At 41.4% G+C, this 116,701-nt stretch overlaps 9 protein-coding genes across 12 annotated transcripts in view; 6 read left to right on the top strand and 3 right to left on the bottom strand.

Annotated features, from left to right (window-relative positions):
• Window positions 1-9,448: 9,448 nt before the first annotated feature.
• On the bottom strand, window positions 9,449-12,339 carry gtsf1 (gametocyte specific factor 1). The gene is made up of 8 exons (XM_030769731.1): window positions 12,267-12,339; window positions 11,785-11,921; window positions 11,462-11,571; window positions 11,227-11,353; window positions 11,010-11,096; window positions 10,501-10,564; window positions 10,155-10,225; window positions 9,449-9,643 (listed from the first exon to the last, which is right to left on the bottom strand). Coding segments are annotated over exons 2-8 (549 nt in total). The 5' UTR covers window positions 11,873-11,921; window positions 12,267-12,339; the 3' UTR covers window positions 9,449-9,641.
• A 574-nt stretch (window positions 12,340-12,913) lies between these two features.
• letmd1 (LETM1 domain containing 1) lies at window positions 12,914-20,668 on the top strand. Of its 2 annotated transcripts, XM_030769756.1 has the most exons (8): window positions 12,914-12,996; window positions 15,664-15,779; window positions 16,092-16,174; window positions 16,483-16,669; window positions 17,452-17,553; window positions 17,809-17,961; window positions 18,441-18,537; window positions 18,898-20,668. In XM_030769756.1, the coding sequence occupies exons 2-8, from the start codon at window positions 15,717-15,719 to the stop codon at window positions 18,969-18,971; spliced, it is 759 nt and encodes a 252-aa protein (XP_030625616.1). In that variant the 5' UTR covers window positions 12,914-12,996; window positions 15,664-15,716; the 3' UTR covers window positions 18,972-20,668. The 2 variants fall into 2 exon arrangements, with proteins under 2 accessions (XP_030625616.1, XP_030625617.1); XM_030769757.1 differs by lacking the exons at window positions 12,914-12,996; window positions 15,664-15,779 and having other exon boundaries at window positions 16,125-16,174; window positions 16,298-16,669.
• Window positions 20,669-21,322: 654 nt separating this feature from the next.
• cd63 (CD63 molecule) lies at window positions 21,323-34,478 on the bottom strand. The gene is made up of 8 exons (XM_030768809.1): window positions 34,411-34,478; window positions 33,526-33,611; window positions 24,371-24,559; window positions 23,700-23,774; window positions 23,503-23,601; window positions 22,364-22,507; window positions 22,124-22,207; window positions 21,323-21,726 (listed from the first exon to the last, which is right to left on the bottom strand). The coding sequence occupies exons 2-8, from the start codon at window positions 33,589-33,591 to the stop codon at window positions 21,661-21,663; spliced, it is 723 nt and encodes a 240-aa protein (XP_030624669.1). The 5' UTR covers window positions 33,592-33,611; window positions 34,411-34,478; the 3' UTR covers window positions 21,323-21,660.
• Window positions 34,479-36,739: 2,261 nt separating this feature from the next.
• nemp1 (nuclear envelope integral membrane protein 1) lies at window positions 36,740-45,421 on the top strand. The gene is made up of 9 exons (XM_030767662.1): window positions 36,740-36,863; window positions 37,594-37,715; window positions 38,112-38,331; window positions 38,564-38,636; window positions 39,588-39,681; window positions 40,223-40,337; window positions 44,004-44,229; window positions 44,458-44,634; window positions 45,076-45,421. Exons 1-9 carry the CDS (start codon window positions 36,740-36,742, stop codon window positions 45,275-45,277), a joined length of 1,353 nt encoding a protein of 450 aa, XP_030623522.1. The 3' UTR covers window positions 45,278-45,421.
• An 11,942-nt stretch (window positions 45,422-57,363) lies between these two features.
• On the bottom strand, window positions 57,364-60,417 carry ormdl2 (ORMDL sphingolipid biosynthesis regulator 2). 2 transcript variants are annotated; one of them, XM_030769067.1, is made up of 4 exons: window positions 60,382-60,417; window positions 59,728-59,902; window positions 58,800-58,951; window positions 57,364-57,687 (listed from the first exon to the last, which is right to left on the bottom strand). In XM_030769067.1, the coding sequence occupies exons 2-4, from the start codon at window positions 59,899-59,901 to the stop codon at window positions 57,552-57,554; spliced, it is 462 nt and encodes a 153-aa protein (XP_030624927.1). In that variant the 5' UTR covers window position 59,902; window positions 60,382-60,417; the 3' UTR covers window positions 57,364-57,551. The 2 variants fall into 2 exon arrangements, with proteins under 2 accessions (XP_030624927.1, XP_030624928.1); XM_030769068.1 differs by having other exon boundaries at window positions 58,800-58,921.
• Window positions 60,418-67,141: 6,724 nt separating this feature from the next.
• Window positions 67,142-81,687, top strand: pan2 (poly(A) specific ribonuclease subunit PAN2). Its single transcript, XM_030769414.1, has 26 exons — window positions 67,142-67,186; window positions 67,623-67,923; window positions 68,103-68,272; window positions 68,471-68,591; window positions 68,728-68,805; window positions 69,166-69,436; window positions 69,895-70,240; window positions 70,548-70,644; window positions 71,738-71,857; window positions 72,155-72,274; window positions 72,671-72,799; window positions 74,112-74,311; window positions 75,135-75,283; window positions 75,822-75,928; window positions 76,105-76,203; window positions 76,333-76,415; window positions 76,597-76,738; window positions 77,260-77,397; window positions 77,518-77,577; window positions 77,688-77,778; window positions 78,938-79,095; window positions 79,436-79,579; window positions 79,844-80,023; window positions 80,181-80,274; window positions 80,401-80,601; window positions 81,256-81,687. Exons 2-26 carry the CDS (start codon window positions 67,636-67,638, stop codon window positions 81,288-81,290), a joined length of 3,621 nt encoding a protein of 1,206 aa, XP_030625274.1. The 5' UTR covers window positions 67,142-67,186; window positions 67,623-67,635; the 3' UTR covers window positions 81,291-81,687.
• A 7,079-nt stretch (window positions 81,688-88,766) lies between these two features.
• Window positions 88,767-91,757, top strand: plagx (pleiomorphic adenoma gene X). The gene is made up of 3 exons (XM_030767344.1): window positions 88,767-88,899; window positions 90,278-90,344; window positions 90,547-91,757. Exon 3 carries the CDS (start codon window positions 90,594-90,596, stop codon window positions 91,755-91,757), a length of 1,164 nt encoding a protein of 387 aa, XP_030623204.1. The 5' UTR covers window positions 88,767-88,899; window positions 90,278-90,344; window positions 90,547-90,593.
• Window positions 91,758-95,766: 4,009 nt separating this feature from the next.
• trappc6b (trafficking protein particle complex subunit 6B) lies at window positions 95,767-108,634 on the top strand. 2 transcript variants are annotated; one of them, XM_030768860.1, is made up of 6 exons: window positions 95,767-96,132; window positions 96,299-96,366; window positions 96,832-96,949; window positions 97,338-97,421; window positions 106,188-106,281; window positions 108,218-108,634. In XM_030768860.1, exons 1-6 carry the CDS (start codon window positions 96,055-96,057, stop codon window positions 108,247-108,249), a joined length of 474 nt encoding a protein of 157 aa, XP_030624720.1. In that variant the 5' UTR covers window positions 95,767-96,054; the 3' UTR covers window positions 108,250-108,634. The 2 variants fall into 2 exon arrangements, with proteins under 2 accessions (XP_030624720.1, XP_030624721.1); XM_030768861.1 differs by lacking the exon at window positions 97,338-97,421.
• A 1,586-nt stretch (window positions 108,635-110,220) lies between these two features.
• tpx2 (TPX2 microtubule nucleation factor) overlaps window positions 110,221-116,701 on the top strand; it is a 10,997-nt gene continuing 4,516 nt past the window's right edge. The window contains exons 1-11 of the mRNA XM_030767661.1: window positions 110,221-110,329; window positions 110,440-110,574; window positions 110,789-110,903; window positions 111,181-111,255; window positions 111,375-111,416; window positions 111,614-111,733; window positions 111,887-111,999; window positions 112,211-112,368; window positions 112,646-112,811; window positions 116,019-116,157; window positions 116,448-116,664. Of these exons, the coding sequence (XP_030623521.1) occupies window positions 110,221-110,329; window positions 110,440-110,574; window positions 110,789-110,903; window positions 111,181-111,255; window positions 111,375-111,416; window positions 111,614-111,733; window positions 111,887-111,999; window positions 112,211-112,368; window positions 112,646-112,811; window positions 116,019-116,157; window positions 116,448-116,664 (1,389 nt within the window). The remainder of the gene's footprint in view (window positions 110,330-110,439; window positions 110,575-110,788; window positions 110,904-111,180; window positions 111,256-111,374; window positions 111,417-111,613; window positions 111,734-111,886; window positions 112,000-112,210; window positions 112,369-112,645; window positions 112,812-116,018; window positions 116,158-116,447; window positions 116,665-116,701) is intronic.

The raw sequence follows: 116,701 nt of genomic DNA, 5'->3' as shown, positions 1-116,701 counted from the left end.
CACAAAGAACAAAATTAAACACACTCATGAACATTTCCATTTTCAAACAAAAGGTCAGTGTCTATACTGTGCATTTAAAATCAACCAGAATCAACAGCTGTAGCACTGTTCTGAAATTCAGCACTGTCCTTCTCTGAGGATAGCATGTCACAAACCAGATAAACACTTATCACAAAACTAAACACGGCATTAAAGTTATACAGACAACAGCATGGCATCAAACAGTGACAAGAAAAAGAGAATTTTACTAACACAAGCCCTCTCCAGTAACCTGATTGCACTCATGTAATAACACCCACAGGTTCTACATTCAGGAATTAAAAGAAATCCAAGTGCATTTCCACTGATACCATTTTGAATATTAGTGAAAAACCCGAAGAGAAGCAGTGTTATGTGCAGTTTAACAGACTCTGCATTTTAAGTGGTAGGTATGTTTTTACTTTTGACATGACTGGAATATTTCATTGGTCCATTCACTAACAGTGGGACTGAAAGTGAGCTCCTGACTGCTTGAGAGAGTGCTCCCTCTAGTGGCAGAGGAGAGGAGGATCCTTAGATTGTGGCGGTAGTGGGACAGTTTTAATTACTCAGGCGCCAGGTGATATCCACCACCACTCATAGTTAAAAATAAAATGATGAGATAATAATAACGATGGCTTTAGGTGAAGTTAACCAAACACCACAAAGTCCTTAACACTGCTATTTATTTATTTATTTGTTTTTTGTTTGTTTATTTAAAGAAACGCATTCCAGACCGGAAACTTCAAAAGATGTATCATATTTCATCATTCGGTGCGCGGCAACAAAGTCTCTTTCGGATTAAACAAAGTCCGCTTCGATAGCTTGCTTCCAACAGAAACAATTTCAAACAATTTTAAGAACAAAAATTACGCAGGAAAACGCAGGATTCCGACTTTTAGAATTTCCCCTACATAATTAAATTAGATACAATTCGTTGCAACAATGATCCAATACAGGGCAACTCGGGCGCCAGGGGAAAATAAAAAATAAAACAAAATTCAAATAAACGAGAAACAAAACAGCTATCCCAAGGAAAGCCCTCCGGTCGGAAATCCTTCCCCGGAAGCCCAAGTTCCTAAATGAGCAGTCAACGACTGGACCGGACACAAAAAAGAAGGTAAACCCACAAAATGTAACCACACCGCTGCCGTTGCACCTGCTAAAAAAACAATAACAATTCACAACAGAATTGTGAGCAGAAACATGATCACGGACTTACCGGTGGAACAAAAAGGCCGCGGAATGAAAAGGCCGCTCTCTCTATAATACTCAAAACTAACTAAGCTTGTCCGGACAGCGCAGTAACCCAAAAGGAACGAGAAGCGCTCAGGCGCGACACGACAGGTAGAGGAAGTGAGTGAGAGTGAGACAGAGAGCGCAATGTTACCTGGGCCGGTATTTATAAACTATGAACCCGTATGCAGAAGCCATATTTAAAATATATATATTTTATTATAGGGAGACATGGTTTTATAGTCACAAGATGAATTCGGTGACTCTCACCCACTCCATCATATCAGAATTTCAGTTTACCTAACAAAATGGAACAAAGAGAAAATACCGATCTTTTTTTTTTTTTTACTTTACAACAAGGGTGATTTATTTTCTTGTTCCCACATTAGCCAGACTGCTTCCTTGCGTCTTTAGACTTAAGCAGGTTAAGGAAAGCTGGTTTTAGAACTCTTTGAGAGGGTAAGGGGGAGAGAGGGGGTACAGTTTCAGTTCTCATTTGGTTAGACTCTCTTGCATACACACTTCCATCCGCATTGGGTTAGAAACTCATTGGCAGCTTGTCACATGTCATATCTATTGATACCTGTATTTTCTAAAGGACACTAGAATAAATTCACTAGACTTCACAGACTGTGATGACTGAGAGATTTTGTCCTAAGCATGGTGCATTTAAGCACTACTGGCTGCCTTCAGCTTCTGTACACTAACTCCATTATTTACCTTTATCCACTCAACTGTTTAACTATATTATGAATACACTGTAGTCACTGTTCTATATGTTGTCTTTAACCATTATTATTAAATAGCTTATTATATCATATTATATTACATTATATTATATTTTCCTTCTAACAACTAATTGTTCTAATGGACATTCAGGTATTCTGAATATGTAATACCAATGCTAAAAAATATTATGGGCTTATTAATCAAATAAATTTTTCAGCTGCAATAATGATACACCAGAAAACTGCACAGTATCTAAGTAGGTAGGATGTGGTCTTGGTGAAACCTTTACCTTCAGGACCAGCAGATTAGACCTAACTGGAAGTAGGCTCAGAACCTTCCACCTGGACACATGACACTTGTGAGAGGAGGTAAAGAGGTCATTTGCTTTTAATTTGTATTTATCTATCTATCTATTTGTTTGTTGGTTTATTTATTTACTTTTAAACAGGTCGAGGTGAAATATAATGTCGCTGTTGTTATAGTTGTTGCTACGGTAGTCAGCTGTGTACTACATAAGAAACCATGTCCCGTTGAAATGAAAACTACTTAGAAGTCAAAAAACAACGCGCCCCTCTAATTCAATTAACTTTCTTAACTACTAAACTAGTAAGTTGGGCAGTATGAGGCATTAGAGGGCGTTACAGCTGTGTGCATATGACGGGTCACTTAGCGGTAAATGGTGGAATGCATGGGTTATGCAGATAAATAACTAAAATGGAACACGAGAGAAAGGCATTAAAGTGAACCCCTCTTAAACAGATTCTTCACTTTTTAAATAGCCCATAGTTACTCGGGAGGAAGAGACAAGCATGAGCCAAAATATGTTTGGTGTTTCAGGTAGCTTACCCTACTGTTTTTACTATTTGCCTCTTTGCTGCTCGAGGGCGACCAGTCCAAGATGCTTTGTCACTTGGTCGGAAAAACCTTTCGCAATCTTTGACTCTTTATAGTCGATGCGGCATCCCCTTCAGGAGATACAAAACCTCCTTCGCGCCTTGGTAAAACTGTTTCCGCCGAAGTTCACGCAACTCTGCAACTTGCACGGTTTCGTTACAGAGCTGGCGCAACTGCCTTGAAGTACAGCGTGAATCTCGCGCATACTTCCGGGTTGGAGCTGTGTCGGTCGAACTCCATTTAGAAGATCAGAGGAATCACAGCTCTGGCTGTGACATCACAATGGTCATGTTATTAGAGTAAGGGTGTAAATATTTAAACTTCCCATGCAATTCACAAAAGGATTTTCCACTTTAGTAGTCAGGATAAAAAGGCTACAGAATGTCTGAGCTTTTGGCAGATTTTGGGAGGCACCCTAAATTTCCACAAAGGTAACTAGAGAGCACGGTTGTCATATACATGAGTACAACTACGCCTTATTGTCCTTAGGGAATGGCTATTTTATATTTTGTGTTGTTTTGTATTTTGTTTGTTTTGTCATTTTTAATTAGAACCCCTCATTCAAACAGTCTGAAGTTTCGGCTCCTGGCACTTAGATCAAGGCTGAGTGAAACATACAGCTTGCCAGAAGAGGAGAAGGAGGTTAGATCATTGATTTTCAATGCCAAATCTAATATACAGCTGTCATATGAAACTCCTTTGGTCTTTGTCTGTGTGTCCCGTGCCCTGCATCTTCACTTAATAGGTGTCAAAAAGATGATTGATAAACAGGCCCATAAATAATGGTAGATGTTGTCCATAAGATGGATAGTGACGTGTTTTACACCCTCTTATGTTATGGGATGGCTTAAGGGGGGAGGAAAACTGGTGTCAGGGTAAACTGGTGTCAGGGTAGTGTTATTCTGCTGCTGGACAGATTTCTCTGGATCTGTGCTGAATCTCTAGTTAATACTATGTCTCTGAATTTTCAATCCATTCTACAGGTGCTTCAGGTGCTAAAGAGTGAACTGAGGGAGAAGGAGGTCCAGCTGAAGGAGCGTCTCCAGGTGTTTGAAAATGCATCAAAGGTCTCGTCATCCCTCCAGTTTTTCTAGTTTAAAGAGGTTTGAAGTTAATAATTAAAGTTCTTTGTGTTTGAGACTGAGGATTTCTCATCGTCTGCTTCACACAGGATATTGAAGTGAAAAAATGCGAAGCAGTTAAGATGACCCTTCAGGATGGAAAATTGTGTGAACAGAGTCTGTCAGAACTCTGTACCCTGGATAAGGAGGTGAAGAAACTGAGGGAAGAGAGAGACCAGCTGAAGACACAGAGACAGAGGAACTCCATCTACACCGACTTTATGAGTGAGGCTGTGGAAGCCAGTGGGGGGCAGGTATGTCTCAATACAAATGATAAGGTTACATCTCATTTCATATTTGTTTGGCTTGTAAACAGGTATCAAACCATGTCGTCTCATGACATGATATTTTCATGTCCTGAATCAACCACTTCAGCTTGTTAAATATTGTTCACTCTTCACTCAGTACAAAGGAAACACGCTGTATATGTCCTAAGGGATGATGCAATGATTGCCTCTTCCCATGTACTGGAATATATGGGATGGGGGGAACAGGATTCCCATTGTGCACCAGCCCTGGAGGAAGGTTGGGTTGTTCAAAGACATAGTGGCAGTGCACTGCACCAGTACTAGTATAATACAGACTTCCAGTTACCACTCCATTTCTTTCCCGGAAAATCTTTGGATTCAAACTGGCAAACACTTCAATTCCCAGTTACTTATCCTAACCTTTGTAATACAATTCAGAGATGTCCATTTGACAAAAGCACATGTTATCAGTTTCAGGATCAACACAAACTGATTGCTTGTCACAATGAGCTGACCGAACTCCATCAGAGGGTGAAAGAGACATGTGTGCAAAACCAGGAGCAGATTGCAAAATTGCAAGCCAATCTGACAAGCCAGAGGGAACAGAGAGAAATCACCTTCTTTCAGCTGAGAAACACTCAGTGCAAGCTACAGAGCCAGTTAGAAAAGATCCGCGCAGAGAGAATTGTTTGGGTGAGAGAGGGAGACAGACAGGAGACAGACAATAGACAGATATGAGCTTCCACATGACGTTATCTATTCAACATTACAGTTTTCACAACAGCCTCGATTTTCATGATCAGTTCTTAAAGACAAAGCACTGAGACCATTATATCTGATCTCGGTGTGACTGATGCTTGTTTTATGGGGGGGGGGGGGGGGGGGGGGGGGGGGGGGGGGGTGATTCGTGGTATTTCTTTAAGGGAGGTCATCTTACAGGATTGGTGCAGGGTTTAGTAAAAGGAGCACTGTTTCTCTCTGATCAGGAATCGAGACTGGAACATATTCAGAGCACCGCCACCGAGAAAACTCTGCTGCTTGGGACAACTAAGAATGCAGCTTACAGCCTGTACCAGAAATTACACAGGAGAGTGAAGGATTCTGGAGATGAGCAGGCTGCTGTGGATGATACTCTCACACAGCTGGAGAAGGTAGAGTTGCATGCAAAGGATGTGTGTGTAGCACTGACAGCTTGTCTTTACAGATGCATTTACAGTAATTCTAATATTTACTGTGCCTGTCATCTGTGGAGACAGAACAAGTGAGGGGAAATGCGCATAAATGTAATTTATAGGCAATTCTTTAGACTTCCAATCATGCAGATGATAATCTGTTCTTGTGACGTATTTGTGATGATTAACAGAGTTGTGTATCTTGAGGATCTGATTGGTCTGGTTTCTGTTGATTGACAGATTAAGGTTGGCCTTTATGATCTGAAGTGGATCAGAGAGGAAGCTATCAGACTACAGCAGGCTCACACCCAAAACACACGAGGAAAACAAAACAGAAAATCTTAATGGGTGATGATTCAGTCTCAAAATGTTTTCTTAGTAAATTTTCAGATGCTTGGGCATTTGTTGTGCATCATTTTTAGGAAGAGTTTGCTGTGACAAAAAAAATATTGATAAGTCTACTCTGATGCAATCCATCAATCAGTCTCTCAATCAAGGAAATAATTTTCAAATTCACCTCTCTCAGAGATAGTTAAAGCAAGTATATTTCTCTATTCATCACCATATTGTGTGTTTTTGCAAACTGGTTGATTTAGACAAGTCCATAGAAGGTCCAGTGGAGCAGCAATTTAATAGTTGAAAAGAATCAGAGCATTTGCTCAGTGCTGAGCATTTTGGCACTGACATTTCATATTAAAGTGCTAAAGCAGATATTGTAGCTCCAATTGGCATTTTGGTTGAAAAAGGCGTTTTCACTGTACAACAGCTAGGGCTGTTGTACTGCCAGAGCCTGCTGTGTGCCCTGCTGAGCGCAAACAGTGAAAAACAAAACTCCAGATTCACTGTGACATCTACACAGATTCACAGACTTCATAAATACAATTCATTGAGAAGTGCAAGACAATTCTATTTTTCTAACATCATTAACAATAATAGTAATAATATACGCATTCTGTTTGCTTCTGCTGATAGGCTAATAAATCCCCCAGAGTCAATAGCTCCTGAACTCCTCTCCACCAGTAAATGCAATGTATTTGCTACCTTCTTTAATGATAAAATTCAAGGCATTTGGCAAGCCATCCATACTTCCATCTCAAACAAAACAATTGTAGCACCACTACATGCAGATCAAAGTATCTGAGTTCAAAGCCATTGACCACAAACTCTTACAGAAATTGTATCACATCTTAAGCCGTCCACCTGCTGCCTTGATGCTCTGCCTAATAACTTCTTTAAAAATGTATTTAATTGCCTGGCAACAGATTTACTGCAAATAGGTAACTACTCTCTTGTATCAGGCAGTTTTCCAAATTCTTTGAAAACTGCAGTTATCAAGCCTCTATTAAAAAAAGCAGCCTAGATGCTTCTGTAATGAGCAACTACAGACCTATATCAAACCTGCCCTTTATATGTAAAATCATTGAAAAAGCTGTCTACCAGCAACTCAGCAACTTCTTAACCTCAAATGGCTCCTTTGACAACTTCCAGTCAGGATTTCAGCCCCATCACAGTCCTGAGACTGCTCTTATTAGGTTTCTAAATGACATTCATTTAAACACAGATTCTGGAAAAATTTCAGTTCTTGTGCTACTGGATCTTAGCACAGCCTTTGACACAATAGACCGTACAATACTGTTAGACAGACTGGAAAACTGGGTTGGACTTTCTGGCTCAGCCCTAAACTGGTTAAAGTCCTATCTGCAGGACAGGGACTATTTTGTCTCCATTGGCAAATATGTGTCAGAACAAATCACCATGACGCGTGGAGTTCCCCAAGGCTCAATCCTCAGTCCTCTTTTATTTAACCTATATGCTACTGTTAAGCAAAATTATGCATAATAACAAAATTTCTTACCATAATTATGCAGATGACACCCAACTCTACATATCTCCTTCACCAAATGACTATGGTCCCATAGATTTGCTGCTCCAGTGCATTAAAGAGATCAATGATTGGATGTACATGAATTTCCTTCAGTTGAATCAAGACAAAACTGAGATAATTGTCTTTGGCACCCACAAAGAAAGGCTGAAAGTTACTGCTCACCTTGAGAATGTCTCTCTTCACACTAAAAACCAGGCAAAAAATCTAGGTGTAATTATGGACTCAGATTTAAGTTTTAATAGCCACATCAACTTAATAACAAAATCAGCCCATTATCATCTTAACAATATAGCAAGAATTAGAGGATTCATCCCCAGACAAGATCTAGGAAAGCTAATCCATGCATTTATCTCTAGCAGGTTGGATTACTGTATTGGTCTTTTTTCAGGGCTACCAAGAAAAGCTCTCAAACAGCTACAGCTTATCCAAAATGCTGCTGCTAGAGTTCTAACCAAAATCAAGCAAGCTGAGCACATTACACCAATTCTCAGGTCTCTGCATTGGCTCCCAGTTAGTCAAAGAATTGACTTTAACATTTTTTTGGTTGTTTACAAATTGCTCAATGGTTTAGGACCAAAACACATCTCTGACTTGCTCTCACCATATGAACCCTCTAGACCCCTTAGGTCATCTGGGATTGGTCAGTTAACTATTCCCAAGATTAGAACTAAACACGTTGAGGCAGCGTTTAGTTACTAAGCTGCACATAGCTGGAACAAACTTCTAGAGGACCTCAGAAGCACCTCAACTCTGAGCACTTTTAAGTCTAGACTTACAACTTTTTTGTTCTGCACTGCCTATACACCTTGACTTTTATTCTTTTCATGTGTTCTCTTATTTATCAGTGTATATCAATATACATTGTATTATCACTTTTTATTTGCTTTTACTTATTTTACTCTTTACTTATTCATTTTTTTAACCCACTGTTTTTGTTTGTGCACTGCCTGACCTGTATTCCTTTTATGAGTCATCTTACCTCTCAATTTTAACACCTGGGAGGAGCTCGGAGTAGAGCCGCTGCTCCTCTGCATTGAAAGGAGCCAGTTGAGGTGGTTCGGGCACCTACTCAGGATGCCTCCTGGGTGCCTCCTTGTGGAGGTGTTCTGGGCACGACCAACTGGGAGGAGACCCCGGGGCAGACCCAGGACATGTTGGGAGAATTATGTTTCTTGGCTGGCCTGGGAACGCCTTGGGATCCCCCAGGAGGAGCTGGTGGATGTACCCGGGGAATGTCTGGGCTACCCTCCTCAGCCTGCTGCCACCGTGACCCGGTCCCAAATAAGCGGCAGACAATGGATGGATGGATGGATGCTTCTTTTTATCTTAGTTTGTACTCTTTGTCTAATGTTTTATATACCTGTGTGAAGCACATTGAATGGCCTTGTGTCTGAAATGTGCTATATAAATAAACTTGCCTTGCCTTCCAGAGCTGAGTTAGACAGACAAATCAGAGACCTAAAGGACCTTAAAGACAATCAGCTTTGCAAGAAGCTGGAATTGAGGAGAGTGGAAGAGTTTGAGGCAAAGGGAAAGGCAGATAAGCATGAGTTTGATAAAGCTGAGCATGTGTAGGAACTGAAGGTAGTGGTCCACAGAGTCAATTACTTTATATGTATTTTACAGCAGAACAGAGTTTGGATTTGGACTTTGTTAAAAACACTATTTAGAGAAGTTATGGGCTGGATTCAGTAGATGCATACTATTGTAAATTCAGAACCTTTAAAAAAGCTTGAGGGAGAGAACTGTTCAGTTTGACTTCTGTAGCCCTACCAATTAACTGTCCTAACGTTTTGCGTCAGGAGTACCCTCTTTTTTGGGGGGGGGGGGGGGGTGTTCAGCTTATGCAGTTATGAGAGCTAAAAGCCTTTCTGAAACTAAACTTTTCACTGTCAAGGACAAACAAGATTTTTCTGATTTGAGGGACACTTTTGTGGTCCTGAGTTGCATAAGTCTTTACATCTTTCCCAGGTGTGAGCATACCTGTGGAACATACTGCTGAATTTGGGTTTTTCTGAGGAACCTCATTATGGACAATGTGCTTAATATTGCAGTGACCATATTTCATATGTTATAGGAATACAAACAAAATCCTACTGTGTGAATTATGTGAAACAGAATTTGAGTTGCTGCATATGTCTTTATTCAAAAAATGAAATACAGTAAATGTGTCAAACTACACAAAAGGAATATTTAAAGAAGACCACACACTCTAAAATGATTGGGATCCTGTAGCAAACAAATTAAAACATATTAAAAACAATCAACTGATCTCAACACCAAAAGGACTGCAGACAAGGACATCAATGTTGTCACATACTGGAAGCAGCTCCTGGTTTCCTGTAATTAAAATCAAGAGTGAGGATTAGACAATTACACAACACTTTCAGAGAAAATCTTGACATTAGACATTTTAAGATGAATTAAAATACATTTAAAAAAAAATAAACACTCCTGGCGCAGCATACCACAGCACAGAACAGTGGTGAAGATAAGAATCATAAGGAGCCAAATCTGCACCAAGTCAAAAACAGCAAATAACAAGCAAATAACACTTAAATTGAGGCTTCATGAGGAACTGACTAATATGACTCCTTCCAATACATTTCCCTGTGGGCTAACCTATGGATTCCAAAGCACTTCAATACATTTCCCTGTGAGCTACCCTATGGATTCCAAAGCACTTCAGTACATTTCCCTGTGAGCTAACCTATGGATTCCAAAGCACTTCTGCCAGCTAGGGCACAGATAGTGAGGCACCAAATGCACATTCTAAGAGTTAATGAATTATGTACACTTAATTTACAACCATAACTCCTTGAGTCCACTGACACTTATACTAAATACTCACAAAGTTTCCATGGAAGTGTTTTTGGAGCTCGGACTCCAGGCTTTAAATGATTTGTGGTGGTAGGTCCAGGCCTGGTAACACAGACACAAACAAAAACAAACAGGAGTGTGTCGACACCACTATTAATCTGAGCATTCTGCTAAAAACTGAACTCGACAAAAGTATGTTAAATCACTTCCTAATGTTTGGTGATTTGGGAAATGGTTTGACATCCATAATATGACCAGAATATTATCAATTATATCTGGCAAAAATACACTTTTTAATTATAACAAAGCAAATAAATTCAGACTGAAACTTTTGATAATTGAGTCTTCTAAACCATATGGTGAGTGTGACCACCAACCTGTCCTGATCGAGTTTATTAGTCGACACTCCCCAAACAAAAGTAATAGCAGAGTCATCTGCCTCTGCAACATTAAAATACAGACAGACAAACAGACACACAGCAGTAAATCCACCTAAACAAGCGGGATTAGTATTGCTCAGCAGTTAACTGTCCTGAAGGACCAAGGCATCTGCTCTTCTGTGTACAACGGTTGCAAAACACGGAGCCTCACGTGAGGAGAACAAGTGGGGAGCAGTTTAAAGCAATAGCTACACTGAGAAAATATCAAATCACAAAATTACAGTATTGTGAGGATATTTTAAGATACAGCATAGTTTGTTGATAGTAACAGCACTTACTGTACTGTACTACAACTGACATTCAATATAATCTCTATTCCGTGAACAAGTTAACCACAAGGAAATCTGTAAACTTACAACAGAAGTAAAAATGGAATAGAACTATACAAGGCTATATAGTATTCAGGACAATAACCACACACACAACTATAAGTAAATAACTCACACCTTGGTCCCAGTCCTCCTCACTTATCGGGTTTGTCGCTGTGTTCACAGGAACATGAAATTTGCGCAGCATTTCAGAATTTGTATCCACTGTAAAAAGACAGAGCTGGTTGAGTGGCACTCACTCAGTATAGAAATCATATCATTAAAATCGCCCAGAACACAATGCACCACCCTGCCCCAAAATCGCCCAGAACACAGTGCACCATCCTGCCCCTACCGTTTTTAGGGTTGTCAGGTCGTCTGTCAACACAGTTAGCAATGTGGTGGGCTAACTCATGCTGTGGCATCAAATGTTTCGCATTGAACGGACACGTCTTCATTTCACTGGCTAGTTTAGGGTGGTTCTGCAAAAAAATATTTCCCATTACAAAATTTAGATGCGACTCTTTCAAAAAAAAAAAAAAGGCTAAAAGACAAATTGTAACCCTTTGACTAGTACTGGAAGCACCAACCTTGGCGCACTTAATAAGATGAAAAGGAAAGCGTTTAGCCCTAATGTGGTGGTTCTTGTCGTATGGGCACTGCAAGATCTTGTTGGGGTCACAATCGTCGATTTCTTCAACTATAAAAGAACATGAATCAATTTGTAACTTTTTAAATGAAGGAGCAGAGTTAAACTTCCCAAAAAACGTCCAATCCCGCGTTCAGGAAACAAGTAGTCCCGTGCCATTATCAGTAAACACTGCAGAAAATGTCAACGTATCTAAACGTTTTTAGTTAAGTTAGTTATGTTAGAAAAGTCCTGCCTAAGAGACTTAAACACACAACATATTACCAGTTTCATCGTCATGTCCGCGAAAAGTTTCCCTTGCACCGTTCACTGTAGATGGGCCGCAGCTGGTTCCGAACCTAATGGTGGACATCTTGGCATACCTTGCACGTGGCCTCCTCTTGCCCGCCGACGTAAGCTAACTGTTGGACGGCACAAAATATTTAGCCAGTGATCTATACAACAAAGACTGATCTAGGATGACAGACACCAAACGTAAAACATAGGCAAGGTCTGAGCAGAACACACTGCGACCATTAAGTAAGTTGATGATCAATAACCACGAAGTTACACCTGTTAAGCATTTTGCCTACTAGTCGGTTTCGTGGAACGGTGTTCAGAAGTTTTACCTAATATCATGACTGAACGTCATCATCTTGAATTTTTTTTATTCAAAAATCGCTATTCTTAATCGCTAAAATATCGCACTATTGGAGACCGTGTTTGGCCAGATCAAGTTTACACTTCCACCAATTCAGTAAACTCACTTTTTCCTTGCAGTTTTCATTGCTGAAGGTAAATATCCGTTAAGTGTTTTCATGATCAGCCCCACCCCTAGTTACCGGTTACAGCACTATTAGATTAATACTAAATGTATGCGACCACTAAAGCTTAACCCGAGAGAGAGAGAGAGAGAGAGAGAGAGAGAGAGAGAGATCAGAATTAAAACAGACTCGAGAAGGGATGGGAAAGATTCTGGACAGTGAAAACTCTACTTTTAAGCTATGAGCCAAAGCCCTGGAGTCGCGAAATTCGGCGACTGTAAGAGCTCATTTTGTCGATTTAATAACTCAGGATTTGGACATACACTAGACTGACAAGAAACAAGAAAAATAAGGAACGAGTTCTTTATTCGTTCGACTGTATATTTAAATGCAATGGCATGATGTTGTAGAGTTACGATAAGGAGATGACGATGAGGACAGCGCCGAAACAAGGTCATTTAAGTTCACAAAATTCTGAAGCTTCTTATGAGTGTTTTTTTCCCCCTTAAACAAAGGTTTAAATTCGCACTCCAACACTATAGGTGGCGGTAATGCGCAATTTTCCAACGGTGAAAAGTTCACTTACGCAAAAGTGACAGTATTGTGTCCCTAAAATGGCGCTGTCCGGTGTCGGACTGTGCCGTGGGGCTTACACGGCATTCCAGTTTAGAACACGGTGTTTTGGCGTTAGAGGAGGTCTGTGCCCGCCTAGATTGGTCTGCACCCGAACAAGGTAACAACTGTCATACGACGAATCGTGAAAATGTATGATGTTTTGGTACGCGTATACAATTGGTTAGCCCGGGCATGTATTCACCTGCGGAGAGGATGCCGGTAAAGTCCCAAGTTCACATACAAACGCAGAGGGGAGAAATCCTGTTGGTCTAGCTAGACCGTGGCTCCTAAAGTGCACTCCTGAATGCAACATTTATGTAAAGATATTAAACTCTCATAAAAACACGAATAAGAATTTGTTGACGAAAGCAACGAGAATCCAATGAATGAACGACCAAAATATGCTGTCTGACTTTAATGACTCAAGGGGGTCTTCATGACAGAATCTGAAAAACACTGACTATTGAAGTATGAGAATAATCACGGTCAATTCCCCGCCTCGTAATTTAAGTTATTGCCATACCGATTGCCCTAACGTTAAGATACTCATTCACTGTAATGGCACACAAACGAGCTGAGTCTCTGCCAGCGATGAAGTAGAAACAGAACTAGAGCGTGTTTCCAGTAGCCCATGATCAGTTCCACAGCTTGTCAAAGATGCACACTGAAGTGTTCTTAGTCTTATCTCTGCCTGTGTGTGTGTGTTCTCTGTTTGATGGTGTGTCCTGTAGTATTACATCCGTCGGGCCTGAGTTACTACGGCCTATAGACTGTGCAATATGTTAGTCACGTAGGCCTACATAAGCATTTTAATGGTCAGTGACTGCCAAACGTGATTTTATTGGTTTCAAATGTGGTAGTACTGTTAGCATTTGACAGATGACTTTTTGTATATTTTGTGTAGCTTGTGTCTATTCCGATGCTACTCATCCTCCAAAGCCAGACACGGCATTGGCCGAAGGATAATTACACGGCTAAAATGGGCCAATGAGAAGTATGAACACTTTCTACAGAGACATTTCCCCAGGTTTTACATTCTGTACCACACTTTCATGAGAGGTGAGACGTTCCTTTTCCTTTATGCACAGTGTGTCTCCTAATCTCACAAAACCCACAAAGCAGCGTGGGATCTCTCTATTTTACCATTTACATTCATTTAGCTATCGTGAAAATGTGTTTTAATGCAACCTTTTTGTGTTTTTATTGGTTAATGTTTTTTACTATGTAGTCTGTTATGGATAAATACTCTAAGTTAATAAACCTAATTAAACCAAAGAAAATTGTGAGAGAGGAATGAGCAAGGAATGGTCAGAGGAATAAGCATTGCCAAATTAAAATCTGTTTAAAAGGGGTCCCGAGAATCTGTGTGATACCTCTCTAAAGCGTTTACCCAGTCATGACCTGTGAGTAAGATATGGTCACCCAGTCACCACTCTTATTTCTACTGCGTCCTCGAAATACAGCACCCAGGGGTCATCTCTTACAATCAAAACAAACAAGAGTTGTTTGGCTAGTGTGCAAAATAAGAGTGGAATGGAACAAATATGTTTGCATGTCTGAAGATTATAAAGACATGAGATTTTTTTTGTTTTGTTTTTTTACTGGAGACTTGTCTATGCTATCTGAAATGAAAAAGTTTAGGTTATTGTTTCTCCATATGGAAAATATCAGCTTTTTAAAATTTTGGGCACCCAGGGTTTAGAGGTTAGAGAACCGGGCTCGTGACCAAAGGGTTGCTGGTTCACTTCCCAGGACTGACATCCACAGCTGTGTGCCCTTGGGCAAGGGACTTAACCCCAATGCCCCCCAGGCACAAGGAATGCTGCCCACTGCTCCTGCATCTGGTGTGTGTGTTCACTACTGGTGTGTTGGATGGGTTAAATGCAGAGGGCAAATTCACTGCTTACTGCTCAGAATGTGTGCGCGTGCATGATCACAGATTTTAAAATCTTTTTTAACAGATAATTTTATATCAAATTTCAAAAGCTTGATATCAGTTTTACAAAACATGATAAAATGTTAAAATCAAAATTAAGCAAGTATAGCAGATTTCATATTTTTAAAAAAATGTTAATTAAACATGCAGTTTTGGCATTTATTCAATGAAATATGGAAACAGCGTGCTATAGACTGCTCTGCTAGCCAACACTTTATCCCACTCTTTACACAAGACATCACAGTCCACTGCCTCTCATGAAACACCGTTTCCTAAGCAACCATTCTGCTCAAGAGCCTGTTATGAAGCAGGGTTCACCTTAACAAGTTTATTTGTTTTCTGGACTGTAGAAACAGAGAATCAACATTTAAAAAATACAATTGACTCTAGAAATTAGAAAATGAAGGAATGGGGAAGCAATACACATAATACATCTCAGCCTAATTCGTAAGAGAACTACCTCTGTACCATTATGGAGAGCAACAAACTTTCAGTTTGTTACTTTTAACCAATAGTAAACTGTTGGTTGAATTTATAAATAGTAGCTTACATAACTGTGTAAAGACAACAGGCAAGAGTGGTGTAATTTGTAATGATAATAGTTCTTGCCAGTTCTCTTAACCTCAGGAGACGTCTTACGCTGTAATATAGTTTTCTCAGAATTTTGCCATTTAAGAGTAGGCTAATTTTCAGCAGTGAGTTTTGTGAATAGATCTCCTGATCACAGGAATGCGCTATGTACATTTAGAATGACTGTTAATGTCTAACTTTGTTTTTATAAGTGAAGATTTTGTTTTCATTGTCCCTGAGCTGACAATTGATCTCTACACATCATGTACTCTGTTACAGGATTTCGGCACCTCTTCCAAGATGCCAAAGAGGTTAATAAAATCAAGACCCGTATGGTAACGAGTCTGACTGATTACCGTGAGCTGCCTTATCGTGAGATGGAGAAGCTGAGACAGGTGAGTCCTGTGTTCTTACTGTAGAATAGCAGGAGACACTTAGGGTGACTTGGCGGCTGATTATTTTATTTTTTCTCTCCTCTCTATTGGACTATCCCAGAAAATCTGGTTGTCACTTTTAGCTTGTTGAATCACTAACTCATCATTTCATGTAAAACAAGACTGCACCACTGAAACTAAAAGGGGGGTTAGAACATTATTTCTGCTCGATACTTAAACGTGAGAGGCTACGTTTTTGAAGTGAAATTAAGCATATTTAATGTTGATAGTGCTGAACAGGAGTCATGTCTCAATTCCTGCCTTTTTCTGCAGTTTCGCAGAGACATGATCAAAGCCATCCCATTGGTGATTATATCAGTTCCTCCCTTTGCCAACTACATTGTGTTTGTCCTTATGTAAGTACTGCTGTGCTGCTGGCTCTGTAGTGTAAGCAAGTCTAAGGTCACTGCCAAAGCTATATTACAGACTGTCATACTTTGAATTTTACCGTTATTATTGTGTGATTTTATATATTGCAGGTTGTATGGAGAAGTAATCAAAACGTTAAGTTGTTTTACCATATTTTTAAACATTTCATGTATAAGCAATCCCTCCACCCTTGTCCCATTTTCCCTCTCAGTTTTCTCTGCTTTAGTTTCATTTATAATCCATTAATCCATCCATCCACTCATTCTCTCTTCTGTCTCACTCTCTGTATTGTCAGGTACTTCTTTCCCCGACAGCTCCTGATTCGTCACTTCTGGACCCCAGAGCAGTTGGTTGAGTTTCAGGGGATTTATCACGCCCAGAGAGCGCAGCACCACTGGACTATACTGAAAAGCTTAGAGAGGGCAGCACCACAACTGAAAGATAGCCGTCTACAAAACTCCCTTCTGCAGCTCTGCAGGAAGGTTAGCTTACCTCTGCCAACCAACCAGTAATGATTGTGTGTCCAGTGCAGCTTTGTTCACCTGTATTGGCTTTATTCACCCGTGCAGAACCCAATAATGTAATAATTTCCCGATAATGTGCTGTTTCTTTTTATTTATTTGTTTGTTTGTTTTTGGCATTGCTTGCGCTCTAAAGAAAACATCCTGTCCTGTGACCACCCTGGGCCCCACAGTGTGGGAAAAAGAATTGCTGAGATGTTATTTTTTAACAGTTTGCCAAAATCTCTGAAAACAAATTTTAATACACAGACCCAGGCTGGTGGTATGGTGGTATAATTATATATTGTATAATTATTATATGTATTATAATTGTATTGTGGTGTAAAAATGCTGGTAAGGTGGTATAATTTGTCAGCAAATAAACAGAAACAAACTGAAACTGAAGGTGGTGGTGTAACCATGATTATGGTATTGCCTATTTTAAAATAATGACTAACTTACAAAAACAATGCATTCCCAAAACATTAACACATTATTGGTGGCATGTTACTACAACATTGGCCAAGTTATTACAATATTGGGAAATTATTACAGTATTGGGTTCTACAAAAATAAAGTTAACCCAATAATGTAATAACCTCCCGTTAATGTAATAATTTATTACATCATTGGTTAAGACATTTTATTACATTATTGGGAAGTTATTACATTATTGGGTTCTACAACCCATATTGGCTTTATTCACCTGTATTGGCTCTTTCACCTGTAGATGACCTCATGTGAGGGCCTCTCTGCGTTTGTAGGTACAGAGCGGTGCCCATCCAGTTGTGTCGGATGTCCACGCAGTGAGACTCCTGTTCTCTGGCCCTCCTCTGGGAATCAGAAGTCTTCGTCCTGATCAGCTGGTTAGTGCACATGTGTCGTTTCCATCATCCACAGCAGGCCAAAACCAGATTTACTGAAATGGTAGCACAGTCACTGAAGCGGCAAAACTGCTGTAGGGTCAAAAATTCAATCACGCTCTTTTGCGTAAATAACCTCAAGTAAAATCTTTAGCCAAGCAAGTAAACAAGGATTGTTGAAACCAAGTCACTGAATCTGAATCTGTCCTTCAACCTCTTTGTCTCTCTCTCTCTCTCTCGGGCCTCACTTGCTGACAGAGACACCTGTGCCCTCTCCTCTTCCTGACGCCCCGACTCCCTGCCTTTCTTATTGGTTGGCGCCTGAATAACCATGCCTTAGAGTTGATGCACCTGGACCGTGCTGTGCTGCGACTGGGCCTGCACCAGCTGAATGACTCTGAGCTGAAACAGGTCAAAACCTCAACTAACACTCCTATTACTTATTCTGTGTGTGTAGACGTAGTTTAGCAGTGTGAGTACTTTATATTTATTATCTGGGATTGTTTTATTTTTAAAACATCTTTATCGGAGCCTTTAAACTTGAAATGTAACATTAATACGTCTTTTATTTTTCACACCGAGACCAGGTCCTGATTGACATCTAAACGTGTGGGAAGAATGTTTTAAACCGTCTGTTGTTGAGGGGGGGGGGTTGAATGGTGTGAAATGGTGTGCATTTTGACTTATAAGTTCTCATGAGAATATTGCCAAAGGACAGTACATTCATTTGTCATAGTTGACATTTCTCAAAGAAAACCACTGATATGACCTTCATGTTAAAGTGGAATAGTAGCAGTAATAAACCAAAGCCTAATTCCTCAACTCACCCCTATGAGTTGTATGTGTCCTTTGAGGAGTTTTTCCTGATTTTTCTGGTGTTTCACTCTCAGGCTTGTTATGTGAGAGGCCTAAACTCTGACAGACTCAGTCCTGCACACTGCAAGGAATGGCTCTCTCAGTGGCTTCAGTTCTCAAATCACCTGAAAGGTGAGCGTGGCCAAGCACTAAACCTCTCAGCCTTTTCTCACAGTCATCAAATCAGAACTACATTTACGGTTCTGCACTTCTAATCTAAATGGTGTGTGAGTAACAGTTTTCTACAGGTCTGATGAAATACAGGTACACACACTTTATGATGGGTGTACTTTCTGTGCAGTAAGATTAACGTGGACATGGAGTGGTACAACTCTGTACGAGTACAGCACTACTGTCAAAACAATCAATAAAAACTCTAGCCAAGCAAACTAATGCCAAAATAATAGTGAACTAATTAATTGGTTAATGTTGTTGTTATTGTCTCCTATGTCTTCCTGATCTTTGACTTCAGTCTTGTTGTCTGTTATTTAGAGTCTGAGACCTCGCTCTACCTGCATAGCATGGTCCTCCTCACAGTAAACTATGCCAAATCGCCACGCTGCTGAGAGGAGGACGAGCTGCAACCACCACCACCACCACCCCCATTTCCTTCCTCCAGTGACCATACTCAGTGAGAGAAACCCGTGGACTCACTGCCAAGCCAATCAACAGCTTGACTTGTCACCATTTGCAACCACACCATCTGTATTCAGTCTTTTTGCTGCAGAAAACTTCCTCAGAAATAGTTTTCTTCATTCCAGAGAACTGGTAAAACTCTACTGCCTCAGACAATGGAGGACATATAGGATGTTGGAACCGCTATGAACAATTTGTTGTCGGGAACTGACACTGACACTCTGTAACAACATTTACTACAGGGAGGAAAATGTCTGGAACCATTCCAGCTTCCACACAGGAGAGCTACTTCACACTGCATGTAAAATATTGATACGGTGCCTGAATGTATTGTAATTGATAATTATAGCACTTTCTCTATGATTCGTCTTTCACTCATGTGTCCTCCACCAAACAACTGAACATTTGAAATTTGTGGTGATTAACATGAAGGGCTCAGTTGGTATGATTGTTTTTCATCCTATTATATATAAATACCCTTTGGTCATATAAATATCCTGTGTTTTACACTGATAAAAACACAGCTGTATGAAACGGTTAGCTTTGTAGCAAAGAAACATTCGTTTATTTGCTGACCCATTGCACTGATTTACAAGCACAAAGTTTTACTAGCACAGATTATTGCTTTAAAGCACATGAAAAAAGCCTCTTGTCAGAGTGAGGCCACTTCTGAAAGTGGCCCTGTAAAAGAAGAGGAAATGATCTCTTTGAACATAAACACAACATATTCGACAGTCTGTTCGGAATGGGCTCTTTCGTCTCAGTAAGCAAGGCCAGTGTTGCCAAATGAAATTATGCCAAATGAGAATGTTGGATATCTTTACTGAGCGAACCACATGATAACAGGGAGTGATGATATGCAGTATCTCCCTGCTTCGTGATTTTTAAATATACATTGAGACTACTTGTATGACTCTGTGTCAACCTGATTAAGCAGAATTAATTAAATGTTTGTTATATTTCAACAAAGTCCTTTGACAGTGTGTTAGTCACTCCAGGCCAGGTATTGGTAGATCCTGGGTTGATGAAACGTTGCCCTATTGGCTGTGGTGAAGTGAAGTGATGTGATAATCCAGCTATGCCATAATGACTCTTTTGGCAGGGTTTGTAGGCACTGACTGTCCTCAGTCCAAGACGAAAATGCAATCTCTTTACAAAGTACTGTTTAGTTTAGGAAAAGTCTTAATCAGTCAGACAGTGTTTCTCTGCTCTGCAGACCCACATCTCTGCATATTCATCAGTGAATAGTCAAGCTCCTCATTAGCTGTGAAGTGGGTGTATAAGAGCAGAACATAAACATGTGTGGGCCTTCATTGGCCAGATACAGAGTGTGGGAAACCAGCATTTAAGCATCAAAGGAGAAGTGAACGTGCAAGTGCTTTTTCTGGCACTCAAGTTCCTCTGTGTACATGAAGTTTCTCACAGTGCCTTTTGGTTGTGTTGCTATACATACTGATATATGCAAGCCTGTTAACTAAACCTCATTCAGTGTGAGTGTGTTTGTTTTGTACAGAAATTATTGTGTTGTTAACTGCTTGTGTATTGTTTATTGATGATGTTTACCAGAATCAAAGTCATGGAACACAGAGATGGAAATGCTGGAAAAACTCTTGAACTAAGATGTTGAATAAATCGATATTACACTGTGCTCTACATCACAGTTACTTTCATTCAACACTGTCAGGAGAAAAAGTCAAAAAGCTTTTGGCAGATACACAGATAACTGCTTAAATAAAAGACAGAGCAGCATGAAGCTTTAACAGAGAGTTAAGTCCCTGTGAGCCCCACTGTGCTGAGATTCCATGAGTGTCAGGAACTCGTGAGAAACTCCACGATTTGACGTTTTGTCATTGGTGGTGATGGAGAATGCCGTCTCAGCTGGCTCTCCCATGTTTGGCTATGGATGAGATGAGCAAGACACCCATGGCATATGTTTCACATCAGTTTCCGTTTCATCCAATTGAATCATTCAGTGATCACCTATAGGTGAGGGTGTGATCGTCCCAAAACAAACCACTCCAATCAGGGCATAAACATCTCAGAACAGGGTCAGGGGTGTAATCCGCGCACTAGCCAAAGTGGAACCCCGTTACATGCTCTTGACCATATGGGGGGGGGGGGGGTTGTTTAAAATGTCTGATATAGTAGAGATTGAAGGTTATATCTAACATTACACCTCCTCCTTTATACACTACATGAGTACACAGACGCTCAGTGAATTTCATTTGCCATTCAGACAATTATTCTCAAAAACCTTAATTTTTAAATCATACTCTACAAATCATGGTGAAATCAGGAGTTTTATTTTCTGAATAATGACAAGGTGGACAGTGACAAAACCTGTTTACATTACACACACAATGTTTACACAACATGATCGATTTCAAAGTAGAAAACAGTAAAACAAAACAACAATTTCAGCTATTTCATATTTAAACAGAGGAAATATATATAATTATAATTTTAACGTATTAATATAAAGCGGTTTCCCCCTACCCCAGCTACTTATCTTTTTCCACCCAAGAATAAAAATCTCATGAGAGCACAGATGTATCTTTATGTTTGAGAAAAAAACAATGATATTCAGATCCTCCTGCTCCAGCACGTAAAACCATGACGTCACATGACTTCATAGCCACTGCGAATAGCTCTGATTAGCAAACAGGAGAACACCAAACCCAGAATCTGAAATAAAATACATGGACATCAGCGAGTGTGTATGTGTGTGTATGTGGGTGCACATTCATGACTAGCTCCACTTTCTCCAAGCTCTACTCCTGAGCAGCGTACTACAAAGTTGTTTTTCTTTGTTAGCTGGAGAATATCAAGCCAAAAGTCTGAATTGTCCAACAGGAGTAGATGCAGGGATGTTCCTATTGAACAACTTAAACATTATGTAGCCAACTAAGAAAGCCTGCTTTGTAGTGGTACATTCTAGACTCTATGATGGAATTACATGCCAGCCAAACATAAACACAAAAGCCTGTTCCAAATTGCCTACAAACTGCCAAGCTCTTCAGTAGCTGAATAAAAAGAGCAGGGAAGGAGAAGAGAAGGAGAGAGATGAAGTCAGTGTTCTGACCTGGAAGAGGGCAATCACCAGAGCCCCCACTGCCACCCACAGGATGTTGTCCCTCAGCAGCTTCTCCACCACACTCTGACAGCCCTGTCACCCAAACAAACACAAACAGGCTTGAAGTCTGCTCTCCGAATAAAGATCGAGTCCTCGAAAACAACGCAGTCTGGGTTTATGAAAACTCACTGAGAGTCTTGGACTCATAACAAGCATAAAAATAAAATCCAAAAAGCATAATACTCTTACCACCAGATAGATCTTGTTGCTATCTTCAATGGCTCCATCTCCGCATTTGGCAGTGACATTTTTGCAGCAAGAGTCAGGGACAGACTTCTTGTCTGGTTTAAAGTTCAGCCAGTCAGAGGAGTTATGCACGCCACAGCACCTCAGCTACACAGAGAGAATTTCAAAACCATATTTAAAACATAACTCAGGTTCAGACGTCCTGTCAGTTAAAAGTCTCTTGGCCTGACAGAGAGAGAGCAGGAAATAGAGTGAGGGTGTCATCTGACAGAGCTGCAGCCATCCTGATTTCAGTCACTCGCTTCTTACACATGGGAAAAAAAACCCCAGCACAAACGGGTAATAGCGTACATTAGCGAAACAGTCATTATAGTACCTTGTGAATTCTCTTAGTGTTTCAGAATAATTCATCATATGTGCTGATCATATGTATATATGTTGAGAATTTTCAGAAAAGAAAAAGATGAAGTTGCCCAGAAGTGTTGATGTGGAATGATGGTGAAACCACGGCTGTTCTCAGTGCCTAGTTCAGAAACACCAAATCTGCTATTCATTCATCTCAATTCCACAAGAAGATACATGCAGAAACCAAACAAACAGCTCCAACAGGACTGGAAGGAAGAAGCATTTATTTTGACCTTTAATTACTTTCAGTTTTGAACTAAGTCAAATAAGGAAGAACTGAAATATGTTTCCCAGATAAACAGTGTGTTTGATCTTGGTGAAGGGCTGAAATGTGATATCTGAGCGGAGCAGTCAGAGAGCAGGATGGGAACAGAGGGAAATGAACAGGCTGAGTTGACAGAGAAAATGTATCCTGTTTGAACAGGTGGAGGAAAGGAGTTTCTGCACGAGAAAAGCTCTCCACAGACAAGCAGCTAAAAACTGCTTTTTAATGTTTCAAAACATTAAAGTATAATGTGCATGAGAAAAATATGAGCTAAAAAGGTTACTTTAAATCATCAGCACCACAATGGCTGCACTAATGCTACAACAAAATGTTTTGGTGACACTCTTCTCACACATGTACTCAGTCCTGACATTTCACAAATTCATTTTATTTCTTTACAAGAACATGAAAACATATTGTGTTCAGCTCATCTGCTGAAATGACAGAAAACATGGTTGTGCAGTGAACTGACCTGTTGCTGCATATCGTCCACGGTCTTCTTATAATCACTGGAGGCATTGTTGTACTGATTAATCATGTCTTTGAAACTGTTCTCCACTACATCATTCAGCTGTGGAAAGAGGAGACCAGGACATTAAAGCCACTGAATGGCAACAGCAAATGCTCCTACATTCACTTCTGTGGCCTATGAATGAGACATGCACTTACCTTTCCTCTGAAGATGTAACCAGCTATAGCCGTTCCAATTTCAATGATAATGATTAGACTGAGAAGGATGGCAAACTGGAGGAAAACACAATCACACAATCACTTTACCATAAAGTACAGAGTGGCTTCACTTTGACCACTGTAACTTTACCTTCCCACTAACTGAGCCAAGTAAAATAAGCCAAATAAAATGAGCCAAGTAAGATTTTTTTTCCCTCTCTCTCTAAGAAGTCATGTTACGTCCTGCATTGAAGGGAACCCGGATTGCATGCTGTCATGTTCTAACACTAAACATAATAACACCTTATTTGTCTTCAGACTGTTTATTTGAGCCATTGTAGCACCATGTATCACACCTCATTGGAGGTTGGTCAGACTGGTTTTGTGGCCTCTCTCCTTTTTGCACAAATGCTAGGCACGACAGTGCTGCTTTCTGCATATAAACACAAGCTTCAGTTTATATGCAACGGCCTAACCATGAGATGCCAGGGCAGGGTAAAGGGGCAGGCTTTGACTTCAGCTCAGAAAACGCACAGCTTAAGTTACTTTTGAAACAGAAAACAAAACACACACACACAGAAAACACACACACAAAAACACACAAAACAAACACAAACACACACTGAAAACACAATCTAAAGTCACTCAGCAGGTGGGCGAGGGTATGTTACCATGGTGACCATGCAGCGGCTCTCCTTCCAGGCTCCGCAGCAGCCGAAGAAGGCGATGAAGAAGATGACAACACCCACTATGATGAGGACAAGGGGAGCAGTGGAGCTGGAAGGGCCTTTGATAACCAGAGTGTTATGGAGGGCCACCTGCACCAGTACTCCCAGTATGATGAGAGCCAGGCCACAGAGCTGGAGAGACAGGGAAAAGGAGCAAAACACAGAGGCATTCAACAAACACACAGCCCATGTACATCACCCAGCCAACATACACCCAACACCTGCTCCTACACCAGTGTCAGAGTAATACACGTTTCACGTCCAGATTAGAGAGACAAGTGTAAGGGAAAAAAACAGGGAGTGGAAGAAAACTAATTTGAGAGGAGTCTGCACCCTGCTGTCAGGTTTCCCAGGCAACCAGATGGCCGTCCTCTGTAAATTCAAAACACTTTGTAAACTGAACAGCTACATTTGTAGATTCAGTTTGCCCCCAGTTGTGTTGCTATGTTTAAAACAGCATTGTGAGTCAAAAGTAAGGTCAAACTAGTATACAGTGGGCTACCCCAGGCCTCCACACCACAGACGCTCTGAGTGTCTTCACCAACCAATCAGTAAATCCCATTAAGACCACCACTAAGGACAGAGACTCCACAACCAGACCAGACACTATCCTGAAGGTCACTTTTACTGTCTCCTTGAAATCTGAAAAAAACTGAACAGAACTATGTGTGCGTACTGTTCTGCTCAGGTGTAGGGTTAACACATGCGACCACATTTTTCCCAGCGCGCTGTGCGAAGACCCGCCCCCACTCTGCCAAATTTCTGTGGCTCAGATGTGATAAAACAGCCAACATTATGCATTGCATTTATTGCAAAGAGTGCAGCCAAGCCATGGCTGGGAACAGTGCTTTTGCTGTCGGAGCATTGACGTTCCGAATTGAAACGTAAAAAAAAATCACAATGTCGCCAAGAAACACGTCCTACATTAATTTTTTTTAATTGCCTCGGCAAAAGTGAGCGTGCACGACTTTCACTCACAGCCCATCAGTCTACGTATTCTTTATAAGCTGCTGCTGAAATGAATGACAGGTCAGACACCCCGTATCGCAACTGTAGCGTACTCAGTAACAAAATCAGTCCAATCTTCCGTTCTTTGTTTGCATTGAGACGGAATATGGAGTAAAGCACAGAATACTGCCGCATTTTTATTCATCAAGCACAGTTGAAGCAGAAGTAACGGAAAACGTATGCCCTGTCACAACAAACGCACAATATAATGCTGTCACAACCAGGGGCGGATTTATTCACTTTGGGGCCTAAGGCAAACACAGGCAAATCCCTTGTTCTCCCCCTCTTTCATTTAGGGCTGCCGGCTATTTTTCTATCAATTAATCGACCAACTATTTTACTGATTAGCAGTGGTGGAATGTAACGAAGTACAAGTACTTCGTTACTGTACTTAAATACATTTTTCATGTATCTGTACTTTACTCAAGTAGATTTAGTTGTGGGTACTTTTGACTTTTACTCCACTACATTTTACAGCAAATATCTATACTTTCTACTCCACTACATTTCTACAATGCGTTGCGTTACACGTTACAGTCACATTGCGTTTTTTCGTTTGTTTGTTAGTTTTAAAGTAATCAATGGCGAGAGGGGAATCGGTCCACTGAACCAATCAAAGCGGGCAGGTAATGTTAGACCCTCCTTCAACAATAGCTGGGCGCGCCCGCAGCAGCAGCACTAACCGGTGATAAAACACCCTAAATGGATTCGAGAGGCCACCACGGAGATTCAATCATTAGACATGCGCCACCCATGGCCTTATTTAAAGGAGTTGTTTGAGATAACCGGTTTTAAAAATGATTCATGGAGATTCCGGTGCCATCTTTGTCTCCCTTGAAAACACGAGATACTCGCTTTCAAAAATTCGCCGTCAAATTTGAAGAAACATATTGAGGTAAATTAACGCTACCTGACTTTTGCATGTTAAATTAATTTAGGTTAGTGAAGTCTTATGTGACCTTAGCTAGCCTCTTGTTCAAATGCACCATTAGCAGCAAGTAAACACGATTAAATTATTATAATCTAACGTTAACTGGCAAGTAACACATGCATAACGCAATGTAGCCTTGGTCCTGGGTGTTTGCTTGGATGCTAGATCCCGGGAACAGCGGTGGTTATGTTTCTTGTGTGGCTAGGGGCTCTTTAGCCCTGTGCTAAAATTAGTTGGTATTATAGAATGACAGGATTAACATCGTAGTAATTGCTTTAAAGATACCTTTGTCTTAATTACACTAAAATGGAATTTAAAGGTCAGACTGTCAACCGTACTTGGCATGCTTATATTGAGCCAAACCAAATTTCCATCTCCTGTAAGAACAGTCTGGCAGAAGTACACATTTTGTAAGAGATAATATGTTTAAATCCTGTGTTAGGATCAGTGCCTCTTCCTTTGTTAGGTGTGTTTAATGCCCCTTTTTTCAGGCAGACAACTTTGACTTGAATGTGTTTTACTGCAGTCAATATAACACAATGGTTTTGCATTGTGTTATATTGTGTTTGGTTTTATTTACAGTTAAATAAAAACTTTCAAAGGTATAATCAGTCCTCTTTCTTATTTTGCTTAATGGCATTTAACTGCAGGTCTGAAATTCTGATTCATAGAATCGTAAGTCCAAGTGTGAACTGTGTCACAGAGGGTAAACAATAAAAACAATAACCTTTCAAATAATTGATAAGAGATTGTTTGCCAGTGTTATCAGTAGCATCATCTGCAGCATTGTTAATTAAAATGGCACAGCCCATACTATTGATGTATTAACAAAATATACATACAGTAGGCACACTTAATGATATTGTAGACCATTGCATTAGGGAATACATTCAGAAAGTACTTTTACTTTTAATACTTTAAGTATATTTAAAAGCAGGTACTTACTTTTACTCAAGTAAAAAGGTTAATGTGGTACTTTACTTTTACTAGAGTACATTTTTGTCTGTTTATTTGTACTTTTACTTAAGTACGGTGTTTGAGTACTTCCTCCATCACTACTGATTAGTTGATCAATCTAGAGTAGCGCCTGCGTGTTTTCTCCTCAGGTGCTCGTACGTTAGTGCAGTTGTGGTGTGCCATCGAAACTTTGCACACAAACCACCTTTTTGTTTTGTGATAGTGTGAGGTACCTCCATACTTTCGAGGCCTTGAGTCTTTGGAAACTTTTACACTGAACCTCTTTCACAACCGTGTCGTATATGCTGCAGCCGCCATGATTTTTTAAAACTGTAGTGTTGACTGGAGCCAAAAACGACTGACGTCATTTACGCATCAGTTTACGTAGCGATACTGAAGAAAAAACATTTGTTCGAATTAACTGAAGCGTTTTAGAAATAAAAAATTTGTTCACTTTTCGCTTTTTCGGTAGTACCAAAGTGGCGAAAAGTGAACAAATTAACAGTTATTAATACACAGTTTTGTTGAATACTTGTCTCTGATTGGTCAATTACGGCATTCTACGGCCTGTTATTTCTGAATAGCTGACCGCTGCTATGAATAACAGACGTTTGCTATGGACCTATGTTTTTAACGAAAGCAGTAAAATCATTTTTAAATCAATAAAACAGCTTTTCAATCAATCAAACTTTTCTGTCAAATTATTGATTTCTTTACTAAGCTCCACTTCGCGTCGGGGTTTATTTCGCACTAATGACCAGCTTGCTGTACATTATCCCTTAGATACTAGTTCTGATTGAAAGTTTACACGAGTTGGCTACTGTCTTCCTGAATCATTTCTACAGATGCGCAATAAGATCATGGAAAAGTCTAATGTAATCGGGGATTGGGGGGGGGGGACTCATGAATTAGGCATTCTGATGGCATTTCAGGGTATGGATTTTTAGAAAGACATAATAAATTAGCGAAAAGTTTAAAAAAAAAAAAAAACTGTCTTAACCATACGATTATGAGGCATTTTTGCCGACCCTTGCCTAATGGTAAAGTCCGCCTCTGGCAAGACTAGGGGGTTTCCATCCAACTATTTAATGCAAGTTAACGTTTAAACTTTGCATCAAATCTTTTCAGTCGCATTAGAAATTAATTTGCTGAAAAGAGGTGATTAGCATAGGGTAAAATGATACTGGTTGATGGAAACAGGTTTAGTCGCATCAGCAAGGGGTCTGTTGCGATTTTATAACGGATTTCGTGATGGAGGAGAGTGTAAATTTGTAATCCGCATAACACGGATGATGGAAACGCGCACAGACGTTTCCTTAGCCGAATTTTCATGTTTGCGCTTAAAATAGGTGAATGTGTTGGGTGGAAAACTAGCCGCTATCCCCTGTTGAAAGTTTACGTCGCTGGAACTATAAAGTCAAAACCAAACTTTTAAATTGGCTAATATATGTCAGTCAAACTCATCCAGCACTATACAAAAAATTAAACACATTTTCATTATTTCAGGAACACTCGTGCTGATATCAACCAATTTTACAAACATTGGTGGGGCTATGCATCTTTTGGGCGGGCCTAAACCCTTCAGGCCTATCTGTTGGCGATGCGCCATGATGACCTGTGCCATGACAGGTGCATGGCCGGCAGAGCACCCCCCCTCCCCTGCACCTTTATTCCTGTTCACAATCATTTACATAATGTGTAAAGAAATTATTTGTATGGGAACTGACAAAAAAGGTAGTGCTTAAAATGTATTACTGCTGTGCCGAAAGGCGCAATGAAAATTTCGGTGCGCCCAAAATTTATGTGCTGGTGCACCTAAATGAAAAAGTTAGGCACACCGAAGCAACCAATGTAAAAAGTTAGTCTGGAGCCCTGGTTAATCAGGGTGACTCAGTGGAACACATTATGATAATTCTGCACAGAGGAACATCACTATTTGCCAAAGGCGAGTCCTTCATTTTCATTCCAGTACTTCATCCTGTTACTGTGTGGCAGAGCATAAACAAAGCCTGGACCTGGAAATCAAACAAAGACGTCCACCAGTCACATGCTGCCACAAACTCTGGGCATGAAGAATGTGCACAAACCTCCTAACTGTGAATGTTTTACTGAGCCGGCTCAAGATACTGCCAGCATCAACCAGTGCTATGAGTACACACTCTCCCAATAGGGCCAGGCCAGAGCATGTGTTGGGAGAATGTAGTGTTCTTCTCTGGGACTTCAATCTCAAAGTTAGATAAGTTCATTACAGTACAAAACTGCCCTGTTTCAGACCACCCAGTTCAGGTGTCAGATTCACGCCACACTTCATACAGATGTGCAGTTTGAATCATGAGGCCATGGAAACAATTGATACTCACACCACATTTGGTGTGAAAGGACACAGAGAGGGAGAGAGAGAGAGAAAAGAGAGAACAACATCCTACCTTTACACCTCCTCATACTGTCTCCACTGTCTCCATCACAACATCCTACCTTTACACCTCCTCATACTGTCTCCACTGTCTCCATCACAACACACTACCTTTACACCTCCTCAAACTGTCTCCACTGTCTCCATCACAACACACTACCTTTACACCTCCTCATACTGTCTCCACTGTCTCCATCACAACACACTACCTTTACACCTCCTCATACTGTCTCCACTGTCTCCATCACAACATCCTACCTTTACACCTCCTCATACTGTCTCCACTGTCTCCATCACAACACACTACCTTTACACCTCCTCATACTGTCTCCACTGTCTCCATCACAACACACTACCTTTACACCTCCTCATACTGTCTCCACTGTCTCCATCACAACATCCTACCTTTACACCTCCTCATACTGTCTCCATCACAACACACTACCTTTACACCTCCTCATACTGTCTCCGCTGTCTCCATCACAACACACTACCTTTACACCTCCTCATACTGTCTCCGCTGTCTCCATCACAACACACTACCTTTACACCTCCTCATACTGTCTCCACCGTCTCCATCACAACACACTACCTTTACACCTCCTCATACTGTCTCCACTGTCTCCATCACAACACACTACCTTTACACCTCCTCATACTGTCTCCACTGTCTCCATCACAACACACTACCTTTACACCTCCTCAAACTGTCTCCACTGTCTCCATCACAACACACTACCTTTACACCTCCTCATACTGTCTCCACTGTCTCCATCACAACACACTACCTTTACACCTCCTCATAGTGTCTCCATCACAACACACTACCTTTACACCTCTTCATACTGTCTCCACTGTCTCCATTACAACACACTACCTTTACACCTCCTCATACTGTCTCTACTGTCTCCATCACAACATCCTACCTTTACACCTCCTCATACTGTGTCCACTGACTACATCACAACACCCTGCAATGTCCTTACTGTGTGAGGCAGTGAGCCACTGGCCTAGTTCTGCTGCTTTTACTGCCACACAAAGCCACTTACACAGAAAACCATGCCAAAGTCAATATTTGAATGGTGTGTGACAGCAGGTACCCACAGACGCAGGGAAGGTTTAAAAGGAAATGAACCTGGTTAATATAACACAGACAGGGAAAGAGAGAGACAGGGTAATAGAGAGAGAGACAGACAGAGAAAGGCAGAGAGAGAGACAGAGAAAGACAAAGGGATGGGGTTTTGAATGAATCAATAAATAATGGTTTGGGAATAAATCAGGACCAAGTCTATTCCCTTCAAGTGAAAACACTGTGTGTTTCTCTCTGAAACCCACTCTCTGTGAAAAGGTCTAAAGGGTAGCGAACCGGGCTTGTGACTGGAGGGTTGCCGGTTCGATTCCCAGGCCCTACATCCACGGCTGTGTGCCCTTGAGCAAGGCACTTAACCCCAATGCTCCCCGGTCGCTCACCAAGGAAGGCTGACCACTGCTCCTGCGTCTGGTGTGTGTGTTCACTACTGGTGTGTTGGATGGGTTAAATGCAGAGGACAAATTCACTGCTCACTGTTCACAGTGTGTGTGTGCAATCACAGAAACTTAAAAAAAAAATTAAAAAAAAAAAAAAAAGAAGGCTGCGTGTGAGTGTGTGTGTGCACGTGTGCGCATGTGCAACGACCATTCTGAGAGAGGGGGATGTTGACCACACATGTCATGACCTTTTTTGTCTACAGAATGTGTCATCGTTAAATGGAAACTGAGAAAAATGTGGACCTCCACATGATGAGTCACATGACTCAGCGCTGCAAAGTCCATCTGCTCACTGAGCCATCGCCGCTGCTAGCCTCTTCCCTGTTCAACCTTTCTCTCCCCTAGTAAAACTCATTCTCTCCAGTACTGAGGAGCCCCAGAGAAAAATCATTCTAAGGCTCATTTTCTTCCTCCTCTCACAAAAAATACAACATTCACTGCCCAGAATCCCAGTTTCCCTCACGTTCTTGTGTGAAGTCAAACGTATTATCACACGCACACCTGACAGAACAGCCATTTATGCTACTGAAAAGTGGTGAGAAAGCTTAAATGAAGCAGCTCTTTATAAGACAAAACAGGTGTGTGATTTGTTTTGATACACATAACACACCATGATGGTTTTTATGTGTGAGAGGCCCCAGTGATAGTAGAAAAAGCCAGGAGCTGTCTTTACTATGACTCAGTATCATTTTCATTGACTAATGTGTATTAGACTTTCACAGTTTCCTCTCTCGCAGTTCTGTGACTGAGACTCCAGAGGAGAGGGGTGACAACACACCACACAGGATGGAGAAAGTCTGTGGGGTTGTGTGGATGTGTTCATACATCTTCTGTCTATGAAACACTCAAATTCTGGCAGTGCTTGGAGGGAGACAAGTTTCGTGGAAAAAAAGGCCTTTGGCAGCAGAGGTAAACTTGCTTTGGCGAGCTCACTGGTTTCAGGTTACAGTTTCAGGCCGTGAGCAAACAATGAAGAAATGATTATTACTAAGCATGGGAACAGCTCACTTCAGTCACGTTAAAATAATACAGTCCTGTGAGAGGTCCTGGATGTTCAGTGTGTTTGCATACAGTCATCACCAAATGGAACAAGAGAAAGCCCCTCAATCCTAATTTCATTCACTTAAAAATTGCCCTTTGTTATACAACAGAGTCTGTTCTCTCAAGGACCTGAAGTTTAGTTTTAAAACGCAGCCTGCCTTATGAAGTTTGGATAATCAGATTACAATGCTTTTGGCAGACTGGAGCAGGCTGTAGAACCAGTTAACACAAGCACTTTTTAAATGATAAAGGACTGGAAGGCACCCCCAGGGTACAGCAGTCTCCCAAACCTCAGGGACCCTGTGAGACACTTTTAGGCAGGAATATGATGGCTCAAGGGCTTAGACTACTACATTCACTCACATTACACACACAATCTGCATCACTCCAAACTCTTTACTCTAAACAGCTTTAGCTTACTTTACTTTACTTTCAACAACTTATTAACCACTGCAAACAAGAGGATGCTAAATATCCAACTCATACATTAACTCTTATTTGAAATTCAAACTTCTATCTGCTGCACAGACTGCAATGCTATATGGTCTCTGAATGAGGAAAATCTATAAGGAGAAGTTGGCCAACACAGAGTTACAACCAATTTCAAAACACTGACATTAGAAGCCCAATGACCACAACTGTCACTAACCGCATCCACCCATGTTCTAGTATCTAAGAGAAGGATCAGCGCTGGTTCTGACTCAATACAGTTCAAATCATATGACCCTCAGTGGACCAGAGATCCCCAACACATTCAAACTGTATACAGGGGGCCGCTTCAGCCTAACTAACACACCCAGCACAGCTTTACAGGTTCTGGATCAGTTGAATCAGGCTTTGAAGTGATGGATCACAATTATATGCCTCTAGGAGAGGGCTGAGAAATGTGGAACTCCAGTAGTTCATTCAATACCATGTAGGTCAAATTAAAGAAGTGAGAGAAATAAAAAGAACCACATGCTTTCAGAGTTCACAGAAACTAAACACTGTGTGACATTTTCTCTGAAATCCATGTGTGAAATTTGTGCTAACAGCAAATGTCAGTCAGTCTACAGAGGTGTGACACAGCATGATACGTTGTTACTCAATCTTCCAAGGGCTATATTTCATAATCAAGTGCTCAGACACCTCACAATAACTGAATGACTGAATAAAAATATCACAAAGAGCTCATTAAAGACAATTTCTATGTCCTTTAATTTCTATGGCACCTGTACTCACCCAGAAGATGAAGTTAAAGAAGAAGAGCAAGAACTTCACACATTTCATTCCTCCTTCCACAGCCATGGTGTCTGATGATCAGGGCTCTGAAAATGATGTAGAGGGTTTAAGAAAAATGGGCTCCACCAATAGACTGTCAGTGCAGAGGCGAACACACCTACAGAGCACAGCGTAAACACGATAAAATGGTGTTACTTTCACCACGACTAGTCTTTGAGTACTCGGAAACATACCCTGAGGCTCAACAAAGTGCCAAATGTCGACTTCTGCTGATTTCACAGTCTGCTGAAGACCATGAATCAACATAAAAGCAACATAAGATTTATGAAGACGGAAAAATGTTTTACCCGCGGAGGCATCGCTGCATTTCTCTGCATGCATCGCATTAGTCAGAGCATAGTCAGCCTACTTTTTATCCCATTCTCAATTCATCAGTGAAAAAGCGGACGCCATGACATATTTTGAAATCAAAGATCATACTCAACAGATACAACATAAGTGATTTAAAACACTGTTCTACAAGCAATGACAAGAGTAAAAAATTAATTGCTAAATGAAAACAATTAGGCTACGACGTAACAAGCTGAAATAGTTGCTTAAACTATAGCCAACCTGAAGAGATGCGAAGAAGTCCAGACTACACAATGTAACCTTTGACTTGGCTTAACTTAATTACTGCGCTGTGAATTAGATAATGTCGTGGGTAAATAAAACAAATGGGAAGTCACAACAAGTTGCTGATAGAATCGTGTCTAAAATACATGGAACATTCTCCCCCTTGTTTCCAAAACTGGAATTAATCTTCTTCAAAACTCGTCGCAAACTTGTCTTGAGTAGTAAAAGAAAAAACAAAAAGAAAACAAAAGTAATAACGAAAGCACGTACCTTATGCGAAATAACGTTTCCTCCGTAGCGGACTGAGTGATGGACTACTTTACTGTGTTTTATTGTCCAGTTTTCTAGCCACTCCCTTAGTTAAACGATTTTTGTTCCTGAGCACAGAAGATCATGTGATACTCAGAGATGACGTGTTCTTCTTAATGTTAAATTACTTCAATAGATCATAGAGCAACCAAACGACTAAAAGTTCGCACTGGAGAGTACAATCCAGAAATAACAGAAAGAAATATTTATTTCACATGTATTGTGACGGATATTCTCAGCGGAAATGTGTGAATGTGACTGGTTTGAAGAACTTTTGGTGTGGTATAAAAACAAGGGAAACGTAGAGGTATAACAGGATATGTTCTGTGATTCGTGTGCAGCAGTTATGGGGAATTTGAAAGACACTTATGGTAAACACCGGATTATTCATTTCAGGAAGCTCTGACGTTATCTCTCACATCACTGAACATTGCATAGCGAGAGAGCGGGGCTCTTTTAGTGTGTGTGTGTGTCTGTATGTGTGTTAGTTTTCATATCTCACCATCAACTGTGTTTACATGGTCCAAAGTTAAGCTTCTCTGTAATGAAGAGCAGAGTCACATATCAAATTACTGTACTGCCTTGTTTACATCAGTGCTTCGACCGCTCAGTGTGATAACTTACACCAAATAGCAATACTTCTTATGTTGGGGGGTCGTTATAACTATCGCTATGAGTGTATAGTATACTCCAGCGCGTCCATCTGCAAACGAACAATGACGCTTAACTTTAACCTAAGGGCCCTTAACCTAAGGTCGGTCGTTTCATGTGCTCCTGTGTCTTAACCTTGTCCGGTGACAATTTCACGGGTGAATAAAGGTCCATACATCTAACAGTTTACTATCTTTGTTTTACGTCCTACGACAGAACTTAGTTGAGAGGGACAGCTTTGTGTTTGACCTATGAGTGTGTGTGACGTAACAGAATGAGGGCTGAATAACACCAACGTCTCACCAGACAGATTAACATTTCGGTCACACTATGGCCTGGAGGCCCGCTCACGGTAGAACAAAGCACATTTTTGTCTGCTGTGCTTTCAGTTCTGCGAGGACCGGGATTTGGAAAGCATAAAACATAAGCTGTGTGAAAAATACAATTCACAACCACTTTGTGTTGGGTTTTTTTATCTTTATTACTGAAAGATCGATGTTTATAAACAATATATTGAACTTAATACATATTGAACTTAACATATTGAACTTAACACAGAAGGATAAATCTAATGTTTTGCATGCATGTGTCTTAAATTAATTAAATTCCGTCCCTCAATAACACGGAGTTAATATTTCTACATATGTACATAACACCAACGGAGATCCGCTTCCCATACTTGCACTCAGCACCATCTAAGGGGACTCGAATGTTCATTTTTCTGTTACAAGGGGAAGGCATGGACAGCGTTTTTGTTTTTTTTTTAAATTTATGTTATGGTTATGGTTTCTGTTATTTTTCTTGGTAGCATGTGCTGTGCTGTATTTCTGAAAAATGTGTTTTTTCTCTCAGTGCATATTGAATTCTTGGTGAAGTGATCAGGGGGGGCCCGTGGTGTTATGAGAAGGGTTGCAGTGTCTCCACTGTCACTCTCTAACGGACCGGGCCAGTTTATCAGGTCAGTCTCTTATGCAGCCTCCTGAAACGTCTTTATTCTCATTTTCCATTTGTAAAGTTGTGAAATCTACTTATTTGTCGGTATCTTGACAATGAATTTGCCCTATAAATATTTTCCTTTCATTCTCATAGCACTTGTAAATGAATTAACATTGGTTCACATCATCCACCCCTCCCTCAGTCACTGCCTGCAAAAGTGGCTTAACATGAACCTATAACTTGAGTGTTGCTACCCGGCCGGGGAGTCTTCATCACCTTTATGAGATTTAAATGCAAAGTCAGCTATTTATAATCAACCACAGCAGTCGAGTGATATAGGATATAAGTCATTCTATTATGCGGGATATTTAGCCACAAGTGTGAACAAGGTATGCCAGTCAGCAACTAATTGCAGCAGAACAGAAGAACAACTGCAGAAATTACCTACCCAGCATGAACAGATTAACGTAAATAAATTAGATTTACATATTCGGTCATATACTAATCTCAGTAGCACTCATTACGGCTCCTTTTGCCGTGTGTTTTCCCTTTCAGTAACAGAGCCAACAAGTAGTGGCGGTAGAGAGCTAACTTTTGGTTTATGTGTTGTGAAGAAGAAGAGTGAAAACAGTGTATTTACATTTTGATTGGTCAGTCAGTTTGGTTCTCCATTCAGAACTTCAGTCAAGTTAAGCGTCAGATCATGGAGCGTCAGGTCATGGCGGGATACATGAAATCCAGAGAAGAGCAAAATGCTAAATGTGCAAGAACTGCAGCTTTTCTGTGGACTGGGTTGTTCTTCATTCAGCTTTTTGTGCATACATCAGGTTGTAAAAGTTCACGTCAACTTTTGAAGGTTTAATTCCCTACAGATTCTGTGTTTAGTAAGCCAGTCCGCGCTATGCTACATTAGCTGAACATAAGCTCACGAACCATCGTAGTTTACGTTTACCTCCCCTGCTATGTTAAGACCACTACCCAGGTTGCTTTATACCGCCAACGTTAGTTATTTTAGAAGGTCCAAAGCATTTCATAATGTATTTCATATGCACATACAACGTTGCCATTCTTACACCTACCTTCCTTGTTACTATAGATCATCTTACACGTTTTTTGTCCGTAAAAGTTGAAGTTGTTTTAACTCAGTTATATTACACAATCATTTTCCATTTGTTCATGAGCTGCTTTTAGTATCCGCCGAGTGAAAGTAATAAACAGCGTCCGCTTAGAAACGTAAGCGTGATATTTGGTAGGCCTATTCACTCTTTAGGAGCGTATGAAAACTCTGACGTAGCTTAAAGGATATAAAGGGGAACAAACTCAGATTTCTCATTGGGCAGGTTTTCATAAACCATTTTTATTGCCAAAAGAATAACATGGTTAAATGAAAGGAAATACGTACGATGAGAGTTTTCCTCTTCTATGATGTGTGTTTTGGCCTGACGTGCTAAAAATGTGGCGTCCAGTTCTTTTTCATGTATTGCCATTTGAAAGCAAATTGAAATGAAACATTAATCTGAAGACGAAGCTATAATTTTCTAAAATATCACTTGTCAGGTATTTCACGCAATATTGCTGAAATTAGGGATTTGGAAAATCTCACTGGGTATGGACCACAACACTTCTGCTACATCAATCAGATTGTTCCTGGATGGAAGGAAGTCTGGACTAGAATACAGGTGAGCATGCAAAATGTTCTGGAATGCATGAGTGAAGGACCTTTGTTGAGCTATGCTTCCTCTTTGTGTGCTTTCTCCTCTGGAGACACTGATTTAAAATGAACACAATATCAGTGGAGTACTAGTTTGCGCCCCACGACAGATGTGATATATTGTAGCATTGTGGTCGTGCTTAGTTTGAATAAAAGTGCTCTGTACAAGGGAGACTGTTATGGGGTCACATCACAGACATGGAACTAAATACCACTGGGTAAGCTGACCTGCCTTAACACCATTGTGTTTAGCAGTTAACAGTAGTGTTTTCAGTCGTCCTTTGGGTAAAAGTTTGAACTGTAACCACTGGTAACTCCTTGTAGAGTCAACAGCACCTCTTCTCTTTGTGTGTGTGTTTGACAGGTTCGTGTGTGGAGCTCTGGTCAGCTCAAAGTTACTGTGGTCCAGGACGAGGAGGCACTGCGGGAGTTGGAACATTTCAATATTTGGACCCTAGTGCACTACTTCATTCACGAGCAGACCAATGAGACCATTGTGTCTCCCAGCCTCTTCAACCCAAAAACCTGCTTTCGTGTGGACCCGTCAGACCAGGAGGTGCCATATGCCCTGAGGGCAGACCGCAGTAAGTGTGGGGAACTGACACAAACAGTGGGAGAGTCAGCAAAGCAGTCTACAGCTGTCAAATCCATGTGTGTGTGATCTGTGTGAAAGAACATGCCTCTGAAACAGGGTGGTGTGGGTCAGCTAAAAGACAGACTGTACTGTCTGCCTTTTCCATTCAATCTCTTTCAGAGGTTAACACTTTGGAAATGACTGTTTATCAGTTCATGCTGTGTGTTTTTTGTCCTGTGCAGAGTTTGACATCTACCTGTTCTTGGTGTTCGTCACTGGACTGCTGGTGTTTTTCTTTGCTGATGAACTCAGTCGGTAAGGTTTCTCTGACAACTGTGGTGGTTTTCGTTTGTTGTCTGCTCTCACTGACTGTGTTCACATGGGGTTCTGTTACATACTGAGACCAGTCAGACACATTCATATAAACATCTGTGGAGGATCAGAGTGATTCAAGTAAGGCGGATTTCAGCAGTATTTCACTCAGAATCGTCTCAACATTTGAAAATGTGTTTGTTAGAGTCTAAATTAGTAATTGTGTTATATGTTATATGACGTCTTGTCTCTCTTTGGCTGATGGCACTGCTTATATTATCCACACCTCAGAAGCCGTCTGTGTTGTATTTGTAAACATGCATTACATTTTTAGCATGTACATGAGCAGTTGGTTTGAACTCATGTACATGTAATCAGAATGAACTGGTTCAGTCTGACAGAATATTTCTTGAAAAAATATTGTCAGTGTCGACCTATCCAGGCCAGTTCTGATTTGAAATTTGATTTGTAGTGTTGGTTGAGGAACAATATCTGACAGATTCAGGGATTTCATATAAAAATTACGATATACACTTACGCAAACATCTGGCACACATGTGACTGGTGTCGTAACCACCCCCCCACGAGTTCCTGAAGACACCAGAAATAGCAAACTGGTGTCATCACATGGTACTGAACCACAGCCATAGGAAATATGTGGTGTTTGCTGTTCATCTGATTAACCCACAGATCAGAAAAATAAGCATGATATTCTCCTCTATGCTATGTCCTCTAGCCCTTTAGGAACTGACACCAAATGCATGTACAACTCATGTTATCCCAGCTGAACTCAAACAACACATTTATGAGTATGGAAATTACAAAATACTATTGACCATATTCGTTCTCCATCTCCAAATTTGACTTCCTCACAGGTAGGCCATGTTTATGTTTGGGAAAACACAAATGAACATGTTCCATACTAACAGACCAGCTGAACTGTGTGTTTTGTAGGAGTCAGGTGTTTTACTACTCTGCTGGTATGAGCACGGGCCTGATTGCCTCCCTCATCATCCTCATCTTCATCCTGGGTCGTTTCCTACCTAAAGTAAGACCCCTGAGTCTGGAGCCCTGCATTCAAGACCTGATAACTCTGCTCCGACATGTGTACCCGCTCCCATTTATCACCTGCTAACTCTGTTCTGACATGTGTACCTGCTCTCTCGTTTATGACCTGATAACTCTGTTCTGACATATGTACCTGCTTTCTCATTTATGACCTGATAACTCTGCTCTGACATGTGTACCTGCTCTCTCATTTATGACATGCTAACTCTGCTCTGATGTGTACCCGCTCTCTCGTTTATGACCTGATAATTCTGCTCTGACATGTGTACCTGCTCTCCCGTTCTCTGGCATATCCATCTTTGAAATATGAAGTTTTATGCTACACCTGACAGTCTAAAACCAAAAGCAAAAAAAAGGACAATAAATCTGTGGTGAATCAAATCCATGGACATGGACAGCTACATCCTCAGGGCTTTCTGGTTTTGATCTGTTCTTTGATTGTTGTCTATTTGTTTTCAGTGTAGAGGAGTCCATTCTATGTGTGATGACGTCTGATTGTTGTTTCTTTGTTTTTGGTGTAGAAGAGTCCGTTCTATGTGCTGATGGTGGGGGGCTGGTCCTTCTCCCTGTACGTCATTCAGCTTGTGCTTAAGAATCTCCAGCTGATCCTCAAAGAACACTGGCACTTTGCCATAGGTAAGACTGCTTTACAAGTCTTTTCAGTTTGTGTGTGTGTGTGTGTGTGTGTGTGGTGGAGTGGGTGGACCAGTGGTTTAGTTTTAAATCATCAGTCAAAATTTGGGTAAGTGGTTAACTGCCAGTATAACACACCATGTAATTTGCCAAATGGGCACAGACACTTCATGGATCAAGGTCCCTGGTATATTGTGTTTTCTGCTGTATTTCGAATAGGACTGGGAGTTGAAATGATAATAATTATGTCTGGGATAATGCATAGTTTACAGCAGTGTATTGATGCCAGGCCAGAAAAAGAAAAATGGACCAGTATCACGTTATAACATGAAAAGTTTGATAACAAGATGTTTTTCACGTTTTAACAAGATATTTCACGCATCACGTTATAATGTGAAAAGTTTCAGGTTATAGCGTGAAAAGTTTATTGTGATAACATGTTTTTCACGTTTTAACAAGATATTTTTATGTTATAACAAGATATTTTCACGTTATTACGTGAAACGTGATAACTTATATCGTTAGAACATGAAACGTTTCACGTTTTTAAAAAGATATTTTCACCTAACAACATGAAAACTTTATTGTGATAAGATGTTTTTCACGTTTTAACAAGATATTTCCACGTTATTACATGATACAAATTTATCACGTTCTAACAAGAAACTTGAAACGTTTCATGTTAAATCGTGATAACTTATATTGTTATAACATGAAAGGTTTAACGTAAGGAGATAAGTTGGTCTCGGGCGGAAGTGGACTCTCCGTGATATTTCTCATTGATCAGCTGGAGTACATAACACTGCCTCCAGAGGGTCGGACTCGTTTTGACCCTGTTTACACTTGGTTTTAAAATGCGTCTTGGGCGATCGGATCACAAGCGGACAGCCGAGACACATCGCCGTTTACACCTGTGTCCATATGCGTCTCCAAAGTGTCCAGCTGATCACTTGTGTTCAGATTTCGTTACCACCTATGTCATTTCCACTAGAAGGTCAAAGGGCCCCGCGCACAGTTGTTTCAAAAATGTTTCCAGAACTAATATACATGTACGGGCTATTTGAACTGTTGTAATTGGCGAGACGAAGGCATTTGCAACTAGCAAAAGTGCGCAGGACAAGACGAAAAAGGAAGAATGTTCGAAAAGCAGTGCAGCCCCATGCATTTTAAAATCCTTCTTAGTGTACGCATACTTATTACAGTGTCAATCACTGTGCTAAAAGCAGAATCTCGCTCAAATGCCTCAAATCGAGCATGAAGTAGAACTTCAAATCGTGTAAATGAGCCATATTCCTCAGTTTCTCCAGTCTCCGCACACTGTTTCCGCAGTCAAACATGAGTTTCACTTTATAGCCAAACAGTATACATTATCTTCTTGAAACGTGAAACTTTTCATGCTCTAACAGTATAAGTTAACACATTAACATGAAACGTTCCACGTAACAACGTGCTAATATCTTGTTATAACGTGAAAATATCTTGTTAATACGTGAAACATGTCATGCTCTAACGATATAAGTTATCACATTTTAGCATAAACGTTTAAAATATCTTAATATAAAAATATCTTGTTAAAACATGAAAAACATCTTGTTATCACAATGAGCTTTTCACGCTATAACGTGATACGCGAAATATCTTCTGAAAACGTGAAAAACATCTTATCACAGTAAACTTTTCACGATATAATGTGATACTGGCGTGGCAGCAATGCGCTGCCGTAATAGTCCGCCGGTCATTATCGAAAAATAAATCCCAACAAGACGAGCAGGACCCCGACGCACAGCGATAACGACTGGCGGTCTATACATTATCCCGCGTATTATGCGGAGACTTGCCAAAATAATAAAAGAAACTTACACACAGTATTTCATTTTAACGATTTTATTGCCGTTTCGTGGCTTCCGCTGAGAAAAACAGTCCTTTAAAGTTGCAGGTATTACTAACGTGTTAGGCTACCTGCAGACTCGACAATTTGGTGCAGATCAAGCATTCTGTTCACTGATGTTAAATTGAACGTTTTCATTAATGGTGCAGTGTGACAGAATCAATGGCATATCTCGGGGGAAGTTGAAGTTAACTGTATAATAACGCGATATAATTTTCTCCGATAGAAATATAACAAATGTTCAATAAATGTCCGATAGTATTAATTTCCATGCTTAGATAGCATACACGGAAACGAATCATGAACTGCCAACCATGTCGTAGGAATAGAGGTATGCGTTGCGCACGTTAGGTTGCTCGGTGAGAGGTATAAACACGCAGAAAGTAAGAAATTAGTCCCAAACGAGTGTTGTTAGGGGACCGTCGACAAGCACCAGGCCGACGACGATTATTTCAGCATTTTCCAGCACCATGCATACAACAAAAAAACGAAAAGACACAAATGACATCACAAATGCAGTTGCATAGTGCATTGCAAAAGATATGCTTCCCACTAGCACTGTCGAAAATGAGGGATTCAATAAGATTGCAAAATGTTTTAAACCATCTGTACAAAGGGCTTTGCGTGCTGACCAGAATTACGATTCCTTTGTCTATTTATTGTTTTATTTGTTGACATTATCCTTTAAAACACTTTCAAACTTTGCAGTCTGAGCCATCTTACATGTGTGGTGTATCACACTGCAGCACTTAATTTTTCTGTTAAAATATTTATTTTGTTGAGGGAAAAAGGACTGAAAAGGATTGTACTTAATTTTGCTCATGCATATTTTGATGTTGAAAAATGACTATCATTATGATTGTGTTGAATGTTCTACTTCAGATTTGCGAAACTTTCCGCTGTTTGGCAAGTGTTTGTCATGTTCTGACCATAAAGAATAGTTTAAAACCACAATTAACCGTCTGGTTTCTTCAGCTGTCACTCAGGAGCAAAAATCAGCCTTTAAACTTGAAAGAAATAATGATTTGACGTTTATCATGATAATTACTGATGTCAAGTAATATGAAAATTTTTATCGTGAACATTTTTGCCATATCGCCAGGCCCTAATTTCCAACTAGTATTATTATAGCAGTTTGAACAAGAAGCTGAGTAGTGTTGGCTTACACGGAGCAGTAATCAGTCTTGTGGTGTGTTGGCTTACACAGAGCAGTAATCAGTCTTGTGGTGTGTTGGCTTACACAGAGCAGTGATCAGTCTTTAGTAAGGTGCAGCCATAAGTGCAAAAGCTGCAAGCTGTAACCCATTAGCCAATCACTGATAGGGCCTGACTCACACACTTAACAGGTGTCCAGACATGCAGATGGATGGCTTCAGAAAGAAATAAAAAAAACAGGTTTTATTTTGTTGTAATCTGTTCAAGAATGTTATCCTGCAGGTGGAATACATGAGCAGACACTCATGAACCAGAATGTCAGTGTTGCCAATATCTTAGAATGTTCTTAACCACACACCTCATGAGCTCATATTTACTTACTGGCATGTCATCTACATATCATTTGCACGACAGTTAGCATATCGTGGGGGGGCTGTTGAACCAAGCTCAGGACGCCTCAGTAAAAGTCAGTGTTGTGATTTGAGTATGGTAAAGAAAAGTCAGTGTTGTGATTTGAGTATGGTAAAGAAAAGTCAGTGTTGTGATTTGAGTATGGTAAAGAAAAGTCAGTGTTGTGATTTGAGTATGGTAAGGAAAAACTGACTTAGAGTGTCTATACCCTGTAGGTTATGCTGCAGTGGTGGGCTTTGTTAGCTTTGCGGTGTGTTACCGCCACGGCCCCCTGCTGGAGGAACGCAGCATTAACATCCTGTCCTGGACACTGCAGCTGTTTGGACTGCTGCTGATCTATGCTGGCATCCAGGTCCAGCAGGTGGCGCTGGCTGTCATGGGAGCAGCTTTCTGCTCAAAAAACCTGGAGTACCCAGTGGCTCTGGGACTTAACATCTGGCAGTGAGTGACATTTACAGATAGACTTGTGCTCAGTGTGATGCTTAGGGACTGTTTCCCTTTACACATTTTTTAGTCTTAATACTTAATCTTATCTCTAGCTGTGAATGCCATCCATTATACCAGCGTTAATAAAGTTAATGCTGAACGTATGAGTAGCTCCAGATCTGTAGATGGGTAGTTGTGTTATATTTTCCATTGTTTTATTAGGGGTTTTTTTATTCTGGTTAGGAAAGTGAGGCCAAAGTTGCATTGGAAACCAGAGCCTCGGAGACTGCTTACAAAAGAGGAATATCAGAAGCAAGGGGAGGTGGAGACGCAGCGTGCTCTTGAGGAGCTGCGTATATACTGCAGCAGCCCTGACTTCAACACGTGGAAGACAGTGTCCAGACTCCAGTCCCCTGCACGGTACAGCAGCACCATTTAAAAACACATCCACAAAACTCTTGATCTGCCCAACCACACCGCTGAGTGGCATCACAAGTGTCTCTCACTCTGTTGTCACTGTCCAGCAGCAGGACAAGCTTGTGACTAAACATTGCAAAGGGTGTGTAGCAGACACAGACAATCCCTGACTGTTTTCAGTAGAAAAGATAGTAGACCCACACAGAAGCTTTCAAAAGTTCTGTCTGGTGACAATAGAAACAGACATGTTGGCATTCTGACGCAAACAGGAGTATGACTTTGCTGTCTGTCATGTTGGCATTCTGACACAAACAGGAGTATGACTTTGCTGTCTGTCATGTTGGTATTCTGACACAAACAGGAGTATGACTTTGCTGTCTGTCATGTTGGTATTCTGACAGAAACAGTATTGTGGTTTTGGTGTCTGTCACGTTGCTTGTGTAGGTTTGCTGACTTCATGGAGGGCTCACCTCACCTGCTTCCCAACGAAGTCTCAGTCCACGCCCACGAGTTTGGTCTGGGAGACTCGCTCCTGGAGGATGAGCTGTTTGACACTGATGATGAGGAAAAGGAGGATGAAGGGTGGGAAACAGAAGGAGAGACAGTGAAAGAGGATCCAGTGTTGCGTTGGAACAACATGAGATAACACCAGGAGGGGAGAAAGGAGAGGAAACACGTTCAAGAATACAAAAACACAGTCAGTAGGAATTCTGCACATGAAAAACTGTGGACTTTTATCAAAAGGCACAAAGACTCATGTAAGTGGAAAGAGCCATGGTTCTGCTGACAGGGGACCCAGACCACAGGCCAGGTGTCATTGGATCACATGCGCAATAGCATACAGACTGGTACTCTACTGATTAGAGACGAGTAGACCTGTGTTGTTTTTCTTGAAAAAAAAAAACTGTCTGAAATTGTCTAGAACCTCACATTATCAGAAACACAAAATTTTTTGGGTGAGAAGAAAAGAGAGCAAAAGCTATTTTCCGTGTGTGTGTGTGTGTGTGTGTATATATATATATATATATATGTGTGTGTGTGTGTGTGTGTGTGTGTGTGTGTATGTATATATATATGTTGAAAACCAAACTGTGTGCGTGAAAATCCATAACAGGTTATTTTCACGGGACTGTGTGTTTCTGTTCTGTATTGAACTGTGAGGTAAATTGTTTGGAGAATGAAGTTACATGTTTTTAATGTCTGATGGGACACACCGCAGGACAGGACATGTATAGAGACTGGAAGTGAGCAGACATTTACAGAACACTGTTACAAGCTTAAACTTGAGCTTTTTTTTATGGAAGAAAATAAAATCTAAATAAATATGTCAGTGTGTGTGTGAACATCGTGGTCAGCGCAGTGGTTAGGAGCAGAAGTACAGATCAGTCGTCATATTTCACATGATATTTATTATCATGGGAGAAAGCAGCAGTCAGCAAAACTGCTAAAGGAAAATTACCTTTCAAACTGACGGCGGAAACACGTGATTTTTCTGTACAGAGTGAGTGAGTGAGGTGATGTTGGTATGTAGTATGTGATCATTTTGAAAGCAGAAGCAAAAGGCGATGAAACAGATACAGATTGCAATGCTGCAGTAAAGCGTGGTGTGTTGCTCCGAGATGAGTTGTGTCTCTGTGCAGGGAGACTGCTGCCCTGGGGCTGTGGGTGAGAACGTGTTGCACTGAGCACTGCACAATACCACAATGAAGTACACATTTAAAATACATACAGACAGCACAGGAATATGCTAAACAGCACACCCTGCTGAAATTCACTCATACAATGGTGTGGAAAGTGAAATTTACAAACTAGTGTTAATAGAGTGTAAAAAATAAAAAATAGCATAAGGGCCATTTCCCTGCCCAGGACATTATATGTACAAATATGCATGAAAATTAACTGTAAAATACATTTTCTTTTGAAGCAAAGTGTCCTGCAAATTGGTCTAATTACTAATTTAAGATATATCATTTTAAAAATGAATAAAAACTACCTAGAACACTGAAAAAATAGCATTTGTCACCTATCCCTGCTCTCTAACAGTACACTTTACTGTGAAATATAATGATTAAAATCCTTCAAAAATTTAATTTTTTTGCATTGTGACTCCATATCCCATCTATGCTTTACATAATCCCCCCCCCCCCCACACACACACACGAAATCCATAATATTTTAGTTAAAATACACATTTTGGTGGTGTCCTAGATGTTATTTGTTTATTTTAAAAATACTATTTTTTGGTAAATCACTAGAATGTGCTCAGTGTCCTCATGCTATTAGCATGGACGCCATGTGGCTATATTTCATGTATTTGCTAATTATATGCTAAAAACTCAGTCTTGTTCCTGTTACTTTTTCAGGAACAGTACTGAGAAAAATGCAACCATCTTCCACTTAGAAACCTTGTAAAATTGAAATAAATTTGCCTGAGATTAACCAATACACATTTTGAATAGATTTTTAGATTCAGTGTTGAAAAAAGACAAAAAATGAAGTTTAATTTGGAAGAATAACAACAAGCGAAAGGTACCCATTCGGCGGAACGGTTCATGGGTATCGTTTGGATATTATTTTATGTCTAGATATTATTTTGTGAAGAAAAAGGCAAAACGACAGACATATTCAAGCCAGTTTACAATCTTGAGAAACAGTGCACCCATTTCCTTCTCTCATTTTGCTGTGGATAAATCATTGAACAGGAATTTGACTTACTGTCTTTACATTTCTTAATTTATACATTTACTAATACCCCATTTAGCTGAAAAAAAGTAGCAGCCTCCTTTTTTTCTGCTTTACTTTTTTCCTATTTCCTTTCCAGTAACAGCCGTGAGTATTAGTACTAACACCCTTAGAGGAATAATCCAGAGACACTTCCTTCTGTCAGCTTCCTTCACTATCAGACAAATCAACACAACAGAAACATGTAGTGCTGCCTAGTAAGCAAAAGGGACATAACTACAGAAACAGGAGTCTAATCACCCATAAGCCCCTCTGCTGGTATAAAACCAAGAAACAGGAAGTGGAACAGAGCGGTCCTGCACGGCTCTGCTGCTGTAGTGCTGTAGTCTGTAGTAGTCTGGTGCTGTAGTCTGTAGTAGTCTGGTGCTGTAGTCTGTAGTAGTCTGGTGCTGTAGTGCTGTAGTCTGTAGTAGTCTGGTGCTGTAGTCTGTAGTAGTCTGGTGCTGTAGTCTGTAGTAGTCTGGTGCTGTAGTGCTGTAGTCTGTAGTAGTCTGGTGCTGTAGTGCTGTAGTCTGTAGTAGTCTGGTGCTGTAGTCTGTAGTAGTCTGGTGCTGTAGTCCGTAGTAGTCTGGTGCTGTAGTGCTGTAGTCTGTAGTAGTCTGGTGCTGTAGTCTGTAGTAGTCTGGTGCTGTAGTCTGTAGTAGTCTGGTGCTGTAGTGCTGTAGTCTGTAGTAGTCTGGTGCTGTATACTGTAGTAGTCTGGTGCTGTAGTGCTGTAGTCTGTAGTAGTCTGGTGCTGTAGTGCTGTAGTCTGTAGTAGTCTGGTGCTGTAGTGCTGTAGTCTGTAGTAGTCTGGTGCTGTAGTCTGTGGTAGTCTGGTGCTTTAGTCTGTAGTAGTCTGGTGCTGTAGTGCTGTAGTCCGTAGTAGTCTGGTGCTGTAGTGCTGTAGTCTGTAGTAGTCTGGTGCTGTAGTCTGTAGTAGTCTGGTGCTGTAGTGCTGTAGTCTGTAGTAGTCTGGTGCTGTAGTGCTGTAGTCTGTAGTAGTCTGGTGCTGTAGTGCTGTAGTAGTCTGGTGCTGTAGTGCTGTAGTCTGTAGTAGTCTGGTGCTGTAGTGCTGTAGTAGTCTGGTGCTGTAGTCTGTGGTAGTCTGGTGCTGTAGTCTGTAGTAGTCTGGTACTGTAGTGCTGTAGTCTGTAGTAGTCTGGTGCTGTAGTGCTGTAGTCTGTAGTAGTCTGGTGCTGTAGTCTGTAGTAGTCTGGTGCTGTAGTGCTGTAGTCTGTAGTAGTCTGGTGCTGTAGTCTGTGGTAGTCTGGTGCTGTAGTCTGTAGTAGTCTGGTACTGTAGTGCTGTAGTCTGTAGTAGTCTGGTGCTGTAGTGCTGTAGTCTGTAGTAGTCTGGTGCTGTAGTCTGTAGTAGTCTGGTGCTGTAGTCTGTAGTAGTCTGGTGCTGTAGTCTGTAGTAGTCTGGTGCTGTAGTGCTGTAGTAGTCTGGTGCTGTCGTGCTGTAGTCTGTAGTAGTCTGGTGCTGTAGTCTGTAGTAGTCTGGTGCTGTAGTCTGTGGTAGTCTGGTGCTGTAGTGCTGTAGTCTGTGGTAGTCTGGTGCTGTAGTGCTGTAGTCTGTAGTAGTCTGGTGCTGTAGTCTGTAGTAGTCTGGTGCTGTCGTGCTGTAGTCTGTAGTAGTCTGGTGCTGTAGTAGTCTGGTGCTGTAGTGCTGTAGTAGTCTGGTGCTGTAGTGCTGTAGTAGTCTGGTGCTGTAGTGCTGTAGTCTGTGGTAGTCTGGTGCTGTAGTCTGTGGTAGTCTGGTGCTGTAGTCTGTGGTAGTCTGGTGCTGTAGTCTGTAGTAGTCTGGTGCTGTAGTCTGTAGTAGTCTGGTGCTGTAGTGCTGTAGTCTGTAGTAGTCTGGTGCTGTAGTGCTGTAGTCTGCAGGTCAGTGTGTCCCCGGGCCAGAGGAGACCTGATGCACAGGAATCTGGGTTATACAGTGGGTGTTTCTGGGCTCTCTTTGGACCCGTGGCCCAGTTTCAAATGTTCTGGATACTGATCCTGTCAGATTTATTTCTGCTCTCACTGAGCAGGCTGTCACTCAGTGCAGGGATTAGTAATAATTAAAATAAAAGCAGTAATGAGAGTATATTCTGATGGAAAGGTCAGGGCATTGTCTGAGCTGTGTTTTCGGGATTTTACTGAAGCTTTTGACCACACCTCTTGGACCTCCACAAAACTGAGCTCACTGGCACTGCTCCTTCAGAAGGTCTTTCACACTGGTGACCTCTGGCCTGTAAGTGTAGCTGTGTAGATACAGGTTTATTGCATGTGTAGATGCGGGTTTACTGTGTGTACAGCACTTTTGAAGAGAGTGTGCCTTTTTGTTGATAGAGTGTCTTCTATCAGGATCATCTGCTTTCTTTCTGTGTCTGTCTTGTTCTGATTGGGCTCCTGCAGACACCTCTGTTTTGTGAACAAAGACTTCTCTCGACCTGCCAGTTTTCCATGGAGGCTTTTCTGCTTTGCTGGTGTCTGCTTGGCTCACAAAGTTGAAACTTGGATCCATGCTTGCTGATGGAGGAAGGCAGCAAAGACACGAGGGGGAGGGGGGTCGCTATCTGGTATTGTTGTTTGTAACTGGATCCATGAGAGAACCACTTTTCCTGGAGGCCATGCGGTAATTTTTGAACAATGTGGTTTACAACTCTGGCTGTGTCAAAGTAGGAGAGGCCAGGACGATCCCCCTCTGCCTTGGCAGCCTCCAACTCCATCACTAGATCACTGGGATCTCTCAGTTTGGAGAAATGTCTGTTGCTAATTTTGGTGAAGCTATCTGGAACAAAGCTTTCCCAATTGCCTCAGCTGAGCCGTAACACTCATACAGCCTATTCCAAATCATCTCCAGTCCCCTCTTTGGTTGGTTTATGCGAAATTCATCATGTGGGAATCATCAGCGTGAGTGGGCTGCAAAGCATAACCATGAGGCTGAGAAGACATAGCGTAGATGTTGCTATGGGGAGGATGGTGTGCTGCTCGGCTGTATGGAGGGGGTAGTAGACGGTCATCATCATCGCTGTTGAAAGTTACTCCATGAGGGTGCATGCAATGTTGAGCTGGAGTATGACCCATATCTGGCTTGAGAAAAGGGTTCTGAGACTCACATTCACTTGGAGCATTAGTGTAAGTGTCACTGATGTTAGTATTAACAGCAGGCAAAATAGCTCTCTCTGGACTGAGATGTGGGGCATTTGCAGAGTGGAGTGTAGATGGCTCTGCATGCTCCTCTACGTAATCTCGTGTGTGTGGAGCAGGGTCAAGTAGTGATGATGTGAATGGAAGCTTATAGCTGTGTTTTCCTGGCATCAGTTGCTGCCTCCAGGTCCTCAGCCTCTGCCATGGCCACAGCAGTTTCCTTTTCCAGAGTCAGCATCTCCAGAGAGGCCTCCAGGCTTTCTCCATCCTCAATCTCATCTCTCTCTCGAGATGTACGTCAAGCGTCCTTTGGCAGCTTCAGCTTTAGCCCTAGCCATTGCAGCAGCTGCACTCCTAGCTGATCCAGCAGAACACACTGAGAAGCTACAGGCAAAAAACCTAGTCTTCAGAGCAGATACGTTTATCTCCATGATCCAAGTGAGTGAATTTTACAGTAGTTGAGCTTTCGTAGATATTAATGTATGATGGTAGTGTCCGTAACCACATGAACTACGTTACCTCGTCTGTAGAGTGCCGTCTCTTCAGTGTACTGTCTTTCCCTCCTCACACTTATAAGGGGAACTGGCAGCAAGTGTCCACGCCGTTGTTCCATGAACACTCTGAAAACAGTTGTTTTGTTGTCCACAGGTTTATTAATGTAGAAAATGTGAACAGACGATGCCACAGAAGATGATGAGGATGAGAGACAGATGTAGGTGGATTTGTAAGGACATTAATCAGCATTTCACACCGTATTGACTGAACGAATTTCCTGATTATCCTTACTTCCTGGATCTGACTTACTGTGACATCACTGCACATTTAATCCTTAATGTTTACCCAAGTGCACCACATGGTAACTCTTTATTCAGACAGACAGAGGAGGAGAATGCAGAGAGTTTGTCAACAACTTTATCATTTTGTATGTCTCAGAATAATCTAACTGCTGAATACTTTTTATGTGATAAAATGGGATTCTGGGTTGTCAGAGATTCTGTGTTGTCAGCTGCACACTAGCTTTGAATTGATCTGTGGTTAGGCCTCATCTGCTTTACCTGCACTCAGTGGAAAACTGTCTCTCAGACTGTTTCAGCACGTTGAACAGAAAAAAGATTCTGCATTGCCATCATGTAAAGTGGACAATAGTAACGTGGGTGTCATATGACTTTTATGAGCTTGCGAACAACTGGCAAAAAAGTAATGAACATGCAGAAAAAAAATTAATTTATTTGCTTGTTTGTTTGTACAAGACAATCTAAGAGTCTCGTTAGATCGGACCCTCGTAACAACTCAACGAACAGTAGATGCATTAATGGGAAGATGCATCTGCAGCTCACTTGACTGACCGACTGACTGACTGACTGACTGACTGACTGACTGACTGATTGATTGATTGATTGATTGATTGATTTAGACCGCCATCTTGTAGAGATTGTATTGTATAGCCATTTCTTCGATATATCATGTAAGGGTACTAATATGCTTGCCAAGTTCTTAGTATTAGAGAATACACTATTTTTACACTGTTTTAAGTATTACACTGTCCTAACTCTTCAGACCAGCACTAATCCCACAGGACAGACACTCTTCAGACCAGCACTAATCCCACAGGACAAACACTCTTCAGACCAGCATTAATCCCACAGGACAAGCAGTCTTCAGACCAGCACTAATCCCACAGGACAAACACTCTTCAAACCAGCATTAATCCACAGGACAAACACTGTTCAAACCAGCACTAATCCCACAGGACAGACACTCTTCAGACCAGCATTAATCCCATAGGACAGACACTCTTCAGACCAGCATTAATCCCACAGGACAGACACTCTTCAGACCAGCATTAATCCCATAGGACAGACACTCTTCAGACCAGCATTAATCCCACAGGACAGACACTCTTCAGACCAGTGTTAATCCCACAGGACAAACACTCTTCAGACCAGCACTAATCACACAGGACAGACTAGAGTGTACGTCAGAGAGGGCACTGCCGCTTTTTTCTTGTTACCACTGAAAAACAGCCAACTGTTTTCTCATCATCTCAATTTTATTATTTTGTTTTAACAGCATAAAAATCCATTGTTTTCTAGAGATCTCAATTTAATTATTGCTGTATCAAAATATAATGAGTAATTTTTTTCATGCAATAACAATTATTTCTCAGGATCTTAGTAGTCTGACTCAGTGTAGGCAGTCTGTTGTATGATTATTATGCTGTGATAACGAAAGAAAACGTTTTGCTGTCATGTCCTCTCTCAGTTTACACGGTTCACCCAGATTTTGCAGCATTTATTGTTTTGTTTGCCTGCACTGCAGAAATGGCCACTAGATGGCACCCTAAGCGATCCTTACAAAGAAACTCGCAGTGTCCCAATGGTCTTTGCTGTGTATCAACTAGTCTGCAGTATTTAATCAACAGTTATTTTTCTCAAGGCTTTACTTAAGCCTTGTTTCCTATGAAGGCAGTGAAAACTAGTATATTTATGTTGGTGAATAAGAGGAACAGATATTACAATGCTAAAAGCAGAGAATAGCGCATATTGTGTACATAAGCCATTACATTACATTGAACTAAATGATTATTATGCATAATGAGAACATCATAACTGTTGCAAAGTGATGAAAAAGTTTATAAAAGTATTTTTTATAACATTAATAAAAGGTTTATTCCTGTTCAATAGAAAATAAAAGAATAAGCAGACATATTACTTGTGTGAAAACCTTCCAAATTTATCTTTTTGAACTTACTGATCAGTTTTTCTACATTTGATACATTTGAAGTTTACTGTTTCACAGCTTTTCTGTCATAGTTGGTCACTCTGGCTTAAACAGACCTGTCAAAAGAAAGTTACACTGATACATAATCAAACAGTTACCACCTGCCTTTTTGTCTGTGTGAAGATTTGACCTACGCACTGCTGAGGAAGAGTGTGTGTGTGTGTGTGAGTGTGTGTGACCGTTCATTATGTGTGGCCATTCACTGTTTCTCTCCTGTTGTTTATTCAAATACTGTGGTGGCCTTTAGCTTCCCTCGGGGTCACGAACTGCATGAAAGCAGAACTAGGGAAACCCACCATAAGAAGACTTTTGTTCTTTTCAGATTGGGCCCCGTGAGTGGTTTTGGTTTTATTCTCCCCCTGTCTTTGACCTGGGGCCATCCGCGTGGCTGCAGAGGGTTCAGATGGCCTGTTTCCTTGTCTCTCAAGTTTTTTTTTGCGTTCCTGTTGTGACGTCAGGCAGGTGCTGAAACATGGTTTCTCAGCAGGGCTGGCTGGTCAGCATGGGTGGGTATTTGCATGTGCTTCCCCAGTAAACACAGCAGGTGTAGGCACAGGCGGGGTGATGTTTCTCCCCAGGCTTCTCTTCCCTGTAAAACGCAAACTCTCCACTGCCAAACCAGAGAGACACATCATCCCAGGTGTAGTAGTGTGGCGGAAGGGGAGGGGGGACTCCCCCTAGACACTCAGCACAGGGCAGTGTTTGGGATCGCCCCTGTGGAGGCGTCATGTAAAGTTACCTGGATTTCCCCGGAACCTCTCAGGTGAACTGAATGGTGTATGGTGTATGTTTTCTTCTGCAATCCTGTCTAAGCTTTGGAGTGTGTGTGTGTGCGTGCGTTGGGTATGTGTGCGTATGCGAGGCAGTCAGTGATGGCGTGTTTTTGTTATTTCCTTCCACCTCTACAACTCTTCCCCATAACAAACTGCTGAGTTTCCTCCTGAAGTATCAGCAGTGAGGATTCCCATGTGTGTTGTCCTCCTTTGTGTGTGGGAGGGGATGCAGCAGAAATCTCATGATGACTCAGTTAAAATGATGCCTACATCTCCACATGACAGCTGCTCTTACCTGACGATCAAGTGCCTTTAGAATTAACTGTTACTTTGGCTTAGTATAAACTGTTACTTTACCTTAGTATAAACTGTTACTTTACCTTAGTATGAACTGTTACTTTGCCTTAGTGTAAAATAGTGTTGCAGTACTCGAGTCCGGTCTTGAGACCACCTTTTGACTTACTCAGTCTCGTCTCAAAATTGCAAGCAATTCTACTCGATCTTGACTCTGACTCGATACAGGTGGACTCGTCCCCATCACTGGTCCATATGGAGAGGGTAGACGTTTTATGTTATATTTTTGTTTCAGTTCCCCATAGGGAGCTGGAGATGTACAGTGTGCCAACATGCCCCCATAGCCAATAAGCCCCAATCTCCCCTACAAAAGTTCACTTTTGACTGTTAAAGTCTCAACTCGGTCTCGCCCCCTCTAAAATCTCGAACCTTTAAGATCTTGGTCTTGACTCGGACTCCATATAGGTGGTATCATCCCCATCACTAGTATAAACTGTCACTTTGTCTTAGTACAAACTGTGACTTTGTCTTAGTATAAACCCATACTACCTCATTATTCGGTTTTACTTTGCTTCAGTACAAAATCTTACTTTGCTTTAGCATAAAATGTTCTTAGTATAAACTGTTACTTTGCTTTAGTACAAAGCATTCCTTTGCCTTGGTACAAAGTCTTACTTTGCTTTAGTATAAATTGTTATTTTGCCTTAATGTAAGGTCTTACATTGCTTTAGTATAAAGTCTTACTTTGCCTTGATAAGGTCTTACATTGCTTTAGTATAAATTGTTACTTTGCCTTTACGTGAAGTCTTAGATTGCTTTAGTGTGAAGTGTTACCTTGCTTTAGTATAAACTGTTACTTCGCGTTTACGTGAAGTCTTAGATTGCTTTAGTACAAAGTATTACTTTGCTTTTGTATAAACTGTTACTTTGCCTTTACGTGAAGTCTTAGATTGCTTTAGTATGAAGTGTTACATTGCTTTAGTATAAAGTGTTACTTTGCCCTCGTATAAATTGTTACATTGCTTTAGTATAAAGTGTTACATTGCTTCAGTATAAAGTGTTACATTGCTTTAGTATAAAGTGTTACTTTGCCCTCGTATAAAGTGTTACTTTGCCCTCGTGTAAAGTGTTACATTGCTTTAGTATAAAGTGTTACTTTGCCCTCGTATAAAGTGTTACATTGCTTTAGTATAAAGTGTTACTTTGCCCTCGTGTAAAGTGTTACATTGCTTTAGTATAAAGTGTTACTTTGCCCTCGTATAAAGTGTTACATTGCTTTAGTATAAAGTGTTACTTTGCCCTCGTATAAAGTGTTACATTGCTTTAGTATAAAGTGTTACTTTGCCCTCGTATAAAGTGTTACATTGCTTTAGTATAAAGTGTTACTTTGCCCTCGTATAAAGTGTTACATTGCTTTAGTATAAAGTGTTACTTTGCCCTCGTGTAAAGTGTTACATTGCTTTAGTATAAAGTGTTACTTTGCCCTCGTATAAAGTGTTACTTTGCCCTCGTATAAAGTGTTACATTGCTTTAGTATAAAGTGTTACTTTGCCCTCGTGTAAAGTGTTACATTGCTTTAGTATAAAGTGTTACTTTGCCCTCGTGTAAAGTGTTACATTGCTTTAGTATAAAGTGTTACTTTGCCCTCGTGTAAAGTGTTACATTGCTTTAGTATAAAGTGTTACTTTGCCCTCGTATAAAGTGTTACATTGCTTTAGTATAAAGTGTTACTTTGCCCTCGTGTAAAGTGTTACATTGCTTTAGTATAAAGTGTTACTTTGCTTTAGTATAAAGTGTTACTTTGCCCTCGTATAAAGTGTTACTTTGCCCTCGTATAAAGTGTTACATTGCTTTAGTATAAAGTGTTACTTTGCTTTAGTATAAAGTGTTACTTTGCCCTCGTATAAAGTGTTACTTTGCCCTCGTATAAAGTGTTACATTGCTTTAGTATAAAGTGTTACTTTGCCCTCATATAAAGTGTTACATTGCTTTAGTGTAAAGTGTTACTTTGCCCTCTTATAAAGTGTTACATTGCTTTAGTATAAAGTGTTACTTTGCCCTCATATAAAGTGTTACATTGCTTTAGTATAAAGTGTTACATTGCTTTAGTGTAAAGTGTTACTTTGCCCTCGTATAAAGTGTTACATTGCTTTAGTATAAAGTGTTACTTTGCCCTCGTATAAAGTGTTACATTGCTTTAGTATAAAGTGTTACATTGCTTTAGTGTAAAGTGTTACTTTGCCCTCATATAAAGTGTTACATTGCTTTAGTGTAAAGTGTTACTTTGCCCTCGTATAAAGTGTTACATTGCTTTAGTATAAAGTGTTACTTTGCCCTCATATAAAGTGTTACATTGCTTTAGTATAAAGTGTTACATTGCTTTAGTGTAAAGTGTTACTTTGCCCTCGTATAAAGTGTTACATTGCTTTAGTATAAAGTGTTACTTTGCCCTCGTATAAAGTGTTACATTGCTTTAGTATAAAGTGTTACATTGCTTTAGTGTAAAGTGATCATGTCACAGCCACAGCTTTTCCTGCAGATTCACCTTCATGTGTGATTCTTCAGATACAGACACAGATTCAGTCACACATGCAACAAACACACACACACACACACACCACTGAAACGGTTTGCAAATCAATACACAAAATTTTTAAAACTGTTATCTTTATTAAGAGAGGTTAGTTCATGTACATGGAAAAGCACACCAAGCATTCACGACCGCTGACTTTAAGAGATTACCAGTAATTATCTTACCAGTGATACTAATCCCTATGGCAACACAGCTGAGTGGCAGAGATAAATAAGTGGAAATGTAGCTGAAGTTTAACAAACTTATTGAAATCTCCTCATAGCCCCACACTCTACACCTCCACACAGTTTTTCCCCACAATCACTCACAGAATAACAAATGGGCTATGGTGACAACTGGTCCCTCATATTTTTCCACCGTGTTTTACAGAGCATTTCATATATATATATATATATATATATATATATATATATATCAATTTATATTATATGAAAAGTTCAAGTTGTTTGTAAGTATCATGATTGTTATAGAAATATGAGCATTATTTGTTCACCTGATGAACAATGAACCAAAATAAAGAAAAAAACACAGTGTAACACAATATTACAGTTCAGTGCAGTTTTTATCTATCAGGGTTCAGTTGGACCAGAGGTAACATTTTTTTCCTCTCTTCCTGTCTGTTCAATATTTGTTAATCCCAAATATCCGAACACCGTGGAACTGAGGTAACTTAGGGAGAAGGACGCTGAGTAAGGAGCCTGTATTGACCAGAAAATGAATGGTGTCATATTTGGTGTAGAAACTGGCCAGGATGTATCTGAAGGATGAAAGGACAAAAAAGTCATGAAAACACTGCTGTGAATGGACATCTTCAGAGGACTGGGCCAGCATAGTGACTTAGCTTCAGTCAGTCATACTTTAGGTTTCAAACTATCGTGTGTCCCAAACAGTCACTAATGTTAATTAAAAAAGCTTGACCATACACATTCAAATGGGGGAAGTGTGCATTGTGTGTAGATTGTGAGTTTATATTTCTAGGGCTATTCATGACTAAGGTGGTTCATTAACATTTTACAGTACCTTATTATCTGTGAAGTTGGTTTAGGGAATGACTATGTGCTATATTAACTTGCTGACTTAATAGTGTGAACAAGGAAACATAAGCTGGCCCATTCATAGAATCTATCCCAACCTCTCAGCATGTAGTTCAATTAGACGGTGAGAACATGAAACCACAGCCCTCCTCTGTTTTCCCCTGATCACACAACATTATTCCTTTCCCTCAAAAAGAAATGGCATTCCCAGTGGACAACCCTGACTTTTCACTGCATATGAACCTCAGTTGTTGGCCTGGTCTTTGTGGAGCAAAGACGCACAAGTGAACTCCCACAAAAAATATGACACAAACCGCTACAACTTTTTTTTAAACAGAGAATTTGATTCCATTCTTAAACTGTTGTGATTTGCTCTTTTACCTCCCATTTAACCTGTGTGTGAGGAGACAGAGGAGGAAACATACCCCAGCTGTGACCGTTTCAAGATCAGTCTATGTTAAGACGTTAAGATGTTAAGATCAAGTTCCTGATTAGCATTAACTACAAAAATGGGTAAAGGTCTTACATTGTATAAACAGAATAAAGACAATCTGTTCCTAGATACAGACCCAGTCATTTAGTGTTTGTGGTATATGAATGAGCAGAAAGCCTGAAGTCATTTAGTGTTTGTGGTATACGAATAAGTCCGGGTTCAGTAGCTTTGCCTTTGTTGTGCACCAAGCTCAGAAACTCAAGAGTCCCACTGAGATTTGGAGAGATGTTTGGTACGAAATGTGTTCTAACATTACTGACAGAACTCCTATTCACAGCCTTTCTCTATGATGCTGATGCAGACAGGGGCACATGGCACCCGATGCTCATATGTTTGACTCACAGAATGATGGGTGAGATGGTGAGGAACTTCCGTGAGGACGTGAACTGGACGCCGTAATCCATCTGTTCCCAATGTGTGAGCAGGCGAGCTTTTCCTTGATCTGGTGTCTCAAACGGAGTGCCCTTCACCGTGTGCAAAAACACATACATGAGCTGGGAGACACACACGGAAATACATGCTGGATCAAAATTGTTAACAAAATGTGGCTCTGTTCTGAAACATTTCCAAATCAGCTCAGTCCAGCCTAGCTCTGAGGAGTATATAGGGATTCCCTGCGTTACGAACATCCGACTTATGGACAACTCGTACTTACGAATGGACTGCCATAAAGCCTATTACATTAAAAAAATTGAGTTAAATACAACGGTTCATAATAACAAACGCACACACTACTTTGTGGTTTGTCGGCTCCATGAAGGAGAACGCCGAACACTATTTTAAGTCCGATCACATTGCCATTAACACTGTGTATGTACCTGTTCCGAGTTACCTACAAATTCGACTTAAAGACAGACTTAGGGGAACGTATCTCATTCGTAACCCAGAGACTGCCTGTAATCAGATTTAATGTGGATGTTTCTTGCTTGAGAACTTTTTCAGCAAAATCCTACGCATGCATGTGTCTCAGGTGGTGCGGCAGTTTACATTCAGTATTGATTTTCTCTTCAATAAAACTTTAAGATGCTGACATCACTGTTTGAAGTGTTACAAATCAGATGTGAACAAGTCTGAACACATACAGTCAGTGCAACTTCAGCATACATGAGAGCGCTGCACCATTCTGAGACCCCAATCCGTACCCTGGAACAGCAAGGACACAAACACTCAGAGCATAGAACAGTGTCTGAGTGACCCCCATGGAGCTGCGGACAGTCTTACATGTTAGACTGCTGACTTTAGTGATGGATTACAATGTGAAGGTACTGACTAGGTTGTGGATGACGTTTGTGAGGGTCCAGACGACAGGCACGCTGAAAAATGGGATGCTCAGAAGGACCACGTGCAGCACAGCTGTCACTAGCAGGTAAGCGAGCCAGATCCCGCGACTGTTCATCACCCGCGTGTTGGGGTTCACTTCACTGTGAGCAACGCCCACATTCATCCTGAAAGGCAAAACAAATGAGCTTTGAGATGTAAAACCAAAGTCACTAGCTGCTGCAGTAAACCTCTAATACAGTCATTCATGACGACTTAAAATTATGTTGTGCTGAGTTTGAAGCTCTGCCTCACAAATAGTTGCAAAGCTAGCTGGCAGAGAGAACTAACCTAGCAACATCATTGCGAACGAATCAATAACCATAAAACCCGTTGGTCTAACAGATGCAAACTCACAAGAACAATGCCCATTCAATTTTAAATGTTTGTATCACTTGGACAGCAAGCACTTTTAACTTTAGCTAGCCAGCTAACGTTTGTCTAAGAGATTACGGATGTACTTATCATGAAACCTGAACTAATAACAAATTCAAAGAATTTTTTAATAGTTGAACTTGATAGTGAGGCCATATTTCATTTCAAACACGATGAAAAGTTACTTTAGTTACTTGTAAGCATAGGTTATTATCATAGAACTTACACCCACCTTGTAGTATAACCAGGAAATCCCGGACCATATTGATCCCGCCCTAATTTGGTTTGGATTTGTTACGTCACTTCTTTAATGTCAAAATTAAGCCTTAATTTCGGAGTGTTTTAAACACAATTCCCAAACCGTTCTCCCTGTCTTCCGCTTCTCCGCGTGTGGGTTTTAAAGATCCAAATGGGCAAGGTTACATCTGAATTACGAGTTAACCTTACCGAGACGAGCGTGCAGCAAAACCAGTCATACATAAACACTTAGCCGACGCCGGGGAGAGGCAAAGAAAATCTACGGCATATTCCCATAACTATCTGCACCCTCATGAAGCACAATTTTAAAAAACTGAGTCTCCGTTCTTTTAAATAAAACTTATGCTACATCCGTAATCGACACATTGAGACGATTGTTTTGTCAGGGGGGAAACGCCCAAATAAATTTTATTCAGTCTAAAGTAGTACCGATCATTTTAAAACCGATCATTGGAACTGAATATCAATAACTAAAACATCTATATCGAGCGATTGAAATTGTCGTGAGAATTTGTCCTCTTTTTTAGTAGAACTCTAATATTTGAACATTTTGTGCCCATATGTAAATTATTTTTGTGCTGTTATCTTCAGATATATGTGACATCGTTTTGAAATGTCTCTGTGACGTCGTTGTTTACATGGTCAAACATGGTGGCACAAATTCTCTGGGCACATAGACACTGTTGACACGTTGGGCAATCCTCTCACTTGCTGTGACAGTAACATGACCACGACAGAGGGAACAGACGAATCAGTGTGTACTCATGAGATGTGAATAACTAGGTGGGCTAGAAAACATAATACAACTGTGGTCAAATAAACACGAACCAAGGACACAGATTTTCTCACTTCAGCAAATGAGAAATTCAGCTAGTCACATCTGTTTTATTGTTATCATCAGTTAATTAATGTTGTAATCTGTTTCACAGATATCATAAATAAAGGGATGGTGTAATGAGTTTTATTGCTGTAATAATTAATATTATGTCATGTTACATTAGTATCTTTCAACTAATGAAATCCACAATATATTTAAGGATCCTTTAACAAATGATAGCTCCTCATGAGTATGAGTTGTAATGATATGTGTTTGAACTTTTTACTGACGATTTGATCCCACTCTGTGTAGATTGGAGCTTCCAATTTAATGGTTCCCTCTTTTTAGACAAAGCGTATAAATATAATTTTGAAAAAATTGCTGCCATAATCCAGTGTTTTTAGGCAGTTCTAAAGAAGCAAATTTCAGGAAGCTGTGCACTTCCATGAAGAGTAATGGGAATGTTTAAGGAAAGCACATCTTCCTTTTTGGTCATAGTGACCTTGTTATTTCCTTGTTGGTCTTCAATATTTGTTTGTTGTTCAAGTCCCTCTGTTGATTGGTTATTTATGCTTGTTTTCAAAGTTCTTTGGAGAATAAGGGATTTGTCCAGATAGGAGAAGTGAGGTGACTATGAGTTCTGCCTGAGGGACTCTTTGAACGAAAAAGGCTTGTGAAAGAAATGGTTACAATACTGGTTCCTTGGTTTATTTGTTATCAACAAAGTACGCTTAGAGAAGCTGCACACAATATGCCGAGAATGATATAAATACACTCAATCACTGTTAAATAAATACAGTTCCTTATAAATAGAAATGCAATAAATACTTCAATAAATACATTTTCATTCAATTCATAAATATAAAACCTTTGCCCGATTATTTTGATCTGGGCTTAAATATGTGGGGATAAATATACTATTATAGTATTCAAGAATATTTTGTTTTCCAATGGGGTAACTGTTCCTGAGCAGATTTCGACCAACATGATCAACTGAAACATTCCAGTATCCTCTCCAACAAGTTTGCCACGCTTAAAGTTCCTCCTTAAGGAAAGAGAAGACTCGGGCTGTTACTATGGAGAAAGAGAAGAGCCTCTCAACAGCATTAGGACGCAGGCCCTCTCTCTCCCACTGCTGAGTCCACATCTGGGTTTGAGGTTGAGATGGATGCTCCTGTGAATTGAGCACAAGAAGTCAATGAGTGAGACCAAAGGCATTATTACACATCTCTAACATACTGCACAACAGCAAAACACCAGGTGGGTTTCTCAAAAAAGCTGATGTTGCATTTTATCCGTGCAGTACAGTTACCACAAGTTAATAAGGTGTAAGTAATACAAACTCAAAGGACTCTCATTCCCTATGTCATTTCAGAAGAGTAAAAGCTGATTTTCATACCAATCTGGTATTGCTCACAAATCTAACTTTCATTTAAACTGCAAAAGCATATTCGGGATGAAATAATGATATGCCACAAAATGTCTCCCCTTACATTCAGTGCCGTAAGGAGCTTTTTAGCTACCGCAGCCACTTCGTTAGCTAAACCTTTCCATTGTGTTTCAGTGAACAAGCCTCTCTCTCCAAAAATCACAGAGTAGTTTTTCAGCCCAGTAATAATCTTTGCGAGGCATGTCTGGAATAGGAGACAGAGAAGAGAGAGAGGGAGAGAGAGAGAGTTTGTTAGGATGTTTTGAGCATATAGTACTCAAATTAATGTACAACATCATTTGAGCATCTTACACTTGGCTGCATACTAACCTTGGAAAAAGTATGTGTTCAGTATACATTAGTTCTCTGATACGCAACAGTGTTAGACTAGTCTGTAATAGGCTACTATAGAATGCAAATACATATATATAAACTGAGTCGTTTTGAGACAGTTTGTCCCTTTAGGTGATCTGCTAATTGACAGTTTATTCGTAGCGTACAAATGCCAACACTAACGATTTTACTTGAGTAATTTGCTGAATGTGATCCGTACCTCTTTGTTGTCTTTTAAATGATCTGGATCGCAGTTGTCACGGTTTTCTATCCGTGCAGGAGGGTCCTCGAATGTGCAAGAAACATTTCCAGGCTGAACCTGCAGGTAGAGATGCAAATGTTTGCGTACGTAAGTTATATCCTCTAACGCTTGAGTTTTAACAAACCTTTTGAAATTTGATAAATTCGAAATCTGAGAAGAAACATAAGTGGTATCTTTGCTGTTATTCACGAAAACAAACAGACAAAAAGGACAGCTTTAAACAAGAGACCATAATTACCATTTTTGATATATTTCTCGCCTTCTTATTCAGCTCGATTGACAGTTCACTGCAGTTGGAAAGATCGATACTCCTGATGCCGTGCCTGGAGCCTGTTGCCGGAGCTCCGAGAGTACAGGTTAACAGCATCATATAACCAAAGAGAGCGCCGATTACCATTAAAGAATTCATTATTACCTCTTCTCAGCACTACGATGCACACCCTTGGGTTAACGATATCCTTTCACGGGTTGATGTTGAAGAGCGCAACTGCTCGGATTTGGTTATCCTCATAGTTTGTCCCCTATATATAATGCTCTGGTGAGTCATTCAAGGACTTTCCCACGCCAGTGTTGAACAGGTAGTAAACTTTTTTCACAACAGTCAAACTTCACAGAAAATTTAATTCACAAATTGGTAACAAAACAAACATCATTAAACAACAATGTTCAACAATGATTTCAACTTGAACCGTTACACTGATGTAATACATCAAACACGCTATATCCCTAATTGCTTTCTGACACCATGCGGCTCAGAATAGCAGGAGTTTTCTGCAGGTTTCGCTGAAAAGGTTTGAAACGTGCTATTGCTTAGAAAAGGACCTTAATTCCCCTGTTATGCTATGCAAATTGTGTGCGTTTTTAATTCAGTCATAACGACCTGATTTTGATCACACAGCTCTGTTAGCTCCAGAGTACGAGCGTTGATGGTGACAAACGGAATAGAATTTACTGGCTTCCCCTATAGTCTGTGACTCACACGATTACTTTTAATATGGTCGCGTTTCTTACTATGTTATTGAAACCAACAAAAGGTTATCAATCCCCTGTTTCGGTGTTTTTATTGTCTCTTGGGAATTTGTTCAAATATTGGGAGAGCGCAATTATTCTTTCAGTACGTTTTAATAACAATTGCTCCTTTTATGCAGGAAGCCTAATGAATTGAGATAGAGCAAACGTGTGGAGACAGGGACAGAAAACTTGACAGACAATAAACTGTTGAGATAATGGCTAGTTATATGTGCGGCTATCTGAAAACAAATAGATTTGCGATTAGATTGTCTTTAATATCCGATATTTTTCCTTTTCGAGGTCAAACTGTAAAACAGTACAGCGCAAAGAGAATGTAGATAATCATATTTGCAGCAGGAGTGGTTCACGGATATTGTGTGGAATATTGTTAATTGGCTCCTGAATAAGATTTTCGCTTAGGCCCTGGCCCGAGCGTTTCTATTGGCTGACTGAAAAACAAGGATCTGGTGTTCCATACAACTCGTACTGTTTTGCTTTAATAACGGTTAAATTAATTTAAAGTCGAGCTTGAATTTGAATGTCACAGTAGGTGATGTGCGATAAATTTGATGTGCGAGAACTGGAAAACTGAGCTTTAGATTGTTTCTCTTATGGAAGAGAAATCTGTGTGTGAAAAGTAAGTGATTTCATATCTAAATTTACACTGATGGTCATTTTTGTCATGCAAAGGTACCCCCCCCCCCCCCCCACACACACACAACTAAACATCACTTGGAGATGTTGCTTAATATTAATAATATTTTTTAAAAAAAACATTTCTCTGGGAACCTGTACTCTCCTGTTGGAAATTTTAAAAGGTTGTCCAATGTAAGTGATATTCTGCAATATTGATGGTTCCCAGTTACTCTGAGGGACCGAGCGGCCTTCCCACTTGAATGACGTAATGCGATCTTTGAATGCTCTGACTGTTCTACGTTTTGTCACTGAAATGAAAATGAAAAGAGAAGCATGAGTCATTGTGGCAGACAACTCTTAAACGCGTTCCTTTAAGTTAATTGTTCATTTGAATTGTTTATGTCAAGAAAACGAGACAATAACGTACAGAGACATTGTATACAATTAATGGTTATAACCATTCTAATTTAGCTTCTTTTTTGTGTACTGGGTTAATTAAACATAATTTTTGCTAGTTTTTCTAGTGAGAAAAAAGCATAGCTCTTTTAATTCTTTTTTTTTTTTTTACCATTGCACTAACTCCTCGTGTTGTTTATTTTCTGTTTTCTTTGCTTTCTTGGTGGTGTGTATTCGTTTGCGTGGAGGAGTTTGTGTATGCTAATTACTCTTTAGCTTATGCTGTTGTTCAAACCTAGGTAACAAATGTTTTGTTAAAAAAGTCATCTTTGGTTGCATAGGAAGAGTCTTTTGTTTGACACTAGTGCGCGTATTAGAATTTCCAAAGTTTTCACATGAAGACCCTTGATGTCCCTACAGAGTCGTAATGGGACACAAAAGATTGCATCATCTGAAAGCTGGATGAGGGTTTTTGTTTGTGTGTGAAGGTACAAATCGCATGAGTTCAGCTGGATAAGGGTTTTTGTTTGTGTGTGCAGGTAAAAAAAACGCATATGTGTTCAAAGGCATGTTGAGGAACTGAGACTCAGCCCACAAAACACATCACGTTTGCCGAGCAGGACTGACGGGAAGATGGTCCTGAAATGGCATGAACACGCACTTTTTTTTCATTAAAAGTCAATGAATTTTCCTTGTTCATCGTCGCTTCTTCACCTCGCCAAATTTCCTTTTAAGAAACGTCGTTACAGCTGAATTCTCTAATCTATCGGGGAAAAAGTACAGTGGCAAAAGACCCTAATGTACAAATCTCCCCGTTAAAGGACACGGTCGTTTTTATCTGATCTTGTGTCTTTATTGTAAGTGTACGGAGCCAAGGAGGAGGGGGATTCACAGTTCGGACAATATTAAGTGCCTCGTCAAATAACTGAAAAAAACAATTACTTACAGCTGTTTAAAATATATGTTCGTGGAATTCTAAGAATTATTCTCCATCTTCAACACGGTACGTTCGTTTCTTGCGAATTCGTTATTTTCATTAACTCAACAATGAGTTTCCACAGAATTCTATACATCTCGGTATATTGATATGATCTGACAATACGCCATTCTCTAGTTTGAGTTTCTTTTTGCATACCATTAGTTTTATCTCGTGGTCCGACACAGGGACTAGTCGAGGTAACCGAAGGTCCGTGCGAAGAGACTGCAACCGGTGTACTTTTTAAGTATCCTAACCTGTAGGCCTACCACCAGGGTACCCGGTGTCGAACTTAATCTGGTTTGAACACAGAAATTAGAAGCGGTGTAATATAATCACCGAGAACCCATCATAGGACCTACAGTGGTAACGATATACAATATTAAACTTAACACCCCTGCATTTCTGCAAAGAACATGCATTCAAGTTTCCTTGGAATCTGGTACTGCCCGGTTGATAAAGACATAGTGGGTACGTTCAAATGGTTCTAAAATGAGGGGGAAATCCTTGAACATTCGATTCCACAGCTTGACAGCAGTACAAAACATCAGCGAGCCATCGTTAACAACAAGAGATGTTGCTCCAAGATACACCGGCAAATTTCACAATTCGGAAAATTTTGAGTGTCGTTCAAGTACCCGTTTCAGAGTCCGAATGACATGATTGCGGCAATCCCTCAACACCACAATTTACCAAAATTCCTTACTACTACAGCGCGGTGTAACGTCCGCTCTTTGCTCATTTTTTCTATTTTCGAGGGGCGTTCATTGGTTACTTTGTCTGACAAATTGTTTTGACTACACTCATTGGCCATTCATCTTTGACCCAGATACAGTTCCACCTATACCGGAAGTGATGTTGTTGTTGATATGAATGAAAGTACAATACGGATATGGATTAAGAGTGCGAAAAATTAGAGGTATCAACAATTTCCACATCCAGCTGAACTGAATGTTAAATTTCATTTTAATCTTAAAGGTTGCATTGTCTTTAATCTGACATTTGTGAACTCTGCTTAACAGCTGGAGAAGTGTAGAGGAATTTACGCTACAAGCTAATTAGCCAAAAGTGCCCGTGTTTCACATCATCCAGTGAATTGACTAGTTACTGTGCGTTTCAAAGCAAGCTGTTAATTATCCAGTTTTTACATTTACATATTGTTCGTCAGTAATGTGGATATGACAATGTGGATATAATTATCAGTTTCGCATTCACACAGTGAGTGGCGTTCAAACTCAGTGTGGTGGCTGTGCGCGCGCGTCAATTAAACGTTAAATAATTTTAATGAACGATGCACACTAAGTTACCTAACACTGGGTTGCATGTTTTATAGTACACTTCCGTGCTCTGTGCAGAAACACCGTTCCCATGATGAATTACGATGGCCTGAACCCAGGCCTGGGCGAGTACACGCCCGGTCTGCACGGCAGCCTAGAGGCGGGCCTGGAGCCTTCTTTGGACCCACGGCTCGACCCGGCTTTGCTGCAAGGAGTCGAGCTGGACCCGGATGGTATAGCTGTGCCTGTGCCCGAATCTGTGCACATCCTGGAGGGTATGTTCTCCGAGCTAAGCAGCGTTGCCGCGGAAGTCGGTATTCCCGTGACAGCTACACATTTCGACTTCCAGGAGGAGCTCCTGTGGATGGGGAACCACCGGGTACGTCTGAGTCTGTGTTCTATGATGGATGGTAGATGCAGCTGTTTATGACGGTGGGGGAAAAGCCCTTTGCATCATAACTCAATCACGTAATTTAGCTGGAGTTCCTTCATCACGGAGGAAGTAATTTCACTGTCACGTAGCGTATGATCCAGTTGTGCCGCTCTCTCTCGTCACAGGGACATGCAAGTTCGTTCTTTGGTCCTACAATGGGCCGCTATTCGTCGTTCCAGGTTCATATGACGGACGACATCCGCCATATCCAGAGCGTGGACACGGGTGTGCTCTTTTTAACAAAGAACAACCTCAAGTGCCTCACACGCGGGGGCCTCATAATGTTTGACTACCCGTGAGTTACACACAGTTATGCAGTAATGCATTCTTTCACTGTTTATGCATGGAAAGAAAAAAGATAAAACACAACAGCATTAAGTAATGAACAGATAGACAAATATCTGTCAGACTTTTCATATTAAATGAGACATTTTTCATAGGATAGCGAGGCTGTGTCATACTTCACAGAGGGGTGGGTGTCTGTGTGTTGCAGAATGGAAGAGAGCACTGACATGCACAGTCTGTTGTTGACTGACAACAACATGTTGCTAATGGGGGGTTTACAAAGCTATGTGGTTGAGGTGGACCTCAACACCGTGCAGGAAACACAGAAGGTGGGAGAGTACTATAGCACTTCCCTATAGAGATGTCTGCTTTCATTCATTCATTCTCGGACTGTATCTATGAAGGTGGTCTTTAGACTCATAAAACAAAACATGGGACTCATTGATTGTTGACCTCTGTGACTAGTTCACGGTGGAGGTTCCAGGGGTCGCCATCATGAGGCAGTCCAACCGCTTCTTCTTCTGTGGTCACACGTCTGGAAAGGTCAGTGAACCCTATAGAGGTCACAGAGATGACTTTTGTCTTATTGCTCACTCTCTCTCTCTCATATTCATATAAATTTAGAATTCATCATAAAATAGAAGGCGCAGGAACAGAATAAGCACAGAGCAGATATTATGCAACTGATTGCTAGGGTCCTTAAACAAATGGTTATAACAATTTAAGAATAACCTGAACACAATATCGTCAGTGAGTGGCACACTGAGGCAGTAATTGGGGCCACAGAGGAGACATGGTTACAGTGGGATAGTGTAGCTGAGCAGGGCTCTGGCAGCGTACATACAGAGTATCACGTCAGTTCTGTTTTTTTTGGGGGGGGGGGTTCTTCTCCACAACGCCCAGGTGTCGCTGCGTGATCTGCGGACTTTCAAAATGGAGCATGAATTTGATGCCTTCTCTGGGAGTCTGTCAGACTTTGACGTCCACGGCAACCTACTGGCCGCGTGTGGCTTCTCCAGCCGCGGCCTGAATGCCTTGACCTGCGACCGCTTTCTCATGGTCTATGACCTGCGTATGATGCGGGCAGTCACTCCTCTCCAGGTGCATGTGGACCCGCTCTTCTTGAGATTTATCCCCACCTACACATCGCGCCTGGCCATCATCTCACAGACCGGTGAGAAGCAGAGTGGCATGACCGTATGAGGGGGTCAGAGGTTGGGTCGTGGATAGGCTGTGGGATGCTGGGATACGTTTACAGAATAGGGATTGGAAGACATAATGTTTTGGGTTATTGGGCCAGAGAAGCAGATGGGGACATAAATTAGAAATGACTGATTGGATGTCAGTTCTGTAGGACAGAAAAATCATGTTTGCTGGTTGGCATGTCAACTTTAGTGTTGTATGCTGTGTTTCAGGTGTCTTTGATGTGTTGTTAAAGGGAATGCTTAATTAACATCATATACCAATATGTTTTAACTGCTTTAACCTTGATAATGACTTACAGACCTTTAGTTTTTATTCTGTCAAGCTATTCAACAGAAGGGCTGCTACACACACACACTTGACTGCAGGTGTTTTGTGCTAAAATGTGTGTTGTTGAATCCTCTGTAACTCTTCTCCTCTCCACATCAGGTCAGTGTCAGTTCTGTGAGCCCACAGGTCTGGCCAACTTGGCTGACGTCTTCCATGTCAACACGGTGGGCCAGCTGCTCATGAGCTTTGACGTCTCGTCCAGTAAACAGGCCTTGGCTTTTGGGGACTCCGGTGGCTGCGTCCACCTGTGGTCCAGCAGCCCTGAGGTCTCCTTCAACGGATACTCCCGGGAGACAGAGCTAGCTCTGCCGTGTCTGGTGGACTCGTTGCCACAGCTGGACTGGAACCACGAACTGCTGCCTCTCTCCCTGCTCCCCATGCCCCTTGCCAGCACTGAGCCCCTGCTATCTGATTGGCCCACCTCTCTGGCCACGCCCAGCCCAAGGTATACCTTCTGCCCTTCTTCCCATCTGTACTGTAAATGTAGTCTATCAGGATTAGGACTGGTTAGTCTGAGTTGTCTGAGAGCTGCTGCCCTTTCACTCTGTTTGTCCCATTCCACTGTCAGTGTAACTGATCCTTATGTCTAACTGATAAACTCTGTGTGACTCCTGGGTATTTTAATGAGGTCCTGTGCCGATACAGTTAAAAACTGTGGATTGAGAACACCTAATGTGGGAGCGTTTGAACTTAATTTTCTATGTGTATATAGACTTACTCATGACTCCAACTCTCTCATTTGTTCTGATTAGGCGAGCACCACCTGTGGATCCAGAGATCTTGCGTACTATGAAGACTGTTGGATTCATTGGATATGCACCAAATCCTCGCACACGCCCCCGAAATCAGGTCAGCCAATCACCTTCATGTTTAGTCTAGGAATGTATTTAGTGGGTATGTTCTTTGGTTTTTGTCTTGAAACTTTCATATACTATTCAACAGTGGGAGTGAAGAGGAGGTGTTTACAAGATACAGAACACATTTGACAGCTCACCCTGACTTGGCATTGCTTTGCTTAAGCACGTAGTGGATCTAACAACGTTTCTGTTGCAGAAGAAAACTGTAAATGTCCAAGAGTCCTTTGGCTCTTTGCTAGTGCAGTCTCTCTCTCTGAACTAATTCTTCTTATACTAATTTGATTAGAATTTTGTGACTTGTGTTACACATGTTTTTTAAGGGAGTAATAGCTATCAGTTACACTGAATCTACTTGAAAGATAAATCTTGTCCGTGTATTACCCATCACTGCCTGCAACAGCTGAGGAATGAGATGCAAGCCACTAAAGCAGCTGCATGTGTGGAGCTCTTATGTTTTTTGTCATAATCTTTTTAAAACCCAATCACTGAAAAACCCAGCTAAATGAATTGTACTTTTCTATTAAATCTGAAGGCAGATTATCTCAGACGCTTCTGTTAACGAGGTAGAACCACTGTCTTAGAGATGAGGAGCTAAATGAGTTCAGTCTAAAGCAGTGGGTCTAATGATATGCTGAGGTGTGCTCTAGAATGTGGGTTTGATTTTCTTTGAAAAGCTTCTGTGGTTGTAGTTTGTGTGCTGCTGAACTACTTGACCATTGCATAGCCCCTTTTGTTTTATTTTTATTTATGAAGATCTATTCATGAGGCAGTTCTTTCCCTGAACTAAACCCCTTTGCGAGTTATCCTGTATAAATTTACTCAGAGTGTAATTGAACCACTAATAGAGTACTGAGGGGACTAACAGGTGTCAACCTTGTACTTTCCATTTACTAGATTTGTATGTGTTTTAAAGAATAACTTAGAAGTACGTTAATGAGTAAAGTGATTTCGTCTTTCAGGAAATATTTAGTGAAATAATCCCATTACTGTTTGAGAAGTAATCAGTAATCTGTAATGGATCACTTTCTTTGAGTAACTAGCCCAGCCCTGTTGATGGCTGTGTGGTGTGTGTGCTGTACTCTCAGGTGCCCTATAAGATAAAGGAGACAGAGCTGGAGTATGACAACTATAACCAGGTCCCCGAATCTCCAATCGGGCGGGAAGAGGAACCCCATCTCTATATGGTGCCAAAAAAATACAGAAAGGCATGTGGTTGGGTTTTTACAAGATCTCTTTACCACTTTTTATAGTACCTCTATCTTTTTATAACGTGTTCTATGTTTATCACTCCTCTCATGGTGTAATCAGAACCAATAATTTTTAATACATGGAAAAAAGTCAGCGCTCTGAATGGAGCTGTGATTGATTTGTTCTGGCTTGTGTGACTGTGAAGAGCGTGTATACATGAGGACAGTTGGCTGGCTGCTTTGGTTTCAGGTTAGCTTATTGTGTCACATATCATGTAGTCTCAGAAGCTGTCTAACTGGGCCTGTCTTTACCAGGTCACGATTAAATACTCCAAACTGGGGCTGGAGGACTTTGACTTTAAACACTATAACAGAACTCTGTTTGCTGGGCTGGAGCCTCACATTCCCAATGCCTACTGTAACTGTATGATCCAGGTGAGCTTTTCTTATCCACACACAGTGGTTACTGTCCATACACTTTTATCTCCGTCAGCTTATCATCTCTGAATGACTGTCGGGGCATAATTTGCCTGTGGCTTTTAATTTTGGATTTCTGTCTGTTAAAGGATTCAGTTTCATTTTTTGACTGTTTGTCTAAGTTCTTCATCGGTGAAAATGGCCTCTGTCTATATCAGCATGTGTTTCATATGACACAAGCAGAGTTTCGTAGACATGTAGTCTTCAACCAGTATAAGTGACCATTTCAGGTAAACCCAACACACTGTTAGCCTGCAGAGGTCTGAAACAGTAAGGGTACAGCAGTAAGTCACGCCTGGAAAGAGTGAATGAATATTCTGTCACTATCGTCACTGTAAAAACCTCCACTGTCAGGTTCTGTATTTCCTGGAGCCCATTCGCTGCCTGGTCCAGAACCACCTGTGTCAGAAAGAGTTCTGTCTGGCTTGTGAGCTGGGCTTTCTCTTCCACATGTTGGACCTGTCCCGCGGAGACCCCTGTCAGGTAACACAGTTATGCATCGGACAAACACATTACATGACATTGCATCACATTACATCACAAACACATAACATTTATAACAGTTATCATTAATAATATTCCTTCCTTGGTAATGTTAACCCATCACAAACAGAGGATCCAAGGGCAGTGTTGTGATTAAAAAGACAGTTTTGGACCACTCCTGTGAAGGTTTGTATTGGAATGCTCAGAAGTAATCTACTGGGCCTCAGAGTGATTTTGGAGCATTTATTTGAAGTTTAGGGGCCCCCTACTGGCTGCTGAAATTGCACACTCAGGAAGTTTTATTGTACTGGCCATTTTGCCAAGATTTTGATCATTTTGAAGAATTTGTTGGACAGTGGTTTTCCAATCTGTTCTCTGCGAGTCACTGGCCTGCTAATAATTACTGCAGTTCAGTGTTAAAGAATGACAGGTCAGGCAGAAGAGTTCAGAGTTAAAGAATACCAGGTCAGGAAGACTAGTTTAGAGTTAAAGGAGACCAATGATAAAGGAGACCAGTTCAGTGATAAAGATCAGTTCAGTGATAAAGGAAACCATGTTTGAGTTAAAGTAGACCAGTTTAGAGTTAAAGAAGACCAGTTCAGTGTTAAAGGAAACCAGTTCAGTGTTAAAGGAAACCAGTTCAGTGTTAGAGGAAACCAGTTTAGAGTTAAAGAAGACCAGTTCCTTGTTAAAGGAGAGCGGTTTAGAGTTAAAGGAGAACAGTTCACTGCTAAAGGAGACCAGTTTAGAGTTAATTAGACAAGTTCAATGTTAAAGGAGACCAGTTTAGAGTTAAAGGGGAACAGTTCAGTGTTAAAGGAGACCAGTTCAGTGTTAAAGGAGACCAGTTTAGAGGTAAAGGAGACCAGTTTAGAGTTAATTAGACAAGTTCAATGTTAAAGGAGACCAGTTCAGTGTTAAAGGAGACCAGTTTAGAGGTAAAGGAGACCAGTTTAGAGTTAATTAGACAAGTTCAATGTTAAAGGAGACCAGTTTAGAGTTAAATAAGACCAGTTGAGTGTTAAAGGAGACCAGTTTCAGTGTTAAAGGAGACCAGTTTAGAGGTAAAGGAGACCAGTTTAGAGGTAAAGGAGACCAGTTTAGAGTTAATTAGACAAGTTCAATGTTAAAGGAGACCAGTTTAGAGTTAAAGAAGACCAGTTCAGCTAAATATATCAATGCTGCTGTTGTGAGAGTGATGCAAAATTCAAGTAACTGAGAGAAAAAACTGTAAAAACTGCCTTGGCCGAACAGTATGTTCATTTAGACCACAGACCTGTCCAGATATCTAGCGATGACATTTACTTCCCAGGCCAGTAATTTCCTCCGGGCCTTTCGGACAATTCCGGAGGCATCTGCACTGGGCCTGATCCTTGCTGACTCAGACGAACAGACAGGTAAGGCTCGGTTGGGCCGTCTAATCCAGAGCTGGAACCGGTTCATTCTCACACAGCTCCATCAGGAGACCCAGGAGCAGGAGGGTCCACAGGCATACAGAGGGAGCAGCACCAGGTGAGTGGGCCCTATGGTGGAGCTCTGTTTCAGGGCTCAGGTTTACTGGTGATGTAGTGAGTGTGATAACACATGTAACCATCAGTGGTTACTCTGAGCTACAGTGCAGTGTCAGAGAGCTCACCACACCTGCATGCACTAACTGTATTAGACTTCAGTAATCACATGCAGTGCACCCATTGTATTAGTGTGCAGTAATGTCATGCAGTGCACCCATTGTATTAGTCTGTAGTTATCTCATGTACACTCTCACTGTATTAGTCTGCAGTAATCTCATGTACACTCCCACTGTATTAGTCTGCAGTAATCTCATGCAGTGCACTCTTACTGTATTAGTCTGCAGTAATCTCATGAACACTCTTACTGTATTACTCTGCAGTAATCTCATGCAGTGCACTCTTACTGTATTAGTCTGCAGTAATCTCATGCAGTGCACTCACTGTATTAGTCTGCAGTAATGTCATGTACACTCTCACTGTATTAGTCTGTAGTAATCTCATGTACACTCTCACTGTATTAGTCTGCAGTAATGTCATGTACTCTCTCACTGTATTAGTCTGCAGTAATCTCGTGTACACTCTCACTGTATTAGTCTGCAGTAATCTCGTGTACACTCTCACTGTATTAGTCTGCAGTAATCTCATGCAGTGCACTCTTACTGTATTAGTCTGCAGTAATCTCATGTACACTCTCACTGTATTAGTCTGCAGTAATGTCATGTACACTCTCACTGTATTAGGCTGTGTCTATCATATATTAATTCCTGTATTTATTAATATATGTGTTTATGATGGGTTGTGTCTGTGTGTGTGTATATGTGCAGTCCTCTAGGCTCGTCTGGCGAGTCTGTGATTGGTAAACTGTTTGGCTGTGAGGTGGAGAATAGTAGTTTGTGTCGCTGTGGGAAGGAGACAGTGCGCTCCTCTCTCACACTCCTCTTCACCATGCACTACCAGGACCAGAACCCAAACGGTGAGTACAGCAGGACCACACCACACACAGGTTTGAATGGTCTATCAGAGAATCAGGGCTGTGTTTTTAACATGCATGCACTGCTGCACACAGAGGTAAAAATAAACATTTTCTGTAGCATACCGTCCTGTGTTTTATAACACAGATTAAAAAGCGTTTTCTGTAGCACACCATCCTGTGTTTTATAACACAGATTAAAAAGCGTTTTCTGTATCATACCGTCTCGTATTTTATAACGCAGATTGAAAATCGTGTTCTGTAGCATACCACCCTGTGTTTATAACAGATTAAAAAGCGTTTTCTGTACTATACCGTCCTGTGTTCAAAAACACAGATTAAAAGCGTTTTCTGTAGCATGCCGTCCTGTGTTTAATAATGCAGATTAAAAATTATTTTCTGTAGCATACTGTCCTGTTTGTTATCATTTCTGACAGTAATCTCTGTGTAATCAAGACAGTAATCTTGTTCATTTTGCTTATCCAACATGTGACTTCAGGCTTGTTTTCATGTCCCTTTTGTTTTTTGTCCCTTTATCCAGAGAAGACAATAAAGGAATATGACTTTGCTGACATCCTGAAGAAAAGCATATGTTTAGAGCAAAGCACACAGGCCTGGTGTGAAAACTGTGAGAAGTACCAGCCAACAGTAAGCTTCTCTGTCCTTCTTCTTGAGAAAATGAGCAGTGGGTTCATCCATGTGGATTAAAAATTTTTTTTTTTTTTTTCACTCTAACGTGAAGCGTATGCTCCAGTAGTTTAACATCAACATCGGTCTCTGCAGTACATCTGTAAAAGGCTTTAATGGAGCTGTTTGCGCGGTAGGTACAGACCCGTAACATCCGGTGCCTTCCGGACGTGCTGGTCATTAACTGTGAGGTGAACAGTGTGAAGGAGATGGAGTTCTGGAGAGCCCAGGCAGAGGTGAGATCTGAGAATGGATGTTCTTGTTGGTCTTCCTTATCTGTAATCTGAACATTTGTCATTTTCCCAGGATGACTCCCTTACTTATACACATGTTTTAAAGTGAGTCCTTGGTCTTTATGTCCTCAGTATGCGTTCAACAAAGCCCTGAAGAAAGAAGCAGATGAGCCACCGAAGCCTAAAGAGCCACTGCCCACAGAGTGGTGCTTAGAGTAAGACAGATTTTTAACTGTCCAGACAGGAATGGGCTGGTTTTTATCAGTCTTGGTTCTGCTTTAAGGAGTGTTTCCATAACTCTTGTTCACCGGGGATCTTGGGTCCTGTGAGGTGTCTCTTAGTCGTTGTGTGTTGTGAAAAGCATGAAGAGCTGTAGGCTTGGTTCATGTTGTGTAGGGACGAGTTGTGCAGCGTGGAGGGCCTGACCTTTGACACGCGAGCGGAGGACCTGCGCCACGTGTGGATCCCCCTCAGTCTGAAAATGGGCATCAGTAAGAGCCAAGGACTGGAAATCAGTAACTGGCCTGAGGGAGAAGAGGTGAGACCTCACCATACATCACTGACATCAACCACCTGTCCTCCACTCAGTCGTGCAATACGATACAGGTCACGGAGACTGAAATCAAACAGGTCATTCAGATTCTAGTGTTTTGGCCAGCTGGTTAATTTAGTCATCAGTAAGGTAACCTTGGCCTTTGTCTACATTCCCATTAATCTAAGATATGTTTTTACTGAGGTAGTTTATGGTTCTGTCCTGAATCTTCACAGTGTTTCCTCTGACATGGGGTGTCATTTTCTAAGGGTCAGTACAGTAAAACAAACGTATTGTTGAATCCACAGAATGACTCTGAACACTCCCTCAGGGCTTTGTCAATCCATAACACAATTATGGTGTTTAAAATTACAAGGCCGAAATTCGACCCTGTCGTCATGGGTACATTGTTTTCATTGCATTTCTGGTTTTGTGTGAAGGATAAACCTGTCACTGGTTTTACTGAGTGAGAAGAATTGATTTGGACTGTGAGGATAAATATGGCTGTGTGGATGATGTGTCTGTAGCTGAGCGCAGAGGAAGAGGCTGAAGGTGTGGCCATTTACGACCTGACTGTCACCGTGTCCCACGTCCTGGATGCCCGTACTGGTGGAAATCTAGTGGCACATATCAAAGTTGGGGAGACTTACCACCAAAGGAAAGAGGTGAGATGGGTGGACAGCTGAGTGGATTGTTGACTTGCAGAGAGTGTTTGATTGGTGAGCCAGTTTTGACAGCATTTGAGTGATCATCCAAGGTTGATCTTGCATTTATTGTTCTTTCAGGGTGTAACTCACCAGCAGTGGTATCTGTTCAATGACTTTCTGATCGAACCCATTGACAAGGTAAAAGTTTGTTTGAATACGTCAGGTTGTTCCTGACCTTATTCTTCAGTACTCTGTGTTTATGGTTCTTAAGAAGAAGCTTGTGATGAGTTTGGCTGTGTCTCTCTCAGGCAGAGGCAGCTCAGTTTGATGTGAACTGGAAGGTTCCAGCCGTCCTGTATTACGCCAGGAGGAATTATCACACCAGATATGACTTGCGCAGTAAGAGTTCCTGTCTCTGTGTCTCTGTGCTCTCACACTCACTTATTACACCATCTAGTGTCGTGCTAATGTGGGTGTAGAAGAGGGAGAGGAATGGCATGGGGAAAAAACCCAGAATTAGATATACAGTGCCACAAGGAAAGAAGAGGATTTGGGTTTTTAGTATGCTGGCGTGGGGCGGCATGGTGGCACACAGGAAGTGGGTAGCACTGTCACCTCAAAAGGTTTTTTATCACGCACCTACAAAAACAACACCAAGGGACTGGTATGGGATGTTGGAGATTATGTGGATTAAATAAAGCCAATCACTTCCATGTTTTCTGGGAATCCCCGATTCTAGTTTCTTACTGGCTGGAGATTAACAAAAACTTGAAAGCTATTTTTTAGGTTAACATTCCCTTCAAGTGTGACACCCTATACCTGGGGAACATTTCATTTGAAAAGTGGGACAATAACAATAGGATATTGATACTGATAGTCTTTTTGCTTGCTACCAGAAATATCACAATAAAATGATTAAAACCAGAACCACCTACAGTGGATGAATGGATAGATGTAATTCATGATATATACATATATATAATGGGACTGCTGTCTTTCTCTCTTTGATTTCAGAAAGAGAAATTCTTTTGGATCTGGACTAAATGGACTGAATATGTTAAACCTATGCAGTCAGATTTTTGTTGAATGATTAAAAGAACGTGGGAATGTGATGTGTTTTTATTTATTTTATTTTTATTTCTATTCTAATCTTTGCGATATGTGAGGTGAAAGCTCCCCATGTTCATTTGCAAGTTTGTTTACAAAAAAAAAAGGTAAACCTTTGGTCATAATAAAGAATTGACAGATATTTTCAGGTTAAAAAAACTATGTCTTTTGTCTAGCAGTGAGATCTGAATTAGGAAGGAACTTGTGTCTTTTCAAAGAGAAAAGTGGAAATATTAAAGTACTGAAAATGTGTCATGTTGATTATACCCTTGTCAAAACCTGGATGATAAAAATAAAATGTAAAAAAAAAAAGAAGAGGGAGAGGCACAATTAAACTTACAGTTATTTATTTCTGTCGGGTATTATGAAAGCACAGTGTATATTGATGGTGTAGTCTCAGAACAGTTATACTGTGTGTGTAGTCTGTCTACAGTGTTCTCTATGTTTTTAGTTAAGAATCCCATTGAGGCCAGCGTGCTGCTGACAGAAGCGTCGTTGGCACGGAAACAGAGGAAGAGCCATGCGACTTTCATCCCGCTGATGGTCAGTGAGATGCCCCAGGCTGGTGACCTGGTGGGACTGGACGCTGAGTTTGTCACACTCAACCAGGTCTGTTTGGCATAAAGCATGTTGTCATGTTGTCTCACATTATACAGCATCTCAGTTTAGTTTTGGTGACTGTAGATGAAGCAGTCCTAATGCAAGGTCATGTCAAACTTAAACCAAAATTGTGTTCTCAGTTCACTGGGGTTTAATGATGTATTTCCATATTTCACATTTCTTCATATAGTCATGGTTTTACCAAATGTCTTTTGTCATCCAGTAATAAAACACTGCTTTTTCAGAAGTCAATACAAACTGACAGAGATGAGAATCCATCATTCTCTGTTGACATTTGTGTAGTGAGTGGTGGGACTGCTGACTTTCCTAATGTTTTATGGGTTCACAGGAAGAAGCAGAGCTGCGCAGTGACGGGACCAAGTCCACTATAAAGCCCAGCCAGATGTCTGTGGCCAGAATCACCTGTGTGCGTGGACAGGGTCCAAACGAGGGTGTGCCCTTCATCGATGACTACATCTCTACTCAGGAGCAGGTACTGTGTCCTTTAGGCAGTGTTTGGGTTTTCTGCCTGCTCTTTAGGACTGAATGAGTGTATGTGCTGATATTCTAAATTCTCTCTCCATATAGGATTTGTCTATGCTTTTAGATCTCACTATTTCAGGCACTGCATGTACTTCATTGTGAAAAAAAATCTTGTCCATTTGGTTGACTCTCAAACAAACAGATCAAAAATAAGGTCTATAACCAACGCTGGTAGAGTTACGGTATGGTCCTACTCTGTTCCTTATGCTCATAGGTGGTTGACTACTTGACACAATACTCAGGCATTAAACCTGGAGACCTGGATGCTAAGATCTCCTCCAAGCACTTGACCACTCTAAAGTCTACATATCTGAAACTGCGATTTCTCATCGACACTGGAGTGCGTTTTGTTGGTCACGGATTGCAGAAGGACTTCCGTGTCATAAACTTGTTGGTAAATTTCCCAGTCAGGGACCTGAGCGGGCGCTTTTCATAGTTCTCACTCATACACATTACCATTTACATACATATATAGACAATTACATACACTGACCTCTAGCTGACAATGAAAATTAGTCTACTCATCAACTCGTCTTTATTTCCTGTCTCAGGTTCTTAAGGACCAGGTCATAGACACTGTCTACCTCTTCCACATGCCTCGCAAAAGAATGATTTCCCTGCGTTTTCTCGCCTGGTATTTTCTTGGTAGGAGCTCAGTTGCAATTACTCTAATGCTCTTTTTCAACACATAGGCTGTAACAAAGTAAATGTAACAAAGCTCTCCGCTCACTAACCCTATGACCAGTACCTTCTGTCTGCTCTTCTTTTCAGATCTAAACATTCAGAGCGAAACACATGACAGCATTGAAGATGCTCGCACCGCGTTGCAACTTTACAGGAAATACTTGGAGCTGAGCCGAGGGGGAGCGGACGAGTTCCGAAAAGTCCTGAAGGGACTGTATGAGAAAGGTCGCAAGCTGGACTGGAAGGTCCCAGAGTCTGACACTGCAGATGGTCAAGGTAGCCCAAAAAGTACGAAACTGTGAGAAAACCGCTGTTGTGATTGAGCACATGTATGTGTTGGCCTGTGTAAGATTCTGATCTTTATAGGAAATTCAGATCAGTTCAGAATGTTTGCCTTTATTCCGTGTGTAAAAGTTAACACTGTGTGACGTTACTTTCACGTGAAACAAAGGCTGGACTCTTACCAGGAGCAGCGCTTTCTGTTGGGGAAGTGATGAACCGTGTGCAGATAGAGAGGTGTGTGAAGTGTCATTAGATATCAGATAGAGAGGTGTGTGAAACGTTGTGGTGTGTCTTTTAGGAACGACATCACTGCGGATTGTTGAATATTTTCCACAATGGGTCTGAGTGAAACCAATTCCTGTGTGGGTTCTCACAGACTGAGTGGCAGTAAGGGGGAATGAGGAATGACGTCGGAATCCCTCCCAGAGAGGGCCTGTTTAGAGAGAATGATGAATGTTGAATGTGATTAAACTGAATGTTGGTGAATTAAGTATGTGTGTACATGGGCAAAAATAGAGAGAGCCTTGAGATGGCTTATTGGAATAGTAGAGTGTTTACCCCAGCAACGGGAAAAACCTGTCAATAAACCATAACAGGAATTGGATTTGTTGAGCATAAATCTGGTCAGTTCTGATTTGTCTTTTTTGTCTTTATCCACAGGCACAGCTGTGTTCCCATCAGTCATGGGGATGTGATCTGAGTTTGAGGACAGAAATCCAAACTGTCGTCTGCCTACCATTCTCCCTCTCAGCATTAACTGATGGAGCAAAGCTATGCGACCATGCAATTACCCGTGTGGGAACGCCACATCATGACCACATAGAGTCCTATGACAGAATACAAAATGGTGGTTGTTTTCAATATTTCTATTGTCTAATTTTCCACCTATTGTCTAATTTTTCACCATTGTAAGCATGTGAGAGTGGTCAGGGACTACAGAAAAAGAGGTCAGATTAAAAAGGGTATTGGGGCTCAACTGAAGCCTGGACAGAGCACTGAGTCAAAAAGTATGTAAATGTGTTTAATGGTCCAAGAGTAAATGAAGTTTGTTTTGTATGTTGTAACCATGATGTAATAAAAGTATTGTATACACTCTTGTGCAGTTCCTCTGCACCTGCCATGACTTAAAATGAGTGAGCAAGTCAGTGAATGGTCGCCTTTTACAAAGGTTTATGAAATGTGCTCTCAAAAAATATGGTTGTAAATATCACTCAAGAACAAATTTACCATTTGTCAAAGTCTAATTAAGTTGTCTGAATAGACGTTCACTCAAAAAAAGTATTCAGATCATGCTATAATATTTAATGTATTTCATGGAGCTTGGTGCTTGGTGGTCTCCTTATTTGGGTTAAAGGTAATGATCCTATCAGAATTTTTCATTTATGAATTTTAGTATGCTCACAGAATACATGGACAATTGGTGGTGGATCTTTTTTAAGATATTGCATTAATCTGACCACAACCAAAATCTAACACAACTTGAAAGATCATGTTGTCAGTAGGCTCTTTTGAGCTTCTAACTGAAGACACTGTGGTTTGATGGACTAGTTTTGTATGGGTCTGTTCGTGTAGATAAATCAGTTCTTTCTCAGAATAAGGACTTAAGCACAATCCAGTGTTTCCTTTCCCCTGCAGGCAAAGATGAGAGTCAATGAAAAACATGTTCTTGTGCAGTAGAATACACAAAAATAGTTCTTCCCTTTGTTTCCTGGTTCCATTTCTTACACTCAAACTGGAGAAGTCAAAACTAAATTAGGACAAGTTTTTATTTCTGTAATGGTTATTGTTTTTTGCTTCCTGGTTTTTAAACCTCCATGTGTTATACTGGGTTTTGCAGCTCTTCTGCTTCTTGCACTTTTAACAGTGGGATGTGCAGTGATGTTCATGGCTTGTTGAGTAATAATAATAATAATAATACTTTATTTGTATAGCACTTTTCATACAAAGAATGTAGCTCAAAGTGCTTTTACATATCAGCAGAAAGAAAATAACAATAATAATGATAATAATAAAAAGTAATAAAATAAATAAAATGGTAGTAAATAGACCACACAATAAAAAAACAAGGATAAACCACATAATTCAAGGGACATAAAACAGGAGAGATTGTCAAAATTAATAAATAAAACAGTTTAGAGTAAAATAATTAAATGAAATTAAAAAAGAATTTAAAAAATGAGGAATGGATAAAATTAATAAAAACCATTAAAACAAAAAAAAGAGAAAAACAAAAGAGAAAATTGCTAATAGTACACTAGACTAAAAAGGTATGTTTTTAGTTGCCAAATTGGTGCAGACTCTCTCTCTTCACCAGGGTAAAAGCTGGGAAACCTTATATATTCAAAATCCCGTCTAGAGGATTTACAGCCTGGAGGTCTGGTGGAACCTATCTGCATGTTCAGAACAGTTTCAGTTACTGAGTGGCACATGTGGTCTGGCAGTGACATATCTGTAAAGTATTCTGCACATGCCTCATCACCATATATATTCATCCTGAGCACTGCTTCTACAAGGGCCTAGTGTACTCCCCAACTTCTGAACAATCTCTCATGTCACGTGTACATAAAATCTGATAGTGATTGTTTGGGGGGGATGAAATGTGTTTTCACAGGGGGCAATAGACAGCACCCTTCTTGTGTGGGTTCATGGTTCATCTTTAAGGCCCTTTCTTTATTCCTGCCACTTTATTCCTGCCATGGAAATGTCCCATATCCACCCCAGAGTGGTGTGATGAGGCCAGGCCAAGGCACTTTGGGGAGCTAATTAGACAAGATACAAAGATATGCTGTCTGTTACTCTGTCTAGCAACCAGGGACCTGATGTTCCATTTTAGAGTCATCTTTGTTAGGGAAAGGCAAGAGCTCATAAGCTTGCTATCAGTGGAGCTTTCCATAGCTTCTAAATTAGCAAGCGCTTCTTGGGAAAGGGTCCCGTCCATATTCTGAAAAAAAAAAAAAAAAATCAGCAATGTTTGACTAAAATGAGGCTTCAGCAGTTGAAGTCATATTATTCTCCTATTTTCCCTCAACTTTTCTTGCACTTGTGTCTGGTATTATCAGTTTAGTGGCACCAGTTATGCCACAGACAGCTCCTTCATGGCTACATGCTTGGTTTGTATTCTGTCCCTCCTGAAACTCGCTTTGCAAAAAAGCATCTGCCAAATGAATAAATTTATATGTACTCTGGGAGGAGGATATAGTCTGTGACTGGAGTAGCTTTCTTGGGTGCCAAGTAGAGTATAGAGGGGCTGCAGTGGATTGTACGTGATGACAGAGGTCCCTGCTCTCACTCCTGCCTCCACAGACCCCTGGGTTGACCAACAGCTGTGCTGCCCCTCTGGACCAGCCTGAAGGGTCTCTTTCCATACCTGGAATGCAATCCTCCTCGACAACACTCAACGCTGTTTGACAGAATACTGACTGACATGGGGCTGCCACACACTGTTGGCATATAGCCCTCTCAGAAAGAAAAATTCAGACTGACTCTCCTTGCGGACCGACTGAGTGTTTTCCAGCCAGTCCACCTTATGATCAAAATGAACCCTAAGGAGTTTCTATGTCTTTGTTAACTGCATCCTAAAGGCTGTTTACAGGAAAGGCTTCCTGGTCCTCTCGGTAGAGCACTCTTGGTTGGGATCTTTGACTGGGGCAGCTTTCCTGAGTCCCAAGTAGAGGGGCTACAATGGATTGTTCATGATGGCAAAGTTCCTTGTTCTCTCTCTGCGCTGCATTCCTACCTCCAGAGGTCCCAGGGTATAGCCAACACCTGGGCCAGCCTGCCAGCACTGGGCCAGCCTGCCGGCACTGGACCAGCCTGCCGGCACTGGGCCACACTATCAGCACTGCTGTGCCCAGCGCGATGGTCTCCAGGCAAAGCTGCTCGGATACAAGAGCTGGGTACTAAACTATCACGGGGAATTAGCTCCAATGATAGAGAGGTATCAGGATTCTCCACAAGTGATCCTTTGTCTGAGCTGAAGATGATTGCACAGCTGATATGGGGACTTGTGGGACAGATTACAAAGTCAGGGCCAGATGTGACTGAGTCCCAACACCACACTGGTACCTGTCCTGAGACAAAACAACAGAAGTCCAATGTTGTCAGATGCAGTATAAGTTTATTGTGCAGTTCAAAGAGCATACAATAAAGGTCCCGGGAGTAACTGAAGCCATCCTCACTAAGCACCGATTCTCATACATATTTTTATCAATTCCCCAAAAAAGGATATGCATTGCCTCTTCTCTTTTCGGCTGGGTGCCCCTGTCGGCCCAGCCTTGCAGATTCCCCATACACTCTGCAATACGTCATTATTTCATATTTTCCCTTTACAACAAGCATAATATTATATTGCCCCTCTCATTAGTGGAATAAGACATACCATTTTACTGTCTGCATGCTTTGTTAATGACCGCAACGCACCGGCGGAGGCCCCCTCCTTATCTCCAATGCAGCCCCTAAAGGGCCTCACAGATCTCTTCTTTTTGAACACAAAGAACTTGATATTTCTTGTAATACAAAAGACTGTATAGTTGCAACTTTTAATACAAATGATTACATTTATTTACCCCTATAAAATGATTACAGTATTGTTAGTGTTTATGATTGTTACAATGATTATCTTAAGGGGACATTTTATTTCTCTGACAGACTGATGTGGTTCATTTGGCAAAAAGCTGACAGAGAGATCTGAACTCAGGTCACTGAATTCAGAGTGCTAACCGTTACATGCTGGAAGCACCGCATGACCGGTGCCAGACCCAGGAGTTCTCAGTAGGCGTGAGTACAGGCTTAAAGCCCAATTTACACTTCTGCGTTGAATCTATGCCGTAGGTACGGGGTAGGCTCTGCGTAGTCGCGTACCCTACGCCATAGCCTGACGCGCACCTTCCTAGAAATATAACGACGCGTCACTGCGACGCACGTCGAAGCAGACCACAATAACTGTGATTGGTCCGCTTGCTAAGATCGCCCTCCTTCTGCTCAATCGGTTCAATGGTCGTACACACCATCTTCTCTGTCATCTGTCATCTGTGTGTTGCAGTAGTTTCAGTAAAAGTGACTGTTATTCAACATTTGTGAGCTCCAACTCCAACATGATTCAGTAAGTTTTAGTCGCGATTGAAAATTTTCGCCAAAATGGCGAACTGAACGCTCGTTATTTTGAGAGCTCCATTTGTTTGTCCCCCCAAATTTAGAAACTAGTCCTTCTTTTAAATGCAAAACTTGTTTTACAGATATTGCTGTGCAAGGACCGAATCCCAACTTTTTATTTAACATTACTCCATCGTTTGTAATGCACGAGGAAATCAAGTCCTTGGTAGGGTATGTGGCTACGGCGTAGATTTGACGCAGAAATAAATTGGGCTTTACAAGGGGTTCTGTTTGGCATCAGGTACATTGCTTCAGCCCACATGTTCTTGGTTGCACACCCAGGTCAGCACAAGGGCTGGCTTCATATGGGGTTGAACTCATCATCTTGGCATTATTAGCACCGTTTTCTAACAAACTGAGCTAACTGGCCCCATATCCCAGAGAAAAAAAAAAAACAACAGCAACAAAAATGCTAAGATATACTTTATTAAATGGAAATGCTTTTTTCATACAACAGTTTTTGAGAAACAGTATATGAAGACATAAGAACTTCAAAGACTTGTACTCTACAGGCAAGCATCTATACTGAGAGAGAAGTCTGTGCTTGGTTGGTAGGTGTCATAGCTTGGTTTCCTTTATGGGCAGAGACTAGTTGTGAGTTAACTAAAAAATCTGTTTGTGCTGCATCAGTTTAATTAGCCCCTTATTCAGGTCAAACAGCCTTTTGTTTTGGTCATTTTCACTGATGAACAGCGACAAGTCTGCTAAATAAATCAATCTAAATGTAAATATTACGTCTCTTCAATACACCTACAGGGTGTAGATGTTCAAAGGGAAAGATTGGGATGACAGGGAGAGATACAGATTTACTAAAGAGGCAGATGTGCTATTACAGTCTACTGTAGGTGATTTGCTTCAGTCATCAGGATGATTATGATAATTGAGTAAAACTTTTGAAGGAATCTTCAACCTCCTGCAGGAGTAACTTCAGGGCAGCAACTTCAGTGGCTGAGAAATTGAAGATAGATGGGTAGTAGCAGCTTTCTCAGGAACTTGGACTATGGTTAAGGAAGAAAGCTGCTGTCAGTGGAGGACTTGCTGAGGCGTTTGTGTGTCAGATGGAACAGCATGCTGTTGAGGCCTGGGGTGTGGCAGTGACTATTGTGAAGTTTGTACAACTAAGCACCTTGGAGATAAGACTGAAGGGACATGTCCTGTCCTGCTTTCTTGTAAAGAGCTAGTGCTAAAGATGCAGGAGACTAGTAGGGCAGAACAGAGAGGCACTTGATCCTGTTGTGGAAACCTGACTGAGCTGATCTAAAGAACTAGAAACTGGAGAGGGAGTTCCTGCACTGGAGCATGCTGGATGAGATATGTGTTTAAGGAGAAAACTGTGGGCTGCTGGGACTGTGGGCTGGCCCCTTGAGTTCCTGTGGATGTGGCTTTTTCCTCAGAAGGTATTGGAACATGTTGTCTTTGAGCTGGTGACTGCTCAGTGTGTTTGGTGGTTAAAGAACAATGAGATATTGAATCTCCATAATGAAACATCTGGAGAGATGGTCATAACTGCTTTAACTGTTGAGTGAGGCCAGGAATCCCCATGCTCTACTGAGGTTTACTGTCTTCATTGTTAGTGGCTTTAAAAAGCAGTGATCTTCTGGTTCCAGGTAACCTGAGTCCCTCTGCTTATCTGATTAATCTGGTATGTAGGTCATGTATAAAGTGTATGCATCTCTCTGCATATAGGCTACTTGCCCACTCAATCAGAAATATCCAGGTGCAGAAGGCTCTTTGTGGGGGAATGAAGGCGGATGCCATCCCCCTATATACTCTATAGGATGGTGTCAGTGACCATTGGGCCAACCCCCCTTTTGGCCATTGGGCCAACCCCCCTTTTGGCCATTGGGCCAACCCCCCCGTTAAAAGAAATAACAAATCACCTACTGTTCAGGTGGCTGAGTATGTGAGAAAGCCATGCTAGTTTTTGGATTAAAGGAAATTTCAGTTTACAGGAAGCGGACTGCACCGTGCTGAATCATAAATTAAGAATAGATGTCACTGAGTTCACTATTTTTGTTTGACTATTAAGCTTGGTGTCACTGGGATCTATTGCATGGTGTAGCAAAATGCGAAGTGTTAGACAAAAGGGGGTAAGATGTGGTGCAGTGAAAAGTTAGTAACTGCTTTTTGAGAAAACAATCTCAGATAAGCAATTAGTGAACCTCTGTTCAGTAATCAATAAGATTTTGTTTTAATTTGACTTCGTTTGAGAGAATTCACGTGCTAGGTATATCTTGCATGTTTTCCCCCTTGTTTGCTGAACTGTCCCTGTAAGCATGCACAGCATGGTGATGTGATGATGTGAGACTGGTTTTCCCACTGCCCCCTCCCCCTCTTTTTTTTTTTTAATTTTATTTAAGATGCCATACTCTTACTTCAGATTCACCTTTATTAAAAACTGCATGTGTCACATTGCTCATCAGGCAGATATATCCGTGGAGTGTATGCGATCCGGCGTAGGCTACAGATCTCTATTTGTGGCGGCCACTGACAAGAGAACTAAAACACTCGAATGAACTTAACGTAAGCGTGCGCGTGTCTGTTCGGATGAGAGAGCTGTATTGCACAGACTCCTACATGAAAAAAACGGAAGCCGATTATGTCGATGATTTAAAATCCAGGCAAAATTACAATGATAACGGTGTCTGTAATTTTGCTTGAATTTTAAATCATCGACATAATCGGCATATATGCAACTATATCTTTTATGGGAAATTGTCTGCAGGCGACTGAACATTACTTCAAATTAAATATACATTGAAGTGAACTGATTAAACTGTGGGTTTGGCTTTAAAGACTGCTGGGAGAATGTTAAATGAAAAACTGGAGACAATTGCTCCAAACTCTCCTTTGTAGCCTGGATAACAGAGCAAAACGAATGCCTGAACAAATCCATCCCAAAGTTAGTGGCTTGACGTCACACTCCCACAATGCACGCGCTCATCAACTACAGCGCTGCGGTGTTTAGAGAGAACTAGTACAGGCCCAGAAAACTGCAAAATTACAGAAAACCTTCTGAAAATAACAGCATTTTGGGTTTTCGGAAGAAGAAATCGCGGAAGACAAAACAGACAGACCTATGCTAAATTTGTGTGAGGTTTGGAATGGAATGATGCCCATGAAATCGACTAATGCGGCGTTTGAAAGTTTGGGGTGAGCGTGAAGCCTACTTAGGATTTTCCCCTAACAGCACTTTTTGCGAGCAGTGTATGATGATCTGAGAAAAGAAAATATGAGTTTGTTTTATTTTTTATTGAAACTTTTAAATATGGGTTATTCTGTTGCGCATCGTTTGTGGGGTCAGATCATGTATTCACAGACACAGTTTGCTAAGTTAAGGAAGCTTTGGCTGCAGTCATCAAGTTTGTTCCCCATGTCACCCCTTCTGTTATGCCGAGAAATACCGAACAAGGCTGTCGTTAATATGTTAATAACAGCGGGTAAGCAGCGAAAAATGGTGTTTTTCTGCAAAGCGTGGTGGGCTCTCTCGCTAGTGTGTTTAGCACTTAACACTTGCAACATGGGAAAGCCAAATGTGAATTACCAGTAAGGGTCTGTCGGTGTTCAGGCTCATTTTGGCTGTTAATACTGTGATCAGTTATTTAACTCTGAATGACTTCCCAAAAGTCCGCTGCTGTTATCCGAAAACAACAACAACAACTACGTTTTTCAACCTTAATGTTGCATGCAAAGTTTTATGAACTAATCAGGGATGATTAGATGTCCTTAGCCATAATATTATCCGTTGATGTAATACTGACATTTAATTTAATTACTACTCTTATCCCAAATTATGCATAGTTACTGTAAAATATTTGGACATTACTCTCTGTGCAACTGTTTTTATATATTTACACCCGTTTTACAAGAAATCCACGAACAATTAGTATTTATTTTTATTATATTAGTATTTATTTTTAATTTTTTATTTTATTAATTTACTTTGAAGTTTCGTATTTTAAAAGTAGCTTTAAATTTTTATTATAAAAAATAGTTTAAGTAAATTTTTGTTCCTCTGGATACAGTCTCACTTGTTGAGTTTTAGTTGAAACATCTGGACCAAAACAGGGCAAGCGCTATGACATATGGGCATTGTCTAGAGAGGCTCTGTCAGGTTAATGGGGCCTTTTTTACTTAAATGTAAAGCGCATAAACAAACCTTGTATGTATTCAGACAAACTAATCAAAGCAGCCCCTCAGGTTGTTTTGAGTTGTTTTGAGTTACTCAGGTTACAGAGAATTGTTACACCCACAGCTATGAATGAGCCCTCAAGACACACATGCCCCATGATGCCCGGGGTAACAGTGACTGTCTGGTTAGCTCATATCAGGTTTCACACATCTACAAAATATCTATAGGAAAAGTCATACAACTTGACTTGGTAGTTTTTTTTAAAAAACAATTGTATTACAGAGGCATTTTAAAATAAAGAATGTAATTATGTTTTTTCTAAAACCGTAAGACTTGAATGATGTAGCTTTGTTCATCTCAGTTTGCTAAATATGTCTAAAACTTGCTGTCTTTATGTAGGAAGTTGAACATGTTAAAGGACCGCTGTCACTCTGCTGAAATTTCACCTGTCAGAGTTATTTTTACGGTAGGTCATACAGTTGTAATAGCATCATTTATGTGTTATGTGTGTGTGTGTGTGTGTGTAGTATATATGTGTAGTAAACTATACCATATCTATATTACGGAATATCTATAACTATACTATTACCTGAAGTTTTTTACTGGTGTGTAGTGACTCATAAGAACTTTTATTTATTTATTTATAAATTTACTCCTCTGAACTATAGCCACACACTTCCTGCAAAGTATCCATCTGTGATCTTTGTGTGAGAGAATGTTCCATGGGAAGGACCAGTTAAATAGCCTCCAGAACCACAACCCCAATCAGCAGGATCTCCGCTGTGAGGAGTGCGGGAAATGCTACAACACACGATTAGGTTTGAGACGCCACGTGGCTACACATGCCACCTCTGCCACCAGCGACCTCACCTGTAAGGTGTGCCGACGGGCTTTTGAGAGCATGCCCGTGCTACTGGAGCACCTGAGCACTCACACGGGCAGGCCGCCTCCAGAGGGTGCCGTGCGGGAGAGGAAGCACCAGTGTGAGCGCTGTGGGCGGCGATTCTTCACACGTAAAGATGTGAGACGCCATGCCGTTGTACACACGGGTAGGCGAGACTTCCTGTGCCCGCGATGTGCCCAGCGCTTTGGCCGCCGAGACCATCTCACCAGACACCTGAAGAAGAGTCACGCCCAGGAGCTTGATACACTGGTGCCCATACCACCTGGTGGTGTGAAAGAGGAAGCCAGCCCTGTCATGTGCCCTTCGGGATCCATTAAAGACCCTGTGGAGGCCTTCTCCATAGGCATGTTCAGCCCTCAGACCCTGCCAAGTGCTTCTACCTCAGGAGTCCATCTCCACCACTCCATGGTGCCAGGAGCCCCCTCTACCACTGTGGGCTTGGGTTGTTACCATGATCCCAACAAGCCCCAGCCACAGCAGTACCTTCAGCCAACCAGGTACCAGCCTGGCTCTACTACCTCATACCTGAAGGCCGAGATGGAGAACTTCCTAACGGAGCTCCAGTGTGGGCCCATGCCGCCCCAGGCCTCGGCAGCCTCTCCGGTCTCCCGGCCTCCTGACCTGCTTCCAGAAGGACTCGGCAGTCAAGACACCCACTTCACCCTTAGAAACTCAGCTTTCACCTCAGCTGAGCCTTCCTCTGCTGCTAACATGGACCTCTCACACTTGCTGGGCTTCTTGCCATTCGGTCTGCCACCCTACAGCGCCCCTTTGAGTACGGGTGGTGGCCTGGTGATGGGCTACTCCTCCACCACCACTACAGCTGTGTCCCCCACCTCTACCTCTCAGTTCACTGGGCCACTCTCCTCACTGCAGCCAGCGCCGCTTCCAGAGTCTCAGCCCACAGGGCACTTAAACCAGCTGCCTGGCTTCTCTCCTACCTTGCCCCGGTTCCACCAGGCTTTCCAACAGTAGAAGCACTAAAGAGAGGGTTCAGTCCATGTGGCTGCGTGGGTGTTAAACAGTTTTAATGTGTCTTTACAAAATCAGTCAGATTGTGTCTTTACTGCCAATCAGGAAGGTAAGATAGTGTAACAGTGGGGCTGCCCAGTCAGGGTTATATAATTTAGCTATCTAGCTCCTCTTTTTTCCCTGTAGAAGGAGAATCTTTTGTTTAGAAGGAGTAGCTTTTTGCAGGATACAGAAGGTTTTGATTTTAGAATAGTTTTTACTTTTTAGGTCTGTATCTTTTTGATAGGTCTTAGGTCAGGTATCTATAAGCCTTGCCGAGGTAGAGGGATAGATATTAGCATGTCACCTACAAAGAACTCAGAGTAAGCAATACCTCAAAACACTGTTTAAAAAAAAAAAAGATTTAGCACATTTTTCTCCACTTGTCCAGCGAAGCACTTTTTATTCTGCTGTAAGCACTTCTGTGACTGAGAGTTAAATTCAGTTGTGGTATCTTTTTTAACCTCAAAATTTCTTACTGTTTCATCTTGGTTTCATCTACCTCTCATGGGAAACCTCGTTAAGGTAGTATTTTCCCACATGATATGACAGGAGAAGTCATATTTTCCACCTGGAAAATATATCAAGTGGTTTGTGCTATGAAAATATTATTCCAACAAGGGAATTTTTTGCATTGCTTTTTAATAACCAGAAATGTAAAACCATATCTCAGTTAGCCATTCATTTTAGTCATTTTGGGTGAGACTTGAGGAAATGATGTTTACCTCAATGTATTGGACTGATAGTAGAATGAATAGTTAAGTTTTAACAATATATTTCCAGTATATTATCATAGGTTCTTTTTTTTTCATTCCAGATAGGTATTTGTATAGATATTTTCAAAGATTGAAATTTAACATTGATTTATTATCAACATGGTTTTGTATGTAACCATTTAGAATGTTTGTTCTTAGCCTGCAGCTTCATGCTGTGCTCACAGAGATTGAGAAATCATTTTCAGTGACCACAGAGTCTTCTGTAAAAATGTTTGTGCTTTTATGTGAATGAAGGCATCCCATTCTCACCGCATGGCCCTCTGTCATTGAGACCCCCCAGAGGCACTGAAGCATCCCAGTGAAGCTCAGTGACTGTGGTTAGCACAAAGAGCGCTGCAGAGCATACAGACATGTCAACTATGAAATAACAGTGTGAAACCATGGAATACATGAAACATGCTGATACATTGATGATGTCCCATCAGCCTTAAACCTCATGACTGATCATGTGAGTTATTTTAATTCTCTGTCAAGGTTTATAGATTTATAAACTTTCAACGTTTATAGATTTATAGTTTTTTTTTTTTTCAGAAAATCAGACGTGTAAAGATAGGAAGGCTCTTCTTTTTCTTCTTCTTTTTCTCTTTCTTTTTTTGCCCAGATCGGTAATTGTCTGTACGCAGTTATCTCTATATGATTTTATTGACTCTTCTGCTGTTATTGGCATATGCTACCTGACTCTGTGTGTGTTCACAGAACTCAGCTGGCCATACAGTTACTGTGATATTCAGTTACTACCTCAGAAAAATGCACTTTGTGCTACACTGTACCTCATGAGAAATGAAAGACTTACATATTGGAGGTTATTTCACATTAATTATGTTGTGCATCTGTGCATGCCTAGTGTGTGCATCGTTATGTTCCATAAGCTTATTGCTTTGATTTTTTTTCCCTCAGTCCATTGAGTAAGTGAGAGAAGAATGAACGTGTTTATTGACCTTTTTTGTTATTTTAGTTGTCAGTGTCAGGAATAACTTAGAAAAATAAAGCATCTTTTAGAAATACTTGGCTTGTTTTCTCCTCTTTGCTAAACCCATTAGTCTGACATTAAATGAAATTGTCAACTGCACAGAATATTGGAAGTTACTAGAAGTGATGTTTCTCTGTAAGCTGAAACGTCTCCAACTTGAGTCAAACATTCTTCCATGTAAGCTTTTGAGTTATAAAAACAGCTGAGATATTCAGTTTAATTTGTATGGAATATCAAGAAACACTGCCTTTTCAGGTTATTTATCCGGATTTCTCAATCATTACAATGTAGAACATCAAGATATCTTTGTCTTCAGCAATCTGTGCAAGTGTAGCGACGCTTTCTTTTGAGTGTTGTGGGGAGGAGAATGATAAGGATATAAATGGATTAACATATTGAGTCTTTATCTCAATATTATACACAGACTAATAAAGTCATAGATTGACTTTGTCCTGCAGACTGCACTTTAATTAACCACCCTGAAATGGTCAGTTTTATGTAGAAAACCAGAGACAACAGAAGCTGGTATAGGTTTTTGGAGCATTAAAGCCCAAGTTGTTTTCCAATGTAGACATGTAGACATTGAAATACCAGTGATCCTGACTCCTCCTGCCCTCTGGACCGATCCATCCTGGTGTTATCATCTTTCATCCCCCTGTCAGCCTCCTGTCAGCATCGTCATCCCATTTGTTCATGCTCTGAATTTACTTGCAATTGCAGCTGCCCGCTGGGTCGGCACCTATTGCACACCTGTCTGGCCAAGAAGGGGTCTCCTCTCTCTGTGATCCTTCTCAAGATTTCTCCCATTTTCCCATTTCCCTTTTGGGATTTTAGGGAGTTTTATCTTGCCTGCCATGAGGATTAAGTGAAGGGGTGCCATCCTGTTTTGATTTTGACTTGTTGTGGCCTGTAAAGCCCTTTGAGACTGTAAACAGTGATATTGGGCTCTAAATAAACTTGAAACTTTACATGTAGACATGGACATCACTGTCACTGGTCTAGTTGCTGTCACCATGCACAGAGCACAGCCTGTTTTCATATTTAAACCTTACAGCCACTCTGGGTTCCGGTGTGAGAATGTATATTTAAAGCAGCAGCAGGTGTCTTTCACTGGTGTGGTGGTGAAGGTGCCTGTGGCAGGTGGGAGACAAAATAATAGTTATGTGATCACCTGTCTCAGGGATAGTGGGCCACATCACTGATTGCTCTGTCTGGACTTGTACAAAAATTTATTTGTAATGTTTGAAAAAACATTTCTGGAGACAAGAGTCAGGCCTGTAGCATGCTGACCAGTGTCTCCCCTCCACACTATCCAGCAGTGAACCTGAGAATGCTAACTTTTGCTCTGTGAATGAAAATATATTTTATATTCCTACAATATATCTGTGTTCTCTTTGTAACTACTACTCAAATGGTTCTGCGGTTCAAAAGATGAAAGGTTGTGTTTCCTCTATTCAGTTTTGATCATTTAGCACCATATGTGTACATGGGTTTAAAGAACGAAATCCAAAACAATCTTGATCTTTCAGTCATGTGAATGTAATTCCACACCATTGCCTTCCTCCTCATCAGAATCCAGCTGTGGGACCCAAGTGCTTTTCTCTTGGTCTTATTGCTTGATCATCTGCACCCATGTCTTCATGTCTTCCTAAACTCTTTGGATTTTATCATCTGAGGATTGAGTCATTGTCCCTCAGGCACTACTCAGCAATACCAACCAAAGCACATGGGCATGGTAAAACAACTTAAATAGGAAAACCACATACAACTTCTGTATCTGCAAATATGTGGTCCTGTGTTTCATGAAAAAGTGTGGTATAAAAAGTAGTCACAAGGTGCAGATGAGGCAGACACACAATGAGAATAGTGTAGGCTTATTTTACTGAAACTTTAGTTGGTCATCAAATGTAGAAAGTTGTTACTGTTGTTTGCATTTTTCCCATGATGTGCAACAGTGTGTGTTGATGTCATTTCCTGCCCTCAAGGGTGAGATGGACATAAATTCACTGGTAAGATCCTCAGCCAGACACAGCTATCTTATGAATATGTTTGGATTCAATGTATTTTTGAACAAATTAGTGCAACGGTCTGATAACTACTGTTTATAAACCTGATCATACAGCGCTAGGGAAAAAAAAAACAAACAGGCAAAATACAAGACAACTACAAGGACTCGGTGAGGGAAGCCTCCAGGACCCATGTGCTTTTTAGCGTTACTGCACTACAGTTCAGTCCTCTGCTTTCGAAATCTGTTTGGTGCTTTATGTAGCTTATGTTTGGACAGACATCATGATTTACAGAGCAATAGTCTGTCCGTTTCATCACTTATACATTATTCAGTGATACCCATACAGAGGTGTCATTCTCAACGAGATTGAGGAATTGATACAGAAATAAGGTTGCTAAACGAACTAGCTAGCGTTGGCCTTTCTGAAACGACTAAAGTCAACCCGAAGGTTGAGAGTTTAATGTATGTTCAGGAGCGGAATAGACAACATCCTAGTTTTTGTTAAGAATGGCAGACGAAGCGCTTTTCCAGTTTCTTCATCATGAAGTCATTCAATACGTCAATGCAGCGGAGAATGGGGAAACGGTAAAAGCTTGAGATGGCTTTACCTGTGAAGATGATCAGGCAGCGTGTCACTGACGCTATATCATAAAGATGACATTGTCTTTATAGCTTACACACTTCCATAATTAATACAGTGGCGACATAAGGCTAAATGCTGAAATTCTGTTTCATTCGATGGTGTCTTCAGGAAAATGGGCGGTGCATCACCAAACTGGAAAGCATGGGATTCAGAGTGGGACAGGGGCTGATTGAAAGGTAAACTCAAACCAAACCGCGCTGTATAGATCCGAAAAGGCTCCGTCTTTTTGTGGCTATGGTATTATAAATAAAGTCCGCTGTAGTTGTCCAGTGTCTGATCGGCTGCTTCTGTCATTTCCAGTACTGTCTTTTGCCAGCTAGATTAGGTATGATAATGTTTTTTCATTGTTGCTAGGCGCTGGTCTTTTCAATCGGTCTAAAAAAAATGTAGGTGTCAAAGCTGCCAAATGTGCCACATGAAGACAATTTTTTAAACTCTGTGATAGATATGTTGGGGAGCCAAACTGTACGCTATTCAGATCCTTTATATGAGCTAAAAGCTCCCGAAGAAGTGAGAATTCTGTGTGTAGTAGATGTTTTGGCAGCACAAACAGCATCGTTTTAGAGGTAATTTAAGCATAGTTTAAGTGCTTGATGAGAACAGGGAATGTGTAAAAGACTGATTTCAGTTCCCTCTCTCAGGTTCACTAAAGACACACCGCGTTTCAAAGATGAGCTTGATGTTATGAAGTTCATCTGCAAAGACTTCTGGACCAGTGTGTTTAAGAAACAAATCGACAACCTGAGAACAAACCACCAGGTGTGGTTTCCCTTTGATATTTCCGTTGAAACCAGTGCTTTTTAATCCTAAATTACTTGTCACTGATGATGCATGTACATTAACGCTGACCAGTTTAACATTTCAGGGTATTTTAGATCTTATCAAAAAGGAGAATATCCTCCATACTTTAAAGAAACAAAATAAATTTACATGAACAAGATTCAGGTCATCTCTTTAAAGTCATTATACTGATGGGATGACTCTGTGGTCAGATTACAATATTGTTTTGTATCAGAGTGCATGCATCTCTGATATTCGATTTTGAAAACAACAAGACAGTGTTCACATAATATCAGCAGCTAGTAAAGCTGAATATTGCTTGTGTTAGAAATGTCAGGCTTATTTCTGGTCACTCTTTTTTTCACAGGGTATATATGTGCTACAGGATAACAAGTTCCGCCTCCTCACCCAGCTGTCTGCTGGCAAACAGTATCTGGAGCATGCTCCGAAGGTGAGATGTAGGCCCATAAAATGTACACATGCATGCATGCATGCACACACACACACTCACACTCACACACACACGCATGCACGCACATACACAAACACACACACACACACACACACACATACAGTCGGGTCCATTAGTATTTGAACAGTGACACAATTTTTGTAATTTTGCCTCTGTGCACCACCACAATAGATTTGAAACAAAGCAATCAAGATGTGATTGAAGTTTAGACTTTCAGCTTTAATTCAAGGGGTTTAACAAAAACATCGCATTAACCGTTTGGGAATTACAGCCATTTTCAGAGACTCAAAAGTATTTGGACAAACTAACATAATTAGAAATATAAGGATTATTTTTAGTACTTGGATGAGAATCCTTTGCAGTCAATGACTGCATGAAGGCTGGAACCCATGGACATCACCAAATGCTGAGTTTCCTCCCTTGAGATGCTTTGCCCGACCTTTCCTTCGGTAGTTCCTAAACGGTTAATGCAATATTTTTATTAAAGTGCTTGAATTAAAGCTGAAAGTCTAAACTTCAATCACATCTTGATTGCTTTGTTTTAGATCTATTATGGTGGTGCACAGAGGCAAAATTACGAAAATTGTGTCACTGTCCAAATACTTATGGACCAGACTGTATTACAGATGAGCCTAGACCACAGATACAAATACATGTTTTACGTGGTAACCTCTTAGATATACATGATTATGGTTTGGTGTAAGTTTTACACTAGTGTGGGGCTCATAGGAATAAGCACATTAAAAGGGACACCCCCCTCTTTATTATTTCTTTGTTAATTGTGTGTTTGTGAACGTAAGTTTATTGCATAGGATTTTGATGTAACTTTTGTTCTTTTAGATATATGTATTTGAGCAAGGCTCAGACAGGCACCTGTGACATCTCTAGGAAGACGGGGCGCTCTAGACTGGTCATGTTGAAAAAAGACGCGCGAGAGTAGAGAGCGCGAGAGAGGGAGAGCGTGAGAGAGAGAGCGGACGAGAGAGCGAGTTTAGCTTGAGAAGTGTGTTGTTGTGAAAAAGTTAATTAAAAAGTTTTCCGAACTTCACGTACGCCTGGCAAGTCCTTTGTTCAGGTGTGCAACAAAACTGGAGGCACCGCTGGGATTGTTAATGTTGTGCTTTGGAGTGACTAAGAGGGAGAAAACAAAGTCAGCCCGCAGCTGAGGGAAATTCGGAAGTGCGGACGGGTGTGTACTTCTAGAAATGGATCTGGAGATGCTAGCAGAAAGAATAACTGGACAGCTTTGGCTTCTTCAGTTTCATCTGGTTAAGGAGGTATGTACCCGCATCAGAATCCCGACCGAAAATGTCGCAACAAAGCGAACATTAATAAAATTAATAACCGAGTCGATAGACAATGCGATTGAAAATGAGGAGGAAGACGCTGCTAAACAGTACCTCAGTTCGCTGCTACAGCTAACGGAGCAACACGGGGAAAGTGATGAGAACGGAGTTAGTGAGGGAAAGGCACAGGGCACTGGACAGCGTAGCCGCGATGTAGCTGAAGAAATAATCCTACAACAAAAATATTCACAACTGCAGCTTAATAACATGGCAGTGGGGGGCGAAGCTATGAGGCTGGATGAAAGAGTGGGCAGTTCGGAGCCTAGTCAGGCATCAGCACAACACCTTGTGTTAACAGCGCCAGTCAGCAGGCCCTCTGAAGTTACTATTAGGAGAGATTTCAAAATTTGTGGTCAGATTGGGGAGAGAGGACAGAAGGATAAGCTGTCATTTACGAATTTGATGCATCAAATTGATAAGGGATTGAATAAAGGACACAGTGAAGCGGAAATTATTGAAGCTGTGATCAGGGCAATAAGTCCCGGTCTGAGCATTCGCGACATGCTGGAAATCAAAAGAGACCTAACCCTCTCCCAACTAAAAACAGTACTAAAAGGGGCATTTCAAGGAAGACAGCTCCACTGATTTATACCACAAACTAGTGAATATAACTCAAGACAACCGTGAATCCCCACAAAATTTCTTGTTTAGGGCCATTGAGTTAAAAGAGAGGTTGTTACATGCCTCCAGAGAAATGGGGTCTGATGAGCACTACAGTTCAGAACTTATTCAAAAGAAGTTCTTGTGGTCAGTCAGCACTGGGCTAGCGAGCGACCATATCAAGTTTCAACTCAGACCTTACTTGGATGACCTGAAGACGACAGATGAGATACTGATTGATAAAATGAATGAGGCGGCCAGTGTCGAATTAGAAAGACTAAACAAACAAAGGAAAAACCCAGCTAACAGAGTGGCAAAAGTAACTGAATTGCAGTCAGAAGTGCAGATACAGCAGCGGGGTCAGGATGAAGCAGTGTTAATGGTAAAGGTGCAGGAACAGTCCAGTGATGTGGTGAAGCCCAAGAACCGCAAAACACCAGCTGTAGCTAGTTTGAGGGAGTCTGAGCTCTATGAAGCAGTTAAGTTACTTAGGGAGGAAGTTGCTGAGCTCAGGAAAAGCATGAGTACCACTCAAGAGTTTGCTCGCCGAGGCAGATGGAGTACTAGGAAAGGGTGTAGAGCTTGTCAGGAGAAAGGGATGGGTGATCAGTGTGAACATTGCTTTAAGTGTGGGCTGTTGGGTCACTCTGCGCGGGGCTGTAGAGCACAGAGGGGGCCAGCTGAAGAGACAGTCAATGTGAACATAGTTCACACAGTGACACCCACAAACCCACTCTTGGTGAACCATAGTGAATCCAATGGAAAAGTCCAGGAGCTCCTGTGTCAGAGAATTAAGCATCTGGAAGCAGAATTAGAGAAAAAGGGGAAGCCTGAGCAGGGAGTGGTTGCCACCTATTCCAGTCACCTATTTCTCCAACGCCAAGCTAAGCTACAGTCTCTCATTGGACCAAAGTGCATGGTTGACTGTTTCTTCGAGGGAGTGGCTGTGCAGGCATTGTGGGACACCGGGTCCCAGGTCACCGTCATAAATGAAGACTGGAGGGACGCCAGCTTTCCACACATACGGGTGCGCAGTATGAATGAACTGTTGAATGAAGGTGAGGCCCTTGTTGGTAGAGCTGCAAACCAGACACCTATACCTTTCTCTGGATGGGTGGAGCTTAAGTTCAGGCTTGGATCGAGCAGAGGGCCCCAACCAGAACTACTGATACCTGCGCTGGTCTCAAATGAGCCAGGAGTGGGACAGCCTCCAATTATCGGCTACAACGTAATCAAGCAACTGGTTATGAAAGGAATGGAGCAGCATCCAGATGTTATTCCAGAGGTGGTGAGAGAGGCTTTCTCCATTGACTGTAATAAAGTTGACGTGTTGATCCAAATGTTCCAGAACAGTGAGCAGAATGAGAAAGAAGGAGTGGTGAGAGTGGGACGGGGAGCAGGAGTGATACCAGCTGGACAGACGAAGGCAGTTAAGTGCAGTGTGCGAACAGGTCCTCTCATGACAAAACAGGATGTGCTGTTTGAACCTGAAGGAATCCCGACATGGCCAGAGGGGCTGAGTATCACTGAAACGGTCATCAGTCTTCAAAAGGGAAGCTGGTCTAAAGTCACCATCCCCATCACTAATGTGAGTAGTCATGATATTACTCTAGTCCCACGCTTGGTGCTAGGAAAGGTGCAGCAGGTCAAAGCTATATATCCAGCTGACACACGACCGGTGACCAGAGAATCAACTTTAAATGGAAGTGCGGTCAGAGTGGCAGCAGGGAAAGGAGTAGCTGCAAACCACAGCAATGCAAGTAAGGACGAGGGAAACAGCGTGACAGATGCAAGCAAAGGGGAGCTGTGGGACCCACCTGTCTCAGTTGATCACCTCACCACAGATCAGCAGATGAAAGTTAAGCTGTTGTTAAGGGAAGAATGTGCTGCATTTTCAAAGGACGAGCATGACATAGGATGTATCCCCTCACTGCAAATGAAAATCAGATTGAACGACTCCACTCCAGTGAAGCGTACATATACATCAATACCTAAGCCACTCCACAAAGAAGTGAAGGAGTATTTGGAGGACCTGCTAAATAGAGGGTGGATCAAAAAGTCCAGATCCCCATACGCCTCCCCGGTTGTTTGCGTGCGTAAGAAGGATGGGAGTTTACGCCTCTGTGTGGATTACCGTGAACTCAACCGTAAATCCATCCCAGACCGTCACCCCATCCCACGGGTGCAAGACATGCTGAACAGTCTGAGTGGAAGTGCATGGTTTTCGATTCTCGACCAAGGAAAGGCATACCACCAGGGGTTCCTGGAAGAGAGTAGCAGACCATTGACTGCTTTCATAACACCTTGGGGCCTGTATGAATGGGTCAGGATCCCATTCGGCCTGTCGTCAGCCCCAGCAGAGTTCCAGCGCAGTATGGAGGAGTGCCTTGCTGGGCTTAGGGATGACACATGCCAACCATATCTGGATGATAACCTAGTGCACAGTAGGACATTTGAGGACCATCTGCATGACATGAGGGAAGTGTTACGTCGTTATCAACAACATGGAGTGAAGCTTACTGCTAAGAAGTGTGAGGTGTTCAAAGCAAAAGTGAAGTTCTTGGGTAAGATCGTCTCAAAGGACGGCTACACAATGGACCCCGCCGAGATTGCACCAGTGCAGGCTTTGAAAGACCGCAAGCCTCAGACAGTGGGTGACTTAAGACGACTGCTTGGATTCGTATCGTACTATCGTACATATATTCCAAACTTCTCACGAATCGCAAGACCACTGTATGACCTGTTGTCAGCTGAGAGAACTCCAGGAAGTAAGGCCCAAAGCAAAGCCAGAGTTAGTAGGAAAGGTGGAGGAAAGCACAGGAAAACAGACCAGCTACCATCGAGTCAGCCAATAGCTTGGACAGAACAACATCAGCAGGTACTGTGCCAACTTCTTGAGTACCTGCTCAGTCCTCCAATCATGGGCTATCCAGACTTCGATCAAGCATTTATTCTGCACTGTGATGCATCTCAAGAGGGGCTTGGTGCTGTGTTGTATCAGAGACAGCAAGGGAAATTGGTCGTCATCGGCTACGGGTCAAGAACACTGACTGCCCCAGAAAAGAACTACCACCTCCATTCGGGGAAGTTAGAGTTCCTCGCAATGAAGTGGGCAATCTGTGAAAGGTTCCGTGAGTACTTATATTATGCACCTTCCTTTGTTGTTTATACTGATAACAATCCCTTAACCTATGTGTTGACAACAGCTAAACTGAACGCCACAACACACCGGTGGGTCGCCGAGCTGGCTGACTTCAATTTTTCCATCAAGTATCGGCCTGGCAGGAACAATGGAGATGCTGATGGCTTGTCAAGAATGCCTCTGGACATGGAGCAGTATATGCATACGTGCTCGCAGGAAGTGGAGCCAGATGTGATTGGCGCTGTCATGCATGCACTTCAACTGAATTCGGAGGAGTATGAGCCTTGGATGTGCCCGATCACCCTAAATACAGCATGTGCAGAGGTAGAACAAGAAAGAATAGCGTCACCAGCGACAGAGCTCTCCCGAGAGGACCTACAGAAGGCACAAGAAGAAGACCCAGTCATTGGGAAGGTACGGGACTACGTCATGGTAGGACGATAGCCAGACTTAGGCAGAAGGGACCGTCGTGACGATCTAACAGCTCTGGTCAGGCAGAGGAATAGGCTGTATGTGGATGAAGATGGTATATTGTGCAGGAAGTCATTAGCACGAGCGCAGCTAGTGTTGCCCAAGAAGTATCTCCAGCTGGTGTACAAGGAACTGCACGAGGAAATGGGGCACCAGGGGGTTGAACGCACACTGGGCCTCATTCGTGATCGATTCTACTGGCCCCACATGCAGAGGGACGTTGACCATTATGTGACTAAGGTGTGTTGCTGTTTGAAGCGGAAGCGTCCAAACAAGCTGACAAGAGCACCATTGGTGAACATTGTGACTACTTACCCCTTTGAGCTGGTGTCGGTAGACTTCCTCCATCTGGAAAGCTGTAAGGGGGGATATGAATACATCCTGGTGGTCATGGACCACTTTACCCGGTTTGCCCAGGCCTATGCATGCACTAACAAATCAGCAAGGACAGCGGCTGAGAAGATCTTTGGAGACTTTGTTCTCAGGTATGGATTCCCCACAAAGTTACATCATGACCAGGGCAGGGAGTTTGAGAATAGGTTGTTCGCTCAGCTTGAAGAATACTGTGGCATTCAAGGCTCTCGTACCACACCCTACCACCCGGCAGGTAATGGTCAGGTGGAGCGTTTTAATAGAACGCTCCTGTCCATGCTGAGATGCCTGACTGAAGAGGCCAAGTCGGACTGGAAGAGCTCCCTAGCAAAGGTGGTCCACGCGTATAATTGTACGCGTAGCGAAGCTACTGGGTTTGCCCCATACTATCTGTTATATGGAAGAAACCCTAGGCTCCCAATTGACGTCATGTTTGGCCTGAAGCCAAGTGAACAGAGTGCTTCCCATAGTGAATATGCCCTCAAGTGGAGAAAACGCATGAACGAGGCCTACAAGTTGGCATCCAGGACAGCTCAGGAGGAGCGAAGAAAAGCAAAACGTGGCTATGACAGAAAGATTTATGGGGCAGAGCTACAGCCAGGCTGTAGAGTGTTAGTGAGAAATTTCACTGAGAGGGGAGGTCCTGGGAAACTCAGGTCGTATTGGGAGGACCAGGTGTACGTAGTCACTGAGAGGAAATACAAGGATGGACCAGTCTACGTAGTCAAGCCGGAACGGGGTCCAGGGAAGGCTCGGGTCCTCCACAGGAACCTGCTGCTGCCCTGCAACTTCCTGCCGGTTGAAGAGGACAAGCATGAGAACAAGAAGGAAGACAGGAGGAAAATACATACAGACATAAAGAGAAAACGACAAATAAAGCAAAGAGAAAGAGAACCAGAAAGCAGCACAGAGGATGAAAGTAACTGGAGGTGCATTACTGCACTGCCAGCAGCACAATCAGACCAGACCAGAAGCCAGCTGAGACCGGAAGCAGAGGAATTCCAGCCAAGAACAGCTGAGAGGGAACCAGAGCCAGATCTAAGCGTAGATGAAGAACAGTGTCAGGTGCTGTGTGATGAAAACAGGAGAGAGCCAAAACTGGAACTGGAGAACAGAGATTGTGAAGAACCAGAGCTGGGGACCAGAAGGATGGCAGAGACTGAGCGGAACATGTCAGCTGATGAAGCAGATGAAGGGGACCCTGAGACACCATTCCCTCCAGCGGGAAAGTATCCTTTAAGACAAAGGCACCCCCCTAGTACACTAACATACAAAACACTAGGCCAGCCTTCCCTTACGTACAGACACATGTAATGGTGTAGTTAGAATGTTACTGTTACAGTGGAAAAAAAAGAGAGTTCATAATTGTGTTAGTTCATTGCAATACGACAAGAGACAACAGGACAGAGATTCATGGGTTCATAATTTAAGTTTTTTAATTTAATGAGCAAAGTACCAGGCAACAGACATTCTCACATATAATGGGTACTGACGTGGGAAAGATACACAATAGTACACAATGTGGGTCTGTTAAAGGGGCTATGGAGTAGGTTTAAGGTCATAACCTTTCAGTACATGATACGTGGCCCGTATAAGAGACGGAGTAACTCTTCAGATATCACCTGGCCAGTGATGTCTGTCCTTGACACGTGACATGAAGAGGGAGATACATGTCATGTAAAGACTGTTGTTAAGCAGAAAGTATCAGGCACAAAGACTGACTCCCGTACTTACCACCAAGCTCACCTGTTGAAGACATGAATACTGGGAAATGCTGAATGTCGGGTCGACATTTATTTTGGAGGGGAGAGTGTGGGGCTCATAGGAATAAGCACATTAAAAGGGACACCCCCCTCTTTATTATTTCTTTGTTAATTGTGTGTTTGTGAACGTAAGTTTATTGCATAGGATTTTGATGTAACTTTTGTTCTTTTAGATATATGTATTTGAGCAAGGCTCAGACAGGCACCTGTGACATCTCTAGGAAGACGGGGCGCTCTAGACTGGTCATGTTGAAAAAAGACGCGCGAGAGTAGAGAGCGCGAGAGAGGGAGAGCGTGAGAGAGAGAGCGGACGAGAGAGCGAGTTTAGCTTGAGAAGTGTGTTGTTGTGAAAAAGTTAATTAAAAAGTTTTCCGAACTTCACGTACGCCTGGCAAGTCCTTTGTTCAGGTGTGCAACACTAACTTATCATTAAAGTACTGTAAATGTGCAGAAATCATGGACTTATCTTTGGGAGTAAATTACTGTTCAAGCTGCAGTTAGTTGTTTACCCTTTATTTCACCGTAATTTACCATGCAGTCCTATTTTGTTAGGGTTAGTTAAGCAGATCACATGTTATTTGGCATGTAGGCTGAATTTGCCTGAAATTAAGTAGACTATTCTGCTTCACGTTACAATGAAATATTAGTAAAAATGTCTTGAGTGGTAAGTGTTCAGTGGGGAGCTCACAATAACACTTGACTAAGCAATGTACCCCGAAGCATTAGCAGCTCAACAGGAAATGAAAACAGTGAGTAAACAATGAGTATAACAACAGAGCTGTTAGCTTAGCAACTAATCAGTCAGCTGCTATTGTACTGTTATTTGTGTAAAAGAATATAAGGTTCTCAGTACTTTATGGGTGAGGTACAAACAGATGTTACAAATAAGTGTTAAGAAAAACAAGTTAATGTTGTGAGACAGGGAAGAGATTCAAGTCTTAAACTGTAAATGGGGGGATTAAAAGCTGGCTAGGTCTTTTTACCTTTTCTTTGAAGATTTGTCTTTTTGTACTTGGTGATTAATGGTGTGGATGTTTGATTGTCCCGGTAGTATTTGGCATTCACCTGTGGTCTGGTGAGAGGCGGGCTTTCCAACCTCGGTGTGAAGAGTGTCGTCACAGCAGAGGTGTCTGCCATGCCTGCATGTAAGCAACACGCACATACATATACCCATATACATTATCCATTAGTGGAGTGTGGAAGATTTCTCAGTCATACATAACTAAATGATCCAAGTCTAATTTTTAACTGCACTGTGGCACGTATCCTCTAAGCCACGTCTTTGTTTTAACTCAGGACCTGACTCCACTCATCAATTAATCATCAAGCCCTTGATTAGCTCAATTAAGTGTGATAATGAAGAGTTAAAACAAAGACGCGCAGGACAGTGGGCCCCAAGGACTGGGCTTGAGAACCAATGCTGTAAGCCACACACATGTCAATTACTAGCTGTACAAATTTACAGATCAGTGATCACTTTCTGCGAAGGACACAGGGACTTTCAGTAGTGGCATAAAATCCATGTGTTTATTAATGACAGTTTATTAATATCAAATGTAAGGGAAGAGTACAGCACAGAAACACATGCACCATATACACAGTTTAGCTGTACTACATTGCATTGACTGATATGGCAGAAAGCCATTAATAGGCTTGTAAAAGATATAATTCATACAGATGTTAACTCTCAACTCAACAGTGCATGATCTGTTTGGAAGTGTGTTTTTCCTGTGTTGTGGTTGAGATGATGTTAGTCAAAAGGAGATTAACATGTTGTTTGAGTGTTGGGCTGCATTAAATCACTTGGTAAGTTATTGCACAGATATTCAGAGGATAGAGCATGGGATTCAGTGTCTTTGTTTTTGTCTTTCTGAAAGTAGTGCATCGAAACATCTCTGCATGATGTTGTAAATGAGCAATTTGTGTCCATGAGATGTAATGTCAGTGAACATGTGGCGTGTTTATGGATCTGTAGCATTAGGGAGTCTCTGTTGAGAATAGGCTCTGGGAGAAGATGCAAAGCATAAGACAAAGAGTCAGTGATTATAGTGCAAAAAGAGGAAATCTTCATCTTCCCATCAGACAGAGTCCAAGACAAGCAACCAAATTCCAGTATGAAGGGGACAGAAGTAGAAAAACGAAATAATGATGGGCAAATCATCTTGAAACAAAATAAATTAGACAACAGGATAAGCAAAGGAGCACTCATTCTAGCCTCTAACTCAAACTAATAGATACCCTGTCATGGAACAGAGCTTGAGCCTCAGCAAAGAGCTCTACAGAATCTACATACACAAGAGGCAAAATTAAAAGCAAGGCATAGAATAACATAAGGAAAGAATAAGTCAAAATAAATATGAACTTTATTAAAGTAAAACATTAAATTAGATAAAAATGACAAGGTAGGTAACATGTTTTTTCATTAAAATAAGGTAATTTAACAATAAAAGTGTCAGTGAATGAGACCCCTTCTCTTAACGACACATTTGTTTCCAGTTTCCCTCTGAAACTGTATGTGGCTACCTGCCTAACAGGGCACCCCAGTTATAGAAGACACCACCCACAATGTAACAGTCACTCCCCATGGGCTTCAGCACAGAGAGGGAAACCAAACACAGCAAACAGCTTAATAATTTAACATTTTCAGTTTGTTGTTACAATATACCCAGAGCATGTGCCCATAGGGCAAATCAGCACATGGATCAATATGTGACTGAAAGAGTAATAACATACCATAATTATACTGTCAAACAAAATGCAAAAAGTTCAAACACACAGACTGCTGACCTCCACACTTATGAGTTTGGTGTGTGATATGCAATGCAATACTCACAGGGACAAAATCACAAACTATGATCTTTGAACAGTATTAGAACCTTGAGCTGATTTGAACTGCCAGTCCCACAGATGTGAAGTCCAACCTATTGAAATGACTAAATAATGAAACATCTCTCAAGACCTTTTGCACATCAGGTCATTCCCATCCTTTAATGGTTATTTATTCCGTTATCTGTGTAGAACTGCCTTCACTGGCTGCTTTTGTTTAGATTTCATGGTGTCTTTTTCTCCCTCTGTCCTCAGGTAAATTCCAGGTGATGATTCAGAAAATGTAGAACAATGTAAAGAAGATCACCATCCTTATCATGTGCACATCTCAGTTTGTCTCAGCCTTTATGTCTCGTTGATTTTTTTTTTTTTAGTTATAAAGCTTGAATATTCTTACCTATAAACACTATTGAAGCATGCTCTGGGGCATGTACTGTTTTTTGTATTATAGGTTTAGCAATACTGTATCTGTGTTTTAATTTTTCTGTTTTACTATTTGAATCAGATTTCCTCTTTCAAATCTAAATGTTTGTCTGCTTAATTTGTTTGCACGTCAGTAAAAGCCTGTTATGTTTAAGTTGTTGTATCAGTTGCTTTCTTGAATAACTGCAATACTTAAATAATTTCTTTCTTTAATAATTACGTAAATAATGTCCCTCTTTTGTAGCTGAAGTAAAATGGCAAATATCCTACATTTCTGTTCAGAGTCACAATACAAGATGTCATAAAATCTATAAATAAACACTTATCATCTGATGCATCCGATTATCACGATCTGAAAAATACTAGTTGTAAATAGAAATGTCCTGACTCTCATACTGACAACAGTTCAAAGCCTCTTCTTTTCAGTTTTCAAAGAATCTTGGTAGAAAATGCTTTCTCGTATCTTGGTCGATATGCACGCTCTCCAGAGGTGCCATGATTAGTTATCAGTTTACTTGTTTTGAAGCTGTGTCGTGTTTCCTGCTGCTGCAGAGTTACCGGCCGCGCGCAACATAAACATTACTTGCTAAAATACACAAGAAGAGATTTTGTTGTAGGAACAGTGTTAGGTTTCAAAAGAAAATACAGAAAAAACAGTGTGTAGTTCTAGGGGGAGTTCCCCAGTGGGGAGGTCCTCTCAATAAGTCCCTAGAACTGTTTGGTCCGAAAGCGCCTATAGATCTCTGACAGAAATATTACTATTAACATTGACAGACGACTTAATACAGCACTTTCTTGTGTTGGTATTTATGTTTGAGTATTTCAGATAAGAATGTCGTCTTTTTATTCTATCCAGCCCCCTTCCTTTAGCAATCATCACGTGATCTGCTGTCGTTACGTCATGTCGTGTCGCCAATGATACACGAAAGAATTTTTTCTGCAGAGTACCATTGGTTAGTTTGAAGAAATTTAAACGTTTGTGCAACGGCGCTGTTGTTCGAATTGTTCTATCCATTTGGGAGGTTGTCTTCTGCCCTGACACACACACACAAAGATCCTTCTGGAAAAGGTAAATATAATTATTGCTCGCTGTTTTTTTGTCAAAATATCCTTTGTGATGCTAGGGAGAATGTAATGGTGCGTAAATATGTGTCGGTTTTAAAATGATCTCGCTGCTTTACTTATCTGGTGTGACATTGATGTTAGCTAACACAGCATTAGCAAGCTACTGAACCTAGTAAGTTTTGTATTGTTCAGGTGAAGCGAAGTTAAGTTTTTTTGTCTTTTGTCTTGTCTTTTTTTAAAATTAAATTTTTAATTACCTGAGTTTGTAGAGCTGTGTGTGATACGGATTGACCATCATTTAGTGACATCATTGACACAAAATGACCAGTTTTTCTACAATGTCCGGATGACCATTCCAACAGAAATTTTTGCGAAGATGCAGTTTAGAGTTTAGGGAATGTGGCTTGTGAGTTGGTAACGTTTAAGCGATGTGAAGCGATTTAACTGATTTTTCGTTTTATTCGGGTTTTTTAAATCGTGTTGCCAGCTGCTTGCATTTAGTTATTGAGTATATCTTGCTTGTTGTTATTTATGGCATAACAGCACAATCCCTGGTTACCTGTCTATCCTTAATCCTTAGCTATAATTTATTTGTCTGTATTTCTGTTAGCTGTTTTGTCACTAAGGTAGTTCACATTTTTCGCAAGATTTAAATCGGTCTCTTCGAGCCGAATTTTGATCTTGTCATGAATTTACACAGTGTCTCGTTACGATCTTGAGCAGTGGAGTGCGATAGGAAGTGGATGCCATTTACTGACGAGAGTGCGAGGATGGACGTGCAGCAGGGAGAGTCCGCGGATCCCTACACCTTCGATGCACCAACCCATGTCATCAGTGATTTTGCACTACAGGCGGAGGACAATGCAGATCAGTGGTTCGGTATGGTTATGTCCATTTTTCGATACCAGCTCCAGTGCATTTCCCTTTATTTTCCCTCAGATGAATGCTTATTGTTTCCTGTCAATCATGTTTTGTTTTGTTTTGTTTAGATAGAGTAGCAGACCCTGTAGAAGGTGCGGTGGGCCAACTCAAGACCCCACTGAGGTTCCCTGCTGATGGAGCCAAAACAGATCTGCCCATAAACAGTGTTACACCCATGCTTAAGGCTGAGGACGCAAGCTCAGGTAACTGCTAACCTTATTAGGTGAATTCTTTCATCCCTCTTTTTTGGCATTGTCCTGTCATGATTCTTTTCCCATAAATTAAATAAGTTATTTTAATTTTACCTTGATAGAATAAGGTTATGATAATGACTGTGTCTTGGATTTCAGTAATTCTGCATCCCTTGACTTTCAATAAAAATGAGTTCCCACATCACCTCTTTTCGTTCAGCTGTAGGTGATGAAGGGGCCAAGGATCCCCCCAGTAACATTGTGACATCATGGGGTAGCAGTAAGCCAGCTGCTGCCGCCACCCAACCCCAGAGGAGGGCAGTCACAGCCCAGCCACGCAGGTACAGCACATGGCCCCTCCACAGTGAACACAGTCAGTTCAGTCTACAGGCAGGTTTAACCAAACATATAGAGGTTTTTACATAGAGAATCACTTGTCTACAGTCTTAAACAATTAGTGCTCCTGCACAGTAAAGAGAGTTTAGCTGGACACGTGGTTGTAGGTAACAATGTAATGCAATTTATGGGAATATCTGTACAGATATGACTTTTACTAATAATGAATGGCTAATACTAAGAAATATCATTATTATGACTGATAATGAATGATCTTTCCAGAGTCTCAAAGCGTCAGTTAGCCAGAGCTGAAAAGCAGAAGGCTCCTGCGACTCCACCTGTAAAGAAGCAAAGAAGGTAAGTTTCTCCTAATCCACGTAGTAAGTAGAGCATGATAAACAAAGGGCAGCTTCCTTGATCTGTTGGACGATCATCAGTTTCTGAATGTTCAGTCAGCTCCAGTTTACTGTTCACAGAATCTTCCCAACACCTAAAAGAACATTACATCGACACCGAAGGTAAAAGCCAAACTCAATTCTGAGCAAAGATCTGTGTCACTATGGTGGTGATATTTGGTATCTGCTGGTTGACCAGAGATGAGAGTTATCCACAGTTGATGGGTTTGTTTGGGTGAGTGGTGGGCCCCACTGGCTTGGCACTCTGGATGGCATTGCTGTACCTATGGAACCAGTCAGAACACTCTTTTATCCAACAGGAGCTCCACCCACCAACCCATCAGACGCAGCGCAGGTGTGAGGAGTAGTGCCAGGCTGACCCGCAAAGCCACTGCAGCCACAGCCCAGTCTAGTGCTGCTACAACCTCCAACACTACAGAGTAAGCCAGAACAATGTCCCGTCAGACTTGCACAGTGCACTGACAGATAGCCTGCGCTTTGTGTCTGCATCAGTTAGCAGACCGGAAAACATAGTTTGGGCTAGTCATTTGTCTTGAACTGTGTCTGTCTGTGTGTGTAATTGCTGTGAGCAGGCAGTGCAGGAGCACAGAGGAGCAGGAGATGGAGCGTATTGAGGCTTTGCAGAAGGAGGTGGCTGAACAGCGGCGTAAGAATGAGGCCAGTTACAGAGCAGCACTGGCTGGTAGTGGGTGTCATTTACTCTTTCATCTAAAGAGCTCTCAGGGATTGTATAGTTTGGCACTGATCCAGAATCACCCAGATATGGTGCCACTCGCTCTTTAAATTGGTTTTGCTCGTAACAGAACTGAACTGACATTGAAATGTGAAGTCATTGCACATGCTTGCTCAGGTCTTTTTTCTGGCTCAAACATGTATGGTTTTTTGTTTTAAATCAGGTCAGCCCTCAAAAAAGCCTGTGCTGTCAACTACCATTCCCAAAGAGTTTAACTTCCGCCTGAACAACAGGCTGAGATCACATACTGACAGCACTGATGCTGCCAGCAGCCCTCAGAAAGACTTCACCTCTCAGTTCCGCAAGCATCCTGTCTCAGCCGTGAGTAACCCCATCTCAACACACAACTAACTATTACTTGTGTCTCAGCCGTGGGTAACCCCATCTCAACACACAACTAACTATTACATGTGTCTCAGCCGTGAGTAACCCCATCACGTATGAAGCCTATGTTCACCGGGTCATAAGTGTCTCCATGAGAATGTAGTGTGTTGATTTACCCTTCTGGTCCAGTGATGCTTATCTCAAATTTTATCTATATATCTTTATCAGACTTTATCTATAAAGTTTGTGTTTACTTTTCCTCTTTTTCCCAAAGGCACCCAAGGGCACCACTGTCCCCAAACCCTTTAACCTGTCCAGGGGGAACAAGAGGAAGCTGGATGATGCCACTCCCTATGTGCCCATGGCCCAGCAGATAGATCAGTTCCAAAATCGCACGCCAGCCCGCTATCACATGCGCAGCCGCCAGAGTCAAGAGAGAGGTGGGTAAACACACCCCTCAGCTCACACACATCCACGTCTGACTCCACTGCTCACACCTGACTCTGCCACTGCTCCTCACAGTATGGGATGACTGAATGTGACTGAAATCCTTCCCTTCTTTCTCTCTCTCTCTCTCTCTCTCTCACACACTCTCTCTCACACACACTGTAGGTACAATTGCAATCCGAACACAGGGGCACCAAAAGATGTAGGTGTGATAGGATTAATAAATCTGTCTCATATAATTTATTAACCATTAATTTGGATGTTCAATATTTTGTTAAGTAAACAACTAAGATTAATGTGCTACAGTCTTGCAGTACTAATGTATTACGATTACACTACTGTGGCAGGGTGAAGCCGAACAGGGGTTCGGGTTGCCCAAAACGCACCAAAACAAAAAAATGGCTCGGCCACAACTAGCACATTAGTGCAAGGTGTTTTATTTACAGTGCAAACAAAAATGGTCCCAATCCAAAGTGAAGAAAAGTGAAAAAAAAAATGGCAAATATGTACAGTGAAAAAATATGTATATATGTATTTACAAGAAAAACAAACAAACAAATGAAAATATATGGATAAACAAATAAATAAATAAACAAACAAATCGCTACTTTCAATTCTCAACTAAATTCAATTCAACACTCAACACAGCTACTCTCTGTACTCCTGACTCCCTCAACCTACAATGATGAAAAACCCCCTTTTGTACTGTAAGCCCCTCCCCTCGGAACATACCAGTTTCTTTTTGTTGACTTAAAATAAGATGACAATTACTTATCCACTCCAATACATATACACAATCACAAACACAAATATACACTCTACAGTAATGCTTTATCTTTTACTAGTTCTGGCTAGTAACAGCCGATCGTTACATTTTAACGTAAAAACCCTTTCCCATGGAGTGGCCCCTTCCCCGTGTGCATCACGCATGCGCCACTCCAGCTAAACCAAATAAACGAATTCACATTCCAACGGTTCTGTTTGGTCCTCCCATGCACCGGTAGTCCTATGCTACTGCAACACAGATAACCAAACAGACGGACAAACAGAGAAAACAGAGGGAGACACGACAATCCAACAAACATTACAACGCAATACGAACGTTCAAACAAAGCGATATGTATAATAAAGACGGGACAAACATTTAACTGGGTAATTGTGTGTGTGTGTGTGTAACATGATAAGGACGGTAACGGTAAAACAAACAGTAAAGACGCTAACAAACATTTAAGTGTAATTGGGGGTGTTTGTGGGGTGTTTTAAACTGTAAGATTGTGAACGTGAATTGGAAATGTTTGTGTGTGTATGACACTGGGTAACCTGCTGCGTGCTTCGAGTGTGCACCCTCGAAGTTAACGTAATATGTTATTGGAATATGTGTATTATAGATATGTATGAATGACGTACACGTAACAGGACACAAACACGAACGAACACTGTACAACTAAGGAAAAGTGGTTAATTGCGGGGGAAAAAGATGCCGCTCGCGGCCTGAGACAGAGCCCTCTGTCACAACTACTAAATCCATAATACTCATGAACAACCAGGTTGATGAAGGTAATTGGGAGTACTTTGATGGCAGAGGTTGGCATTCAGTGAATACTGCAGCAGAAACAGACAGAACAACAGTTTATTTCAAAGATACTATTTCTTAACATAATCAATACTACTTGGCAAACTAATACTGATATGGTACAATCAATAATCAGCAGCAAATAGAATGATCAAAGCGTAAATAGTAATATAATGGTGATGAGTCTATGTACAAGTATTCAGTGTAGGACTGAATGAGTGTTAGAGGAGAGATGCGTGTGTGTGAGAGAGAGAGAGAGCATGCGTGCGTGTATGTGGGCGTGTGCCCAGCTGCGCACTGAAGACAGAGGGAGGAGCCAAGGAGAGAGGCTGTGCGCAGGCGCACAGGCAAGAGGTGTGTGTGGTATGAGGATGTAGTGCGCAAGCGTGTGTGCTAGGCACCAATGAGAGTGGGGATGGGCAACAAGAAGCGCATGTGTGTGAGAGAACAAAGAATCTCTAACTTGAGAGCTAGTCTCAAGCAAGTAGGCCCTAAACTTCACAGCTCTACCCAACCCTTAACTCACACTGCAATCCCAATGTTGGAGGTGTGCAATCAGAAAAGGGAGTAAGAGAAAGAACGCATGCCAGATCTATCCTTCATAAGTTGTAACCAAAAGAAAATAACAAACGGCTAAAAACCACATTGTACATGAAATTCAGTGTGTAAATTTTAAATCATCAAAGAATTCAAATAACAACACTTCCTTCACTTTAACTGCATATAATCTTAATACTAAAGCATGCCCAGATGCCAACCTAACTTTGAATAGCTCATTGCGTGGCGACCGAAGATGCGTCTTTGGTGGCCTGATGAGCAGTGCGATTCGCAGGTCCAGGGAGAAGTTCTTTTCCTTGTCGCTTGAATATCTTCGGGGCTCGTTCGCTCGTCCGATGATCTTGAAGGGTTCTTGATTTAGTTAGTTGACGTTTTGAGAAATAAAAAGGGATCCGGTCGCCTTTTCTTCCGTCTAATACTGTGTGCGTTACAGTGTAATTAGCCGGTTGCTGTTAAGGTTACAACTGCGCAAGAGAAAGTACATTAAAACTTTGGCTGTACAAATATCTCGCTTCGTTGTTTCCTTGTCCTTTTCTTCGGCAGAGAAACGGGGTTTCTTTCTCCCTATAGGATCACTCGCCCGAGAGATCCAATGCCAGGAAGTAACGAAGTCTCTTTATGCAGGCAGGAACACCCGCTAGAGACACCCGCTGCTAGCAAGCTACTGCTAGAGCGAGCCACTGCTAGAGAGTTGGAGAATTGAAGAGAACTGGAGAGAGAGAGTTTGGATTTTTCCGTGGTTTTATGGCGAAAACTGGGTCATCACTGTGTCTGATATTTGGCTCCATTGCTGTATTCAGTACCGTTACAGTGAAAGCTGAGAAGATGATGGGTTCAGATTACCCATGCGGTCAAGCAGGGAATTATGGGTAGTATGGTCTACGGGCCTGGCAACCCTTACAACACACACATAATTAACAGTGGTGTGTGTGTGAGAGGGAGAGAGAAGGATTTCGGAGGGGAAGGTGGTGATTAGATTAAACACACTGCTAACTAATGGGTTCTTCTTCCTTCTGTCCCGAGCGTATATGTAGATATGGGCTGAAAGTAACTTTATTCCGACCTCCAGGCCCATCACCACTGAAGGTCGATAAGCCAAAGGTCACCAACCCTAAGACACCCCAGCTGATGACTCGACAGAGAGGTCGTCCTGTTTTGGCGAAGAGCTCAGCTGAGATTGAGGCTGAGGAGGTGGAGAAGATGCAGCAGTAAGTGTCTGTCTGACCTGTTCATGTTTATGTTTAGGTTTTGTTCATATGTGTGTTTTTCTGTCATTTCAGATGGCGTAAATTGTATTAGAGAACTTTTCAGATTAAATAATCCTTGTAAGACCTCAAAACTTATCTAGCACATTGGTGCCTTTTATCGCATTCTCCTGAATGGGTAGGACAGTTATAAAACATTAGTTACAGATATAACTGAGTAATGATCATCATCTGGGTGCAGGGACAGCAAATCCCACACATGCTGTACCAACTCAACACACCACTTTCTTCAGGTTTCAGTTCAAAGCACTGGAGCTCAACAGGAAGATTCTGCAGAGTGCTTTGGTGCCCAAAAAGCCTCCAGTGAAGGAGATTACAAAGCCAGAAGGCTTTAGCCTGGAGGTGGAGAAGCGCCTCCAGGAGAGACAAGTCAACAAGAGGCCAGAGGAGTCAGAGGAATCAACCTTCCATGCCAGACCCCTGCCTGTGCGAATCCTGGAGGAGGTGGTGGTGAGTCCCCACACTATTTTCTCTGAACTGACTCTCA

This window comes from Chanos chanos, chromosome 3 (genome assembly GCF_902362185.1).
Source record: "Chanos chanos chromosome 3, fChaCha1.1, whole genome shotgun sequence".
Taxonomy (NCBI): Eukaryota; Metazoa; Chordata; class Actinopteri; order Gonorynchiformes; family Chanidae; genus Chanos; species Chanos chanos.
This window is presented reverse-complemented; position numbering and strand designations above follow the sequence as displayed.

Coding starts and splice junctions, on each gene's coding strand:
- plagx (XM_030767344.1), top strand. CDS start 90,594: ATGTTCCATGGGAAGGACCAGTTAAATAGCCTCCAGAACCACAACCCC.
- gtsf1 (XM_030769731.1), bottom strand. CDS start 11,872: ATGTCCACCATTAGGTTCGGAACCAGCTGCGGCCCATCTACAGTGAAC. Junction 11,572..11,784: donor CGGACATGACGATGAAACTG/GTAATATGTTGT, acceptor GTTCTTTTATAG/TTGAAGAAATCGACGATTGT. Junction 10,565..11,009: donor TGAGGAGGACTGGGACCAAG/GTGTGAGTTATT, acceptor TTAATGTTGCAG/AGGCAGATGACTCTGCTATT.
- ormdl2 (XM_030769067.1), bottom strand. CDS start 59,901: ATGAATGTGGGCGTTGCTCACAGTGAAGTGAACCCCAACACGCGGGTG. Junction 58,952..59,727: donor CAAACGTCATCCACAACCTA/GTCAGTACCTTC, acceptor TGTGTCTCCCAG/CTCATGTATGTGTTTTTGCA. Junction 57,688..58,799: donor ACCATCTCACCCATCATTCT/GTGAGTCAAACA, acceptor TTCATCCTTCAG/ATACATCCTGGCCAGTTTCT.
- letmd1 (XM_030769756.1), top strand. CDS start 15,717: ATGGTAACGAGTCTGACTGATTACCGTGAGCTGCCTTATCGTGAGATG. Junction 16,175..16,482: donor TACATTGTGTTTGTCCTTAT/GTAAGTACTGCT, acceptor CTGTATTGTCAG/GTACTTCTTTCCCCGACAGC. Junction 17,962..18,440: donor ATGACTCTGAGCTGAAACAG/GTCAAAACCTCA, acceptor TTTCACTCTCAG/GCTTGTTATGTGAGAGGCCT.
- cd63 (XM_030768809.1), bottom strand. CDS start 33,591: ATGGCTGTGGAAGGAGGAATGAAATGTGTGAAGTTCTTGCTCTTCTTC. Junction 23,775..24,370: donor GCCGCTGCATGGTCACCATG/GTAACATACCCT, acceptor GTTTTCCTCCAG/TTTGCCATCCTTCTCAGTCT. Junction 23,602..23,699: donor GTTACATCTTCAGAGGAAAG/GTAAGTGCATGT, acceptor CTCTTTCCACAG/CTGAATGATGTAGTGGAGAA.
- nemp1 (XM_030767662.1), top strand. CDS start 36,740: ATGGAGCGTCAGGTCATGGCGGGATACATGAAATCCAGAGAAGAGCAA. Junction 38,332..38,563: donor TGCCCTGAGGGCAGACCGCA/GTAAGTGTGGGG, acceptor TGTCCTGTGCAG/AGTTTGACATCTACCTGTTC. Junction 44,230..44,457: donor CTGGGACTTAACATCTGGCA/GTGAGTGACATT, acceptor TATTCTGGTTAG/GAAAGTGAGGCCAAAGTTGC.
- pan2 (XM_030769414.1), top strand. CDS start 67,636: ATGATGAATTACGATGGCCTGAACCCAGGCCTGGGCGAGTACACGCCC. Junction 79,096..79,435: donor AGTTTGTCACACTCAACCAG/GTCTGTTTGGCA, acceptor ATGGGTTCACAG/GAAGAAGCAGAGCTGCGCAG. Junction 80,602..81,255: donor TGGTCAAGGTAGCCCAAAAA/GTACGAAACTGT, acceptor CTTTATCCACAG/GCACAGCTGTGTTCCCATCA.
- trappc6b (XM_030768860.1), top strand. CDS start 96,055: ATGGCAGACGAAGCGCTTTTCCAGTTTCTTCATCATGAAGTCATTCAA. Junction 96,133..96,298: donor CAGCGGAGAATGGGGAAACG/GTAAAAGCTTGA, acceptor TGGTGTCTTCAG/GAAAATGGGCGGTGCATCAC. Junction 96,367..96,831: donor GGACAGGGGCTGATTGAAAG/GTAAACTCAAAC, acceptor TCCCTCTCTCAG/GTTCACTAAAGACACACCGC.